Source organism: Hylobates moloch, unplaced genomic scaffold (genome assembly GCF_009828535.3).
Source record: "Hylobates moloch isolate HMO894 unplaced genomic scaffold, HMol_V3 SCAFFOLD_18, whole genome shotgun sequence".
NCBI lineage: Eukaryota > Metazoa > Chordata > Mammalia > Primates > Hylobatidae > Hylobates > Hylobates moloch.
The window spans coordinates 22,084,066-22,228,244 of NW_026652293.1; positions in this window are offsets into that span (position 1 = coordinate 22,084,066).

Here is a 144,179-nt window from a genome sequence, read left to right on the forward strand (position 1 = left end):
TGATTTTGGTCAATGTAATTGTAATGTGCCTTGATGTAGATATCGGTATGTTTTACTGATTTGGGGTCTTTCAGTTTCATGAATCTGAATGTTCATTTCTCTCTCAAGATGTGGGAAGTTTTCTGCATTATGTATTTAAATAATATTTCTTCTGCTTTCTCTCTCTTCTCTTTTTAGACTCCTATAATGTATGCTTTGTTGCAATTGGTTGTGTCCCATAAGTGCCATAAGCTTTCTTCACAATTTTTCAACTTTTTTTCTTTTTCCTCTCTGACAGTCTAGATTCAATTGATCTGTCTTTGAATTCACTGATTCTTTGTTCTTTTGATCAAGTTTGCTGTTGAATCTTTCTATTGAATTTTTTTATTCAGTCCTTATATTCTTCACCTCCAGGATTCTGTTTGTTTTTTTGGCTCTTTGTTTATTGAACTAATTTTGTCCTTATATTTTTTCTGAGTTTTGTTTATTTGCAAATATATGTTGTTTTATATTCCAATAAGCTTCTTCTTTAAGATGAATTCTTTGTCAGAAAATACATAGATATCTATTTCCTTAAGGCTGGTTACAGGAGTTTCATTAAGATCTGTTTGTGGTGTCATATTTCCCTGGTTCTTCCTGATCTTTGTATCCTTCTGCCACTGTCTGCCTATTTAAAGATGCAGTCACTTTTTCCCTAGACTTTACCAAATTACTTTGGCAGGGAAATACCTCTATGATAGTCAACCTGGTCATAGATTCTTGGTGGTCTGCTGCTGCAGTCTGTGTGTAGGTGGGACCTGCTGTTAGAACCTGTGTGCAGGTGAAGCCTACTGTTGGGGTTTATGGGAAGGTGGATTCTACCACCACAGTCTGTACACTTGTTGTTGAGAGACCACACCACTTTTCTTTGTACTTAAGTTCTTCCAAGGAATTGAGTCATGCCAATTTCACCAACGTTCTGGGTGAGGCAATACAAAATGGTTCTCTTGGGAAGTGCCCTGAAATGCTGGGAAGCTCCAAGTCCACTTATACTATATTTTCACCACAGGAGAAATTATAGATCAAATAAATTCTTCTCAGTGATGAGCCATACTGACTTAAAAAGCAACGATACAAGAAAACTTCTCTTTCTCTTTTTAATGTGGCTTTCTTTTAGTTTCTGTGCTATGCTTCACTGTGTGTGGTACTGCATCCCTTGGATTTCAGAGCTCTTACAATGGCATTTTTAAAAAATCTGTTGATGGTTGTCAAGTTGGTATTTATGTAGGGGGATGAACTTGGGCCCTCTGTCCTGCCACTTTTTTAAATACACTCTCAATAAATTAATCATAAAGCAACATAGTCCCAAGTTAATTTTAAATAAATATGCATATCATACACATATGTATGTAATTAACAATTTATCAAATGTCAAAATTAATGTTTCATTTTTTGCATCATTCTATACCTCAATTTAATCAGGCCGTTTCTTTTTTTATATTGTGATTCAGCTCAGATATAAACTTTTCAGTAAACTCTCTAATCCCTCAGGATTTATTAGCTCATTCTAAGTGCTCTCTTAGAATTCCCTAAATATATTCATAATTATTCTACATGAATAACACTATATCATAATTTCCTCTGTATTCTAATTTGTCTCCATTTGACAGCAAGTTTTTTAAGAGCAATCACCCTTTATTGTTCATAATTACATTATTGTATTCTGTCACATTCAAAAACAAGTATAAACCTGTTTTTGTGATTGACCGAATGACTGAATGGAAATAAAACAGAACATTTTCCATGTTTTTAGCATTATTTCTTATGTAAGGGAATTTTTTATATATAACTTTAACATTTATAACTGCTGTCTAAATAATCATATATATTATTATAAATCAAAGGATTCATTTGATGAAATTTATAAATTTGCTTCCAAATACTATTTTTTATTCATCTATATATACATATATGTAAATATATGCATGCAGAAGCACATATAAATTTTCATATAATTAAGGTATAAGTAGAGATTATCTAATAGTAAGTGTGATTGCAAATTTGATAATACTATTCAATTTGTGAAATTTTTCTATTCACAATATTGGAAAATTTTTAAAATTTCCTTTCCTAAATTTTGACTTGTATTCATTTGTTAGGTCTGCGGTCATATATGATTACATTCATTGTTGAAATATTCTTATGGCACTATTACCAGTACTCTAAGGGTTAAAAGTATAGGAATAAGGCTGTCTATATTTGCTTGGAATAAAGAGGTTGACTATGGAAACCAGAACCAGGAATATGAGTATCTTAGCTTTAGTTGAGCTCTTACTTGAAGGCAAGAGTTTGAAAAATATTCTCTATCCAGCTTCTATGTCTCATAAAACATTAGAAATATTGATTACCCCTACAAATTTTGGAACATTTTTCTCTATATGTGGGTATATTGTTGAGTAGCCTACTGCCTGTTTTGAATTGAAACAAACATAAATTATAAAGTCAGACAAATATGTGTCTAGCCACCATCATGTATTAATAGGTGTTAGTTACAATGCCTAACTCATAAGTTTATTCTAAGAATGAAACAAAATGACATATGAGAGGATGCAACACACTACACTAACATGTATCAATTTCTCAGCTACTTATCGCTTGACAGTTAATATTAAATAATTATGCATAAAGTGACTTAATATTGGTTTTGATGTGTAAAATATACAAGTAATATTTTTTTCTCAAAAATCACTTGAATTAGAACACTCTAAAAAGTCCTTATAAAAATTCCTGAGAGCACCACTGAAAAATCACTGGGGACCTAGGAGTGTACATTAGGAAAATCCCTTTGGTAATTTCTATGAATTATAGGCAATGATATTTAATGTTTACCTTTAAGTTTAATTGTGTATATTCTATAAGGAAAATATATTCATGGCTTATAATAAACATTCAAATAATAACAATCATTATATGAAACTGCTTTAACATTACTAAAACGCTCTATGACTATAGATATTTTGATGTTATTAACAAAAATAATGAAAACACATAGCTATATGCCCTTTCAAAAACTATTCCTACAGGTGATATAGATGCTAATTTTAGCTAGTTTACAGGTTTATTTCTTAATTTAGATAATGTTACCTGATATAGTCTCTTTTTTGGGGGAAACAATTATGTTCTCTAAAACAAAATTCATACTTGTTACTACACATTGCAGAATGTAGCATCTCAAAGAGAAAGTTTGTCTACTATTGCAAAGAATAAGCTAGAAACAAGTATGGGCATTCCCTGTTCAGTCACTTTCCAACATCTTGTAGCATTATGTAAAGTTGTTTCTTAATCTCCATAATGAAAAACACCCAAATTAAAAGTTTATTCAAGCAAAATATATTTATATGGACTGCTTTACACCCAGGGCTAGTAACCTGTCTCAGCAATTCTCCAGTTTAGTTGTCTATCCTTTTACCTAGTCTCTGCACTTCACATTACTACTTCAGAGTGCTCTTCACAAAGAAGGCCAAATGATATCTAAGTGTGTGTGTTTGTATGTGTGTGCACACATATGCAGGTGTGTCTGTGTGTGTGTGTCATATTCAGAGTATTGCACTACTCTGGTTACCAGAATTCAAATTTCACAAGAATGAAATCCAATTTTTTAGAATAAACAGAAGGCTCTGTGTGGTTTGATCTTTGGCTACTATTTTAATCTTTCATGCATAAATCACACTGTTTTTTAATTCTTCATATAACTCTCTGCTTTGAATATCTCTCTCCAAATGGCTAGATCCTCTGTACCCTTCAAATTTTAATGGTAAAATAATGTCCTTATGATTTTTTCTCTTCATCCAAACTAAAGAGATGTTTCTCAGTTGTTCCATATCAATTATTTATCATGGCAAATGTCATAATTAAAACATTTTTAATTGTTTGTACTTTTTTCCCTAAAAGCATAAATAGTATATGGTTTGGTTTTTGGTAAATACATAGAGTGAAATATTTCACATGTAATAGTTTTTTAATAAACATTTATCTTACAAATTAATGAATGAGTAAAAAACAGTATGTTAAGTAGCAAAATGCAATGCAATTTTGTGAAAATATTTACTGTATTTTTAATTCATGAGGAATTATATATTTTACTTTTCTCTAATCTTTCTAAACAATGTGATATATTTATTCTTCTATTTCAAAGACAAAAGGTAAAATTAGATCATTTGGAGTGTTAAATTGACTGAAGAGTTTTATTTATGAGAAAAGTTGCCTGCAGTGTTTGATTGCAGGAATACTACAAATAATATATAGCTAATGATCATCCTCTTCCATACTTCCCCCCAAATATTCTACTTAAATCAAAAATTTTTTAAGTGAATTCAGTTAAATTGCATTTTTTTAATGGAAAGCTACAGGGTGTCTATTAGTTGGAATTCCAATAGTGTGTTAACTTTTTTACTGGCTATTTAGAGCATTAGCTATGCACAATATTACTTTCCTTTTGATCTCTGAAACATATCAGATTGCAAAATATGCATTATCTGAGTAACCCAAAAAACGTAACTTTCTCTTAGCCTTTGTGGTGTCACAGTGTGATGGAATAAAAAAGGAAAATTATTCCTTTAGGATTATCGTGTATTTCATTGGCATATTTTAAAAATCATTTTCAGCATACTTTACTGTAAGACACCATTTATGGTTTTTTTGGTACTATTCTTCCTATTTATAGTCAAATTTTAGGAAAACTAGGGCAGTGCAAGGAAATGCAAAGCATTTAATCAAGGTAATTCTTTAAAGAAAATGTTTCAGTATTACAACCGTTACTGGAAACAGGTCCCAATACAGACTCCAAGAGAGGGTTCTTAGATCTCACACAACAAAGAATTTTGGGCAAGTCCATAGAGTAAAGTGAAAGCAAGTTTATTAAGAAAGTAGAGGAATAAAAGAATGGCTACTCCATAGACACAGAAGCCCTGAGGTGGCTGGTTGTCCATTTTTATGGCCATTTCTTGATGATATGCTAAACAAGGGGTGGATTATTCATGTATCCCCTTTTTAGACCATATAGGGTAACTTCCTAATGTTACCATGGCATTTGTAAACTGTCATGGCGCTGGTGGAAGCATAGCAGTGAGGATGACCAGAGGTCACTCTTGTTGCCGTCTTGGTTTTGGTGGGGTTTGGCCAGCTTCTTCACTGAAAACTGTTTTATTAGCAAGGTCTTTATGAATTGTATCTTGTGCCAGCCTCCTATCTCATCCTGTGACTTAGAATACCTAACCACCTGGGAGTGCAGCCAAGTAGGTCTCAGCCTCATTTTACCCAGCTCCTATTGAAGATGGAGTTGCTCTGGTTCAAACGACTCTGACATGATTGAATTAAGTTAATCAGCACTGCTGGCAGCTCCTTTTGGAATCATTTCCAAAGTTAGCTGGAAATTCTTGTTACCCCCATGCTGTTTGCTAGATAGCTCTATTTTCCTTTGTTTTCCAGAAATCATTTTTGGACCTTTCATTTGTAGCTGCAGGTTCCATGAGTTTAAATAGCACTATAGATACCACTCGTGACTAGTTTGACTCTATGGAATTGTGAACCCCAAATATCTGAGACAGGTCTCAGTTAATTTAGAAAGTTTATTTTGCCAAGGTTGAGGACATGTGCCCATGACACAACCTCAGGAGGTCCTGATGACGTGTGCCCAAGATAGTCATGGCACAGCTTTGTTTTATATATTTTAGGGGATATGAGACATCAATCATTATATGTAGGATGTACATTGGTTCTGTCCGGAAAGGCAGGACAACTCAAAGCAGGGAGGCAGCTTCCAGTTCACAAGCAGGTGAGAAACAAATGGTTGCACTCTTTTGAGTTTCTGATTAGCCTTTCCAAAGGAGGCAATAAGATATGCATTTATCTGAGTGATTAGAAGGATGATTTCGAATAGAATGGGAGGCAAGTTTGCAGCTGGCCAGTTCTCACCAACACAGGCCTCCATAGCAACTCTTACAGTACTGACTGAGTGGTTAAGTTAAATATTAAAAAGTAAAAAAAAAAAAAAAAAAAAAAAAAAAAAAAAGCCAGTGCCCTTATAGAAAGGCTGGAATGTAACAAAAACCCACCAAGAGTTTTGCCTAAGCCTTTCCTGGGCCTTAAAGCATGAGAAAATAATGAAGAAATTATTGACAGGACCCATTTAGGATTAAACAAGTTGTATTGGGGGTCTGAAGAAACTCCCCAGGCCTCCACAGACAAGTTTATTGGGGGTTTGAAAGAAATCCCCAAACCTCTATGATTTAGCAGCAGACAGGATAAAGGTAATCACCCAGCACCTGGACCAATTTAGATTAAGTAAATTTACTGAGGCTCCAGAGGAAGGTCTTCAAGACTCAGACCTCAGTTACAGATAAGAGAAGTTAATCACTTTTGTCTTTAGATGAATGCACAATTACATATAGACATATAGCTTAGAAGATATATAATCTTGAAAACTTTGTAATTTTGAGTTGGTCTGGCAATAATATCCAGGCCTTCTCCTTGTAACAAGTTGCAGAAATAAAAACTCTCTTCCTCCCCAGTTCATCTGCATCTCGTTATTGGGCCACGAGAAGTAGCACCTCAGCCCTCAGCTTGGTCTGGGAACTGGTTTGCCCTAAGCAGTTCCAAGCCTGACTTTTCAGTTTAGCTTAGTGATTTTGGGGCTCCAAGAATTATTTTCCTTTCACAGAATCTACTATAACTCCTGGATGCTTTTAATAAAAATTATATATGTTTAAACTTTTTGGTTTAACAGAATTAAAATAGTGTTCTAAGAAAGAAAAAAAAAGAAGATATTTTAACTAGTAATTTTGTAATAAAGAAAGACAAATTTGAGGTATTTTGGCCACAAGCATTCTCCTGAAGAATTTCTTCTAATTCTCCCTTTATTTTATATATATCTAAAAATTGGCACCCACAAAACATGGAAGCAACACTCTAGAATTAATCATAGAAACATTTTATTTCAAGAAAGTAAGAACTCCAAAGTGAACATAACACTTCAACTCCAACTATCTGTCAACAAAAAGAGTCAAACTCTGCGAAAATATTTTAAGAGTTTTATTCTGAGCCAAATATGAGTGACCATGGCCCATGACACAACCCTCAGGAGGTTCTGAAAACACACGCCCAAGTTGGTCGGGGTACAGCTTGGTTTTATATATTTTAGAGAGCCATGTGACATCAATCAAATACATTTAATAATACATGGATTTGATTCAGAAAGGTGGGACAACTCAAAACGCAGGGGGTGGGGGGACTTCCAAGCTATGGGTAAATTTAAACATTTTCTGGTTTATAATTGGCTGAGTTTATCTAAAGACCTGGGATAGCTAGAAAGGAAATTTTCAGGTTAAGATAAAAGATTGTAGAGACCAGTGTTCTTTTGAAGTCTTATAGTGGCTGCCCTTAGAGACAATAGATGACAAATGTTTCCTATTCAGATCTTTAAAAGGTGCTAGACTTTTAGTTAATCTCTTCAGGATTGGGAGGGCCTGGAAGAAAAAGATCTAGCTGTGTTAATAGAGATTCTTTACAGATGCCAATTTCCCCCCACAAAGGACAGCTTTGCAGGGCCATTTCAAGATATGGCAAAAAAAAAAAAAGCATGTCTTGGGATAAAATATTTGTATTTTCTTTCTCATCTTGTAATGCTATGCCAGAGTCAGATTAGAAAGTAAGTCATAATATATATGGTTAAATGAAACCCATCCAATGAGGATTTATGGTTTATAGGGCATGATTCCACACACCCATTAGATAGGAATTTGGGCACGATAAAAGTTTCAGAGCTTAGCCCTCATATCTGTTAATCTGACCCATGGAACTTAATCAAATGTATCTTCCTCTCTTTCTTCTTGATGAATATATAAATTGAATTAGTGTATCTCCTATGCATCTAAGATGGTGGAATGCACCAATCTTAGGAGAATTGAGAGGAGAGCTACATATTTTCTTTTTTTAAAGACTTAATTCTCTTGTATAAGTCTCGGTGAAGAATTTGTTATCCAGCTCCAAAAACGTGGTTATTAAGTCAGCAGAATTTTTGTCACCAAAGGATAGGAAATCAGAATCTCAGGCCCTAACCCAGATCCACTGAATCAGAATCTGCATTTTAACCAGATTCCCAGGGGATTTATATGGCCATAAAATTTTGAATAGCACTGACATTTTCATTAAAATATTAAATTGTTTTCATTAAAATGTTTAATTAAATTTTAAAATTTAAACATACCTCAACAAACTAGGTTCTTTGTGACAGAAATTACAAAATCAGTACAGCAAGATTATCTTTTTGTTTCACAATACCTGGAACAAAATCTTCTAATAGTGACTTTAATTGCATGTGTGGAAGTAAATGCTGGCATCAGCTGAGAAAGAGTTTTATTTTAAACCCAACATAACCTGGTTTCCTTATATTTAAAAATTCATTCTTTTGCTGATCTTTCCTCCTTTCAGATTATCAACAGATTTTCTCTCTTCTTGGATACTTCTCATTGAGAAGAGTCTAGGCAGTCCTTTACACATTTTCAATATGGTAATATTTTTAGCTAGTTCATTATGTTTCTTAGAAACATTTCCTGTTTTTTATATTCCCATGGGTGACAGCATTACCAAACTCTCTGCTGTTACTTACATAACAAAGGTGCTCTTCCCTTTACTGGGGTCTTTTTGGTTTTCATTAAGTCTCCTAAAAGCCTTTCCAGACAGCTTATTGCTCAGTACCTACTTACTGAACATTTAAAAAAAATAATTCTGGTAGAATTCAGTTGCTAGGTACCAAATTTCTGTTTCACATGTTATGGGTGTAATAAAAATTTACTATCAATTATTGGTCTTAAAACAACCACGTTGTTACACTCATACATTCTCTGTATCAATAATTTAGAAAGGGACAGAAAAGACAGATTTGGTTTGCTTCAGGTATTTTAAGGTCCACGACTTGGGTCTTCCCAGCTGAAGCCCCAGTTGGGAAGACCCAAGTCCTGGACCTTAAAATATTCTGAAGTCATAATCATTTACAAGTCTTACACCTGACTGCCAGCTGGAACTTCACCTGGGACTGTGGACAAGAATCCCTTACCTGGCCTTTTCATGTGATCTGGGCTTTCCCACAACATGAGATCAGTGTTCTGAAGATAAGTCTCTCAGTTCATAAATCAGACGTTTTATCATCTTTTAAGACTTGGCCTTGGATTTAATGCAGTTTAATTTCTGTCATATTCTTTTCATTATAATTTAGTCACATGTTCTGCCTTAATTTAAGGAGTGAGGAATTTGACTTCACGTCCTGATGGGGGAGTGACAAGGTCCTAGAATAGCAAAATTAGATGCAATCTACCAAAACTGGCTAATTTCATGTGTTTAAATGATTACTTATGTGAAGACTTCTACCAATATGTAGACTTATCCAAGCATTTATTTTTGTTCCAGAATTTAGATGTCTTAAGAAGAAGGAACAAAAACTGTAATTTGGTTATACTTAGAATCCTTAGCATATGATTAAAAGTATACTACATGCTTCATAAATACTCATCAACTTATAATGATTCAGTGGCTATTTCCAAGTATCACCATTTGAATGACATCAATACCTCATAAAATATTTAGAAAAAATAAACTTCTAATCAAAGACCATTGAACCTGTAGGCTAAGTTAACTATTTATGTGTTTATTTACTTAAGGCTTGAATAAGAAAAATATGCCAACACACATATTGATCCCAGAAGTATGTGAAGATTTATAACTCACACAATGGTAATCAGCTGCCCCTCACCTACACTAAGAATTTAACAAGAGAAGAAAAATGGATTTAAGTTGTAGTATGAACAGCCTAGATTGGGAAAATTTAAACTTTGGTTTGAAAAGACCAAAATCTCTAAAGATTTTAAGACAGTGTCTAAAATGACCAAATTGGAACAGCTCCAGTCTGTAGCTCCCAACATGATTGATGCAGAAAATGGTGATTTCTTCATTTCCAACTGAGGTACATGGTTCATCTCATTGGGACTGGTTGGACAGTGGTTGCAGCCCACGGAGGGTGAGCTGAAGCAGGATGGGGCATTTCCTCACCTGGAAAGTGCAAGGGGTCGGGGGATTTCCCTTTCCTAGCCAAGGGAAGCCATGGCAGACTATACCTGGGAAATCAGGACACTCCCACCCAAATACTGAGCTTTTCCAATGGTCTTAGTAAACGGCACTCTAGGAGATTATATCCCGCGCCTGGCTCCGTGGGTCTCACACCCACAGAGCCTTGCTCACTGTATTGCAGCAGTCTGAGATCGACCTGCAAGGCAGCAGCCTGGCAGGGAGAGGGGGGTTCGCCATTGCTGAAGCTTGAGTAGGTAAACAAAGTGTCAGGGAAAGCTTGAACTGGGTGGAGCCCACCGCAGCTCTGCACAGCCTGCTGCCTCTGTAGACGCCACCTCTGGGGGCAGGGCATAGCTGAACAAAAGGCAGCAAAAACCTCTGCAGACTTAAACATCCCTGTCTGACAGCTCTGAAGAGAGCAGTGGTTCTCCCAGCACAATATTTGAGCTCTGAGAATGGACAGACAGCCTCCTCATGTAGGTCCCTGAACCCCATGTATCCTAACTGGGAGACACCTCCCAGTAGGGGCCGACTGACACCTTATACAGGCAGGTGCCCCTCTGGGATGAAGCTTCCAGAAGAAGGATGCGGCAGCAATATTTGCTCTTCTGCAGCCTCTGCTGGTGATACCCAGGCAAACAGGATCTGGAGTGGACCTCCAGCAAACTCCAACTGACCTGCAGCTGAGGGACCTCACTCTCAGAAGGAAAACTAATAAAAAGAAAGGAATAGCATCAACATCAACAAAAAGGACATCCACACCAAAATCCCACCTGTAGGTCACCAGCATCAAAGACCAAAGGTAGATAAAACCACAAAGATGGGGAGAAACCAGAGCAGAAAAGCTGAAAATTCTAAAAACCAGAGCACCTCTTCTCCTCCAAAGGATCACAACTCCTCACCAGCAATGGAACAAAGCTGGACAGAGAACAACTTTGATGAGCTGACAGAAATAGGCTTCAGAAGGTCAGTAATAACAAACTTCTCCGAGCTAAAGGAGGATGTTCGAACCCATTGCAAGGAAGCTAAAAACCTTGAAAAAAGATTAGATGAATGGCTAACTAGAATAAACAGTACAGAGAAGACCTTAAATGACCTGATGGAGCTGAAAACCATTGCACAAGAACCACATGATGCATGCACAAGCTTCAATAGCCGATTCGATCAAGTGGAGGAAAGGGTATCAGTGATTGCAGATCAAATTAATGAAATAAAGCCAGGGAAGAAGGTTAGATAAAAAAGAGTAAAAAGAAACAAAGTCTCCAAGAAATATGGGACTATGTGAAAAGACCAAATCTCCGTTTGATTGGTGTAACTGAAAGTGATGGGAAGAATGGAACCAAGTTGGAAAACACTCAGCAGGATATTATCCAGGAGAACTTCCCCAACCTAGCAAGGCAGGTCATCACTCAAATTCAGGAAATACAGAGAACACCACAAAGATACTCCTTGAGAAGAGAAACCCCAAGACACATAATTGTCAGATTCACCAAGGCTGAAATGAAGGAAAAAATATGAAGGGTAGCCAGAGAGAAAGGTTGGGTTACCCACAAAGGGAAGCCCATCAGACTCACAGCGGATCTCTCGGCAGAAATCCTACAAGCCAGAAGACAGTAGGGGCCAATATTCAACATTCTTAAAGAAAAGTATTTTCAACCCAGAATTTCATATCCAGCCAAACTAAGCTTCAGAAGTGAAGGAGAAATAAAATCCGTTACAGACAAGCAAATGCTGAGAGATTTTCTCACCACCAGGCCTGCCCTAAAAGAGCTCCTGAAGGAAGCACTAAATATGGAAAGGAACAAACATTACCAGCCACTGCAAAAACATGCCAAATTGTAAAGACCATCAATGTTAGGAAGAAACTGCATCAACTAACGAGCAAAATAACCAGCTAACAACATAATGAGAGGATTAATTTCACACATAACAATATTAACCTTAAATGTAAATGGGCTAAATGCCCCAGTTGAAAGACACTCAGACCAGCAAATTGGATAGAGTCAAGACCCATCAGTGTGCTGTATTCAGGAGACCCATCTCACGCGTAGAGACACACAGAGGCTCAAAATAAAGGGATGGAGGAAGATCAACCAAGCAAATGGAAAGCATAAAAACAAAAACAAAAACAAAACCAGGGTTTGCAATCCTAGTCTCTGATAAAACAGACTTTAAACCAACAAAGATCAAAAGAGACAAAGACGGCCATTACATAATTGTAAAGGGATCAATTCAACGAGAAGAGCTACCTATCCTAAATATATATGCACCTGATACTGGAGCACCCAGATTCATAAAGCAAGTCCTTAGAGACCTACAAAGAGACTTAGACTCCCACACAATAATAATGGGAGACTTTAACACCCCACTGTCAATATTAGAAAGATCAACGAGACAGAAGTTTAACAAGGATATCCAGGACATGAACTCGGCTCTGCAGAAAGCAGACTTAATAGACATCTACAGAACCCTCCGCCCCAAATCAACAGAATATACATTCTTCTCAGCACCTCATTGCACTTTTTCCAAAATTGACCACATAGTTGGAAGTAAAGCACTCCTCAGCAAATGTAAAAGAACAGAAATCACAACAAACTGTCTCAGGCCACAGTGCACACAAATTAGAACTCAGGATTAAGAAACCCACTCAAAACCACACAACTACATGGAAACTGAACAACCTGCTCCTGAATGACTACTGGGTAAATAACGAAATGAAGGCAGAAATAAAGATGTTATTTGAAACCAATGAGAACAAAGACATAACGCACCAGAATCTCTGGCACACATTTAATGCAGTGTGTAGAGGGAAATATATAGCACTAAATGCCCACAAGAGAAAGCAGGAAAGATCTAAAATCTACACCCTAACATCACAATTAAAAGAACTACAGAAGCAAGAGCAAACAAATTCAAAAGCTAGCAGAAGGCAGGGAATAACTAAGATCAGAGCAGAACTGAAAGAGATAGAGACACAAAAAACCCTTCAAAAAATCAATGAATCCAGGAGCTGGTTTTTTGAAAAGATCAACAAAATTGATAGACTGCTAGCAAGACTAATAAAGAAGAAAAGAGAGAAGAATCAAATAGATGCAATAAAAAATGATAAAGGAGATATCACCACCAATCCCACATAAATACAAACTACCATTGGAGAATACTATAAACACCTCTACGCAAATAAACTAGAAAATCTAGAAGAAATGAATGAATTCCTGGACACATTCACCCTCCCAAGACTAGACCAGGAAGAAGTTGAATCTCTGAATATACCAATAATAGGCTCTGAAATTGAGGCAATAATTAAAAGCCTATGAACCAAAAAAAGTCCAGGACCAGATGGATTCACAGATAAATTCTACCAGAGGTACAAAGAGGAGCTGGTACCATTCCTTCTGAAACTATTCCAATCAATAGAAAAAGAGGGAATCCTCCCTAACTCATTTTATGAGTTTAGCATCATCCTGATACCAAGATAATTTTAGACGAATATCCCTGAAGAACATCGATGTGAAAATACTCAATAAAATAGTGGCAAACCGAATCCAGCAACACATCAAAAAGCTTATCCACCATGATCAAGTGGGCATCATCCCTGGGATGCAAGGCTGGTTCAACATACAAAAATCAATAAATGTAATCCATCACATAAACAGAACCAATGACAAAAAAACACATGATTATCTCAATAGATGCAGAAAATGCCTTGACAAAGTTCAACAGCCCTTCATTCTAAAAATTCCCAATAAACTAGATATTGATGGACTGTATCTCAAAATAAGAGCTACTTATGACAAACCCACAGCCAATATCATACTGAATAGGAAAAAACTGGAAGCATTTCCTTTGAAAACTGGCACAAACAGGGATGTCCTCTCTCACCACTGCTATTCAAAATAGTGTTCATAGTTCTGGCCAGGACAATCAGGCAAGAGAAAGAAATAAAGGGTATTCAATTAGGAAAAGAGGAAGTCAAATTGTCCCTGTTTGCAGATGACATGATTGTATATTTAGAAAACCCCATTGTCTCAGCCCAAAATCTCCTTAAGCTGATAAGCAACTTCAGCAAAGTCTCAGGATACAAAATCAATGTGCAAAAATTACAAGCATTTCTATACACAAATAACAGACAAGAAAGAGCCAAATGATGAGTAAACTCCCATTCACCATTGCTACAAAGAGAATAAAATACCTAGGAATCCAACTTACAAGGGATATGAAGGACCTCTTCAAAGAGAACTACAAACCACTGCTCAATGAAATAAAAGAGGACACAAACAAATGGAAGAACATTCTATGCTCATGGATAGGAAGAATCAATACCATGAAAATGGTCATACTGCCCAAGGTAACTTATAGATTCAATGCCATCCCCATCAAGCTAACAATGACTTTCTTCACAGAATTGGAAAAAACTACTTTAAAGTTCATATGGAACCAAAAAAGAGTCTGCATTGCCAAGACAATCCTAAGCAAAAAGAACAAAGCTGGAGGCATCATGCTACCTGACTTCAAACTATACTATATGGCTACAGTATCCAAAACAGCATGGTACTGGTACCAAAACAGTGAGATAGACCAATGGAACAGAACAGAGGCCTCAGAAACAACACCACACATCTACAACCATCTGATCTTTGACAAACCTGACAAAAACAAGAAATGGGGAAAGATTTCCCTATTTAATAAATGGTGCTTGGAAAACTGGTGAGCCATATGTAGAAAGCTGAAACTGGATCCCTTCCTTACACTTTATACAAAAATTAATTGAAGATGGATTAAAGACTTAAATGTTAGACCTAATACCATAAAAACCATAGAAGAAAACCTAGGCAATATGATTCAGGGCATAGACATGGGCAAGGACTTCATGTCTAAAACACCAAAAGCAATGGCAACAAAAGCCAAAATAGACAAATGGGATCTAATTAAACTAAAGAACTTCTGCACAGCAAAAGAAACTACCATCAGAGTGAACAAGCAACCTACAGAATGGGAGAAAATTTTTGCAATCTACCCATCTGACAAAGGGCTAATATCCAGAATCTACAAAGAACTTAAACAAATTTACAAGGAAAAAAAAAAACAAAAGGTGGGCAAAGGATATGAACAGACACTTTTCAAAAGAAGACATTTATGCAGCCAACAGACACCTGAAGAAATGCTCATCATCACTGTTCATCAGAGAAATGCAAATCAAAACCACAATGAGATACCATCTCACACCAGTTAGAATGGCAATTGTTAAAAAGTCAGGAAAGGCTGGGCGCAGTGGCTCACGCCTGTAATTCCAGCACTTTGGCGGACCAAGGCGGGTGGATCACAGGGTCAGGAGATTGACACCATCCTGGCTAACACGGTGAAACCCCATTTCTACTAAAAATACAAAAAATTAGCCGGGCGTGGTGGCGGGTGCCTGTACTCCCAGCTGCATGGGAGGCTGAGGCAGGAGAATGGCGTGAACTCGGGAGGTGGAGCTTGCAGTGAGCCAAGATCACGCCACTGCACTCCAGCCTGGGCGACAGAGCGAGAGTCCATCTTAAAAAAAAAAAAAAGGAAACAACAGATGCTGGAGAGGATATGGAGAAATAGGAACAGTTTTCCACTGTTGTTGGGAATGTAAACTGGTTCAACCATTGTGGAAGACAGTGTAGTGAGTCCTCAAGGATTTAGAACTAGAAACACCATTTGACCCAGCGATCCTATTACTGGGTATATACCCAAAGGATTATAAATCATGCTACTATAAAGACATGCACAAGTATGTTTATTGCAGCACTATTCACAATAGCAAAGACTTGGAACCAACCCAAATGTCCACCAGTGATGGACTGGATTAGGAAAATATGGCATATATACCATAGAATACTATGCAGCCATAAAAAAGGATGAGTTCATGCCCTTTGCAGGGACATAGATGAAGCTGGAAACCATCATTCTGAGCAAAATATCACAAGGACAGAAAACCAGTCATCACATGTTCTCACTCAGAGGTGGGAATTGAACAATGAGAACACTTGGACACAGGGTGGGGAACATCACACAGAGGGCCTGTCGTGGGGTGGGGGAATGGGGGAGAGATTGCATTAGGAGAAATATGTAATGTAAATGATGAGTTAATGGGTGCAGCAAACCAATATGGCACATGTATACCTATGTAACAAACCTGCACATTGTGCACATGTACCCTAGCACTTAAAGTGTAATAATAATAATAATAATAAAAAGATTTTAAGATAGCAAAATCTTAGATCCTATATGACTGGAATAGTTTAAATGGCCCTTCTTGGAGCAAAATAAAACAAAAATTGTTTGCCTCCTTATATCTAAAAATAGTTATAAAATGTGCCTTTAAATAAATTTTTATCAGGAAAACAAAGCATTTTTTCAGTGTTTATGTCAAATGTCCTCATCATGCTGCAATACTTAAGTAGCATTAGTGCCAAAAAATTTAAATACTTTGTTTTGACAAACAATTGAGGTAATATTGTTACAATGGGTAGCTAGTCAGGCATGAGCAGGACAGGAGAGGTCCACCCAAACCTTTACCACCAGGAATGTCAGACAATCATCAGGTGAGGTTTGGGTGATTATTAAACTGTCTTTCTAAAATAATAATTCGTTACAGCTGGCACCGGGGAATGGCAGTCTCCCGGTAGATAGAAACACCTAAAACTGGTGATCAGCAGCCTCTCCATAAGATCTCAGGAGTTAGGCAAGTGGCCTCCAGCATGTGCACTAAGAGGCAAAATGCCAGAGTTTAATTAATAACCCTCAACTGGTAAGGGAAAAACACCTCAAGTAAGCATGTGTACAATGTCAGTGTACACATTGCTCATGTGGCCCCTCCCAAGTGCTGGCAGGCCACTGTGCATACAGACAGCTTATTCCAAGGGAAGAATCAGAGGAGAAGTAATGCAGGACTCAGAAGCATGCCAACATTTAAAACCCCAAGTCCAAGGTCAAACCATGCTCTTGAATCTCTCAAGTTGCCTGCTTGACCCTCTTACAAGTGTACTTTACTTTCTTTGGTTCCTGCTCTAAAACCTTTTAATACACTTTCACTCCTGCTCTAAACCTTGTCTTAATCTCTCACTCTGCCTTACGCCCCTTGGCTGGCTACTTTTTTCTGAGAAGGCAAGAATTCAGGTTGCTGCAGACCCCTATGGATTCACCACTAACAATATGACATTTATGAAATCTGAAGATTAGAAGGATATCAGGCATTCATTTAATTATTCTTTCTACTTTGAACTAAAGCTGAACCTTAGTTTAAAATTATAAAAAAATTTCTAAAATGTTTTATAACTTTTCTTACATTCAAAATCTACTATCTAACTTTTATATCTGACTGTAATTGAAATTGTAATTCAATTCAAATTTGAATCCAGTTGAAAGTAAACCAAACACTTTTGGTTTACTTTCAGTGGAAACTGAGTTGCTATACTTTCAGTGGAAACTGAGTAGCTGCTCTATTTGTACTGTGATTTTGTGACCAACTGTTAGATTAAAAGTACCCATTTTTAAGACAGATTGCGTTCAGAGTGGTACTTTCATGTTTTTCTTCTAATTCTGTGTAAAGAATTTAGTCTGCAATAACTAATGTCTATGTATAACTAATATAGATAACTAACATCTATTTATAAATAACCTCTGACAGATTAGCTACGTAAGTTTGTAATATAAAATGATAATTGGAATATTTCTTAATCCTCCCTTAATAATAATAGATTTCTACATGTTGGACAACCTTTTAGACAAAAATAAGTACAACACACCTCAACATTTAGTGTGAGGGGATACTTCTGATATATAATTTTATTTAAGTTAAGGCAGAAGAAAATGCCAAGAAAACGTGGACTACTTAATTCTTGAAATGTGAAAATTATATGCATTTATGAAAATATTGATTTTAAAGATAAATAACAAAAAAAGATAAAGAAGTTCTTTTCAGAGAGAGGGTGGAAAATCCACTTTCCAGGTGAAACTAAATGTAAGTCTTGTTAAAAATATAAGAAATTGACTAGTACTGATAGAACCTTCAAAGTGAACAAATTTGCATAAATCTATCAGTGTATCCTTTGTATTTCTCTCCCAGCTTTCTGTTTTCACTCGCTAAACTCATGGGCATCTACTGAATTCCATGATTTTATGTCAGTCAAATTTCTAGACTTCCTCAGAATAATGCATGTGCCATAATAATCTTATCCTTCTGTCATAACTTTATCATAAATCATAATTTCATCAGTACCTCTGATTTCATGAGTGAACTGCCTCAAATAGATTATGTCTGTGGTAAAGTGAGAAACATATGGCTCTATTCTTACGCAAATAATTTAAAATGATTCATCTCCTCTCTAAATGCTCCTTATTAGCACATGAATTTTCTAGAAAGTGTTTCATATGTGCTTCTAATCTCTTGTCTACCAGCAAAATTGTTTCTTTCTGCCCTTTTCAGAGCTTTTTAGTAGTATCTCCACTAGTCTTCATGCTCAATCTTGGAATGCTCTGAGACAGTACTTTCCCTCAGCTCTGCATTCTGTCCTCCAGAATGCTGATAAACCCTCTAACATTTCACATCTATTTGTGCCATTTTTTGTTGTGTAAGTTAACAAAAGAGTGCTGTTCGGTGCTCCTAATATCTTGCAGCAAGTTTAGCTGTTGTTTCAATACTTGTCTCCTAGGAAAAAAGGTGAGAGGGACAGAAATTTAGCTGCCTTTCCTGTACTTAAAATAATCCTTTTACTCTGAGGCTGACCAATTACTTCTGGCTCTCAATTGTGCATTTCTACTCTCTCTTCCCTTAGTGTACTCTTTTTTTTTTTTTTTTTTTTTTATTGAGCCTGGTAGATTCATGTCCAAAATGCTCCAAACACTGATGGGATTATATAAAGTTTACGTCAGCCCGCCGGAGACCAACTATAAATCTATTATGGGCGAATAAAACATTTCTTCTTGACTTTTTAACAAGAAATTTTGTTCTAATATAAAATATGGTTTCCTATAAGAAATTTCTCCTCCTGAGAAATTTTTATTAAAGCATCTCAATGTGGATTGTTTCCAAACTTGGCTAAACATCAGAATATTCTGCGAAGATTTTGTTGTCCACTTATTAATTTGTACCTCCAAGTAATTCTATTACTATTCTTGTTGGGAATAATGAGAAATTACGTGGAGTAAAGGAGCAGAAAATACAGCCTGGCCTCAGCAGTTTGAAAATGGTAAGTGGGTTGAGTGTGGGGTGGCTGACTCCTGTAATCCCAGTGTCGGTATAAAAATGCTCTAGAAATAAATTCTCAGTGCTGCAAAGTGAAACCAGCACTCAGGCAAAAGTTTTCTCTGAAACGCAATTTACTTCTGCAGAAGGGTGCTGCCTACATTAATCACGATCACAAGAGCACAGGGAACAAAGGAAAGCAGGGAGTTTTTATTCTTAACGCAATCCCTACCTCTGTGTCACTCCCCCATGGGCTGGGGTTGGACTGCACTGTCTAAGCTGACCTGATTGGCTACTTGTGAATATTTCTCCTAAATAAGGAAGGGGGAAAGGGACATGAGTTACAATGCTGGGACGTGCAGTTTTGAAGCGTGGACGTGTGGTTTCAAAGGGTGGAATGGGTGCAGAGTGAGTTACCAAGTGAACAGATGTGAGTTATTGATGAGCACTTACGAGAAGGTTGTTTACAATAACTGGGAGCAAGAAGGCATGGAGAACAGAACAAGAAAGTTAGGTTTGAGAGCAAAGAACAAGGAAGTTAGCAGGCTAAACCTTTGAAGAGAAACTCAGAGAAATTTATTGTATCTTACACCAGCATTTTGGGAGGCTGAGGCAGGCAGATTGTTTGAACTCAAGATTTTGAGACCAGCCTGGGCAACATGGCAAAACTGTGTATTTACTAAAAATACATGTCTGTAATCCCAGCTACCTGGGAGGCTGACGTTGGAGGATAGCTTGAACCCAGGAGATCCAGGCTGTAAGTGAGCTGTGATTGTGTCACTGCATTCCAGCCTGGGCAATGCAGTGAAATCTTGTCTCAAAAAAAAAAGAAAAATATTAAGTGGAAACCTATCAGAAGACATTATCATTTCTCTGACGCTACAAGATTTGCCTTGCCTTTCTTCTTAATGCTGCATCGTATTTTGTTCTGGTTGGTGTTCCTACTTTGCTATTTATTTCCACATCTGCCATCATAAATCCTTCAAAAGAGAAGTCTCCCCCAAGTTTTCATGTCCTTCTAGTTCTGTCACCACCACTACCAACTCAGTAACTGCTTGTAACCCTATATCCTGATTCTAAATACTTGAAAGTTAAATTTTTATTGATCCAGCCTATGTCAGATGGTCATGAATATGAACATCAGGAGTGGATAAAAACAGTTTCATAGGTAATGTGTTATTTTCAGGGCTATTATGAATATGTGTTACTATCAGAGCTATAAAAACTGTTTCAGTGGATTTTTCAGCAAACCTTGCAAGCCAGAAGAGAATAGGATGACATAGTCAAAATACTGAAAGAAAAAAAAAGGCCTGTCAACTAAGAATGATTTATCCACAAAGCTGTCATTCAGAAAAGGAGAAATAAAGACTTTTCCAGAAAAACAAAAGCTGAGAGATTTCATCACAACTAGATCTGCCTCAGAAGAAATACTAAAATGGAAACTAAAGTTGAAGTACTTCAAGTGGAAATTAAAAGATGCTAATTAGCAACATGAAAATATGACACTATAAAACTCCTTGACAAAGGGAAGTATACAGTTAAATTCAGAATGCTGTAACACTGTAATGTAATGGTAGTACATAAAATCATTTTTAACTCTAAGAGTTGAGTATTAAAATATATAGCTACAGTAATTTGTTAATTGATGCATGATATAAAAAGATATAAATTTTGACATCAATAACAAAATGTGTAAGAGGATAGAGGAGTTAAAGTGGAGAGCTTCTGTATAAGATCAAAGTTAGCTTGTTATCAGAATAAAAAATTAGAATGTATCTCCAAACTAATTGCATTGTATACAGTATGTACAGCTTTACACGACAATCATACCTTAATAACATAGTTATTTTTAAAATAAAAAGTTATACTATTTAAGGTCATATAATAAATAAGCATATTTATTTATGTATATACCATGATGTTATGAGATACATACAGATTGTTAAAAAGTTACTAAAGTGAAGAAAATTAACATATTCATCATCTCACATATTTGCTCATTTTTTTTATTTTTATGGAAAGTGCAGCTAAAATATACTAATTTAGCATGAATCCCAAATAAAGTAGAATTTTATTACCTATAATCCTTATACTGTACATTAGATTTCTAAACTTTTCTCTCCTATGTATCTGCTACTTTGTATTCTCATACCTGCATCTCCCCATTTGTTCCCCAGCCCTACCCCATGGCCCTGATAATCACTGTTTTATTTTCTATCTCTGTATATGTGATTTTTTTTTTAGTTTCCACATATAAGTGGAATCATGCAATATTTTTCTTTCTGTGTGTGCCTTACTTCACTTAGCATAATGTCCTTCAGGTTTATTCATGTGGTGGCATATGGCAATATTTCATTCTTTTTTACAACCAAATAATATGCCATCATATATGTGTGTGTTATATATGTGTATATGTATGTATACAACACTTCATCCCTTTGTCTATTGATGTACACTTAGGTTGTTTTCGTATTTTGGCTGCTGCAAGTAATGCTGCAATGAATATGAGAATGCAGAAATCTTTATGAGGTGGTGATTTCTTTTCCCTTGAATATATGCCCAGAAGAAGGATTGCTGGGCCATATGGTAGGTCTATGTTTAATTTCTTTAGAAATTTCCATAGTGTTTTTCATAATGGCTATACTAATCTACATTCCCACCAACAGAATACAAGAGATTTATTTTCTCCACACTCTCAGCAATATTTGTTATCTTTCGACTTTTTGGTAATGGCTTTCCTAACAGGTGTGAGGTGGTACCTCATAGCGATTTTGAAATTGGTAGCACTTTATATAATAATAACAACTGAACTAAAAAATAAATCAAGAAAACTATCTCGTTTAGGATAGCATAAAAATAGTTGGGAATATATTGAACCAGGGAAATGAAAGTTGTGTACACTAAAAATTATAAAACATTTGTGAAATAAGTTGAAGAGGACACAAACAAATAGGAAGATATCCTGTCTTCATGGATTGGAAGAATTAATATTGTTAACATGTCCATTCTACCCAGATAAATATACAGATTCAACACAACTGCTTCCTATTGCTATGAGGAATCCCAATGTCACTCTTCATAAAAGTAGCAAAATGGTCCTAAAATTCATATGGAAACATGAAAGACCCCCTAGAAACAATTCTTTGGAAAAAAATATTGGAGTCACTATACCTCCTGATTTAAAATTATATTAAAAGCCTATAGTAATTAAAACAGTATGGTGCTGGCATAAAACAGCCAAATAATCCAGTAGAACAGAGTAGAGAGCCCAGTGATAAATCCAAACACACAGTCAACTAATTTTTGACAAGGCTGCCAAGAGGGCACAATGAGGAAACAGTAGTCTCTTCCATAAATGATGTTGAGAAAATCATATTTTCACATGGAAAAGAATAAAATTGGGCCCATATCTTATTCCATACACACACACAAAAAAAAAACCTCGAAATGGATAAAAGACTGAAATGTAAGCCTAGAAACTATAAAACTTCTAGAAGAAAACATAGAATAAAAGCTCTACAAAAACAAAATTCTAAAAAGGGACTACATTGAACTAAAAAACTTATGCACAGCAAAGAAATCAACAAAATGAAATGGCAGACTATAAACTGAGAAAAACATTTGCATATACCTGAAACAAACCGTACAACTCAATAATAGAGAAACACGTAACACAATTTTTAAAAATAAGCAAAAAACCTAAATAGACATTTCTCTAGTGAAGATATAAACATCACCAACAGGTAAAGGAAAAGATGTTCAACTCAATGTAGTCTATTTTAATGCAATGTTTTACTTATTTGCAACATTTAAAAATAATTTCTGGTAATGATTTATATGAGATGAGAATATGCATTGTTGAGCAAATCCAGTGGAGGAGTCCCAGTGCATGGAAGACAGTAAAGAGTGAAGTAATGCCCACAGCCAGGAGCAGCTGTTTCAGGATGTCAGCCCACTGCATGGTTTGCAGGTACCAGTATCACCAAGAAAGACACAATTTACACAGGCACCAAATAAAACAATGCTTTACTTACATAGAGAAATACAGAGCAAGATCACCAACAGTGAATATAGGTCTCCCATGGCCAGTTGGTCTTGCCCAATCATCTATACAGGGAGATGGTCTGTGCATATCTGCCCTGTGCTATAGCTGAAGAACCCTGTTTTCTCCCCACCAGAAGTACATATAGGAGTTGGGTTGGCCAGGTTCTGTATGATGCATGTGCTTTAAGCAAAACAAAGAAGTACTTATCAAGTCCACAGCAAGGAAAGATAATCCCAAACAACACAATATGCCCAGCACAGGCTGTGAGAGCTCTTTATTTCCGTGTAGAAAAAGTTCCAGGCCAAAGGAACTCTTATTCGACCACAAGGGATAAACAAGCTCACATGACTCTCTTTCCCAGCATGCATCCAATATAGAAGTTATTAATGGGTATTCTACTGAATTTCATTATGTGTTTAAACATTGTATGTTTCAAATGTAAGTATTTTCCCTAATTTACTAGTTAATTCTGAATATAAAATGAATATAAAATGCCTGTATTGACAGTTTGTGTTACCATCTCTGTATACAAAGAAGTCTAGTTTATGTAGTCTTGGGACAAACAGGTTTAAATTAAATTAATAATCTCAGCTTCACCATGTCCAAACATATCATCATATAATATTTGCTGTGCTAATTGATTTTTATAATCTTCTTGATCAACTCTGCTTATGTGACTCTATCTCTTTCTCATATGAGTTCACAGGGAAATGCTCTCTGGGGCTCAGTGCAAATCAGTTCTCTCGTGTTCAAACAAATATAATCAGATTATTATTTACCATACCAAAATAGGAAAGAAACAGGAACAAAAAGTACGACTAGCCAAAATCTAATTAAAATATAATTATTTAACATGTAATATAAAAACTATTATATTAATCTTAATATGAAATTTTGTATACAAAAACAAATGTATTACTTTACAGACTTCCTGCAAGAATGTAAAGGTAATAAAAGTGGAACAGATTAAATTTATTTAAAATATAATATACAACACCTACTGAAAAGTTAGTTTGTACTTAGTACTTCACAACTATTAAAAGGAAGAAGCGAGTTGTTTTTTCCCCTTCCGATAAAACATCCAGGCCATTATATCTAAGGTCCAGATTTCCTTCGTATCCATAAAAGGTAAATAGCCTTTATTTAATCAGAGGGCTGGCTTTCTGAGTTACTGTGTGCTTCTCAAAAGTCCTATTTTAAGTGAGCCCGTTTGAAAGTGAGTAAGAACACTAAGCTTGAATGGGTATGTAGAACTCGAAAGAATACAGGAAAACTTAGGTTAAATGCATGAGGCCTTCTAGAATGAAGACTTCAGGTACTGGAATTAGAAGGAATACTGGTGGTAGCTGGCCACACAGCTTAAATACTGTGTAGACTGTCACTATATCCAAGCTTGATCAAAGCGCTGCAATGATTACAGGACGCAGGGTAGAACAACGAAATGTCATAATTGCACTGAAAAGCACAGACAAATATGGTACCAGCCTCTGACAGTGGGGACCAGTGGTAAGTGTGAATGTGAGATTTGTCTACAATAGCAGAACTAGAGTTTATAAAAAAGATCTCTGAAAATTTAGCACTGCTGAGGACAGTGATAGAAGACTATCTAGAAGTCCTCAAAGGCAGGTTCAGTACATAAGAGGATACTAATGTCACTCTTATAGTGAATGTTCAGGTTTTGGGGTGTGTGTGTGTGTGTGTGGTGTTTGGCTTGATTTTATTTCCCTTCTCGGAGGAACTATTGGCCCTGTAGCATGGTTGCCAGGTGATTGTAGGGTTAATTTTGTGTCTGTGACACACTAACTTGTTCTGCCAGTTGCTGCCTCTCAAGAACTGTCACTAACTGTAGCAGTTAACCTAGGGATTCAGGTCTCTGGCACCTTAAGTCAAATCTCCCTGTGGCTCTGTAATTCTGCCTACCTACTCCTAGATACATACATACATACACACACACACACTTCACCTTTATCCCTCAATATAAATTAATCAACAGATATAGGTATGAATGTGTTTGTGTTTGTGTGTGTAGCTAGAGAGAGAACCATTTTTTGGTGACATTTTCTAATTCGTTAAACCCAAATAAATGTGTGTGTGTGTGTCTGTGTGTGTGTGTGTGTGTGTGTGTAAATAATCATTAAGGTATTTTATTTACCTTTGCTTGGAAACCTCTTCAGCTAAATATCCAATTTCAATACTTGCAATTTCTACCTTCCACAAAACTACAGAATGGGAATACAAATTAGGCAAGTTCTTTGCCACTTTATGACGAGAATCTTCTTTTCTCTATTTTTCAATATCATATTCCTCATTTACATCTGACCTCTCATCAGAATGGCCTTTACCATCCATATCTGTACTGACATTGTGCATATGATTACTTGCATATTCTCTAGGAAGATGGAGGATTTATCTCCAGCTCTTCTCTTTTCTTTCTGAGCCCTCACCAGAATCACCTTTAGCAGTCTCTTCACAAAAATATCAGTTTTTTCTAATATACACCTCGAAACCCTTCCAGTCTTTACTCATTACCTAGCTCCAAAGCCTCTTCCATATTTTTAGGTATTTCTTACAGCAACACCCCATTTCCAGGTGTGGATATTTGTCTTAGTCAGTTTGTGCTGCTATATCCGAATACTGTAGACTGTGTCTTAAACAACATAGGTTTATTTACCACAGTTCTTGAGGCTGAGATCAGGTGCCAACATGGTTGGGGTTTTGTTGGGTCTCCTCCTCTTGGTTCACAGACAGCTGCCTCTGGCTGTGTTCTCAAATAGAGAGAGCTCTAGTCTCTTTCTCTTCTTATAAAAACACTAACTTTTCATGGGAGATCTACTCTCATGACCTCATCTGATAACCTTTCAATGCCCTTCCTCATAAGGCCATCCCACTGGGGGGTTGAATTTCATCACATGAATATTTTGGGGAGGGGCAACAAACACACAGTTTATAACAATTACATAAACAACATTTTATGTACCTGTATTATCAATGGTTTTTGTAAGCAACAAACAGAAATCTACTCTAGCTCATTGAAGCAAAATATACCTTAATTGGAAGGATTCCGAGAAGGCCAAACAAAGAAGCAACTACCAAACCAGAGTCCAAGTGAGGGCTCGCAACAATTATGAAGAAGTTTTACAAAATGAAATGGAAGAACTCTTTCCCAAAGAAAGGAAAGACAAAAAAAGCTAGCTGTCCCGAAATGAAAATGTTCACTATCATTCTCTTCATGTATTTAGAACAGCATTATATCATAAAAATCATGTACTATATATAATTTTATATATTCATTTTTTCATATAGACAACTTTTCAGTAAAAATAAAAAATGGTCTTTTGCGCTCATTTCAGAAACACATGACAGTCCCCAAGGATCCCCTCAAGGGGAATAAATGAATGCAAGTAAAAAACACTGGTAAAAGGAATAGCAGGGAATATAAGCACTGCAATTGGAATAATATAGAACTATAATTTAACTATGAATCTGCCAATTTGTAGGTTTGTGACCCTGAACAATTTAATTAATCCCTTTCTGCCTCATTTTTCTCATCTAGAAAAGTAGGATTAAGATTGGCAATGCTACAATGATATAATGAAGTAAATTAAAGTGTAATCTGCAATGCATGCCCAAATAAGTTTATTTTAATTACAAAACACGGTAATATTTAAATATTTAACATAAAATCTTTTTATTGAAGAAGGATAAATTAATAATATAGTTGCTCTTGTAAAATGAGAGCTAGGCTGCTTATAGCCCTCTCCATCTGACATTCCTCTCATCTTTCTCAATAGAGCTGTGGTACCTTCATGGAACATTTAGTTTCAAAGAAACACAGTATAAAAATCACAGACCATCCCTCGTTAGTTTACAAATGAGGTAACTGAGATATAGAAAATCTATATGCCCTAGTCCTACACACATAGCTAGTTAGAGGTAAAACTGAAACTAACACCTGCTTCTTATTATTACAAAAATTCTGTCCTTTTTCTCATGTAGTTCATATTTTATCATGGTCTATGAGAGATAAAAATCCAAAAGTAGCATTACATAGCCTTACATTGCAAAGGCCACGTTTAGGCTTTCATAAATCCTTTTCGACAGAGAATGACTTGAACTGTACAAAACCTAGTTTCTTTTATAATTGCTTTCGTTATTTAAATTGCTATGCAATGATTGGAACAAAGAGCATTTGTGCATTTCCTAAGCACTGAATGAAATTTCTTACATAGATTATGTTTCACTGATCATCCCATTCTTTGAATTTTGATCAAAAGCACAACTTACTTTTGCACTTTTGAAAAGGATTTTGTTGAAATTTAAAGCCTTTTTTAAAGGCAGACAGAAATGTGTAAGGTCCAAAAGAATTTCCATAAGCTCACAATATTCTAAGTATTTAAAACAATAATTATGAAAATAAATTTGTTATAAATATCCGTAAACAATCTGCTAAACTATTAGTAAAAAACATGCAATTCTTTAAAAATATTTACATTTACACCTTAAATTTGGTAAACTAAAACCATTCTTTAAATGTGCAAAATCCTCCTCCTCTTTCTCTCATCTGTTTCTCTGTCTCTCTCTATATAAATACTATATTTTTTTCATCTTTTAAGCTATACCTTAGTATCTCCTGAAACCACCAATTCCGCTGTGATGAGAGAGTTCAACTTGCATCACATGTAAAAGGCATATATAAGATAACATATATGGGTTAATTCTTTTTATTGAATTTACCTGTTTTTAAAGGAGTCAGTCAAGTTGGTGGGGGAGTGGCTACACCTGTTGTAATTGGAAAAAAAAATACTATAAACCTTCCATTTTAACTATACAAGAGAAAAAAATAACTTATTTTTATTTTAAAGAATTGTAAAGGTTAAAACAATTAAACAAGGAATTAAAAGAACCCAGAAGTTATTTTCCTTATATATTTGAGGTATTGACTATCAAATTATATTTAGTTCCCTATTTTTTATTTGTATCCATTTTACATTTTTCTTACAGAGTGCTTATATTTCACCAATGCTTATATTAACTTGACTCCTTAAACAATTGTCGATTTTTGTAATTAAATTGTATATATTCAATGCTATATTATATCTTCTATTATATTTCCTATTTGTACTGTATTTTCCCAGGATCTTAGATTGTCAGTCATGAATCAGGATATTTACTTATAGCTTTTCATTTAGCAGATTATCTTCAAGTCATTTAAAATCACATCTTATTCTACCCACTGATCTAGGCAGAAATATAAAAATATAAAATATAAAATAAATTATCAGTAATATAAAATAATTTATCAGTAATGTAAAGTAAATCAAGATTATATGTAAAGCATATACTGTCAGAAAAAGAATCCAGCACCCTGAATGCACTATGCATTCAGGCAACCTATGTTTATTAAAATTGGCTAGTTTCTAACAAACATAATTTCTTTAATTTTCAATTTTTGTTAATAAAAAATATAAAATTACTTGACGTATGTGTTTTTATGGCCATTTAAAATCATCTTGGCATAAAAAATGCACATATGCCTACATACATAATTTAGTAATACATTTATTTTTCTGGTTTCTAACATCAGATTATTAGCCACATAAAAACTGTGTCAAAATAAGAACAGAATTTTTCAATTAGAGAAAAAAATAATTAAATACAACAATGTAAGCTACTGATACAGCAATAAATATCAGAGGTATGTCAACAAAACTTCAATTTAGATGTCTCTATGTTATTAAAATATTTCCTGTGATATATATTCTTACATTCATAACTTGAAATTGGATCACACTACTACTTTTCATATTATGGCTATTCGTGTTCTTGATACTTTTTGAGGTATATTAATCAGGTGTTTTTTTTTGGTGATTTATGATATCACAATCATGCGATATTTGGATGAGGCAGGATTTAGTGTTTCTTTCATTAAATAGTTTTTCCAAAAACTTTATGGTAGTTGGTTTATAAACATGATGTAGTACTCTACATGAATAAATTAAGTCTCTTCTAAATTTATTCAAAAATTATATGTAACAAACATTACTGGATTATATTCCCAAAGAATAGTACATACTTTCTGTAGTGTTATGTAAAAATACATTGTGAAATATAAAAGTTTCTACTTAAGTATGTTTTGTCTTCTAGAGGAGAAATTCATTTCATAATTTTGTAACTTAAGGAAATATTTATATTAAAACTAGTAAGACATGAAATTTGTTTTATGAAATGCTACACATGTAACATCTAGTACTTGACAATGGTTAAGATACATAACAATATGTTTTAAAAAATCTCCAGCAGAAAATTAAATACTAATTGAATTGGATTCACATTTTGATGGTCTGCTTTCCCCTGCATTGGATTTTAAATGTAAACTCCTAGGCACATTAGGAAAATGTATGTAATAGTGACTGACGATCTTAAAATGCCTTTTAATTGTAGGGCTGCAAAATATTTCTGATTGCTTATATTTTTCTACACAATTTATTTCATTTCTACTTAGAAAATAGAACCCAGAATACTATTGTGTGAACCTGACACTGAAGAGATCTTGTAGCAGCTGAAAGTATATAGTTTTTTCCTGTGATATCACTGACTAGTTACATTTGAACAAATAGTTTAAAGCATTTAAAGTTCAATTAAAATCGTGTGACAGGTGATTATGCCTCAGTGCTCTAGTTGGTTATATAAATATGTCAGTGTGGTTCTTCACAAATAGGAACAAAACAAAACTTCTGCTTGTGCCTAATTATACTAGTAAACTGTATGTAGAAAGCAAATATTATTTCATTTAATTTACCTGAACAACTATTTGTAACTACGTTTAGAAGCTGAAAAAAATTTATTATTATATAAATCTATCTTGAAGTCCTAACCATGAGTTTTATTTTTTAATATTCAAAACTTCTGGGCTACAGATCCTTTGTAAAAGAAAGGAATTACGCTAACCAACAAAATATATTTCTGCAAATTTTGAGAAATTTCTGCAAATTTTGGTTCCTTAGTTGTTTGCCAGAAATTGTCCAACTGGATTATTTTGGTTAGCTCATCCAAGAAAGGACACTTCTTTACAACTAATTGCATTTTAAATAACTTGGTTTAATGATTTATGTGTTTGAAAAATATAGATTAAAATGTTTCATGTAATCAACATTAAGAAAAAATATATCTTCTTCAGCATTGTTAACTAAATAAAAAAATTAATAGGCTTATTTTATTTTTATTTCTTTGATCATTCTATGAGTTTTTGTTCTTTTTCTTGTACTTTCACAAAAGAATTTTGAATTACCTGCTATGATAGAAAATGCCAAAAAACAAAGTAACAGCACGTCTTCTGCCGCCGGCCATAATTGTGTCTTTATGCTGTTTTCTTCCTTGAAAGACAACCTCTTCATCATATGTGATAATGTAAGTCTCATTGAGAGGAGGTGCCAGCTGGGCTTCCTGGGTCTAGTAGCGGCTCAAAAAGCTGTGAAACTCATTTCCTGCGTGAGGCCTTACTTCAGTCCTGGATGAATAGTACTGAAGATATATGGAAGATATATAGGAATATAAAATATTCCTAACACCAGGATTTGTGCATGTGTTTTCTTCCCCAAGAAAGCTATCAACAGTGAAAATTTTGCAGTAAGTTCCCCTGTATCCTTCTCTCCCTCTCTCCCTTCACCCTCCCCCAAAACTAAAGTTAAAAAGAATAACTGCCTGTTTTTCTGTGACCAGTGGACCTTATCTAGACTCCCAGTTCCAATTTCTTGTGAGCATACTTTGTAAAGTCCCATAAGATTCTGTCTCTTTTGCCATGTCGCTGCAAGGTCATAAAATAGATAAAACCTAAGTTGCAATTCCGGTTTTCCTCAAAATCTAAGACATGTCACAAATAGTTAACTGCCTATGTTTCTTGCTCTGGTAATGTGTCCGGAATTGGTGGGTTCTTGGGTCTCACTGACTTCAAGAATGAAGCCGCGGACCCTCTCGGTTAGTGTTACAGTTCTTAAAGGCGGTGTGTCCGGAGTTTGTTCCTTCTGATGTTTGGATGCGTTCGGAGTTTCTTCCTTCTGGTGGGTTCGTGGTCTCGCTGCCTCAGGAGTGAAGCTGCACACCTTCGCGCTGAGTGTTATAGCTCTTAAGGCGGTGCGTCTGGAGTTGTTCATTCCTCCCGGTGGGCTCATGTCTCGCTGGCTTCAGGAGTGAAGCTGCAGACCTTCGCGGTGAGTGTTACAGCTCATAAAGGCAGTGTGGACCCAAAGAGTGAGCAATAGCAAGATTTATTGTGAAGAGCGAAAGAACACAGCTTCCACAGTGTGGAAGGGAACCGGAGCGGGTTGCCACTGCTGGCTGGGGCAGCCTGCTTTTATTCTTTTATCTGTCCCCACCCACATCCTGCTGATTGGTAGAGCCCAGTGGTCTGTTTTGACAGGGCACTGATTGGTGCGTTTACAATCCCTGAGCTAGACACCAAGGTTCTCCACCTCCCCACCGGATTAGCTAGATACAGAGTGTCCACACAAAGGTTCTCCAAGGCCCCACCAGATTAGCTAGATACAGAGTGTCGATTGGTGCATTCACAAACCCTGAGCTAGACACAGGGTGCTGATTGGTGTGTTTACAATTCCTGAGCTAGACATAAAGGTTCTGCCGGTCCCCACCAGACTGACGAGCCCAGCTGGCTTCACCCAGTGGATCCTGCACTGGGGCTGCAGATGGAGCTGCCTGCCAGTCCCGCGCTGTGTGCCCTCATTCCTCAGCCCTTCGGTGGTCAATGGGATTGGGCTCCGTGGAGCAGGGGGTGGCGCTCGTTGAGGAGGCTGGGGCCGCACAGGAGCCCATGGAGGGGGTGGGAGGCTCAGGCATGGTGGGCTGCAGGTCCCGAGCCCTGCCCCACAGGAAGGTAGCTAAGGCCCGGTGAGAAATCGAGTGCAGCGCCAGTGGGCTGGCACTGCTGGGGGACCCAGTACACCCTTCACAGCCGCTGGCCCGGGTGCTAAGCCCCTCATTGCCCGGGCCAGCAGGGCCGGCTGGCTGCTCAGAGTGCAGGGCCTGCCAAGCCCACGCCCACCCGGAACTCCAGCTGGCCCGCAAGCGCGGCAGGCAGCCCCGGTTCCTGCTCGCGCCTCTCCCTCCACACCTCCCTGCAAGCTGAGGGAACCGGCTGCCACCTTGGCCAGCCCAGAAAGGGGCCCCCACAGTGCAGCGGTGGGCTGAAGGGCTCCTCGAGTGCCGCCCAAGTGGGAGCCCAGGCAGAGGAGGCGCCGAGATTGAGCAAGGGTTGTGAGGACTGCCAGCATGCTGTCACCTCTCAGTAACATATTCCTGCCGCACGTTATTTCCCGCCTTAAAGAGTTTAAAAGGCAATCACATAATCTAAATCTGACTACCCGTCCAGGACCCCTTCCACACTGTGTAAACTGTGTACTTTCACTCTGCTCAATAAAGGCTACATACAGCTTTTTCTCTCTCTCGGTCTGTGTCTCTACCACTCGCTGCAATCAGCCGCCACATTAATTCTTAGGCGTGGCTAGGCAAGAACCTTAGGCGTTACACCATTATTGTCATTTTTTTTTTTTTTTTTTTTTTTTGAGATGGAGTCTCACTCTATCACCCAGGCTGGAGTGCAGTGGCGCGATCTTGGCTCACTGCAAGCTCCACCTCTGGGTTCACACCATTCTCCTGCCTCAGCCTCTGGAGTAGCTGGGACTACAGGCGTCTGCCACCATGCCTGGCTAATTTTTTGTATTTTTTAGTAGACACGGGGTTTCACCATGCTAGCCAGGATGGTTTTGATCTCCTGACCTCGTGATCTGCCCGCCTTGGCCTCCAAAAATGTTGGGATTACAGGCGTGAGTCACCGCGCCCGGCCTATTGTCATTTTTTTAAGGAAGTAGTGTGTCCTTTTCTTATCATATATGCATGCACTTGTATTATCAATGCATAATGACAGGAAATAGATTTAAATTACTGATCTTCAACCTATTGAGAAACAAAGAATTCATTGACTTCTTCCATTAGAGGAAATTTCAAATGTGAATTTACCGGTAGATTCTGAAGGCATATGAGACCTGGTTTCTTGGTTTTCTTCTCAGTATTTTGTAAAAACACGTTTTCAGCCTTCCATACATTTAATGATTATTCCTCTGCTTATGTTGCATTTTTTAAAAAAAAATCATAATCAGCCGGGCATGGTGGCTGATGCCTGTAATCCCAGCACTTTGGGAGGCCGAGGCAGGCAAATCACGAGGTCAGGAGATCGAGACCATCCTGGCTAAACACGGTGAAACCCCGTCTCTACTAAAAATACAAAAAAAAAAAAAATTAGTCAGGTGTGGTCGTGGGCACCTGTAGTCCCAGCTATTAGGGAGGCTGATGCAGGAGAATGGCGTGAACCCGGGAGGTGGAGTTTGCAGTGAGCCAAGATCGCGCCACTGCACTCCAGCCTGGGCGATAGAGAGACTCCGTCTCAAAAAAAAAAAAAAAAAATCATAATCATAGCTCATATGGGGAGAGTGAAGGGTACGTGGAGGCAAAATTTACATAAGCAGAAGTGCAAGTAAATAAAACTAAGAGCTTTCTTCCTATTCCCATATATTCCTATACTTTTTCAGCAAGTAGCTCTGTGACTAGGGTATAGATTTTCTCAACTTCAGATGCAAGATAGGTACGGCAATTTATACATTCGACTCTATCATTATAGGTGATGAGGAAAAATAATCCCTTACTCAGGAAAGGCATTGCTGTCATTATTTACTTTTTTGTGATGTAATACAGCTGACTATAGGCTTTTTAGTACAGAAAATGTTTTCTAGAAACTACCTTAGAGACAAGGTCATAATAAGCAATCAATGTTTATTTGAATTTGGTTATATAGGATATATTTGAGAAAGACAAATGGAAATATGGCTATAAAAGTTCTATATTTTCCCTTTAATTGGTTTGTATAAATAATTTCTATTTTATTTCCCATGACTATGCAGTAATACTTTATAGAAAGATAAAAATAGCATTTTTAGTTTTATTAAATTATTGAAAATTATTATTTGCTTCACCATATGAGGAATTTTCACTCATAATACATAGACCTTAGATTTTTCCTCAACTGCTTTTATTAAATTCAAATTAATCTTTTCAATGGGAGACTACACAGTTCTTTACAGATGCTAATATATAAATGTCTATCTAATATGTCAGGATGACTGAGTGATTTCTAGGTTAGAGACCTTTGGCAATGCCATTTGTCACCTCTTTTCTGTCTTTTGGTTTTCCTGATTCCTTCCTAAATTTCTCCAGCAAGCCTTTTATTATCATCTGAGTTAGAAATAATCAATTATTTCCTGGAAAATGGATAGCAATTACTGACTATCCCACCCATATTACAAATGCTATATTGTGCTTATTTTACTCATATAATAATAAGTATGCATAGCTGAAATATCTATTAGATTTTGAAGTTTAGCATATTATTAAAAATGGCATTTTTATATTTAAGCAAAATTATGCAAATGTGAAATTATTGCTAAAAATAATTTCAGGATAATCATGGAGAAATTTATCATTTTGTAGATGAAATTGAAGACTCAGGAAGTTGAGGTCACTTGCCCAACTTCACATAGCTCACAAAAGTAATGTCTTAAGTAGGTTTCAAGGTACTATGTACTAGGGACCAAGTAGTGAGATTCTCATTACACCACCAATTATATGAACATTGGCAAAACTTCCAAATTATTAAGTGGCAACAGTCTTTCCTAGATAATCTCCAGATAAATATTTTGTTGTGCTTGGGATTTGAACAGTGATATCATTAGTGTGTTTAGTATATTGATTAATAGCCACCCAATAATATGTCTACATCCTAATCCTTAGAATCTGTGAATATTATATCATAAGGCAAAAGATTTGATTAAGCTAAGGGTTTTGAGAGGAGGAGCTTACCCTGAATTTTTCAATATAATTGGCTCTAAGTTCACTGACAAGAACCCTTATTAGAATGAGCCAGAAGCAGATTTGACAGAAGAGGTGAAAGCAATGTGCCCATAAAGGTAGAGAGAGAAGTGATGAAGCTACAAGTCAAGGAAGGCCTATGACCATCAGAAGCTAGAAGAGACAAAGGAGGTATTTGCACCAGGACCTCTTGAAGGATAGCCTTGCACAAACTTTGATTTAGAACTTCTGGCCTCTATAACCATGAGAGAATACATTACCATTATTTAAACCTACCTAGTTTATGATACTTTGTTACAGGAGCCACAGGAAACTAATGGAGCCAAGAAACCCAAATTGTAGCTGCCACAATGCTGACAAGGATAACTAGAACACTTCATGGCAGCATTTAGCCTATTAGAAAAATAAAATAGATTAAAAATGTTTTTATGGAATAGCAAATGTATATGGAACAATTAGCACGTGTCTGGCAGTATTGTAAGTACTCATGTTACTTCATCCCTTCATGGCAAAATGACTGGAAGTATACAATCTTCAGTGCAAATGAAGGAATTGAGGCAGAAGCTATTTCCTATGTTAAATAGCTAGTGAGAAAATAAAGGCTCACAGCTTAACCAAGGCCAATCAACAAGTAAAGACTAAGGCTTGAATCTATTAAGATTAGGTTTAACAGAAATGAATGTGAAGTCACAGCTTGCATTAAAATACAAACAATGAAGAAGGATAGATACAAAATCAGCAATTCTTAATTATTTCTTGTGGACTTGTAGGCTGTAGTTCAATGTGATATCACGTAAGCATTTGGGAAGGGAATTTAAAAAGTTAAAGAAATGTAATCATGATGTTCAGAACATTACTGGTAAAAGGTTTTTTAAATGCATAATTAGATATCATGTCCATTTTTGGGAATGGAAAAACTACAATGAGAGTTTTGACAAAATGTATAATACCCAAAATGACAAGTAATGTCCAACGAGATCCTCTGAAGAAATTTAGGGAATGTAACTTTTAAATGTGAAAGCTATGTCTTTAAGTTTATGTTCAAATATGTTATAGCATCTCAAAGAAAAGAGGAAATAAACTTTGTTGATATTGCCTACAGCACAGAATCTGGACTAAGGGTAGAAACTGTGAGAGGGTAGATATTAATAATTAGAAAATTTCTAAGCCACAAACAAGAATTCTGAGAAACTGCATAAGACAGAATAAGAATACATTGGCGAAAAGATCAAATCAACTGAGGGCAAAATGAAACCACATGCTGATGAACTTGAACAGACAATATTGAATGAGGAGAACAATAATTAGAAAGGAAAGTGAAATACTGTATGATTAATCAACTGTAAGTTCCAGATGTGAATAATCAAAAAGTATGTGTAAAGGAGAATACTTTAGAAAATCTTTTATGACTGAGCTCTGCAGTGCACATGGATAGAGCTTCATGATTTTCCTGCTTCTCATTACGTTGCATGTAAATTCCATTTCATAATCATAAGGAGACAGTATTCTACATAAGGGAGACATATTGGGGCACATTTGCTTGCATGGATGCAACTCTAGTATCTTGGCAGGGAGTGAGAAAGCAAAATAATTTCAAGAGAGAAGTTTGCTTTCCACTTAAGGACAAGGTGAAACTGAGATGGGGAAATGAGATCCTGTTAAGTCATCAAAAAAGAGGTTTTCATATGCTCCTCATAGAATAAACATCTCTTTGTACTGAGCATGGCTGTCATGTTTAAACACATAACTTTTTCATATGATGTATGCTATAAATATAAACTTCATTTGAAGCTGAATGAAAGCAACAGTGGAAGACAGTATCTGGAATTAGGTTTATTGAGAGAAGTTATGTAAACTTTCAATAATAATACTAATGAGCATTTTAAGGGTAACTTGATTATTTGTCAGCTTTGCACTACGAGAAACCTTTTTAGTAGTCATTAATAAATCACAAGCCAGGCTGTAGAAGGAAAATGTTATGTCATCTGAAATCTATATTTAACTATGGAGCACTGTGTGTTATGTTTTATTTGAATATGCCTAGGTTACTACAAGGTATGTTTACTTAATTGGAGGACTAGAAATCAGTCTTGGAAAGGAAAGACCTCCAGAGCTCTTCTTAGTTGGCACTGAAGTCTAGGATCTACTTCAGCAGAGATGGTCCAATCTAGACCTTCCCACTTCTAGCCTGGATGTCACTATCATCCTCACTGATGTGATGTCCAGAGTGCCAAGTACCTCTGCTTTTTATATAAAAAAAAATTCCTCCTGGAGCATCAGATTGGAAAATGATAGGACATTGACCTGCACCTCTGGCTGCTAGGGTTTAGATAAAGAGAATTTTTCTTTTTATTAGCAAGGGAGAGTTAAAACCCATCAGCAATATATGTAAAGGGACAATCTACTCAATAGGAAATGTTAATCTTACAGAATCATGTATAAAAACAACCAATTAAATATTAAATGATGTATTAATAATAATTTACTGTGAAATATTAATGATAAGAAAAGGGACATAATATCCTGAGTCCAGATGGAAAGAACATCTTGATAAATACTATCTGCTGGCAATGTAATGGGGCACTGTGGATGAGTAAGTGAAACATATATGTGAAAATTTTAAATTATTCAATTACCAGGTTTTCCAGAATATTCTAAATTTGAAGATATTTTCCCTCGTAATTCCAAAGCCATATTGGCATTTCACTATGTTTTAGTCTTTATAAAATAATTATTATAAAATTATTAATAATTTCTCTTTACTCCATTCTCAATTTAGATCTTGGCATTACTAAGGAATAGCCTAAGGAATAAAAGAGTTGATTGAATAGATAGCTAAAATCCATGCAATATAAACTGATTAAACAAACATGAAGAGGATGAATTATATGATCTCTAGTCTTTGGATGATTTCTCACAGTTGAATTATCAGAAAAGGACAGATAACATAATGTTCCTAAATAGATTTATTTAGACAGCAGCAGCAGTTGAGTGGAATAAAATTTAAGTATGGGTAAATCATCCAATAGAGGTTTAGAATTATACTTTTATGAACAAGGTAAACCCCTACCTCCTTTGCTTCCTTTATTCCTTCTGGACTTCTTCCTGGGACCAAAAACACACCGATTAGTGATACCTATTAAATGAATATCTCTAGTTTATTTTCTTACCAAAAAGAGGAAACGATAATAGAAATTATTTGAGGTTTACTTTAGAGAACTTTAAAACTTTCCATCCTAAAACAATTATTCAAATAATATTGCAATCCATATGCCTTTATCATATTTTTGATTTGGCATGACAACTTTTAAAGTAACTTAAAATATTTGCAATTGATGTAACTTCCAATACATAGTAAATATTTGACATTTTAAAATAAAGCTTTTATGACATGCATTTCAAGGGGCCCAAAGGAGACTATTTACCACTCAATTTTGGTGTCTGTAGTAATCAGTTAAACATAAACAGCCTCGGCAGAAACTTTACAAGCCACGAGAGATTGGAAAACCTATTTTATTTTCAACATTCTTAAAGAAAGACATTCCAACCAAAAATTTCATAACCCACCAAACTAAGCTTCATAAGTGAAGGAGAAATACAATCTTTTCCAGACAAACAAGGGCTGAGAGAATTCATTACCACTAGACTAGCCTTATGAGAGACCCTTAAAGGAGTTGTAAACATGAAAACAAAATAAAAACACCTACTACCGCAAAAACACACTTAAGTACATAGCCTACAGACACTATAAAGCAACTACACAATAGAAAACACAAAACAATCAGGTAATAATTTTATAATAGTATTAGAAACTTCGGTATCTACATTAGCTTTGAATGTAAATAGTCTAAATGTCTCATTTAAAGGGGACATAATGGCAAGTTGCATTAAAAAAACACCCATCAATCTACTGTCTTCGAGAGACTCATCTCACACTTAAATACATCTATACACTCAAAGTAAGTGGTTGGAGAAAGATCTATGATCTACATGGAAAACAAAAATGAGTAGAGGTTCTTGTATCACAAAAACACAGATTTTAGACCCACAACAGTAAGAAAGGACAAAGAAGGGTATTAAACAGTGATATAGGATTCAGTTCCACAAGAAGACTTAACTATCCTAAGTATGTATGCACCCAAAATTGGAGCACACAGATTCAAAAATCAAGTACTTCTAACCTATAAAAAGATGTAGAAGGCCAAACAATAATAGAGGGGGACTTCAACATCTCACTGTTAGCAGTAGACAGATCATAGAGGCAGAAAACTGACTAAGAAATTCAGTTATTAAACTTGACACGTGACCAATTAGACCTAGTAGACATCTACAGAATTCTCCAGCCAACAGCCACAGTATATACATTCGTCTCATCTGCACATGGAACATATTCCAAGATTGAGCACATTCTTGGCCATAAAGCAAGTCTCCATTAATTAAAAAAAATCAAAATAATACCAGCCATATTCTTGGACTAAAGTGGAATAAAAATAGAAATCAATAGTAGGAAGATCTCTCAAAATCACACAATTACACGGAAATTAAACAACTTGCTCCAGAATGACTTTTGGGTAAACAAGAAGATTAAGGCAAAAACGAAAAATTATTTGAAATACAGGAAATCATCGACACAACATACCAAAATTCTTTGGGACGTAATAAAAACAGTGCTAAGCAGAAAGTTTACAACATAAATCACCTACCTCAAAAAGTTAGAAAAATCTCAAATTTACAATTTAACGTCACACCTGGAAAAATGAGAGAAAGAAGAACAAATCAACCTCAAAGCCTGTAGAATAAAATAAATAACTAAAATCGGAACAGAACTGAATGAAATTGAGACCCCAAATTTCATACAATCAATGAAACCCCAAAAGCTGGTTTTTTGAAAGGATAAACAAGATTTATAGACCACAATTTGGACGAATGAAAGAAAAAAAAGAGAGATGATACAAATAAGCACAATCAGAAACAACACAGATAACATTACAACTGATCTCACAGAAACACAAAAGATTAACAAAAACTATTATGAACACCTCTATGCCCACAAAGTAGAAAATCTAGAACAAAATGAATGAATTCCTGGAAACACAATTTCTAAGATTAAATCAAGACGAAATTGAAATCCTGAACCGCTCAATATGAACTTCTAAAAGTGAGCCAGTGACAAAAAAAAAAATTAAAAAAGCACCAGAGGACATGAATTCACAACCAAATTTTAGCAGATGTACAAAGAAGAGCCAGGATGAATTTGACTGAAACATTTCCAAAAACCCAAGGAGGAGAGACTCCTCCCTAACTCAGTCTATGAAGCCAGCATCACCCTGATACCAAAACCCGGCAAAGACATGATGAAAAAAGAAATCTATAGGACAATATCCCTGATTAAAATAGATGCAGGCCAGGCACGGGTGGCTCACACCTGTAATCCCAGGACTTTGGGAGGCCGAGACAGGCAGATCACAAGGTCAAGAGTTTGAGACCAGCATACTGAAACCCCATCTCTACTAAAAACACAGAAATCAGCCAGGCATGGTGACGTGTACCTGTAATCCCAGCTACTCAGGAGATTGAGGCAGAGGAATTGCTTGAACCAGGGAGGTGGAAGCTGCAGTAGCCAAGATCATGCCACTGCACTCCAGCCTGGGCAACAGAGTGAGACTCTGTCTCAAAAAAAAAAAAAAAAAAGAATAGATGCAAAAACTCTTAAAACAAAACAAAAAAACACACTAGCAAACCAAATCCAACAGCACATCAAAAGGTTAATTCACCACAATCAAGTAGGCTTTATTCCTGGGATGCAAGGTTGGTTCAACATACGTAATTCAATAAATGTGATTCACCATATAAACAGAATTAAAAACACAAACCCTATGATTATCTGAACAGTTGCAAAAAAAGATTTTGGTAAAATCCAACATACCTTCATGATAAAAACTCTCAATAAACTCAGTATCATAGGAAGAGAACCATCAATGACAAATCTATAGCCAACATTATACTGAATGTGCACAAACTGAAACCATTTCCCTTGAAAACTGGAACAAGAAAAGGATGTCCACTCTCATCACCCGTATTCAACATAGTACTGGAAGTGCTAGCCACAGCAGCCAGGCAAAAGAAAGAAAAAAAAAGGCATCCGAATCGGAAAAGAGGAAGTCAAACTATCTCCCTTTGTGGATGATATGGTTGTATACCTAGGAAAACCTATAGACTCTGACAAAAGGCTCCTGGAAATAATAAACAATTTTAGTAAAGTTTCAGGATACAAAATCAATGTACAAACATCAGTAGCATTTCTCAACACTGACAACTTTTATGCTGAGAGTCAAATCAAGAGTGCAATCACATTTACAATAGCCACAGAAAAAATAATACCTAGGAGTACACCTAACCAAGGAGTTGAAAGATCTCTATAAGGAGAACTGCAAAACACTGCTGAATGAAGACATTAAATGACACAAACAAATGGAAAAATATGTCATGCTCATGGATTGGAAGAATCAATATAGTTAAAATGGCCATAATGACCAATGAAATGTATAGATTCAATGTTGTTCCTACCAAACTACCAACATCATTTTTGAAGAACTTAAAAAAGAAAAAGAAAAAAAAAAAAAAAAAAACTCTCCTGAAACTTACATGGAGAAAAAAAAGAGCCCAGATAGTCAAAGCAATCCTAAGCAAAAAGAACAAAGCTGGAGGCATCACACTACCTGACTTCAAACTATAAGGCTACAGAAACCAAAATAGCATGATAATGGTACAAAAACTGACAGACAAATGGAACAGAATAGAGAATTCAGAAATAAAGCCACACATCTTTGATGAGGTTGCTAAAAATGAGCAATGGCAAAGAACTCCCTATTCAATAAATAGTGCTGGGATAGTTGGCTAGCCATATTCAGAAGAATGAAACTGGGCCCAATCTTTCACAATACACAAAAATTAACTCAATGGATTAAATATTCAAATGTAATATGTCAAACTGTAGAGATCCTAGAAGAAAACATAGGAAACACCATTCTATATATCAACCTTAGGAAAGAATTTATGACTAAGTTCTCAAAAGTCTTTGCAACAAAAACAAAACTTAACAAATGGGGCCTAATTAAACTTAAAGCTTCTGCACAGCAAAATAAACTATCAACAGAGTAAAGAGACAACCTACAGCATGGATGAAAAAATTTGCAAACTCTGCATCTGATAAAGGCCTAATATCCAGAATCTACAAGGACCTTAAGAAGGAACTATAAGAAGGCATACAAGGTGTCAATAAAGATGTTAAAAAATACTGCACATTATTAATCATCAGAGAAACACAAATCAAAACCACAAGATACTACTTCACACCAGTCAGAATGTCTATTATTAAAAAGTCAGAAAACAACAAATGTTGGCACTTAGAAACCTAAAAAAGATTTTCTTCTTGGTTCCTTATATTTTGATATCTTATATTTAAATCTTTAATCCATCTTAGGTTAATTTTTGTACAAGGTGAAACATAGGGGTCTAGTTTTATTCTTCTGAATACGGCTAGCCAGCTATCCCAGCACCATTCGTTGAATGGGGAGTTCTTTGCCCATTGCTTATTTTTGCCAGCTTTATCAAAGATCAGATATTAGTGTGAATGTAAATTAGTTTAGCCACTATAGAAAGCAGCCTGATGATTTCTCAAAGAACTCAAAACAGACCTACCATTTGAGCTAGCAATCCCATTACTGAGTATGTAGATTAAAAAAATAATAAATTGTTCTACTAAAAAGACATATACACTTTCATGTCCATTACAGCACTATTCACAGTAGCAAAGACATGGGTTCAATCTACGTGCCTATCAGTGGTGGACTAGTTAAAGAAAATGTGGTACATACACACCACGTAATATTATGCAACCATAAAAAAATGAAGTCATATCCTTTGCAGCAACATGAATGCAGCTGGAGGCCATTCTTCTAAGTGAAGTAACACAGGAAAAGAAAACCAAATACTGCATGTTCTCACTTAACAGTGGGAGCTAAACATTGGGTACTCATAGACATAAAGATGGCAACAATAGGCACTGGGCACTACTGGAGAGTGGTGGTAGGAAGTGGAGCAAGGGTAAAAAACCTAACTCTTGGGTACGATGGTTAGTACCTGGGTAATGGGATCATTTGTTTTCCTAAGCTCAACATCACACAATATTCTCAAGTAACAAACCTACACTCTGACTCCAAAATAAAAATTGAAAAAAAAATTCTTTCTTAAAATAAAATGAGAAAACATAAACACTTTTTAGCTACTATTAGGAAACCTGAATTGTTTCTTCTTGACTTTGTATTTCTATGTCTTTCCTCAAGTCCCAGTATTTTATCCTCACAAATGTAATATGTTGGTATTTTGAAATTCTATCTTCCAAATGATCATATCATACTTCTTTGATAAAAGAACAATTATACACATTTATTATTTGTTAAAATATTCTGTGGGTTTAAGCCTGTAATGGGTATTTTTTTCTGGGTTATCAGTACATGTTTTAGTAGTACACAATTGACAAAATCAAATAATACAGATGTGGTTTGTATTCCCATTATTTTAATATTTCATAGACAAATATTATATAGTGCTAGAAAGTCTTCAGCCCCTATAATATTCTTTTAGATAAGAAACATTTTAATATAAATAAGTAGGTAAGAATAAATAATGTTTTATTTTAGCAGTGCTACTCAGTGTTTTGATTTTTTCTTAAAGTTGTATGTCAAAATAAAACATTGTTATACAATAAAATTAAATTTAGTAATCCATCTGTTTTTAGTTTGTAAATTTCCTTTTAATTTTGTTGAAAACAACACATTGGACCCCACCTATTTATCAAGACATCAAATTATTTAGTTATGTCTGCAAAACTTTTATTTTACTTAGTCGGTTAAGCTAAAATTAAACAAAACTAGGACAAAAGTCTTATCATATAACTGTAAATAGTGCCATTTAAGATACTGCTTACCGTACCCATCAAGTGTGAAAACATTTATATATTTATATATAATTGTATATTCAGGCTTAGTTTTATTTTGTAGATTCTTTTAACATGTCTTACATTGGCACAACAAAAGCTTCTAGCTTCCACCTGGGATTTTAAAAACTGAAAATAATAGCTCTTCCACTCTGACAACAATAACAAAGAGACAGATAATTGCATAATTGCAACTTTTCTTAGCTTAGTTGGAAAGCTGAAGTTGCAGGGCAACAAAATAACCTTAAATTTGAGGGATGACAATTGTCAAGTAGAGATGCAATCCAAGCACTTGCTTACCAGTGTAGGATACAGCTGCTAGTAAGAAGAATTTAGCTACAATTGTTGACTAATTGCTCAAGGCCAAGTGTGAGAGCACAGAACACATTGCACTTCAGACATCACATGGCCACTCACAGCCTCTTCTCCACTGACCTCATCAAGTTTTTAGAGGAAAGATTGAGGTCTGGGAAAGAATCTGGAGAAAGCCTCCTACAAGTTGTAGGTTGGATGTGGGGAAAACTGAGCAGAGTTCCTCGTGCAAAACCCAATTCATATTCTTCTACCCTAATTTTAACTTTCAGCTCTCATAATTATATCTACAATCTGTTTTAAACTAAATGTTATTTTGGATAATGAAAGAATAGGTTCAATTTTTTTCCATTCAGATATCTACTTGGAATCAATTGTTGAAAGATGACCCTTTTCATCTTGAATTGTTGTGGTGGCTCTTTTGAAAATCAATTGACCATATGTGTACAGTCCAATTTTTGGCCTCTATTCTGTTTTATTGGTTTATTTGCCTATCTTTATGCCTAAATCATAATATATTATTTACTGTGGTTTTATATTAAGTCATAAAATCAGGTAGTGTATATTTTTGAACTTTACTTTTATTTTGAAATAAATTGTTTTGGCTATTCCAGGTTATTTGCTTTTCCATGTAAATTATGGAATCAGTTTCTTAATGTTTATAAAAACAAAACAAAACAGAAATGCCTACTCAGATTTTATTAGAATTATATTACATACATAGATTAGTTTAGGGACAATGTACATCTCTGTAATATTGTTTCATCCAACTAATGAACAGATATACGTCTGTTTTTATGCAGTCTTTCCTCATTTCTCTCAGGAGTTTTTGGAGACTTTAGGGTAGAGGTCTGGCAAGTATTTTATTCACTTAGTTCCTAAGTTGTTGTTTTATTATTTAATACTTTTTAAAAAATTTGGTAAAATATACTCAATGTAAAAATGTATCACTTTAAACTTTTTCAAGTGTGCAATTTAGTAACAGTAAGTACTTTCAAATTGTTGTATAACCATCATCGCTATCCTTCTTCATAATCTTTTCATTATGCCATGCTGAAACTCTGTACCTATTAACTCTCCATTTTCTCTTCCCCTCAGTCCCTGGTAAGCATTATTTTCCTTTCCATCTCCATGATTTTAACTATTCTAATTACTTCATATAAGCAAAATCACACAATAATTCAGTTATTGTCATTTTGTGTCTGGTTCATTTCACTTAGCATAAAGTCGTCAAGGTTCATCTATGTAGTAGCATGTATTAGAATTTTCTTCCTTATTAATACTGAATAATACTTCATTGCATGTATTTGCCCTACTTTGTTTCTTCTTCTCTCAATGGGTATTTGGGTTGTTTCTACCTTTTGAAAATTGCGAATGATGCTACTCTGAACATTTCTGTAAATATATCTCTTTAGGCCGGGCGCAGTGGCTCACGCCTGTAATCCCAGCACTTTGGGAGGCCGAGGCGGGCGGATCACGAGGTCAGGATATCGAGACCATCCTGGCTAACACGGCGAAACTCCGTCTCTACTAAAAATACAAAAAATTAGCCGGACGCAGTGGTGGCGCCTGTAGTCCCAGCTACTCGGGAGGCTGAGGCAGGAGAATGACGTGAACCCGGAAGGCGGAGCTTGCAGTGAGCCGAGATTGCGCCACTGCACTCCAGCCTGGGCGACAGAGGGAGACTCTGTCTCAAAAAAAAAAAAAAAAATCTCTAATCCCTGCTTTCAATTACTTTGAGTATCTACCTAGAAGTGGAATTGCTGTATCATACCATAATTCTATGTTTTATATTTTGTGGAAGTACCATACTGTTTTCCACAGCGTCTTTTTTAAAGTTTTTATTTTCTTTTACCAGCAATGCATAATCAGTCTGATTTCTCCATATCTTTGCCAAGGCTTATTATTCTCTGGTATCTCTCTTTTTTTTTTTTTTTTTTAAATAATAGACATTCTAGTTGATGTGAAGTGGTATCTCATTATAGTTTTAATTTGCATTTCTCTAACTATTAGTGCTTTTGAACATCTTTTCTTTTACTTATGGGCCATTTGTATATCTTCTTTGTAGAAGTGTTTGTATCTGTCCTTTGCTCATTTTCTAATCAGGTTGTTTGTTTTTTGTTGTTGAGTTGCATGAGTTATTATTCTGTATAATACTCTTTTATCAGGAATATGGTTTGCAAAAACTATCTCTCATTCTGTGAGTTGCCATTTCATTCCTTTAATACTGTCCTCAATTAAAAAAATATATTGTAAATGGCAGTTTAACATCTCATTTTCACATGTTTATAATTGCATTATTGTGCTACCTTTTGCACACTGCCTGAAAACTGTTGCCTTATATGTGTTGTTCAGATTTATAATTCTTTAGAGTGGGAGGACTCATTCTACATCTTTATTCTTTGTGGCCAGAGGTAGAGATATGACATAGTTTTAAATTTGCAATTGTTGTTATCATAGTCTTGTTCTGCTCCACACTATACCAGAATTCAGACCAGGGGCCACAATACCTATTTTTGTGTATGCACTTCATCCACAACACAAGTGTGTCCAAAGCAAAGAACTAACCAGACCCTACCAGAGGTTTATGGGTGACTTCACTAGTTAAGGAAAGCTTCATTCACTACTACTCATTTCCAAGTCTACCTTTAGTTGGCGGCCTGGAGGCAGAAGCAAATAACCTTGAAGGTAATGGATTTCAAGTTCCAGAGCCACTCCCTTGAACAGACTTCTATGATTGCTTGGAGTTACTGTTGGCTGTAGATTGTTCTGGGAGAAGAAATGAAGACAGATTGCAAGTAAGAAGCATTTCTATGTAAGTAGCTCCAGTAAATAACTTAAAGCAATTTAGTAAGAAATGGACCTGAACTCCAATGCACTAGCAATTACTTATGATTTCTTTTCTTATTTTAAATAAATATTTACTTTCATACCTTATTTTCTACTTGCCATTTTGTATTCTCTTTCTTAAAGCAGATTTTTTACCTTTTATAAACTTCAATTTTCTCAACATTGTGGTCTGTCAATGGGAAGAGCATTTTAAAAGCTGGAGCAATACACAGACGGAAATTACGGATGAGTGAGAAAGATGACTTTCTCTTTTGAATGTGGGGATGGATAATTCAGATAGAAAAGTTAAGACGGATGATTTGACATGTTACCTCAACAAAAACATTCTCTCAGTTCAGGCAGAATACATTTAGTGTTTGTGAAGTTTGAGTATATGAAAGATGGCTCCCTTCAGCCAGCTGTACTTGTTCGTACAAATTTGTATAAGTGTGCATCCCAGTTTGAGGAGCGTTATCCTGGACAACATTGTTTTGTGCCTACAATCCTCTTAATGTGAGTATTTGAATGGCCTGACTACTCAATAATACTGTGATACATTTGTATACAAGACATATACTGTTTTTCATTTTGTCATATACAGTCTAATTTGTGTTCATCAATTCTAAATAATTTTTTTACTGACATGAACATTTTGTTCTGCTTTTGGGGAGAATAGAAACATGTTGTTTTAATTTCTTCATACTTATTGATGTCTTCTTTGTTTCTTAATAAAAAATACCTAGAATGATATAGATAGCAAATAACTCTGTAGAGTGAAACAAGCCAGGATTTGTTATTTACATCTATCCATGACTATGTGATGTTAGAATGGATGCCTTTCTGTAGTCTCTGTTTCTTCACTGGAATGTTATAAGGATTGCTTTGAGATAGCATCCATTTACTCATTTGTATACTTATTACTGTATATTTGCTGTATGTTTGATACTCTACAAAGGGGTAGAAACACTACTTAACACTGAGTAAAAAATCCATCTGTACTCAGGTTTTTGTCTGAATTTTTAAACATTTTTGTCTATACAGTATATGAATATACTTTCAATATATAATAGTGTTTCAAGGTTTATGTGGTTGCCTATCCTACCCCTTGCCAACCCCAAAAGACTAGAAACACAATCCCTTTCAACTCTCTTGTGTTTGTGTAGATGACTAGGTTCTTAAATATGAACTTCAGATATTTTCTAACCAATTACTATGCCATAATTTAACTTGCTTCTTATACTTTCCCCACACTGCAGACACATTGATTTCAGTCTCTTCCACTTTGCTAAATCAGTTACAACTAATCTATTTGTATTTCTTATTCCGAAAGCTGTTTTTTAAATTTTCATATTTTTACTGACACTCTCTTCTAGTTATCTTTTCTCCCTGAATTTTGATTCTGTGGTTTTGCACATCTCCCCATTCTTTTTTACTGCCATTTTACTTGAGGTTCAGTAGGAAATGATTATAGTACTTATGTTTAACAAATGATTTTTAATGGAGGACTTCTCAATTACACAGGGTCGCATAGTTAATTCTATCACAACCCTATGTAAAATTATTAAGTGCAAAAGCTGACATAAAAGATATTTGATAAAAGCAAATATTTCTTTTTCTCCTTCTTCCTGGTTCCAACTAGAGATATAAGTAGTCTGTTAGGTTTGATGAAGCATCTAGTAATGGGTACTGCATTTCTGTATGGGCTGTTTTCCTGACATGAACAATTTAATGAGGTAACATAAAACACAAACCATGTTTTCTGGATTTAGGTGATTACAGGAAAAAAAAACATACACAGCTGATTTTTACTTTGAAATCACCCGTAATAAAGCCCTTGTGTCAGTTCAGATCAACGCTTTCAAATACTGTATCCCATTGTTGGACTGAATTCACAAAATCCCATAAATTTTCTAATCAAATTATTTCTGGGTATGACATAAAAGTATAATATTTCTATAATAGGGTGATAACATATCAAGGCAAGCCAAACATACTGAAGTTTAAAATTTTCTGGAAAACTTTATATATTTTATGGCTCAAAAGTACACTTAAAAGTGCACAAAGCTTTCACAATTCTAATTTTCAGTACTGTATGTTTATTTATTCATGAATAAAAAGTAATGTATTTTTATAAATGTCTAACACATAAAGAAATATTAAGATTCCATACCAAACTTTCCACAGAGGCATGAATTGCTACACATTTTTTTCTCCATTCATTCAAAAGAACCCAACTAAAAGTATTTATTATAATATTTCAGATATAATAAAACCAGTGTGATCCATCAAGTAGCAGTCTTTGAGGAGTTATTTAAATTCTGCAAGATGCTCATAGCTGAAACTGTGTGCTTGAAACTTGCTTTATAATCGAATTTCTATGAGTGGAATATAGAGGTTATAAAAAATGAGCTAAGATGTGAAAATCTTACGAGGTAAGAGGTATGATCTCTACAAAATGATAATCTCTAATGAAGGATAGGGTGTAGGACTATTCCTAATTTTTAGTGGTTTGAAGTTGTATATTATGTTATGCATTTTCATTTTGATTCAGGCATAATTTCTAGGCCATAGGTTTTAAATGGAGACCATGATTCAAAGGATTTTAAGAGGTGACTAAATCCATTGACCTTGAATATAAAAAATATTATGTACAGTAGAGTTAAGATTCTCAACAAACTCTATAAAATGAAATATTTAAGAATTACTGCAAGCAATACATTTAAAATGATCAGCTGATGCTTCTATATTATTGATTAATATTATTATTAATAGTAGTCAATGCTGGAAATTACTCTATTTCCTATAAAAAAGAACTGCTCTTGAAAATCAAAAGTTAAGTTTTTTTTTTTTTTTTCTATTTTGGAAAATGCCTCCTCGTTGAACTTTGTATGCAGGGTTATGTCTAACACTTAGACTTTAGAAGTTAAAATAAATATATAAACAAAAATAACAAGCACTGTGACCAGTTGAAAGGGACTTTACATGATGTCACAAAGTATAAATTCCTGAGAAGATGAAAATAAATGATAAAGAGATCTCAATGAGTCAATATAATTTTCTCAGACTTTACTAGGTAGCAGCAGAAATATCCAATTGCTATCAACCCTTCACCACCACCATATATCTCTAGTTTATAAATGAAAAAGACTTAGTATTAAACAGGAAAGGTATTTATTTGCTTCCATACTCTACAGTATTAATTGTGACAAGTTACTCCTTGTCATAATGTGAGAGGAAAAGGGGGAGGGTGTTCAAATAAGAGTGGAAGGCTCTAAAATAAGTTGTTAGTGGAGATGGAGAACATCTTCAGGAAAGAAAGACTGACATCTCTTTCTCTGAATAGTTGCTGAGCTGCAGAACTTGCAAGCTCACCATATGACGTCATCAGAATGAAGCAGAACATAATGGGGGATTTCTTGGAAGAACATGCCATAGGTCCCTTACAGCTTAGGGGAAAATTGGCTCTTTGGGGAGGAGTAGAGACTTCTAAGTATTCACTATATTATTCTGAGACAGAAGGGCCTCAGGGATCCATGGTACAGGGTTCCTGGGAAGGCTATAGAAAGCATTTCAATCATTTTAGTTCTTTAAAACTCTTAGACTGGCCGGGCACACTTGTTCATGCCTGTAATCCTAGCACTTTGGGAAGCCGAGGCGGGTGGATCATGAGGTCAGGCGTTCAAGACCAGCCTGACCAACATGATGAAACCCCATCTCTAAAACAAACAAACCAACAAAACAAAAGAAAACAAAAAACTAAAATTAGCCGAGTGTGGTGGTGTGAGCCTGTAATCCCAGCTACTCAGGAGGCTGAGACAGGAGGATCGCTTGAACCCCTGAGGCAGAGTTTGCAGTGAGCCAAGATCGCACCACTGCACTCCAGCTTGGGAGACAGAGTGAGATTCCATCTGAAAAAAAAAAAAGGAAAAAGAAAAAGAAAAAAAAAAAACTCTGAGACCACGAAGAAGAAAGACCCATTAGATGCCATGTCTCAACAAGAAGCAGTATGGAATTTAGAGAATGGGTAGGAGCTCCAATGCTGTTTTGAAAGCTACATGATCAAGTGATGGGACACTGACTACAGGGATGGTGTTGGTGCATCAGCCTTGGCTGGGGGAGAAAGGAATAATAGTTGTGCCTCTCTAAGAGGATCCTCTGTGACAAAGAGACTGAAGAGAAGCTGAGCACCACCCCAAAGAAAAATAAACATCATTCACACAAAGTGATCACAGAAGCAGAAGTTACCATCAACAGGCAAGATTAGGTCCAAACTGAGTGAGGCCAATAACATTTCTGTTTTCCTGAGTGGTAGCTAATTACACATTTCTGTTCTCTCACCTAATTCAAAGGAATGTAAGTTTTGAAATAGGAATATAGTGGGAAGTAAGTATTTGGATCCAGATCTACTCAGACATGCCTTATAGGTATCCAAGAATCTACATTGGAGAAGTGAAGCCAGCTGGGCTTCTGGGTAGGGTGGGGACTTGGAGAACTTTTCTGTCTAGATAGAGGATTGTAAACACACCAATCAGCGCTCTGTGTCTAGCTAAATATTTGTAAATGCACCAAACAGCACTCTGTAAAAATGCACCAATCAGCACTCTATGTCTAGCTAACGGTTTGTAAACGTACCAATCAGCACTCTGTAAAAACGCACCAATCAGTGCTCTGTGCCTAGCTAAAGGTTTGTAAATGGACCAATCAGCACTCTGTAAAATGGGCCTATCAGAGCTCTGTAAGATGGACCAGTCAGCAGGACGTGGGCAGGACCAAATAACGGAATAAAAGCTGGCCACCCTAGCCAGCAGTGACAACTCACTCGGGTGCCCTTCCATGCTATGGAAGCTTTGTTCTTTTGCTCTTCACAGTAAATTTTGCTGCTGCTCACTCTTTGGGTCTGCAATACCTTTATGAGCTATAGCACTCACCACGAGAGTCTGTGGCTTCATTCCTGAAGTCAGCGAGACCAGGAACCCGCCAGAAGGAACAAACAACTCCAGATGTGCCACCTTTAAGAGCTGTAACACTCACTGCGAAGGTCTGTGACTTCACTCCTGAAGTCAGCGAGACCGTGAACCCACCAGAAGGAAGAAACTCCAGACACATCTGAACATCTGAAGCAACAAACTCCAGACACACCATCTTTAAGAGCTGTAACACTCACCGCAAGGGTCCGTGGCTTCATTCTTGAAGTCAGCAAGACCAAGAACCCACAAGAAGGAACAAATTCCAGACACACTTTGAACCACTGCTTGTGGTGTGGAAGATAAGATATATGTGATTAAAGTATTAAACTTTACAGAATTAAATCGTTTTGAAATAAACTTTTTGAGGTATAATTTGCATATATTAAAATGTACATATTTTAAGTATACATATAGGTCAGTTGTGATTAATGTATATATCCCTATCACTATGACTGCAATCAAGACATAAGACATGTCAAAAATGCAAAAAGTTTCTACATGGTGTGTTGCAGTTAACAACTCCCTTACACACATCTTCACACCCAGTTTCAGGTAACTAATATGCATTCTGTGACCATAGATAAATTTTACTTTTCTGTAATTATATAGAAATGGCATCATATTGGAGACACATTTTTGTATCAAGTTATTTTTACTTAGCATAATTTGTGATTCCTCCTCCATGTTGTTTCATTTACCAGTGGTTGTCCCCCTTCCATTGCTGTGTAATATTTCATTGAATTGATACACCATAAATTGTTTTGCCGTTCACTTATTAATGGACATTGGGGTTGTCTTTAGAATTGCGATGTTGTTAAGAACACTGTTATAAACCCTTTGTATAAGTTCTTTTGTGAATATAAATTTTTATTTCTTTTCAGTAAGTACCTGAGAGTGAATTAGTGAGTCAAATAATAAACGTATAGGAATTATTTCTTTCAAAAATATTTCATCATTTTGCAATCTGACAAGCAATGCACATGTGTTCCAGTGGCTCAGTATCCTCAGTAAACGGGTTATGGTCAGTCTTTCAGTCTTTTTTTCTTTCTTTGAGACATGGTCTCAGGGTCTCACTTTGTCACCAAGGCTACAGGGCAGTGGTGCAAGCTTGGCTCACTGCAGCTTCCTCGGCCTCCCAAGTTCAAGTAATTCTCCTGCCTCAGCACCCCAAGTACCTGAGACTGCAGACACATGTCACCAAGCCTGGCTAATTTTTCTATTTTTTGTAGGGATGGGTTTTGCTGTGTTGCGTAGGCTGTTCTCGATCTCCTGAACTCAAGCAATCCACCTGCCTCAACCTCCCAAAGTGCTGGGATTATAGGTGTGAGCCACCATTCCTGGCCATTGTCAGTCTTTTTATTTCAACCATTTTAGTGTGTGTGTCTTAATATCTAAGCATTAATTTCCAGTTCCTTGGTGACTAAAGAGGAACTTTTTGCATTCTTATTGGGCATTTGTGTATCTTCTCTTATATAATATATGCTCAAGTTTTTTGTCTCTCTCTTCAGAAAGTCTTACTATTGACTTTCTGAAGAAAGGGTTGCTGTCTTATTATTGTTTTGTAAGAGTTCATTATACATTCTGTTTGACTCCCAGTCTTTAGAATGCCTTTTCGAAAGTTGTACATTTGAGGAACTAACTTTTTTTTCCTACTCCAAGGTCACAGATATTTCTTGTATTTTTTAAAAGTAAATTTTATACTTTTAAAATGATGACACAATCGCAGTTAAATTTTGTAAGTGCTCAGTGGTAATTGTTGAGGATTATTTATTTTTCTATTTTGAATTAGAGTGGTTGCACTGCTATTTGTTGAAAAAATAATTCTTTCACTATTAAATCAATAATAGTTAAAAATAGTTGAATATATGTGCATGGTTCTACTTCTCAACTTCTTATTTTTTGTTTTGTATTGATCTGAATGTCTATCCTTATGCTGATTTAAAAAAGGCCTTATTTACTGTAGCCTTATCATAAGTAAATCAGATAATGTAAGTTCTCCAAGTTTCCTTTTCTCCCACCAAATTGTTCTGGACATATTAGATCCTTTGAGTTTCATATATATTCAGAATAACCTTGTCTATCTTTAAGAAAAGAAATAAAGCTACATTAATTATGAATGATATTACATTAAACCTACAGAACAACTTGCATAAAACTGATTTTTTAACAATACTGAAAGTTCCAATTCATGAATTAGATCAAATGGCTTTCATGTCTTTCATTTTTCTCAGTATTTTATATTTTTGACACATTTGTTAAATATATTCCTAAGCATTTTATATATAATGATGCAAAATAAATTGAACTTTAATTTAACCTTCCTATTGCGTATGCCTACTATACAAAAATACACATGGCAGTGTATATTTATTTTCTCATTTATGGCTGATAAATTCATTTATTGATTCTCATGATTTGTAGATGTCTCAAAATTTTCTAAGTAATTATCTAATCTACAGCAAAGTAAACTTGTCTTATATTCAAAATTTTCTTTTATTTCACATTGTTGCTTTATTGCAATGTCAGAGACTTCCATGAGATTAGTATCTTGAATAGTAATGGGGAGGATAGCCATCATTAGCTTGTTTGCCAATTTAGACAATTCCTTCCTAGCTAAATTTTAAAACCACTATTAGGAAGAATCAGTTCCAATAGAAAGTCACATCTTTTTAAAAATTTTCTTTGATACATTCAGACAAAGTAATTTTTATCTCACTGTACTTCTTCTTTAGATTCAGGTTCAAAGGCAACTGTGTAGTTAGTAATTATACTTGCTTTGTGTCTGCTATTGTTCCATGTAAAGCCAAAAGTACATGTTTGAACCCTTGTTATTATAAAATCTATTTTAGTGAGAGTTCCTTTCATCCCTTTTGATAGAATGTTTACTGGGTAAATGGATTTTTTTAATTCACCATTAACTGATTTATCCTTAAGCATGCAGTGTAAAAATTAATTTATATCATTCCAATGGTTTGTGAGTGAATAAGGCAACACATAGCTTTACACATCATATATATGATTTATAAATAATTGGGAGATACAAGATCAAAGTGATTTTTTTCTATGTTTTCTTTTGGAAGTTCTATAGTTTCAGATTTTACATTTAGGGCTATAATCAATTCTGAATAATTTTGGTTTCATGGTGCTAGGTGTAGATAATAATCTTTTTAATTTTTTTTTTTTTTGCAAATGGGTTTCCAATATTTCCTGTTCTATGTGTTGGAAAGGCATATATGTTGAAATTTTAATTTAAAAATAAATGTTATTTTTTTGAATGATAAAAACAAAATACAGAAAACTTCTAAATCCATATTCCTAATATGGAATTTAATTTGATGGTGTCAGTTCAGGTAAGATACAAGGCAGCTGTAACAACACAGTGTTATAAGTGTTACACTAGTAGCATTTCCTAAGCACTGTGGAGCCAGGGACAACAGAAGAAGAAAAATTTATCTTACCTATGTGATTGAGGAGGGCCCATAAAGGTAGGAGCATATGCGTTAAGCTTTGAAAAATGAGTAGAAATTTCTCAATTGAAATAAATGTGACAGAGCTGGCATTTTTAAGGAGCAAAAAGAGCAACACTGGACGGTGTAACCATATATAAAACTGCGCAAAAATTAGCATTTTTTTCTCTAGAAGAATTTGTTTCTAGAAATAAACTCTTTTTAAATGAAATGTGTAAGTGCTCTGTTATGAAATAAATGAAAAACCAAGTAGGAAGTTTGGATACTGGATGTTTAAGTTTGAATTTTATTTAATGGCTCCAATGAGGGTAATTAAAAATGACAAAAAATGCGATCATTTCAGAAAGCTTTTGAAACACTAAACATTCCACATTCTTTCAGATGTTAAGATGATTTAAGTTATCTATAAAACTCAATTCCTAGGTGGTATACATGTTTTAAAATAAAACAATGGAATTTTTCCTAAAATAAATCATGCTCTAAATTTCATAAATTTCTTACATTTAGACAGTTTTGTAGAATCTGTGAATAATCAAGATTTTGCTATTTTCTAATGTGCTGTGTAACCGTAATATTGTTTCCATTCATCATTATATCACTAAGAAATGGACAGCTTAATATAGACTCCTGCAAATCAAGCAAACTAATTCCTCCATCAAGACTGATTTTTAACTTGACCTCAGATCAATTTATTCTATTAGATATGATTCTCATTTTCCACTATATTTTGGCACTTCCTAATGAACAATTTGGGAAAATATTGTTGCACTATAGAAAAGGCATTTGATGAGACCTGCAGACAGAAAATCAGTCCCCAATACTATCCATCATCATCTTGTTTTTATTACTTCAAATATATTACTTAACCTCTTCTAGTTTCTATTCTCTCATATCTAAAATTATTCACCTAAATAATTTCTGGGATCATTCCAGGATGAAAATTCTATGATCTATGAAAATGGGGAGATTTTTCTCAGCAATAAGAATTTTCTTTTAAATCCATAGACACTCCAAAATTCTACAGTAATGTCAAAGTCAAAATTATATGAAAATATTTACTGTATTTTTATTAGAGACCCAGATGACTGTTAGCAAACTTATCCACTTTTTCATTAGAAAGGTGCAGGCATTTTGCTAAGTCAGAAAATAAAATCATGGTCAATGGTATGAATAGTTTTGTATTTTATTAAGAAAGGTGACACTTTTATTATGATTTTTTCTTTTTTAAACTTACTCTTTATTCATTGCCCTAAAGGCAGTTATCCAAGATATTACATATACTCTGCAAAAGTTTATTAATATTACCATTCATTCTGTTACACTATTCATTAAGCTTGAACTACTACTTATTTATGCCTTTGATGGCACAAATATGACAGAACATTACATCAATCTAGAGTAGTTAGTTACTGCTTTACAATTGTCAGTCTTCAAGTGGATTGTGATAATTGCTTTATTATGAACTGAGCATCTACTGGGCAAATACAATGTCATTTTACTGATAACCACAGTTGAAAAACAAATCAAAGGGAAGTATAAATAAGTACTATAGAATATGTTGTGAATATCTTCAATTTAATTTCTGATAATGTTCAGATATTTTAAATTATCTCTTCTCAATTAATACGTCCACGAAAGTTAATTTTTAAAAGATGTCTTCTGTAGTAGAAATTTTATGAACTGTATTAGAGTAGAAATTGAAAATCTTAAGGCAGATAGAACTTTGTGGCACCCCTGAGAATACACACTATTTGTAGATGTCTCTTTCAGAAAGTTATCTCTGCATAACTTTGAACATAAGCCTGGGATGAAACTTAAGTCACAAGGGATTTTAAGATATTAAAAGCAGAGTTTCAAGGAGAGATAGCAAATTAATGTTTCATTGTTTACCAGGAAAGAGAAATTCGTCTCATCTCTGTCATAAAGTTACCCGAAAATTATTAGTTTGCCACAGAAGAATTATATTACCTGGCAATTTAAAAAGGTATAAAATTATAAGTTTCCATCGTCAAATTTTGTTTCATAATATTTTTATAACTATATAAAATTGAAAAAATTAAATATGCAAAAGGTGTAAACATAAACTTATAGACTCCAATCAATTATGGAATAACAATAAATTCTCCCCCTAAAACGGATAGCTTTCTTTCTAAGAAATGTTTTATTAGAAAAGAGTGAACACTTGCATGAAATTATAAAAAATAAAAATAAAAATCTATAACTTTAAACCAGATATTTATTTCATCATCTAAATAACAAAAAACAGAAACCTTTTCACTAAGCACCCCAAATGAGACTTTAGAGAAAGATATCACAGTGTGTAAAAGTAATGAGTTTTCACATACATTTCTCAATATCATTTACTTAGGTAATAGTTATAAAAATATGTCCACTTTAAACTGCAAACTGAAATATCTGAATTACATAATGAATGAAGTATAAGAAATATATTTAGTCACAATGTGTTATAGTATTTAACAAGTATAAATAAATATCTAGAACTATTCAAAATATTTAAGAATGTGAAATTATATACACCTAAAGAATTATCAAATGTAAACCAAAAAAATTTATTGGAGCAATCTAAATATAATTTTTATGAAGTAATATTTCTAAATCTCAAAAAGAAAAGAGCTTTCTATTTACTCTACCACACTGTGGAAGTAACATGGTAAGATACTAGGTTCCTGGAGTTCTTTTCTATTTTTTCGGAAATTAAACTTTTCTTTTTCTTTCTTTTCTTTTTTTTTTTTTTGAGACGGAGTCTCACTCTTTTGCCCAGACCGGAGTGCAGTAGCATGATCTCAGCTCACTGCAGCCAACCGCCTCCCGGGTTCAAAGATTCTCCTGCTTCGGCCTCCCGAGTAGCTGGGCTTACAGGCGCCCACCACCATGCCCAGCTAATTTTTGTATTTTTAGTAGGGACGAGGTTTCACCATGTTGGCCAGGCTGGTCTCAAACCTCTGACCTAGTGATCCGCTCATCTCTGCCACCCAAAGTGTTAGGATTACAGGCATGAGCCACCAGGCCTGGCCTACTTATTTTATTAAGCAAAAATAGTGCTTAAAGGTAACTTGAAACAAAGTTACTGCTTATATGGAAGACATGTACTTAAAATCTCTGGTAATCTTCAAAGATTTTGACATTCTTTCTACTTCCTCACAGTGAAAGATAAGAATTTTTAAGTTACTGACTAATAAATTGTTAATATGAAATATAAACTTTCTGCTAATATAGAATCAGTTTGTCTATAAATACTCTTAAAAATTAAAATTAGCAATTTGAAAGTAAGAACAGTTTGTATATTTGAAAGTAATTTTTTTCTTTGAAATTTATGTTGATATCATTATGTAAACGGTAAATACTACAAGATTGTTTGCTTGTTAGTGCAAAAGCAAAATTCAAACTTCAACATAATACTACTAAAGCAAACAATTTCCAGAAAATAAACTTTATATATTTCTTCTCACTTGAGACTTTAGAGTCATTGTTCTTAAAGGTGATAAGAATTTATATCATTTTATTATTGACAATCCTTTAACAAAGTTTAAAGAACATATCATGTTACATATGAATTATGTCTTGTATATAACTAGGGGATTGTTTTTGGAATGAGTCTGAAAAATCAATTACTAGATTTTCAAATAATTAGTTGATTAATAGAGATAGTACATATAGCATTTTTTGCTTTTTCTTTTATTATATTCTTTTGAAAACCACATTTAAAAAAATTACAGGAAGAATACCTTGCAGTTGTTTACTGAAGATATCCTTAATAGGGTTAATTGTTCATAAAACACACATAAGGATGATCCAGAAGTTAGAAAGTCCAGGAATGCTAGCTGAGTTTCTGTTTGATTCTTCGTTTTGACACTTACTTATCTTGTAATGTCTGGCAAATCTCTGTGCTTTAATGATAAAGGTATTTCAGTAGTAGAAGGTATGTGCTCAAGTGGCAAAATTATTCCAAGTTGTAGCCTAAAGACAATAGCTAAAATTTTGCTTATCGTAAATTAGTTAATACTCTGAACTTGAAGACATAAAATCATTACCTCTAGGGGCAAGTTAGGTGCTTAGTTAATAGGTGTTTGATCTGCCTTGGGAGTTTTAACAAAGTGAAAGGAAAAATAAAAATTATAAAGTGAATCATGCCAGCAAAATTTCACTCAAGACTCAAGAAATACAGTGACAACATGAATTGTCCAAATTAACCTTAAGCTCTACATTACTTTTTCAATTACAAAAATCTACTAATCCAGAGTGTACAGAATGTGATTATTCAAAATTTCTGTTTCAGGACATTGTTATTACTGGTCCACACATGGCTCTTAATTAATTAATAATATAATATAGTGTGCACAAGAGAAGCTGCCACCCAACATAAATGTTGAAATTGGACACTCATAGGGTCTTACAGTTTTATTTTAGTTTTTAACTTTTAAAATGTGGTTTGCTAATACATGTAATATTGGGGACTTATTTTTCTTCTTAATATTATACTCCTAAAATTGTCTATTAATTTGCTGCAATTAATTATGAATTTGGTAAAATATTTCATGTTTAACATTCTTTCTCTCACTTCCCTTTTTATAGACATTTCAGTTGTTTCAGGTTTTTGCTGATATTAAAAAGTAATGTCAGTTATATATTTATAAAAAGTTATTGGTGGGCATGTGTAACAGTTTCTCTATAGTGTATACCTAAAAGTTAAATCTTTACATGTATAGTATATACAATATTATAAGAAAATGTCAAAGTGTTTTCAAAGTTATTTTGAACAGTTTTTATTCCTATTGGTAATGTTTAATAGACACTATGGATCTACTTTCTCCATGTAAGTTGGTGTTGTAAGATTTTAAAATTTGTCCACTGAATTGATATAAAATAATATTTAGTTTTAATCTTCATTTGCATTTACCTGTTCACTAATAAGATTGAAATTGACTTCATATGATTGTTTGTCATATTAATTTAATACAACTAAATATTTCTGATAAAAATCATACTATTTTTTAGGAAAATGCAAAGCAAAGATAAGTAGTTTACAAGGCACTTTCAGGTTGATTATGAACATTAAGATTGATTGAAATATTTTCAAAATGCAAGACACCAGAACCTTGCACAATAATAGAGACTGAGTAACTCATAGATGAGTCGAATTTGTTTGAATGACCTGGATACTTTGGCTTTTCAACAATTTCTTCATTACAGAATTTTTTATATTTTTCATGTACACAAGGCACTTACCTGTATTAATTTTTTATACCGGAGAAAAACATATGTTTCTTCAACCAACATTTTAATACAAATAGTAAATAGTCTCTTGTTTTTAAAAATTATTTCTACTTCACTTGTTTTGTTATTGCAACTGACTCCTGTCTTGTTCACTGTGCCTACAGTTTTGCACTCCTTAGTATTAGTCACATTGCTAATAAAAATGGATAGCTCGGCTGGGCATGGTGGCTCATGCCTGTAATCCCAGCACTTTGGGAGGCTGAGGTGGGCGGTTCACAAGGTCAAGAGATCAAGATCATCCTGGCCAACATGGTGAAACTCTGTGTTTCCCAAAAAAAAAAAAAAAAAAGTAGCCATGGCTGGTGTTGCACACATGTAGTCCCAGCTACTCAGGAGGCTAAAGCAGGAGAATCATTTGAACCCAGGAGGCGGAACTTGCAGTGAGCCAAGATCCTGCCACTGCACTCCAGCCTGGGCGACAGAGTGAGACTCCATCTAAAAAAAAAAAAAAAAAAAAGGTTACCTCATTCTTCATTTTATCATTCATTCTTTTTCACAGACTTAATTGTGATATTTTATTCTGTATCCCATCAATTTAAACATCGATTTTAATATTCTACTTTTAAAAATATAATGTAGTCAGAGAAACAGTAACTTAGGTTTTCTCCTTTTTTTAGCCCCTAAGATTTATTTTTAATTTTTTTATTATTATTATTTTGCCCGTGAAATTTTTAGCACTAGTGTGTTATTAAGAGTGTATGCTTTTGGTAAGGGAGATTTTGTCAAATTGCTGATTAAAATTGTGGTTCCTTTTATGGCACTTGTATTAATGGCATAGGTAAAATGCTCAAAGATCAAGTTTAGAATTCCAGCAGAAGAGCAGTAACTACTAAAAGAAGAGGATCTCTGCCTTGCTGCATTGATGCCCACATGTAAACTTGGTTAATAAAAGTAATTACAGACTGAAATGATGAGGGATTGGGATTACCTTTTGCTAGTAGAGATGTAACATTTACAGATGTCAGTGTGTTTGGGCCTGGGAACTAGGATCAAAGTTCGGCACATCTACCAACTAACATGTTAGTTGCAGTTATAGCCCCTTGGCAAAAACCAGTAGCCTTGGTAAAAAGCCTTGTAAGTGTAAATCATTGAAACTTTTTTCTCATTAAAAAATTATCATCTCTAACCTAAATTACATCACATAATTCAGTGTTTCCAACAAAATTTGTAGATCCCTTTCTCATTTATAATATCCACACCCTCAACTTTCATTACTCCTAGTATTCCTCAAAACACAGCAAAATATGTACAGACATCTTGTAACGGAAGGGATTGCTTTTGCAGACATTATGTTAAAGGATCATTACAAAACAGATAAAAATATTCTTGACTAAAATAATTGTCTCTCCTCTAATCTGACTGCAAACCACCTTGTCTACCCTGAGACAAGCAGCTGCCAGATTTGGGCTTCATGTAGATTCATTCCCAATTTCCAAAAGAAACCAGACAGAGAGACCTGGTGCTCAATGTTGTCATCTCCTAGTAAGTAGAAAACACCAGAGGTAGATTGTGCAATCTGGAATGAGATTGGATCCAAAAGACTCAATGATCACTCAAGTTAAAAGTATACATTGGCTATTGAGAAAATGTATTTCTCTGACATCCAAGGAGAGGATGAGTAGATGAAGAGGTGTCTGCAGCTTTTCTGCTTCTGAGGCTGTGAAAAGCTCAGGAAACATGAAACCAGGGAAATGTATTCCTTGTACTTCAAGAGAGAACTAGTAATGTGATAAATAATAAACCTTTAATCAACAGAAATAGGGAACAGCACACGTGAAGGGGCCCAATAGTCATAGACGTGAATATCAGATGGAACTCTGAGAACAATACTCTAAGGAAACACATATATGTATATATGAATACGTATATATGTGTGTGTTTACATATAAACATGTCTATGTGCTATGGAATTTCAAAAACAAGGTAAAAACAATGTTCAAAAATTAATGTAAGTTTTACAAAGCATTCAGGAAATGAAGAAGGCCACTGCTGTGTTAATTGATGTTTTGAAAAACACTCTGTGCAAGGCATCTCTCAAAGCACAAAAGGAAAACATCGAAGCTGATACTTTATTAAGAAAAACAAATGAGGCCTGTGTAATTATCCAGGGAATCAACTGGAGAAAAATTGGAGAAATGCTCAAAAGGAAAAAATAGAATAGATGGAGATAAGACCATTGTATTGGACAATTGCAGGGGAGAAAATCTGTGGGGCTGAGTTTGGTGACTCTGAATGGAAAAAAGACAACATTAAAGATATAATGCAACTTATTTAAGCTAAAGAGAATCTGATATTTAAAGGTAAATCTACTGTTCATTAAATTCTTATGAGGATTGACTATAAAATACACATACATAGCCATATCCTAGTAAGATGACTGAATTCCTTGGGAAAAGTAAAAAAAAAAATGCAAAAACACTATTTTAACACAAAAAGAAAATGTAAACTACAAAGGAAAAGAGTCAGGCTTATATTGGACACCTCATCTGCTGAAAATTGGTGATATAAGAGCAAGGCCATTAAGAGAAAAGAGCAGTAATCCCATAATCCTGTACCTGGATGAAGTAAAATAAAGAGATTTATAAAGAGAAAAAGATTCACAGAATATGTCATCCATACACTCATCTGAGAAATGCACTTGAGAAATAAATGAGTTTAGGGGCTATGTGATGTATGAGGAAAAGGACATTAGTGATTTTGTCTAAAAAATATTATAAAACCAGAATTTAAAATACAATGCAAATAGTTTCCATGAATTATAAGAGTCTTTTAAAAATAATATCCAGAAATTAAAATATTCTTCTTGGGTATCTTTCTCTTCAGGTACCCTATAACAATTGCAGCTCTTTTTAAACCCAGCAATCCCTCTGGATCTTCAATTGAAAAATTCCTATCATTTAGATTCTCAACATATTTACATTCTCAATATCTATAAACTGCTTCACTTCATCTTTTCTACTTCCTAGGGAGGTTCATCTTAGCATCAAGAACACACCTTCTACATCTTCTAATCCTTGCTGTAACTGATAGAAATGCTAGGTACCTGTTATGTGATGTAGTCTACAAACTGGCTTGGAAAATATTTCATACCCTGTATAAATTTGTAGGAAACCTGTGTCTATCTCCAGAAAATTAGCTGCTCCTTTTTTTTTTTTTTTGCCAGATGTTTAAAAACAAAAGTAACTTGGACTATTCTGAATGCACTACAATGGGTATTTTTCATGATCAGCCAACTATATTTCATCTTTTTGGTGAGGAACTTTCCCTCTTACTTTTTATGATAATTGTTTTTATTTTTTTAATTCTTTTTACCATACTTATGCTAAAATATATTTTAGGCAGAAAAGATGAAAAAATCTATCAAAACTTCTGGTAAACGTCAGAAAATAAATTCGAAATAAAAGTTGCACTAAATTGCTTTTAGCAAAAACATTCCAAAATTATATAAATATCTACTAAAATGTAGCATGCCCTAAAGGAAAAAAAAAAAATTGTTTACATAGACAATCCCCTTTATATGGCTTGGCTGTGTCCCCACACAAATCTCACCTTGAATTGTAATAATTACCACATGTCAGGGATGGGGCCAGGTGGAGATAATTGAATCATGGGGGTGGGTTTTTCCCCATATTGTTCTGGTAGTGAATAAACCTCTGGAGATCTGATGATTTTACAAGGTGTTTCCCCTTTCACTCTGCTGTTATTCTCTCTTGTCTGCCATGTAAAATGTGTCTTTTGCCTTCTGCCATGATTGGGAGGCCTCCCCAGCCATGTGGAACTGTGAGTCCATTAAAACACTTTTTCTTTGTAAATACCCAGTCTAGTGTATGTCTTAGCAGCGTGAGAACAAGCTAATACACCCCTCATAATGGGGACTTCGAGGATGAAAATGAACTTCTCCAATAAATGTTTTAAATGCAGGAAATATGTATTTCCTAAAATAAAAATAAAGATACATAATCTTATGCCATGAAAAAAATTAAGTTCATACATTGATAATTAAAGAAGTTCATAAGTATGTAATTTCAAAATCTTATTTTCTAGTGTTATTCAGCATTTTAAAATATTAACAATCAAAAATATCCTTTAAATTAGCATTTTAAAAATATTTGGTAAATAATTTAGATTCTACAACATTACTAGCCTGTCTCCTAAAATATCAAGTATAAAACTCTCATTTCTCTAGTTCATTCTGGTAACTTCTGATTGGATTATTATTATAAGTTTGACAGCTATAAGCATATTTAGGAGCAGTGGGGAAAGAAGCCATAAGACATATGTTCAGGTTGGAAATAAAGACTCAACTAAATGACACAAATAATTTTCATAATTTTATACATTTTTTTGAAAAATTTTAAATGGGAGATTTAACAACAAAATCTGTTTTGTAGCTTCTTTAGAAAAACCAATTCCTTAACGTCAACTTTTTACTTAACAGGAAATCAATTAGTTGAAAAGTAGCATTAATTTTATTTTGCTTTATTTTTTATTGACATATGAAAATTGCACATATTTGTGTGGTACTTAGTGATATTTAGATACATATATAGTGATTAGATCAGGGTAATTGGCATATCCATCATCTCTCATATTTATTATTCTTTGAGTTGGGAACATTCAATATCCTCCTTCTTGCTATTTTTTCCCCATATATTCATCTAAACACTTCTCATTTATTGCACTATCTTTGATAAAAACCATTGTCGCATCTCAAGTGAATAATTTCATCTTCTAACCTTTCAATTATTTATTACATTTATTTATTTTGTTGTCTTTTTCCCACCTGTGGAATGTAAAAAGCTTGGGGTAAAAACCTTTAATTGTTGTTGGTAATCATATATCCTAAGAATTTAAAGAGGGCCGGGCACATAGGAAACACTTAATAAATGTTTGATAATCAAACTTAATTAACAAATGAATGAATAAGGAAACTTTGATCTGCTTCATTCACTTGTCGTTACTGCCCTTACATTCAAGTTTGAGTCCTCTATTTTAGACCTTATTGACTCTTTTGTGTAGTAGAAGTTAGGGCACATAGCGAAAGTGATAAAATACAATTAAAATATATAATACTGATACAAAGAAAAATTAGAATGGTAATAAGTATATGGAGGTATTTAATAGTTAAAATACACAAATCTATAATCAGGTTTTTAAAAACTTTTTTAAAAGCATCTTTTTTTTTTAAGTTGGCACTGTTAAAAAATATCATTTGCATTTTGTATTGAACATTTATTAATTGACAGAGTGACAACTGCAAATACAGAGTAGCCCACTGTATCAAACATTGGAATTATAAATGAAGGTTCATAATTTTTACTTGTTTATATTTAATCAAAATTGTTTCAAAATTATGCGTCTGCATTTAAGGTTTTAAAAACTGTAAATTTCATACTCCTGTTCCTTAAAAGATAACCAATGAGTGAGGGCACATATGTATGCTAAAACTGCTTGCACAATCATGGGTGTTTTCTTAACTTTAGGCACGAATAGTTAAATCTACTACATGTGATTAGTTTGAAGCCAAAATGACACACTAGTTGTGAAACCTGGAAGAAACTGTTTAACTTTTCTTCCAATATTTGAACTGTCTATTTTGTATGGTAATAAAACCTTTGTTTTTTTTTTTTTAACTGTTTAGCCAGTGTTTAATCTCTACATTCGAAGCAATTCACTATAACAGAAGTTGAACAAGTAGATCTCATAGAAAAGCCACAATAGACCTTGTTTTGACTGACTGATTAATATTAAAAACTAGAAAATCAGAAAATCTAGAAAGCAAAAAAGAGTAAATTTTTTTTCAGAAAATATAACAGTAAGAGTATTCAAAATAAATTATTTAAAATATATTTATATACCTTTTAGAAACTGAAGGCTCATTTTTTCAAGTATTTCATAATTTTATAAACTTTAAATAGTGATTATTTGAAAACTAAGACCTTAACATTTACAATATGTTATGTTCATTAATTTTCCCATCAGTTTGTTTAACTCTATACTATTTATTTTTAATGAGCTATGCAATGGTTCACTTCATATATGAATTCATCATTAGCCTCTGCTAATGGCATTTTCATCAAAAGATTAGTTTTTAGAAAATCAAATTATAGCTTAATTAATACACATTAACAACAACAACAACCAAAAAATCCAAAGCAAGGATGATTAGATATAACTTTTGAGCCATTATTTACAAAGAAATACTGATGGTACTTTATGTTAAACGTGTTTTTCTTAGAATATGTTACCTTTTGCAAAATTAAGGGCAAATTAGTAACTAGTGTTCTATTTGGGATTTATAGTAATGTACTTCTTGAAAGATGCTATGATTTTTAAAATTGAGATATTCAATCAGGTTGGTTTCTAATGAATATTTGACTCTGTCAATGATATATTCAGCTAGTCTTTATGGAAAAGACAATACTCTTCATAAATACTAATATTTTTTATGTACACCATTGTATTTATCAGGGTTCAAAAACTTTCCCTTTCTAATGTTATGTTTCTGTATTCCTATAATACACCTTTAACAATAGCTATGCCATGTTAACGGTAATTCCTGGAATGCTTCATGCTACTTGGTGCTTTATGCTTTTGTCTGTAGTCTTTTGGCCTGAATGGCTGCCTCTCATCTTCTCTATGTGGACAAGTCACACTTGTCTTTCAGTATGCCCAAATATCTTTTTCCTCGAAGTATACTACGTTTTCACTCAGATTTTCTTTTAACCCAGGTCTATATTTCTTTACAGTCTCCGTATTTAGTGGTTGCTATGCTGTTTCATGGTTGTTGAATTACTTTCCTGTATCTCTCACCTCATTTTGACATGGATTCATTTGCTCACGACCAGGCTCTATTTGGCTTTATGCATATAAGAAGAAATAGGCATCTGAAATGAGTCAATTGATAAAATTGCACTGAGCCAACAAAATATTAGGTTTATTAATTTCATTTGGAATTTTAAAATCTCTACATAGCAATGCATCAGTTCTTCATTGCATTTGATTTTTAAAATTACAAAGAAATACATGCTTTTCATTACAAGTAAAGATATATCAAGATGTATAAAGAAAACTTGATCACCAGCCTCCTTTTTTCACAAATTAAAGAGGGTTTGTCAATTTTCTGCTTTATAAAACTAAAATTTGTCAATTGTTAGTATGATGAATTTTTCCTAGAAAAAAAGTTATAAATTAGTCATAGACAAGTAGCTGTATGACTTATTTTTTATCCTTTTTGTATTATCTTCAAATAATACTACCATGTTGAAATTGTTTATCTGACATTCTAAATATGCTTTTAAGGCATTTTACCTTAATTTGGTAGCTTAGATGCATATGGATTTTATATTTGTACATACTGTGAAAGAGGTATATTTTTATTCTCTTCCCTATAAATGTCCCTTAATAAATCACATTATGCATTGAAAAACTGCTTATATTGTATAGTAATTTCATGTATGTTTTAAGTGATTTTTATAGATTTTTAAATATTCTGCTGACTTATTGTAGAAAAGAATCAGCAGAGCCAGTTTTGATCTATCAACAGTTCACCTCAGTGAGCACAGACAGTGTTAGGCTAATATATCCTCCTTCCAGTCTTTCCCACATATAAAAAATCAGCCAATCAAGGATAGAATCACTCTAATAACATTTTTGAGTGACAAAGCTTCAGTAAAACTGACCTTCAAGTAACCTTACTCCTGTAGATAATATCAATCCACTTACATGTCTGATAGTCTTCGAAAAATCCTATATTAACAATGCTATTCAAGAGAACTTTTCACAATAGTGGAAAATAAGTGTATTTTAACGTGTGAGCTGCCAGCCATGTGTAGGTATTTATCATTTGAAATGTGACTAGTGTGGTCACAAAACTAAATTTTAAATGTATTTGATTTTCATTTTTATTTAAATTATTTTAAGTACCTTGGTTAATGGCTATGGCGCTCAGATCGGACATCACAGTTTATAAGATCAACAATCTATTCTGCCTGAAGAAACTTTGTCCGACAAGCTTAGATTTTCCATATTATTACAAGAGATAAATTCAAATGTCTTGTTAGATTTTATATCATTTAATGAGAATTATGGAGGTTACACTAAAGATTCATTTAGGCCTGGCGCGGTGGCTCACGCCTGTAATCCCAGCACTTTGGGAGGCTGAGACGGGCGGATCACGAGGTCAGGAGATCGAGACCATCCTGGCTAACACGGTGAAACCCCATCTTTACTAAAAATACAAAAACTTAGCCGGGCGTGGTGGCAGGCGCCTGTAGTCCCAGCTACTCTGGAGGCTGAGGCAGGAGAATGGCGTGAACCCGGGAGGCGGAGCTTGCAGTGAGCCGAGATCACTCCACTACACTCCAGCCTGGGCTACAGAGCGAGACTCCCTCTTAAAAAAAAAAAAAAAAAAAGATTCATTTATAACACTCATTTGGCAGAATTGCAGGAAATCCTTGGACCAACAAGTGTTCACAATAAATCCCTTGTGCCCAGATTTATTTTGTCCTTTAGATAGGTTGCCAGGTGAATCAGTCTAAACTGCAATCTAAGCTCAGATTTGTTTGATTGACTCTGATTGCTGGGTTTGTTCTGTTTGAGAATTTGTAACCAAACAGGTCTTTTTTGTAAGAATCATTATTCATAGGGTTTTGTGTAAGGCAATAAGACCTATAGATTTTTTAAATTGAGTATTAGTGTTAGTTAAGTAAGGTCATTAGATACTTTTTCTTATTAAGCTGCTTATTTTCTTTAGTTTTTCTTTTGTTGTCTACTTGTACAAAGTTGCATTTTGTTTGGTTCTGGATTGTCTAGAAAATTCTAATGACACATTTTGACTTAGTATCGTTTGCTAGTAAAAGTTTATATTAGAAATCATCATAATTTTAAAATAAAATACCAGGCTTTAAATTCAGTAAGTAGTTCAGTCTCTTCTAAAAATCCAATTCTTTATCAGAATCCTTATTGTTCAAATGACTGGACTATGGCCCTTTGTAGGAAAATCAAATTACTAAAAGAAACATGTGAAAAACATGTACAAAATAAATGTATATAGTTATATGTATTGGGAATATGTATAAAATTTGTGTTCAAAAATTACTAAAAGAAATGTGAAAAATATATACAAAATAAATGTATATAGTTATATGTATTGGGAATATATATAAAATTTGTGTTCATCAATGTCAGCTTTTAAAACATTGCACTCATTCTAAATGCTATAAAAGCACAGTTTGTTTAATTTTAAGAATAAAAGCAATTCTGAATCACCTAATATTTTCATGCTATCTTAAATACCCTGATTTATATAATAAGTCTTCCCCAAGGTAAAAGTTCAGAAGCTACTCTACAATATTATAAAAACTACTGTAGAAATGTCATAAATAAATTTGGCTCATGCCAAATATGCTGCTCTGTACAAAGTCTTTATAAAGGATCTCTTATAAAATAAGACTAAGAAATGATAGGAAATTCAAACAGATACTTCAAGATTCCATTATAGATACATAAAATCTGGCCTGTTGAATTCTTTTAAAATTACATTAGGAATTTTCAAGTGGTAAAATCCATGAGGACAAGACTGGGCAAAATCAGAATGTCCATCTAATAGCACCAAATCTCAACTGAACATGAAATAACTATGACATTAGGTGCAATCTAACACCAATATTAAATACTGATGGAGAAATTTTTTTCTAGGATAACAGGAAAATAATGTTAGATTATGTTCTTCCTACCTAAAACATTTTTACTTTTCAATCCAATGTTATGTTATATATTTAACTAGCATTGCTTTTGATAATTTTGACTTATGTCAGACCTTGTCCTTTACTCAAAATCCTTTTTGTCTTATCACTTAAAATCCTCTGAAAATCTAAGGGATCCTAATAGAACCCACACATCACTCCTGTTCAAGAACCTAAATGGGTGTTTTCTGAAGAACCTACAGAAGTAAAGGATTCATGAGGTTGATTGCTAGCCTAAGGTCCCCAGAATAGGCAAAGGGCCACATAAAACGGACATCTTGCCAATACCATTAGAACAAGTTATCCTATATATTTAACTTTCCTTTATATATTTTTGTTTGTACATTTTCTTTGCTAATTTAAAGTTAGATACTCTGAGTCATTGTATCATGCTCCTCTTGGTATTAACATCACTTGCTTACATTTAGGCTTTAATTGCTCTAGGTAATCACCAACCTAACTCAATAATCTAGTAGTACCAAACTCGTTAGTTATCTGTTGCTCAGAGTCAGGAATGCTTTAATGCAGTCATGGTCCCCATAAGTGATTCAAATGGTAATCTAAATAGTAAAATACAATAAATTCATATTTATCAATATGCAAGGTGAAAATGAAATCTCCACAGATGAAACTTCATTTCAATATAAATGAATTATGGGAATGAAGATTGGGACAAATTTTGTTGTTCTTTCTGATTTGGTTGACAAATGAATACAAAAAGGGTTCACAAACATTGAAAAAGACTCACTGGTCTGGAGCAATAGAAACAAGTAGTCATCAGAACCAGATTTAAATCTGTTCAATTGACCAATTCACCTTAGTGAACTCAGTTTTGCAAGCAGCCAGTGATAGGCTGTCACTGCTGGAAGCTTGCCAATCAGGAACAGACTTACTCCAGAAAACACACCTCTAAGTGTCACTTATTCATTGAAATTCTCACGAGAGTAACCACTCTTCTACAGATGGTATCAATCTGTTTGCACCTATGAAACTCTGCCAATTCGTTCTTCAGCGTAATTCTACTCTCTTAAATTTATTATTTTCTTAATTCAGAACAGTAGTTTCTGACAATTTAAATTTTTTCCTTAAATTATATCCTTTCATCATAAGGACCCCTTATTTAGCGCTTAAGTGATATATGACTAAGTATACTAACATTATCCATTCTGAATGTTTTTCCCCACTTTATTTTATTTTAGCCTATCTTCTGATTTATGTATTGTTTAGTTAGATTTATTTGTATTTTAATTCAAATATTTTTGTTTGTAATATATTCTCTCAAAATATTTATTTTATTCTGACCTATTGTTATTTTATGAATGTATTTATCTCACAGTATAGTATTAAATATTAAAGTAATTTTTATTTCTAAAGAACTCAGAACTTGGGGCATGAAAAAAATGTTTATTTTGTTGTTGCTGTTGTTTTATGAATTTTAAAAATTATTTTTATTTCCTTTATTAATATTTTAGGTGCCACTCCTTTATATATACATATTAGTATAAAAACTTTTATTATACATTAGTACATAACTAATTTTAAGTGAGTTTATTTATGTCTGCATACTTATACACACATATACACACGTATATTCTCTATATATACACACAAACACACAAGCATTTATATATGTTAAACATTTATATAATATGTATAATACTGGGTGATAGAATTACAAGCAACTTTAATAATTTTTGCTATTCTATTAATTTTTAATTGATTAGAAATGATCATTTATGGCCGGGCGTGGTGGCTCTTGCCTGTAATCCCAGCACTTTGGGAGGCTGAGACAGGTGGATCATGAGGTCAGGAGATCGAGACCATCAAGAGGCTAACACGGTGAAACCCCATCTCTACTAAAAATACGAAAAATTTGATGTGTGTGGTGGCATGTACCTGTAGTCCCAGCTACTCGGGATGCTGAGGCAGGAGAATCACTTGAACCCGGGAGGCAGAGGTTGCAGTGAGCCGAGATTGCGCCATTGCACTCCAGCCTGGGTGACAGCACGAGACTCTGTCTCGAAGAAAAAAAACAAAAAAACGGCATTTATTAATTCTTATTTGTAACCAAGAGAGTATTTATTTCCCCGGCATTTGGTGTATACAATATAGAAAAATAAAATAATAAACCCAAATTTATTTTTAAATTATATAGTTTGGGATATAGGTTTCAAGAGAAATAATAAACTCCAATAAAGCAAGAAGCACAGAAGTGCAATAAACCTTTACCTTTATAAATAAGGATATAAATACCAACTTAACTTTTTTTTTTTTTATTATACTTTAGGTTTTAGGGTACATGTGCACACTGTGCAGGTTTGTTACATATGTATCCATGTGCCATGTTGATTTCCTGCACCCATTAACTCATCATTTAGCATTAGGTATATCTCCTAATGCTGTCCCTCCCCCATCCCCCCACCCCACAACAGTCCCCGGAATGTGATGTTCCCCTTCCTGTGTCCATGAGTTCTCATTGTTCAATTCCCACCTATGAGTGAGAACATGCGGTGTTTGGTTTTTTGTCCTTGCGATAGTTTACTGAGAATGATGTTTTCCAGTTTCGTCCATGTCCCTACAAAGGGCACGAACTCATCATTTTTTATGGCTGCATAGTATTCCATGGTGTATATGTGCCACATTTTCTTAATCCAGTCTATTGTTGTTGGACATTTGGGTTGGTTCCAAGTCTTTGCTATTGTGAATAGTGCCACAATAAACATATGTGTGCATGTGTCTTTATAGCAGCATGATTTATAGTCCTTTGGGTATATACCCAGTAATGGGATGGCTGGGTCAAATGGTATTTCTAGTTCGAGATCCCTGAGGAATCGCCACACTGACTTCCACAATGGTTGAACTAGTTTACAGTCCCACCAACAGTGTAAAAGTGTTCCTACTTCTCCACATCCTCTCCAGCACCTGTTGTTTCCTGATTTTTTAATGATGGCCATTCTAACTGGTGTGAGATGGTATCTCACTGTGGTTTTGATTTGCATTTCTCTGATGGCCAGTGATGATGAGCATTTCTTCATGTGTTTTTTGGCTGCATAAATGTCTTCTTTTGAGAAGTGTCTGTTCATGTCCTTTGCCCACTTTTTGATGGGGTTGTTTGTTTTTTTCTTGTAAATTTGTTTGAGTTCATTGTAGATTCTGGATATTAGCCCTTTGTCAGATGAGTAGGTTGCAAAAATTTTCTCCCATTCTGTAGGTTGCCTGTTCACTCTGATGGTAGTTTCTTTTGCTGGGCAGAAGCTCTTTAGTTTAATGAGATCCCATTTGTCAATTTTGGCTTTTGTTGCCATTGCTTTTGGTGTTTTAGACATGAAGTCCTTGCCCACGCCTATGGCCTGAATGGTATTGCCTAGGTTTTCTTGTAGGATTTTAATGGTTTTAGGTCTAACATTTAAGTCTTTAATCCATCTTGAATTAATTTTTGTATAAGGTGTAAGGAAGGGATCCAGTTTCAGCTTTCTACATATGGCTAGCCAGTTTTCCCAGCACCATTTATTAAATAGGGAATCCTTTCCCCATTTCTTGTTTTTGTCAGGTTTATCAAAGATCAGATAGTTGTAGATATGCGGCATCATTTCTGAGGGCTCTGTTCTGTTCCATTGATCTATATCTCTGTTGTGGTACCAGTACCATGCTGTTTTGGTTACTGTAGCCTTGTAGTATAGTTTGAAGTCAGGTAGCGTGATGCCTCCAGCTTTGTTCTTTTCAAGGAGAACTACAAACCACTGCTCAATGAAATAAAAGAGGATACAAACAAATGGAAGAACATTCCATGCTCATGGGTTGGAAGAATCAATATCGTGAAAATGGCCATACTGCCCAAAGTAATTTATAGATTCAATGCCATCCCCATCAAGCTACCAATGACTTTCTTCACAGAATTGGAAAAAACTACTTTAAAGTTCATATGGAACCAAAAAAGAGCCCGCATTGCCAAGTCAATCCTAAGCCAACTTAACTTTAATATACTTAAACACAGTTGCTTACTTGAAGGTGAAGAAAAATATAAGTAGTACCCCTTGAGTGCAGATTACCCAATTGAAAATATTTAAAAGAAAGTCTAAGTAATATAATATTCTCCTGCTCTCAATAATAATGGGAAATTATCATAACAAATGTAATGCTGACAGTTTTTCTCTTGAAGGATAAATAACGTGTTTTTGTACCCTTGCTGATAGCAAGTATCTCGTATATTCAAATTGCTGATAGCAAGTATCTCGTATATTCAAATTGCTGATAGCAAGTATCTCATATGTTCAAGAGGAATTTCTATAATTAACTTTTAGAATATCTTACATAGAAGATAATAGAAATGATAATAGTAACACTTAAGAACTCAAGTTCTACACTTCCTATATGGACTGCATTCAAATTCTGGTGGTTTGAAACATTTTTACTATCTCCTCCAAAATGAGAAGCAAATTTGTTCTTTCACTCTTACTGCTTAGAGAAACATAACATATTAAGTGGAAGGAAGACTATGAGAAGGCCCCTAGCTGATATATAGCGTGCTTCAAGCAGGTCGCCTAGATGGCTCTTATGTCTTGCATATGACAGTGCAGAAATTCTCTCTAGTAGATTAAAGGTAATATATAGAATTTGTGGAAAGCCTACATGGGAGAATCAGATATGAGGATCCTAGGTGTTGGAGCACTTCTTTTTTTTTTTCCTCAGAAATTGTTTTTCATCTGATGAGTAGATCTTGGTTTCCTAAGCCCTTGAAGAAATGTAAAAGCACCTGAATGTGGATAACTCATCAACTTCATGAGCTAAGGTGCTGATCATGAACTGTGTATTATTAATGCATCAAGTCAGCAATTTAGAGTAGCCATCAGTACTCAAAACACGTTGGCAGCCCATTCTCCCAGTGTGTCAACTCCTGTCATGCAGCCATCCCACCCTTGATGCATATACTCACACACACCTGTAGGTGCAGAACATGCAAACACACTACATGTTTCAGATATTTCTTCTAGGACCAGATTACAAATCCTCCCAGCAATGCAATTCTAAGTATCACATAAACCACCTTTTCTCTGGAAGAAGATATATCTTTAACTATTACTCCAACATATTCCTGTTCAGTACTAAAAATTTGAACTAGGAGGGAAAAACAAAACAAGCCTTAGAAACTGCAGTGAAGTTATGGGGAATAGTAGATAGCAGAAACCTTAGAAATAGTACAGGGAGGCAGACTATGTGTGACCAGTTTAATGCACCGCAGAGTTTCTGTGTGGGTTATTAATTTACTTGCTATCCCAGGACACCAAGGACTGAGGAGACCTCAAAAATATCGACTTAACTTTACTAAGCTGATCAAATTGTGTTCAGTGGCCTGTTAACGGATCTGAAATCTTCATACCCCCTAAAATTCAGCAAGTCTTTTGCTTGCCTCTTTATCTTACGGGATCATTCTCATGTCGTAGGGGACAATGGTTGTTGTTAATTAACAAGAATCACATATCCTTAATTTGCTTTCAACTTCTGCCATGCTTCTGTCAGTAATACTCTCTAAGTAAGTAATTAACATGTTTTTATCATTATGGTATCCCACACATTTTGCTTCTAATTATTGCACTCAATTTAGATGAACAGAAATAAAACAATTTTAAGGGTCTCATACAATTCCCTGATCTTGCTACAGCCCCTTTATCAGGAGGCAGCTGCTTTTAGTGAATAAGAAATGGTTTAATAAAATTCTAGCACCCTAATAGTTGAGAGAGAAACCTTACAAATTTGGGGTGTAATATCACCCACAACTAAAAATGGCTTTTTTCTCCTACAATCAGAATATATGTGTCGTGGATCAAGAGGGTACTATAGTTTCGATTAACATTAACACAGGAAATGAAATTGAAAATGGTACCTTGCACCATTTTACAGGATGATACTTGCAAACATTTTCTCCCTAAAGCTATGATCCTGACATATATCTATAATCTATATGGAGTAAAACAATAAGAGCTAGAACATACTGAGTACTTGGTGTGTGCAAAATGTTCGAATGATATCCATATAGAAAAATTCATTTAACTCTCATGTGAACCACGTGATGTATTTGCTGTTATCTTTCCATTAAGTAAGTAAAGCAACTGAATGCAGTAGACTTACATATGTTATTCAGGCACATATCTGTTAAATTTTAAAGGCAATCTAAATATAAATATCGTGTTTATAGCCACTATACCAAACTACTTCTCAAATAATTGCATTTCTTAGGATGTGAGCAGTTCACTGTTGTTGGTTTTATAGTTTTTGCTATTTGTGGGATGTTTAAGTATGAAAAAGAAGGGCACATTTATACTGAACAAGGAGCAGACATTAGCCGTTAATCATATGTCTTTTTTCTGTATGTGTTTTGAATACCCTTTTTATTTGGGAAGTGTTCCCACATTGGTACTTGCTTCCTTAGGCAGAATGGAAATTTACATTTTTTTTTCCTTCCTTTAAAATAGAATACAGTATGTGACCCAGGTTCCAGAAATCAGATATATTATTAGGAATATGTTTTAATTTGTTTTATAAAGAAATCTTATTTTTAATTATGTTATTATATAATTTTATTTATAGCATATAATTTTATTTATAACATATAGTCATAAATGAAAAATAATTTTTGACTATGTAGTTGTAAGTTTTATTTTTTATTATTGCCAACCCATAAACACTTTTATAGAAAGCAAGAAATATGGGTTCAGTTTTTTAAAATTTTAGAAATCAGCGAATTGTTTTATTCTTTTATGCAACTGATTGCCTTCCTTCCTATTTGTTACTGTCAATTGCTCTGCTTTAAACTTTTTTGAAGGATATTCACAGTGACATAGAAAAGCAATAAATAGGCATATAGTTTGAGTAAACCCAAAAATCTAACATGAGTATACTGTATGTATTCTCGATTTAAAAATTTATTACATCATGATTTTCATTGGTTATACTAAAAAAGAGGCTAGCTAAACTAAAGAAGCTAAACTAAAAAGAGAGACCTCTTTTAAACTAAAAAAGAATATATTTGTTTAAAAATACCGAGATCGTGCCACTGAACTACAGCCTGGGCGACAGAGCGACACTCCATCTAAAAAAAAAAAAAATATATATATATATATATATATATATGTGTGTGTGTATATATATATGTTTTATATATATGTTTTGTCTAATAAGTAAGATTTCATCCTATCTTACATATTTTAATTTCTTGCTAATTCTACACATTCAGTTTTTCAAAAAATGACACATTTCAGGTCTCGTGTTGCCTGGGCTGCCTGCCATATTACACTTAATTTTCATGTAGCCCTTGAAGACTGCGTGGGTATAGTAGAAACTGGACCGAGTTTAGCTTGTCTGTGTGGGACCAAGTTTGTGCTAGAAAAGGAGAGAGGAATGGTTTCCACAAAAGAAATTATAAATTTTAAAAGTCTAGAAAAAAATCAGAAAATAAAACACACCTTAAGGAAATCTCTCTATCTTAGGCAATGATGGTATTATGATGATATTTTTTCTTTAGAGGTTGAGAAAGGAATTTACGACTTTTTAATTCTTTCATGTAGCATCTATCTACATGTCTCTATCTCCATATCATGACTTATATCTCTATCTATCCATCTATAAGTTTGATCTACCAAAGTGCTCTTTGGTACAGTTGCTAAGCAACATTTTGTCTGCTTTATTTTACAAAGGAAAAATTAATAGGACCTTTGTTTATTTCAGGGTCTTAATTAAAAGCCTATGAGATTTAAACAGTTAATATGGATATATAAAAATTGCATGTAGCTATTTATATATACTACAAATCTTTGTTTGATTTTTCCAGCAGAGCTCACAATGAGTTCTTCCAATAGTTCTATAAATTATCCCTAGTAGATTATTTTATTAGGGGGGAACAGACAGAAGTTAACCATTAGTTTTTATTTTCCTAATGTATTTATACATTTATACTATCAATTAGATTTTAGTGACAAACAATGCATTTATAAAGTATACTGAGACCTGAAATGAATAAGTGAAATAAATACATTTTAGCTAACTCAGAAAAATCAGCTGTATATTATTAAATATTTATTGAGATATAAACACTTATTGCATTAACTATGAATTTGTATATTTCAAGCATTCATATTAGGATCTAAAACTCATACACTGTTGAGTCATATGGTGACTGCCACTGACAAGGAAGGTTATTGTCATTTCCATAATCTTAATATTTAGTTAATATTTTCCATTTCCTTAACATTTGAGGCTCCAGAGTGACACCTTCTTACAGAGGCAATTACAAACTTGGATATCTGTGACTTACTTCCATTCTTTGCTTTCTTAGACTTACTATATTCATGTGACCCTAAATGATATTTGCTTCTTTTGGCCTGTGTTTGATTATAGAGGTGAAAATCCTTCACATATTATTGTGTGACTCTCTTCTTCAACTCAATTTTGTACTATTGAGATTCAGCCATGTTAACTAATTCAGCTTTAATTCATTTGTTTTCACTGTGCTAAATGGTTCCATTTTTGTTAAAATAATGCAATTTATCTTTCCATTCTACTGCTTATGATCATTGGAGTTGTCCTTTATTTTTTTCTATTGTGGTTAATGCTATGGTAAACATTCATGTACATAGGTATGAGCATATGTGCTTGTGTTTTCTTGGAGTAATGCAACTATGAAACCACTGGATATGCACATTTTACTAAACATTTCCAACTAGCTGTGCAAAGTGCTTATAATCTCTTATGGTTTAAATGCTCCAACATTTAGCAATTTTGGTATTTCCATATTTAATTTTTGTTAATCTGATAACTGTGAAATAACATCTCACTTTTGTTGTGATTAGCATTTCTATAATTCTTACTAAATTTGAGCATCATGTCATATATGTGAGGTCATTCATAATTGTATTTATGTGGCATGCTTGGTCATGTTTGTCTTTTTGTTCTTTTTTTATTTTTTAAGGACTCAATTTTTAATATACATTCTGAATACTAAACAATTTTTTGGTTTTATAAATACTAAATATCATTTTGCTTATTAAAAATGCACATATAGGTTATAAAAATATACTGCCTGTATTTTTTCACTCACTTTATGGTATTTTCTTAATAAACAAAAGTTCTTAGTATAATGTAGCTCAGTTCACTCTTCTTCATTATGTGATTTGTGCTTGCTGTGCCTTATTTAAGATATCTTTTCTTACACTGGTGTTATAAAGACATCCTTGTATGTTATTTTCCAAAGATTTTATACTGTTCGGTATTTATATCATCAATCTCTGCGACTGTTTAGTCTGTAAAGTAGAAATCCAGTTTCATTATAAACCACGATGGATACCCATTTTCCCAGTAACTTTTATGGATCATTACATTTTTATCAGACTGATTAACAATGCTCTCCCATTATATATTAAATGACTGTATATGAGTACTTACTGCCTCAGCTATTGTTTCTCTGTTATGTTTTTCAGGCTACTTTTCTATTCCAGCACTAATGCCACATAAACCTTGGTTTGGCAAGGGATACTGCTTTTGTCCCTCATAGTAGATGTATAGAGTTTCTAGTATCCAGTTTCATAACTGTGTGTTGTACAGGTTTGTTCCCTAGCCCTACAGAGCCCTGCATAGTCCTCAAGATCCTGGATCCCAGCCACATGAGTAAATTCTAATTTAACTCTTAGGTTCTATAGGCCACTGAGTTTAAGAGTTCCTCAAAGTTTGGGGTTCATCATTGTGTTTTGTTTGTTTGTTTCTGTTTGTTTGGTTTCCATTACAGGTTTCTACAACATGGACTCTGACATTTTTCATTCTTATTTTATGTGTGGGCTATCATTTTGGTGTATCTGAAGTGAACAGAAGAAGAGGATTTCAGCATATACTTGATCTGATGTATTAAAATTAAACCCATTGTAAACCTTTCATTTGAGTGTATAAGAATATGATTAAAATTTAGTTATATTTATAAAATACATACAAATTTAATTTAAGCATGTTTTTGGTGGGACACTGTAATCATATCAAATAGCTACATACTTATATTACCTCTACAATAATAAATTAATATTTTCTTTCAATGTATTTTCTCCAAATATGGTTTGAATTCTGGAAATATTTTTCTTTCTTAACAGACACATTTTTATTAAAAACAGTATTATCCACCTTTCTAATTCACTTTATTAGTCCTCCTTTTTCAATTTGTTCTATCAATTTTTATTAAACATGAGCTTTTAGTGCCTTTAGATTGTGTCAAAATATTAAAATTTCCCACAAGAGGCAGATTTCAATGTAATCAAATACTATAAGGAGAGTAAGGGTATGTTCATAATTTATTTCGTGCAAGGTGGCATCATAGAAATATAAAAATACCACAGCATCTTACATGAACTATTTTAAAGATAGTAATATCTTTATATGTATCAGGCCATTCTTGGATTGCTATAAAGAAATACCTGCGACTGAGTGATTTCTAAAGAAAAGAGGTTTAACTGGCTCACCATTCTGTAGGTTGTACAGGAAGCATGGTGCTGGCATCTGCTTGGCTTCTAGGGAGACATCAGGAAGCTTAAAATCATAGCAGAAGGCGAAGGGGGAGCAGACACTTCATACGGTGAAAGCAGGAGTAACAGAGAGAGAGAGAGTTGAGGGGGAGTTGCCCCTACTTTATATGATCAGATTTCTTGAGAGCTCACTCGCTATTGCAAAGAAAACACCAAGCCATGAGGGATCCGCCCCCATGATCTAAACACCTCCCACCAGGCCCCACCTCCAGGATTGGAGATTACAGTTTAACTTGAGATTTGGGTGGGGCAAATATCTAAACTATATCCATTTCTACATGTGCTTTCAAATGTGGTTTTATCCTAGAGTCTTCTAATTTTACAATCAGAATTCTCAAAATAATTGGAAAGAACATTAATATATTTTTTCAGCCTTCTGCCAGTTTTCAGAAGAGATAATATTTGCTTAAGATTGTTATTTTCTCAGAAGGAACAAAATGGTTTCAATTATTTAAATCCAATTATGTATATTTTACATCTAAATTCATCCTCAAAGGAAAATCAGTAAATTAGGGGTATTATTATAACTAGATAGAGATTTCTCAGTTAGCAATGGAAGCTCATTCCATCACCCAGGATAAGAAATATCAAGCACCACTTTCAGGTAACAGATCTGGCCTGCTTCAGATCATCTTGGCACCTGCTTGACCTTACATTTATACCCATGAGATTTAAAATGAAAATTTCATTGCTTCTGGAAAGAGACGTGAATTCAGTGTGTGCATAATGTTAAAATTGAACTTCATAACGAGTAAAAAATACTGTTTTTGAGAAATAGTATGACAATGTATAATACGTATCTTTGTTAATGTCTCACTGAAATGATGGGACACTTTCACTGATAGCTCATTTATATGTATTATTGAAATTTAAAATGGTTAACTTATTAAAATTTAATAATAGAGATCATTGTCACTATGGTCACAGAAGGTTACAAATTTTGTTTCCAGGAATAACTCATAATGCCATTCTTTTTTTTTGGTAACTTATATTTGAAGCTTTTTGATATTCCATTGCCATTGAATAAAATTTGAACATTGTCTTTATGTTCATTCATGTAGTAACACATCATTACTCTGAATGTTAGTTATGCAGTTTTCATTATGCAGGACAGAGCCAAAAAGCTTCAAAGAGAATTAAAAAAAAAAAAAAATCCTTTAGTTTTCTATTTGGTAGTCATGAAACAGTGAGTTATTCCTTGCTATGATAGGTGCTGCTAAACAAGGGAACATTTTTTCATTATTAGGCAATTTTTATCCCAGGAAGAAATAGAGATATATTAGGGACTCAACAACAACCACAAAAGAAAGAGGAAAATGTCCAGGCAGTTATCCATGTGAAAGATTTTGTTTTGTGTACTAAACCAATAATTCAAGAAAAATGAAAGAGGAGAAAGGTTGCTTATGAAAGTTAGATCACCTGAAGTTCTTATGTTAAATCTATTGTATTGCAATAGGAACATTATTAATCCTATTACTATGTTCATTAAAAGTTGCAAACCTCTGAATGCTTGGTTATGATGCCACAACTGTGCTAAATGCATCATCCCACACAATTCTGTCATATTAACATCACAATAGTGTGTAATAAATAACATTATTACCTTTCATTTTATGGGTCAGGAAAATGAGTCTCTGAAAGAGTCAGTCATTTGTCTGAGTTATATGGTTAATAAGTATTACACCTGGACATCACAACCAGCCTAACTCTGGAGTCTGGCCTTTTTACAATGGAGAAAACAGAATTACAAGAGCAATAGACATAGAATGGATGAATTTTGTAGGTATGCAAAGTATTAGCTCCGTTATTTATGTTAGTTATGGAAAGGTAGTTATGAAAGAAGCCAATACCAGTCTGCGTGGACCTACATACAACACAGAAATGAATGGAATAGCCTGCAGTGAAACCTTAAAAGCACACAATCATAAGGACTTGATAAAGAAATTCTGATATTGCCCTTTCTTAGCAAACCACAAGAACTGTTTTGTTCTTACAAGTGCTAATGTCATCTTCTACCATAGGACATTTTCACGCGTGATTCTTCTGCCTAGAAGGCTCTTTCCTTTCTTCGCCTGGTAATCCCAATTACTCTTTTATATCCTGGCTCAATACTAACCATATTAAAGAACCCTCCAGGGAAACCAAAATTAGATCACACCCCCAATTGGCAGCTGCACCTTTCTCATTTTACCCTCTCTCATGCTTCATTTCTTCGCATCACTTAACACTGCATATTTTATGTATTTGGTGTATTTTCAGACAGCACAACTCACGTGTCCAACAGATACATTTGTCAATGTTTGCTCACTACTGCATCTGCAGCATCTTGAATGTGCCTATTAACTCATGAATGTTCAATATTTGTTGAAGGTTTCACTAGGTGGAAGTAGTTGTGTGAAATTTCACACATATGTCTATCTCTTCTCTTAGATTATAAGTTCGTGAAGCAAAAGACTACATGGATTTTTGTTCACTTACTACAGTTTCAGGTACACACTAGGCCCTCATTAAGAACTTAATGAAAGAATGAGTATTTTTTTCAGATTCCAGAATGCAGGACTAATTCTCAAATGACCTTGGTGGTCCAGTTCGTCCCTCTTTTCTCACTGTAGTTTTCAGAATGTGCTGAGAATGCAACATCCTAAAATAAAGAGGAACTGGCCCAAATAGCCCAGGCTGTGTTCCTATCCCTGCTAGAACAGAGTGACCTGCAGTGCTTTAGCCCGGAGATCAAGTTGCCCCTGCGTATAAAATTCAATGCAGAGCACACTTTCAGGGTCCTTCAGCTACAGTGCAGTGTGAGAACTTGCAGACACAACTCCATCTGCCTTGAGCAGCTTTGCTGAGCCTTGAGGGATAGGCTTATCATGAAACATATGCTTCCAGTGCCCATTATTTCCTGTGAGTAAAAAGTTGCTTGATTTAAATTTTTATATGAATATTCAGTCTCTTGTGACTTATGCAAGTGGATTTAGATTGGTGCATGGTATGGGTGCGTAGAGTCCTCTTCTGGGATTGATGCCTGCGCACAGTGAACCTGAGACTACTGTAGAAAACTTCTTGGAGTTCACACGACAACATTGTTTCAGAAAAGATGTTCACATTGGGTACCACACACATCCTGAGGCCCAAGTTGCTACAGCATGGCACTATTTTGATAGCCCAGAAACACCAGACTATATCCTGACCTGGAGCTAAGCAACCCTTGCATCTTCGTATTCCTGGAGCCTTGCTCACATCTCCCAACATCCACCCAGGAAGCTGTGGTGTCACAATGCTGGGTCTCAGTGGTGTGGCTGAGTTTTCAGCACTCTAACACACACAGTTTTCTACACCCCAGGAAGTGGCCACTGTAGTCCACGAGGGAAGCTACTCTCAGGACAAAGAGATCTGAAACATGTATCCACCAGAGCCTCGGAATTGCCTTCTTGACCTGCAGCCACTCTTGACCTGCTGAGAACAACTCAGCATTGACTTACCATAAGGAGTGTAGCATACCTGCAAGAGCCTCCAAGAGATGAAGGAAACAGCCTACCTGAATGCTTTCTTGGGACCTAAGGATGAACCTACCTCTCTCACCACCACTGCTGCTGGTGCCCAAGCACCCCATCAGGAGTTCTGAAGGTTAACCTTCCATGCATGCCACAGCAGGTGCTACCAAAAATCATTGAGGAGCCTAAGGATATGTATGTGCTGCCTGTAACCCTACCAAGCAAACCCACTCATGCTATTCAGGGGCCTTGGAATTGGCTTATCATGCCAGCTATATGAATGCCCATGCACATCATCTAGGGGCCTGAGCTCAGTGTGACCCCAGCCACTGCAGCCCCTCCCAGTAACTGAGGGAATCAAGAACCTGAAGATCAGGAGCCTGAAGATGAGCCCCAGGCCTGCCACCATGACCACTGACTGCACACAAACTCATATGTCATCTGGAGGCCTAAGGACTGGCCCATCCAGCGGGCTGCTGCTACTACTACTGGCAATTGTGTGTGCCATACAGTACTTCAAGAATTGGCCTACCACTGCTACTACCATCACTGATGCTATGCACGCCAACCAGGGCCCCAAGGTTTTGCCCATCCACCCAGAAAAATGCTACCACTGCTGGAACCCAAGCAAGTCACATGGAGGCCCAAAGATTGGCACACCTGGTCTTCCACTGCCACCATTGTTGCCTGAGGACCAGGATACGTGACTTCTCTATCCCCAGCAAAGCCTCAACATAGCCTCCGCTAACAACCACATCCTAAGCCACTGAGAAACCCACAGACACCACTGACATTCATGATAAATGAAGAAATCATACAGAGACTACAATACTGTCCCCACCCCAACTCAAAGCCAAAGCACCCCACCCAACCAATAGTATAGATACACCTATAGGAAAAAATTCTTTTCCTGTGAAAGCCAATACATAAAATTAGAAAAAAGTGACTGCTACAACAGATGTGCAGATATCAACCTAAAGACATGAAATACGTGAAAAGGCAAGTAAGCATGACATCCCCAAAGGAACACAATAATTCTCTAGCAACAGATTATGCAAAAAAGAAATCTATGAAATGCCCAAAGAAGAATACAAAGTAATATTAAAGAAGCTCAATATAATAGAAAAGAGCAAAGATAAATAATATAAAAATTAGAAAAACAACTAATGAATGGAAAGAGAAATTTAAGATTTGTAAAAACAAACAGAAATTATAGAATTAAAGAATTCGGTAAAAAAGTATAATGAAGAATTTCAACAATAAACTAGATCAAGCTGAAGAAAATTTTTGAACTTAAAGATAGGTTTTTTTTGAAATAACCTAGTCAGACAGAAAAAAATAATGAAAAAGATGGAAAAGAATGAATAAAACCTATTTAATAAAATAAGAGTTGAAAACCTCCCAAGTCTTGCAAGAGATATAGGTGACCAGATACAAGAAACTTAAATGACCCAAATAGATTCAACTCAAAAAGGTCTTTTTTGAGGAACATTATAGTAAAACTGTCAAAAATCAAAGACAAAGAGAAAATTTTAGAAACATCAGGAGGAAAGTATATACCATTTTTTTTTTACTTAAAAGGTACAAAGATTTCAAATAAACAACAAAATGATGAACCTCAAGGAACTAGAAAAGGAAGAACAAACCAAACCCCAAATTAGTAGAATAAAAGAAATAATAAAGATCAAAGCAGAAATAAATGGTAAATGAAATAGATTCTAAAATACTATAAAAAACCAATGAAATGAAAAGTTGGTTTTTTGAAAAGATATACCCTTCATTCAGCTTACGTAACTAGGGTGCATTAATGAAAACTGAGAAATTCACACTGGTACATTACTATTAACTAAATAACAGATACTGTAAGAATTTCACCAAATTTTACAATAATGTCCTTTTTCTTCCAGGCTCCATTAGGGATTTCATATTGAATTTAGTCCGTGTGTCTTCATGTCTTTTTAGTTTCCTCTGGTCTGTGACGGGTGTTTATTTTTGTTTTTGTTTCTGTTTTTGTTTTTGTATTTATTTTTGCTTAGGGAATGGTGTCAAAAAAACTAATTGCAAATGGGCTTGATGGAAGTTTTTTTTTAGGGTGATGAAATTTTTCTATGTCTTGGTTGTTACATTGTTTACTAGTACATAGACTTTATCAAAGCTAATTCTACAGTAGGCTTAAAATAAGACTTTATTTTATATAAATTATACCAAAAATTGATTTTCAAAACAATTCCAAAGAATATTGGCTTATAACATTATTAGTGAAACATCCTTACCTTTTCATTATTTTTATTATAATTAATGAGTCCACAAGGACAATTTTCAGAACTCAAATTCCATCTAGAATACTGATCACTGTAATTCACAAAGCAAAGGAGAAGTCACCAAGAGACCTCTGTTACACTTGAAAGGGAGTGCTATTTATGTTTTTAACTAGTGATAATATTGCATTATTACACTCTGTAGAAGCCCAGAAATTAATATTCTACTTCCACACGAAAATTAGACAAAGAATTTACCATGGAAATTCTAGTCAGCATGTCAGCACCCAGTCAGCATGTGTCAATCAAACTAATATTGCAAAGATATTTTTAAGACAAACTCCACTGAATGCAATTAAAAAACTTAAAAATGAGGAAATTCTTATGCATGTCAGTATACATTTATAATAGCTATATATACATATTTAGACACACATATGTTATATATGATTTAATGAGCTATTCACTATGATTTTCATTAGTCACTTAGATGTAAAAAGGTTTGAGTTAATCTTGTTCATCGGTTACTGGTAAATTATCTTCATTCTGTCTAAGGTCCTGCTTTTGTTTTAAATTTATCAGTCACTTTCTTTGCTGTAGCACTTTCTTCTCACATTTCATCAACTGAGACAACCACTTCCATATATTTAATGTGTATACTAGTTTTTAAATATTTCACACATGTGATATGGAATCTTCAAAAATGGGTGATTTTTTGTAGGTGTGCATTATTTTATTCACATAAATATTTTTTATAATTCTATACCTTTTGTCTAAGCAATGTATTTTTGAGATCTAGTCAACTTTGTTATATGTTCATTAAATCTGTTTATTCTAGATTTATTGTAATGCCTTATATTGTATAGTCACAATATTTTGCCTATTCACTTTCCAAGTCACTTCTGGTTGTTTCCTACCACCTCAAACAATATATATTTTTGCAAAATTATACACACAGACACAATCTGTTATGGAAATGTAAAAGGACATTTATTTGATGTATCACAGGAGCAGAATTATTGAGTCTTTTAGTATTGACTACTTGTTTTCACTAAGTTGTGCCAGATTGCTTTCCACAACATTCTCAGCAAGAGTGCATGAGGATTCTTGCATACACCTACCCCGACTCACCATCACTCAACATGAGCATCACCCACTATTCTATTCATGTAACACTAAAAAATTACACATCATGGCTATTTTAATTTGTAATTAGGTTATAAAGATAGATTCCTACATTTTCTTCTATTAACTTTGTAGTAATTCAAAGCCATGCATCGGGACCCTGCCTGTATATGCAGTGTTACATAGGAATCTAGCTTTATTTCTCTTTATTAATTTTTGATGCTGAATTTATTGTATATTAATGTCCACAGTAGATCCATTCCACTCCATTTTTTTTCCTTTCATTACCTAATGCTTTTATGCTTACTAGTCATGTATACTAACCCGTCTTTTCAATTTGCTTTTTCTTCAGGTCAAAAATAATTATTTTTTATTCAATATAAATTTAGATTAACTTGATTTAGTACCTTAAAAAATCAATTTGGAAGACAGGTTGTTTTCTTTGAACTAATACAATAATTTGGGAAAAATTTAAATCCTCATAATATTATGTTATTTCATCTAGTAGCTAAAATATCTTTCCACTTATTTAGAACATCATGTACATCATTTATATGAATTCGAAAATTTTGTCAAGAAATGTTTTCTGTATTTTTGGGGGGCATATTCTTATATATTTTGTAGTTTTTGTTGCGATTGTAAAGGTATCCTATTTCTGAATTGCATCTTCAAGTTGGTTATTGTTACCGTCTTGGTTATTGCAATTGTAGAGTAATGCTATTGAATGTTATGAGCTGCTTTTATTATCCAGAATTTTTCAAAAGTTCTTATACTGTATTTGTGGATTTATTTTATCAGTGGATGGTCATATTTTCTGCAATTAATATAAATATTCTAATTTTTCATTTAGATCTTTACAGATTATGACCTCTGTAAAGTTTACCAAGACATGCAATAATAGAGGGTTTCTTTTCTTTATCCAATTACTAAAGGAAATGAGTATCAAGCTTCAGATATTGACTTATATTTACTATAAATCAAGTAAAGGAAGTTCTAGTCTATTAATAAGAATTTTTTAAAAAAAGAATAGAACTTTAACATTATTAACAAATTGTCTTTTAATGTGGTAAATTACACAGATAGAATTTTATGATGAATTTTTATTTCATTCCCAAAGGAAACATTAATTAGTTGTTGAAAAAAGAGAAAATAAATAAAATTAAAATATGAGAATAAAAGAAATTGAGGAAATAATGAAACACAGAGTATTTCTATCAACAGCAAAAAGCCAAGAAAGCAGAAAATAAATTAAAAGCGAAAAACAAAACACAAAACAAATTGAATAAATAATTGCAGATTCAAAACCAATTTAAAATCTTAAAAGTAAATTATTTTATTCTAATTAATTTTAAAATCAAAATGAGATAGAAAGATTTCTAGAAAAAAATATTCCAAGGCCACAATTAAACCAAGAAGAAATAATGAATTGAGTGAACTAAAAATGTTAGTAATGGGAACGAGTGAAAGGCTTCTTCTCTTCCACTGAAAAAACTAGTTCCAAGTAAATTTTACAGACGACTTTCACCATATCTAACAAGAGAAAAAGAAAAAAAAGGATGTCGGCCGGGCGCGGTGGCTCACGCTTGTAATCCCAGCACTTTGGGAGGCCGAGGCGGGCGGATCATGAGGTCAGGAGATCGAGACCACGGTGAAACCCCGTCTCTACTAAAAATACAAAAAAAAAAATTAGCCGGGCGTGGTGGCGGGCGCCTGTAGTCCCAGCTACTCGGAGAGGCTGAGGCAGGAGAATGGCGTGAACCCGGGAGGCGGAGCTTGCAGTGAGCCGAGATTGCGCCACTGCACTCCAGCTGGGCGACAGAGCGAGACTCCGTCTCAAAAAAAAAAAAAAAAAAAAAAAAAGGATGTCTATATTTGAAAGAAAGAAAAATTTAAAAAAATTATTAGGTCACACTTCTTTGAAATATTATAACCTATCACAACACCCACTTCACAAAAGAACATAGTGTATCTCTATATTGGGTTGTTTTATATACTAAGTAAATACAAATACATATCTAGAGTTTATTTTTTTCTCTTTCTCTTCATTTAAGACTGTAGTTCTCAAACTATGGTCCATGGAGCCCTCTGAAAATACTTGATAACTTTCAGGTGGTCTGCAAGAACAACGTATTTCTAACTACATATGTACATGCATACGTGTATAAGAACACATTTTTAAAAATACATTTCAGCCAAAAGAAAAATGCAACAAATTGAAAGTATAAGTGAATGTAAGAATCCAGTTGTCTTCATTAAATCTCATGTTAAAGGAATTTGCAAAATAATGGCACTTCTAACTAATTTTATGTTTTTTTTCTAATTCTGGAAAAGCATTGTGCAATTTTAATAAATATTTACGTTAGATAATAATAGATTCTTCATCTTTTTTTTTTTTTTCTCTAGCAGGAATCTCGTGCTGTTACCCAGGCTGAAGTACAGTGGCGTGATCATAGCTCACTGTAACTTTGAAATCCTGGGCTCAAGCAGTTCTCCCACCTAAGCCTTCCAAGCAGCTATGACTACAGGTGCACACTATCACACCCAGCCAATTTTTTATGTATATCTTTATTTTTAAAATGGGCTAATGGATATTTTTAAAAAATTCTTAGTTTTAATGCCCAACATATAAGTTATTGACAGATATAATTTCCATAAAGAAACAAATTTTTGTGTTCAGAGTCATCAATAATTTTAAAAATATTAAAGGGTCATGATAGCCAAGCTTTTTTTTTTTTTTGAGATGGAGTCTCACTCTGTTGCCCAGGCTGGAGTGCAGTGGTGCAATCTAGGCTTACTGCAAGCTCCACCTCCCAGGCTCACGTCATTCTCCTGCCTCAGCCTCTGGAGTAGCTGGGACTACAGGCGCCGCCACCACGCCAGGCTAATTTTTTTGTATTTCTCGTAGAGACGGGGTTTCACCGTGTTAGCTAGGATGGTCTCAATCTGCGGACCTCGTGATCCATCAGCCTCAGACTTCCAAAGTCCTGGGATTACAAGCATGAGCCACTGCGCCTGGCCGATATCCAAACTTTTCAGAACAACTTCTTTAAGATACAAAACAAGCACTAAAACAGAATTACAATTTATTATATTTTGTGTTTTGGGAATAAAATTTTAACATGTAATGATAAAAGTATGACGTTATTGGATCATAAGCATATACATAAGTGAGACCTTGGGGTATATTGTATTTCTTCACACAATTATAACTGGTTATTAAATCACAATGTGTGTGTAAGGAGAAAAATATATATCAGCTGAAGACACAGCTATATAGATACACAACTGAGTTACTAAAATGACCTTTTATCGAGCAACATGATTTGAACTCACAATGAATTTTCACTTTTCATTCAGTATTATCACATATTTAAAATACATGCATCAGAGTAATTTCTTTTACTGCTAACAATGCTAAACAAGGTCTGCAGCACTGGAATTCAAGAACTCATGAATTTAAGATGAGGTCCACTAGGAAAACTCTTACATTTATTTAAACAATAACTTTAATTGGCTTGCTCAGAATCATAATACACATAAATGTTTAAAAGTACAACATTTAGAAGGTCACTTTTACTTACAGATGTCTATGATTCTGTGAGATTTTGAGAGTCACCTAACACGTTAATTGGAGCAGATCAAATTTCAGTTTCTCTGAGTAAATATAATATTAATAGCTAGCCTTTAGGATGAGTTTCCTCTTGGTCAGTATGGTAGGCAACATTCTATAAATACTTCTCCCAAGGTTTCTGTCACCTGGTTAATCATTCAAACATTAACTAAAGTATTTCCCCGAAGGAATTTTGCAGATGACTTAGGTGACCTTAAAATACAGATTATCTTGGATTTTCCAGGCAGACTAATGTAATCACATGAGCTTTTAAAAGCAGCAGCAGAAGGCAGAATTAATCAGAGAGGAGAAGGGGAAGGGGAAAGCAGAAAGAAGCAAAAGAGAGGTCAAAGAGATTAGATGCATTCACGTGGCCATGACTGGGCTTTTAAGATGGAAGAAGAGGGCTGTGAGCCTAAGCATGCAGGCTCCCTGTAGAAGCTGAGAATGAAATGAGCCTTAGCGGACAGCCAGCAAGGAAACTGTAATCATTACATCTATGTGGAATTGAGTTTTGGCAGCAATCTGAATGAACTTGAAAGTGCATTTATTCCCAGAGCTTCCAGAAAGGGACAGAGACCTGCACACAACTTGATTTTGACCAGGCAAACCCTAGGGTCGAGAGCCACCTGAGCCCACAGTACCTAGACTTTGCCTTACAAAACTCTGAGAAAATAAATTCGTGTTATTAGAAGTCACTAAATTGTGGTAATTTCTTAAGGCGACAATAGAAAACTAAGAGTTCGGTACTGAGCTTTAGCCCTTGCCACAGTTTTCTGAGCTAGACACTATTATCTTGTCCTTTTTTTCTTTTCAATATTTATTTTTTTAGTGGAAGCAGAGATATAAAGTAGCTTTCCAAGATGATGTCACAAGAAAGCGGTAGATACAAAACTTGTACCCCTCATCTTATTCTAGGAAACATTCTCTTTACATGCAAACTATAAAGCCTCTGAGTAATTTGTTAGATGACAACTCCCTAAATTACAATTTATTAAATATATAATCAAACATGTGGTTTGTCCTTTTCCCATTGACAACTTTATTACTGCTCAATACTTTTTCTCTTCTTGGAAATCAATGTTTCATCTGACCTAGCAAGTAAGTCATTGTGTTCAAACTTATCTTTTCTTCCCTTTGTTCTCAATTTCCCACCTCCCTCACCAAATCCTTGTTTCAAGTTATAACTCTATAGAAAGTGATCCCTGATTGTGCCATTTTCGTTCATCTTCTATCCTTCAAATGTGCACAGCCCATTTTAGTTATGAAGAATCATTTGTTTCACCTCTAAGCTGCCTTGTATAATTTACAATTATTAATGCATCATGTTTAAGGATCTAAAAATTCTAAAAAATGTTTCAGTTCAACTCTGGGTACATGAATTATTTCACAGGGAAACTCTTAATAAACTCTGTTCTGAGCCAATGATCAGGAGTTAATTGTTACTCAAATCTCCCCTACTTGCTCATCTACCAAAAAAAAAAAAAAAAAACACCTTGCTCCTCCTCTTGAGTACGGAACATGATGTTTAATGGTTATTTCAATTAATTATTCTCCGCATCTTTAGTCTTTGTACATACCCAGAGAAAATGTAATTGTTCTTTTCCTGAAAGTGCAATAAGACTAGAATTTTCACTCAGATTTTATGCCAAGTAATTAAAAATCTCCTTAAACTTCAACTTTAACCTTTTTATTTCTCTTCAGACTTAGTTAATATCCTCATTTTTTGGTGCTTTGGTAATGTAGATAAAGCCAGAGATATTCTAACAATACACATTAGACATCATTTGTTAAATTGAAAAACGAATGAAATAAATGTAATTTAATAGGAATCAAAATAATTCTGCTTTCTGTCCCCCAAATTGATAAATGTCCTCACGGAAAGAATCATGAAGCCCATATTCTCTTACAAAGTTCTTTTCTCTGGAGTCTTAGTCCCTGTAGTATTTGTTGCTTCATGATCTGTTAAATTCCTTTAACAACCGCCCATTTTGCCATTTTGTCTGGCATTTCTGATTGTTTTTGGTAGGAGTACCGCTCTGCCACCTGATAGTCATCCCACTGTAAAGAAAAAGTTGACGGAAAAAGTTTAAGTTTTACTGCTATTCCAATAGAACTATACCAGAAGTTGGTAAACAGAGAATAAGATTAACAGTTTTTTAAAGGTTGAGCTTCCTGCTGTGTTGATCCTGGAATATTCCAGGCAAGAAGTAAGGGTGATTTGAACAATGATAATGGAAGTGAAAAAGAGGGAGAAATGAACACTTTCAGGCTTTATGTTAGGGGTATATCAAGTTATCATTAGGAATTAAGTATTCCTATGCAAATATTTTTTCATAATTTTTTTTGTGGAAATTAGCCAAAGTAACATAAAATGAAAAATAAATCAATTAATTACATTTTCATAATATGGAATCCTATATAGTCAATAAAAGCTATGTTTTAGAAGATTATTTAATGACATGGAACTAACTATGATGATAAATTTAAGAACAGTTTAAGTAGAAAGACATCAATGTATGTAATATATATGCTAGGATACCCTTCTAAGTGTCGTATATCGTCATGACTAATTTTGAAGCAGATTTTATATTCCTTCCCATTTTACAGATGGAGAGAATTTATGTAATCTCTCTAAGGTTAATTGCCTGTACATGGTGTAACTAACATCTGAAACCAGAACTAGACTCTGAATCGCACATGCACTAACATACAATATTACACATACATATATGCATCTCTATATGCTATATTTTTAGATAGAGTATATTTGAGCGGTTAGATAATTATATCTATTTATTTATATTTTGTGTTTTTATAGCTTTTTGAATATTATTAAAATGCCCATATTTAAAGTGGAAAATCTGATATGTTTTTACATATGCATAGACCTTTGACACTATCAGCACTGTCAAGATAAGGTAGACGTGCCTGACTCCCTCTTTATAAACTTACCTTCTTGAATTTTCCTTCCCTTGCCATCAAAAGGCAATCACTTATCTGCTTCCTCTCAATGTAGATTTATTTGGTGTTTTCTAGAATTTATGTAGATGCAGTCCTACAATAAGTACAAACTTTCATCTAAAATCTTTTATTCTGCTTTGTTATTTTGAGATTAATGTTTTTATGTGTATTAAGAGTATGTTCCTTCTTATTTCTGAGTAGTATTCCATAATATGAATATATCACAAATTATTTATTCATTTACCTCTTGATGAACTTTTAGGTTGTTTTTAATTTTTGGATATTATAAATAAAGCGATTATAAACATTTGTGTATAAGTCTTTTTATGAACATATTGTTAATGCCTCGTGGAGCACTAGAAGTATAGCAGTAGGGTCATGTGATAGGTGTATTTTTTAAATAAATAAAAATACTGCTGAACTAGTATTTCAAAGTCGCTACTGTACAGTGTGATATCCCCACCAGCAGTTTATGAAAGTTACAGATGTACCACATTCTTGCCAACACTTGGCATGGCCAGTCTTTTAAATTTCAGCCAGTCTAGTGGGTATGCAGTGGTATACTGTGTGTAGGGGGAGGGATAGTTATATAATATTTTTATCATAGAGCCTATTAACAATTTGTTGTATTAGTTTAGCTGTTTAGTTGTTTCACTTAAGTGTGAATGTTATTGTATTTGCATTTCTTTAATGGCTAATGGAGTTCGGCAGCACAATTTTTGTAAAATGACTGTTCAAACTTTTTTGCCAAGTTTAATTGCATTTAAAATGAGTTGTAAGAGTTATTTACATATTATAGGTACAAATATTTTATGCAGTATTAGACTTGCAAGTACTTTTTGCAAGTCTGTGGTTTACGTTTTTGTTTTCATAGGAGTGCCTCCACAACATTTTAAAAATATTTTTTAAAATTCTGATTAAATTCAATGTATTAATAATTTCCTTCCAGTTTTCATGTCAGTTTTTAAAATATTTTCTAAATCTAAGTTTACCAGTATTTTCTCCTATGTTTTCTTATAGAACTTTTATAGATTTAGTACTTTCATTAAGGTCTATGATATAGAGTTATTTTTAGAATATATGTGAGGTAAATGCTAATGTTGATCTCTGTGTCTCTCCAGTTGTTCCATTTCTTTTGTTGAAAAGATTGTTATTTCCCAATGAAAGTGGTATATTTATTAAAAATTAGTTGGTCATAATATGCATTAATGTATTTATTCATCCTCTATCCTTTTTTATATTTTGTCTTACTTTTTGTCAACAAATACATTTTTAGAATTGTAGTTGTATAATGCATTATAACATATTCATATATGTTATATAATATATAATTATAATGAACTACATATAAACATATATATTTATTCAGCCTCTATTCTTTTTTCATATATTGTCTTTATGTCAGCACATACATTTTTGTAATTGTAGCTTTATAAAAAAATGTTTGTCAGGCACTTTAAGTTCTCTAATTGTGTTTCTTTTTTTTCAAAATTATTTTAACTGCCTAGATCATTTGCCTTCCAAATAAATTTTAAGTTATCACTATTTATTGATGAAATTTTAAGTTGATTCTAAAAATGGGTTTGGGGAAAATTGAGTCTTCCAATACACGAACCTGGTAGAGTTTTATAATTATGTAGGTTTCTTTAATTTTAGTGATATTTTGTAGTTTTAGTGTACAACTGTTGTCCATATGTTTGTCAATTGTTTTGTGTTTTAAAAATATTTTCTAGTCATTGCTAGTTGTAAAAACGCAATGGATATTTGTATGTTGCTCTTATTTTCTGATAGTTTTTCAAACTCTATTAGCTCTAGGAGCTCTTTTACATAATTTATCATGCCACCTATAAATAATGAGAGTATTTTTATTCTGATTTAGAAGTATTTTATTTACTGTCTTGTCCAAAACTATTGGACAAAATTTCCAGTAAAATGTCAAATATATATGGCTAGAAGATCAATTCTTAATTTCGGCCTGAGTGCAGGAGAAATGCATGCATGTTTTTAAATTTAGGTACCATTTTAACTTTAATTTTTTTCATAGCTGCCTATTATGAAGTTGAAAAAGTTCATTTCAATCCCTTGTTTATTAAATTTTTTTTCTTTTTATAATAATGGATAGATGATGTAGTTTGTTGAAATTTTTTGAATTTATGGAGATGATGATAGACACACTTGTTTATGTTATTGAAATTTATTTTCTAATTTTTGTAAATAAATGTTACAAAAATATTTATGTAGGCTATCTGGCTGCTTAATTTTCTTGTAGTCTATTTGTCTGGTTTCGATATAGGAATAATGTTGAACACACAAAATTAGTTAGAAAATAGTCCCTTCTCTTCAGTGTTCTGAAAGTTTATACTGAATTGGTAGTATTTCTCCATACTGTTTGATAGAATTCACTGACAAATTCATACATGTTTATAGTTTCCTTTGTAGTAATTACTAACTCATCCTTTTCAAAAAGATGTAATGTTTTATATACCTTCTTTATTAAGTTGTAGTGGATTTTCTTACCTAAGAAATATGTCCATTTTAACTAAGTTGTTGGATTTATTGGCATAATATTGTTCATAATATTCTTTTATATCTTTGAATCTGTAGTGCTGCAGAATCTGTAGTGCTATTAGCCCTCACATTGTTCATATTTGTAATTTGTGTTTTTTTCCTGATTAGTATAGTTATGAAAATTAATAACAAAAAGGCAATAAAAATTAATGAAAATAAACTATGGTTTTTCCCATCCAGTCAGTCTATAATTTTTAATGGAAGAACTTAAAAAGTTTTCATTCAGGGTTTGTTACTGATGGATAAGGACTTACTCCTGTTGTTTTGTTAACCATTTCCTCATTGTTTTGGATATTCTTTGTTTTTTTTCTTCCTTTGTTATTCTTTACCTTTATGATATGGTGGGTTTTGTAGTAATAACATTTGACTCATTTCTGTTTCTCATTTGTCTATCTTTTCTACCAGTGAATTTTATACTTTGTGTGTTTTCAGGATGGTATATATTATCCTTTCATTTCCCAGTGTAGGATCCCTTAAGCATATCTTGTAGAACCTGTCTAATGTTGATAAATTCCCTCAGTTTTTGCTTATCAGGGAAATACTTTATTTCTCTTTCTTTTATTCATGAAGGATGGTTTTTCTGGGATAGGATTCTTGACTGCCAGTTTTTGTTGTTGTTTTTATTGTTTGTTTGTTTGTTTTTAAAATTTTTTAGTACTTTGACTATATCATTCCATTCTTCCTGGCCTACAGTGTTTCTATTGGGAAATACACTGTTCATCTCATGGGAATTCCCTTATGCATGACTTGACACTTTTCGTTTCCTCTTTTTAAAATCCTATATTTGTCTTTGACTTTTGAGAGATTGAATATAACCTGACTTGGAGGAGATCTTTTTGAATTTAAATCTACTTGCAGATCTGTGAGTTTCCCGTATTTAAATGTCTATATCTTTCATTAGACATAGGAAGTTTTCAGCTATTATTTTCTTAAATATGTTCTCTATCTTTGCTCATTTCTACTCCTTCTGAAACTCTCAAAATTCAAAATTTGCTTGCTTTATGGTGTCCCATATATCACATAGGCTTTCTTTGTATTTTAAGACTGTTTTTCTTTTTTTTTTTTTTGTCTGACTGATTTATTATAGAAAACCTGTCTTTAAGTTCAGAAATTTCTCCTTCTGCTTGATCTGCTTTATTGTTGAAACTCTTAATAGTATTTTTTTATTTTATTCATTGTATTCTTTTATTCCAGGATTTCTGTTTAAGTTCTTTTTTTATGATAGCTATTTCTGTGTTAAATTGGCATACACATCATTAATTGTTTTCTTGGTTTCTTTGTATTATCTGTGTTCTAATATATTCCACTAAGTTTCTTTAAGATCATTACTTTGAATTCTTTTTCATATGTTTCATGTTTTTGTCTTTGGCATATGTTACTGAGGAGTTGTTACGTTCCTCTGGAAGTGTCATGTTTTATTGCTTTTTCATAATTCTTCTGTTCTTAGATTGGTATCTGTGCATCTGGTGTAACAGTTGCTTCTTCCTATTTTATGGCTTGGCTTTTTTAGGGAAACGCTTTTTCTTATAGATGTATTTAGAGAGTTGGTTGGGTGGGGAACTTTGGCTTTGACTCTGGATGGTCACAGAACTGTAGTCTCTATATGATTTATTTTGCTGCAATCGATGTTATTGGTTTTGATGAGTTCCTCAGAGGCTTAGGCTGTTGTTAGTAGAGGCTGTGGTGAGGCTTTGCTGGGGAGGGGGATGCCAGGTGGGCAAGTCCTCAGGCACTGGTGGTGGCAGTGGCAGGACAGGCATGCTTGACCTCAGGCTTCCCAATGGCAAATGTGGGTGCCAACAGAGAAGATGTATGGTTCAATGAGCCAGACATTGGGCTTCCAATTATCATGCTCAGAGAGTGACAGCATTGGCCAGAAAAGTAGGTCCTTGGCGCCCTGGGAAGCATATTTGGCTTTGGAAGTGGCAGTAGTGACAATATGTTGGCCCTCAGGACCCTAGGCAGAGTGCATTGGCACAAGCAGTGACAATATGGCACATGCTGATGGGTGCTAGGGCGGCAGCATCAGGCTGGGCAGGACAGTCCCCAGGCCCTTGGGAGGCCATGTGGGAGCTGGTAGGAGCTGGTACTAGTAGTCGTGGGCCAAGTAGACTTGTCCTTAGGCACCTGCTTGGCATGTGTGGGCACTGACAGTGGTGGTAACAGGTAAGAATTAGTCTTCAGGCTCCCAGATGGTGTACACATGAGTCAGTGGTGGCTAGCAGAGCATGTCAAGGGTCTAATTTCCATTCCTTTAAAAACATACATAGGCACTTTGCATGCTGGTAGGCAGAATGGACCTGTCCTTAGGTTACTCAACAGCATGTAGAAATGATAGCCATGACAATGGTACAGAAAACAGGCCTGTCTTCAGGTTCCTGGAAGGTGTGCTTGATTGGGCTGAGCCTTAGGCCACTTGAAGGTGCATGGAGGTACACAATAGCCCTGCTACCTGAATGGTGGTCTAGCTTTTGATGGCAGTGGCCCCAGGCAGCTGACTCTCAAGCTCTGGAAAGCATGTGCTTTAGCTTCTTTTGTCCTGGTGGGTCAGCCTGCTTGGTATGCTATCCTGCCTGTTCCCTGTGGTATAGGACACTGCATGGGCTAGAGTTCTGGGAACCTGACCATGCTAGTGGATCAAGCTGGCATTATGATGCTGCAGCCTTCTCAGTAGGTGGGGGAATATCAGTGGGGCTCTAGGGATTTGGAGATGCAGAGACTGTTGTGCTGCAGGGTAGGATGTAGTCTGATGCAAACTTGCTCTTAAATAGTATTGTACTGCATTGCTTGGGTCTCAGGGCATGAGTGGGACCCAGTGTAAATTCCCTCTCTGGAACAATTTAGTCACGTGGATTCCAGACAGCTCTCTGTACTGGGTCAAGGGTCTCTCCTGCGGCTAGAATTGCAGGCATCAATGGTTGAAATGGGGACTGCTGGAAATTTCTCACTTACCTTTTTTCTGCAATAGCGAGTTCTTCCTGGTTCTGAACCAATACCAGCTAGGCCAGTTGCCTCTTCACTCCCCTCTCCTTTCATGCTGCAGTTGTTCCTCACTTCCTTGCTGAATTTTTGATGCTCTGTTAGACATATCATTATCTACTTGCTATTTTTTTTCATTTCTGTTATGTGAGAGTCAAGTCCCAAGTGTCTCCAGTCAGCCATCTTGATGACATGTCTCCTCTTCTTTATTTTCTAATATAGGTATTTAATGCTAATTTTTTCTCTAAATACCACTTTAAGTGTCATCCTGCTATCTTGTTTCTACTTATTTCACCATTCTGTTTTTTTTCTTTTTATTGTTCTTTTGTATTTAGTGTTTTCAAAAATTTTATTTTATACCTGATGTGAGCTTATTAGCTATAATTTTTGTATTGGTTTAGTGGTTTCCTTAGGATTTATAGTATATCTATTTTACTTATCAGCATACTTTCAAGTGTGATCAAACCACCTCATATATAGTGTTAAGAACCTTACATTAATATACTTCTATTTCAATCTTTTAAGGTCATTGTTCTACTATTGTCATACACTTTACTTCTGTGTATATTGCAAACATTACAATATTTTATAATTACTGTTGCCTTTAACTATTTTTTATTTTTTAAATAGATTAAAAAGTCAGATGTATTTACCATTTCCAGTGCATTCTTTGAGAAGATTTGGTGCACATTTCCTTTATCATTTTTCTTCTCCTTTTAAAATTTCCTCAAATATTTCTGTAGTGTGGGTCTGCTGGTCATGAGTTTTTTCAGGTTTTATATTTCCGTAGTCTTTATTTCATCTTTGTTTTACTAAATTTTTTTTTTGATATTGTGGAGAAACTTAATTGAATCTCACTAAAATATGTTGAAATATAATTAAGTACATTAATCACACTGTCAGGAAAGAAATGTAGGAGGAACTAATAAAGATTTATGAAGAAAAAAACCTCAGAGCAAGCCTCATAAAAAATGATAAAAACAGGAGGACATAAGTGCTCAATATAAATACTATTGTAAAGTGTAGGCTGAGAAGGAAGAGGAAAAGGAGAGGTTGGTCCTACTGTCTCTGGGGCAGCAGAAGTGAAGAAAATCCACATGAGAGTGTACCTGCACAGTTTAAACCCATTAATAAATGTGCATGTATATATATATATAAATAAACATAAAAATAAATAAACATATATATAAAAATATATGTTATAATTAATGTACATTATATATAATTCATGTATATAGTGATATAACGGGAATAATAATTCAAGAAGAAATGATGTTACAAATAAATCATTAAATTATTTAAAAATGAATATATTTTAGTTTGCATATGTTGGCTCTGTATACTCTTGCTGTGATTTGGTTTGACTCTGTGTCCCCACCCAAGTCACACCTTGAATTGTAGTAATCCTCATGTGTCAAGGGCAGGGCCAGGTGGAGATAATTGAATCATGGGGTCGGTTTCATGCTGTTTTTGTAACAGTGAAAAGGTCTCACGAGATCTCATGGTTTTATAAAAGGGAGATCTTCTGCACAAGCTCTCTTGCATGCCGCCATATAAGACTTGATTTTGCTTCTCCTTTGCCTTCTGCCATGATTGTGAGGTGAGGCTTCCCCAGCCATGTGGAACTTTTGAGACTATTAATCCTCTTTCCTTTACAAATTAGCCAGTCTCTGGTATGTCTTTATTAGCAGCCTGAGAACAGACTAATGAATCCTGTTTCCTCATGTGTACATAAAAATGTTGCAGAATAATATATTTAAAAATTTATGTGATGAAATTAATCTTCAACTTTAATGAACAAAATATTATTGGTGTCACAGTTTTTTTTTAATGTTTGGGTGTTTAGGTTACTATCGACTATTTTGGAATCATAAAGCATAAATTTCCTTTTTTTCTTAATTTTAGGTTTGTCACTTGCAAAATCTAGCAAAATTTAGTCTAAAGAAATGTATCATAATTTTGTCTTGATTTTTAACTACATAAAAATGTAACAACAATATATTTAAAATTTTATATGATGAAATTAATCTTCAACCTTAATAAATATAACACTATTGGTGTCACAATTTTTTAACATTTGGGTGTTTAGGTTAATATTGACTATTTTGGAATCATAAAGCCTAAATTTCTCTTTTATTCTTTTCTTAATTTTAGGTTTGCCACTTGCAAAATACAGCAAAATGTAGTTTAAGGAAATGTATCATATTTTAATTTTGTCTTGATTTTTAAGTAGCATTAGTTCTAAAGAATTAAATAATTTTAACTGTGCCTTGCTCATATTATATACCCCAAAAGTATGCTTCATATTAATAAAATATCCTATTATTGCTTTCAAATTTTGAAATTTCAGTATTTGGCACATATTCAGATAAATTATTCCTTTGGCTATATTCTAAAACAATTACTTTTGGTAATAAGAATCTTGCATGCCCTTTCATTCCTTTTTTTTTTTTTTTCTGACAGAGTCTCGCCAGAGTCTCACTCTGTCACCCAGGCTGGAGTGCAGCGGTGTAATCTCAGCTCACTGCAACCTCCACCTCCTGGGTTCAAGTGATTCTCCTGCCTCAACCTCCAGAGTAGCTGGGTTTACAGGTGTGTGCCACCACGCCTGGTTATTTTATTTTATTTTTGTATTTTTAGTAGAGACGGGGTTTCACTGTTTTGGCCAGGGTGTTCTCGATCTTCCGACTTCATGATCCACCCGCCTCGGCCTCCCAAAGTGCTGGGATTATAGGTGACAGCCACCATCCCCAGCTGCATACCCTTTATTTTCTCAGAATCTTGTGTCCAGAAGGAAAAGAAAATAATATATATTAAAATTATATGTATATGAAAATCATAACCAACTTTAAATTTTATGTTCTCTGTCTTCTTGTCTAAAAGCCTGAGGTATCCACTCATTCTCACTAGTAATTATCAGTTTTTTCCATTTAACTTGTCACTTATCCTCGAAGTTAAATATGCAGACCATGTAGTCAGAGTGTGTTCAAAACATCATTTTGACAATTATAGCCTATAACCTTGGACAAGTAATGGAGCCCTTCCACACCTCTCTTTTCTACTTTAAGTTACATAACACGTACTAGATATCATTATTTTTTCCTGTTATGAAGATTACATATTGAAACTTTGATAGAGGGTAATTATTATTAAGTTACTACATAGTGAGTGTGTATTTCTAGAGGCTGCCCACACTCCTCAGCTTGTGATTACTTCTTTTGCCAGCAACTTAACACATCTCTAACCCTGCCTCCATTGTCACAGCCAGGAAAGGCCATCTGCTCTTAATTGCCCACAAGATTATATTAGCCCACCAGAGTTATCTAGGATAGTCTCAAATTTCAAAATAATTAGCTATGTAAGGTCTCTTTTGCCATGTCAGGTAACATATTCAAAGGTTTGGGGAATTAGGATATAGATATTTTAGGGGGAGCCATTATTCTGCTTGCCACATGTAGTTATTTGTTCTTTCATTCTTTTATATAAATTTAAGGAGCAGGTTTTGAAGGTCTACAGATTCATATAGGAGATTTTTATTAGAATTACATTTAAAATGTTTTGGAAGGGTTCTAAAATGGGGAAAATCTTAAGGTAGAGGATAGTTGGTATTTCTGAGCTTGTTTCTGAACACTGAGTGATGGTTCAGGGAGTACTGTGGATGGATGCTTCTATTATCACTCAGTATTTCATCAGATAGATTTGAAAAAAGTTAGTAAAGATGTTGTTACGGGTTGAAAATTCATATGTTGAAGGCTTAATCTCTAATACCTCAGAATATTACTGTACTTGGTGACAATTTAAAGAGGTTATTAGGTTAAAATGAGGTCTTCAGGGTGGTTAAGAAGAGGAAATGTGGACATAAACATTCATACACATAGAAGAAAGATTGTATGAAAGCACAGGGAGAAGACAGGCATCTGCAAAGCAAGAAAAAGGCCTTGGGAAACCAAATCTGCCCATACTAGGAACATAAACTTCTAGCCTCCAGAACCGTGACTGCTTTCATAGGCTGGAATTGAGTGCCTGCAGCTTTTCCAGGCACACGGTGCAAGCAGCTGGTGGATCTACCGTTCTGGGGTCTGGAGGATGGTGGCCCTCTTCTCACAGCTCCACTGGCAGTGTCCCAGTAGGGAGTCTGTGTGGGGGCTCCAACCCCACATTTCCCTTCCACACTGCCTTAGCAGAGGTTCTCCTTGAGTGACCCACTCCCTCAGCAAATTTCTGCCTGGACATCCAGGTGTTCCTATACATCTTCTGAAATCTAGGAGGAGGTGCTGAAACTTCAGTTCTTGACTTCTGTGTACTCACAAGCTCAATACCACATGGAATCTGCCAAGGCTTGGGGCTGGCTCCCTCTGAAGCCACAGCCTGAGCTCTAATTTGCTCTATTTCGGCCACAGCTGGAACAGCCGGGATGCAGGGCACAAAATCCCTAGGCTGCACAAAGCATGGGGACCCTGGGCCCACCCCACAAAACCACTTTTTCCTTCTAGGCCTCCAGGCCTGTGATGGGAGGGGCTGCCATGAATACCAGCAAAATGCCATGGAGACATTTTCCTTATTGTCTTGGGGATTAACATTTGGCTCATCATTACTTACGCAAATTTCTGCAGCAAGCTTAGATTTCTTCTCAGAAAATGGGATTTTCTTTTCTATCCCACTGTCAGGCTGCAAATTTTCCAAACCTTTATGCTCTGTTTTCATTTTAAAACTAAATGCCTTTAACAGCACCCAAATCACCTCTTGAATGGTTTGCTGCTTAGAAATTTCATCCGCCAGATACCCTAAATCATCTCAAGTTCAAAGTTCCACAAATTGTTAGGGCATTGGCAAAATGCTGCCAGTATCTTTGCTAAAATATGAAAAGAGTCACCTTTGATCCAGTTCCCAACAAGTTCCTCATCTCCATCTGAGACCACCTCAGCCTGGATTTCATTGTCCATATCGTTATCAGCATTTTGGTCAAAGCCATTGAACAAGTCTCTAGGAAGTTCCAAACTTCCTCACATTTTTCTGTCTTCTTCTGAGCCCTCCAAACTGTTCCAGACTCTGCCTGTTACCCAGTTCTAAAGTCACTTCCACATTTTTGGGTATATTTTCAGCAGCACCCCACACTATTCATACCAATTTACTGTATTAGTCTGGTTTCATAATGCTGATAAAGACATACCTGAGACTGGGAAAAAAAAAAAAGATTTAATCTACTTATGGTTCCGTGTGGCTGGGGATGCCTCACAATCATCGTGGAAGATGAAAGCCACATCTCACATGACAGCACACAAGATAAGAGAGCTTGTGCAGGGAAACTCCCCCTTATATAATCATCAGATCTCGTGAGACTTATTCACTATCACAAGAGCAGCACAGAAAAGACCCACCCCCATGATTCAATTACCTCCCGCCAGGTCCTTCCCACAACACTTGGAATTAAAGAGGAGATTTGGGTGGGAACACAGCCAAGCCATATCAACTCATAAGTGAAAAAAAAAAATAAGTTTGTGGAATGGAATGTAAGTACACCATTAGTACAAAAAATAGAAACTTGCAAAACAATAATGTTCATAAATATGTACATACGGAAATGGTAAAAGCAAGAACGTAAAATACAATGAAAACTTAGGGAATAGAGAGGACTGCAAATGTGTCAGTAATGTTTTGCTTCTTTTATTTAAAAACTCTGAAACCATTATGACATGTTGGATATTCTTCATCAAACCTTCCAGGTTACTCCACACTCTTACCCACTCTGTGAGTGATGTCAGTATGGAAAAGTACTCTGACCTTTAGCAGTGAGAGCATCAGTTGAATTTCCGTTCATAGATCTGAGAATAGAAGATGTGGTGACCTCCAAGCCCCGACTATATAAGTAACCATATTTCCTGTGAATTCCTTTTCCTACACTCCTATTTATTTATTTATTTATTTTGATTCAGGGTCTCACTTTGTCACCCAGGCTACAGTGCAATGGCGTGATCTCCTCTCACCACAGCCTCGACTTCCTGGGCTCAAGCGAGCCTCCCGTCTCAGTGCTTAAAGTGGGTGGGACTACAGGTGTGCACTATCCCAGCCGGCTTTTATATATATATACACACACATATATACACACACACACACACACACACATATATATATATATACTTTTTTTAGTAGAGATGAGTTCTTGCTTTGTTGTCCAGGCTGGTCTCCAACTCCTATACTCAAGCAATCCTCCTGCCTTGGCCTCCCAAAGTGCTAGGATTACAGGCATGAGCCACTGTGCCCAGCCCTTCTACTTTTTTTTTCTTTTCCTTGGCATAGGTGTGGTAACTGCTTCTATGGTTATTCATGACTGCTTCATCTCAGCATCTCTTTTTTGCTCTATCAGCCATCCAATAATAGTGTAATCAATGATCTGTGTTATAATTAACTCTTTTTGAAATACCTAACATTGTTCTCTCTTTCCAATTGGACCTTGCTGAATACACCTGTGAACTACTATGGTTTGAATGTGTCTCCTACAAAATTCAGGTGTTGCTATTGTGATTGTTTTAAGAGCTGAGAGCTTTAAGAGATGAGTAGGTCATAACGTCTTCTCCCTCAGGAAGGGGATGAAGGGTCTTCCAAAAGAGGGTTCAGGTGGCATTTGGCTTTCTTGCCCTTCCACCTTCTGCCATGTGAGAACACAGTGTCCTTCCCTCAGAGGATGCAGCCCTCACCAGACAACCAAACCTGCTTGTGCCTTGATCTTGAACTTCCCAGCTTCCAGAGTTGTGAGAATTTTCTGTCCTTTATGAATTATGCAATCTTAGGTGGAGTCTTCTGTTATAGCCGCACAAATAGACTAAGACATGAATCCCTTGTCAAGTTAACTATTGTTTGGATAGCATAAGTCATGAAATTGTTCAAGTGATATTTTTCAAATTTTTTATAGTGGTTACAATTATTTTTGATGGACTAATCTGTACTTTCAGGTATGATGTATGAGTGTGCTTATGATGATGTAATTATCTAAAAGTCTGGAGGAAACATTAAATACAAATGCCTTGAGTCAGCTACTATTTGAAATCCCAGATATTATGATACAATCACCAGTGGAATTAAAAATATGTTAAAAGATTCTTCTAATGTGTTTTTTCTGAACATAAACAATTTTATTAAATTTCTTTGTTAGAATCTAAAAATGTCTTGAACTGTCATGCTTTTCATATGTCAGCACCTTAATTTATATGTCTATAAAATATATATTTTATGGGAAATTTGCATCATTATTCCAGAAGTTACTCATTATATTAATGCACCCATACCATATGTAGCACAATCAGAAATCACTTTGCATGAAATCGTCGACTTGAAAATCACATCTGCTGGTTTAAATGTGAATATAATATAAAATATAAATCTATTTATGCATAGGATGTGACAAGAAATTCCTAATTAAGGGCCTATATTGAATATATAAAGCTCATGTAACAAACTGTTTGAAAAAGATGGAAAAGGCTACATACTGTATGAGTTTGTTTATATGAAATGTCCAGAATAGGTAAATCTATACAGATAGAAAATTCATTAGTGGTTGTCAGGAGATGGAGGAGGGGGAAAAGGAGTGACTATCTAGAATATTATCCCCATCTAGAATATAACACATTACTCAAATTGATGGGAAGTATGCTTATTTTACCACACAATTTAATTCCATTAGCTGTGGACTAAACCTACATACCAAAACATCTGAATAAGTTACCTAACACCTATGTTCCTTGATTTCTTTGCATGTAAAATGAGGATAATAAAAGTACTCAGATAATTGGCTTAATGTTAAAACTGATTTAGTTAATTTGTATAAAGTGTTGAGAATGTTGTCTATGTTTGGTAAGTACTAACTGTTAAAAGTTACTATTAGTAAGGTTAATCATTTTCACCGCCATTGTTGCCATTACTAAACAATATAACATTCATTTAGCTTGGAGAGTGTTTAAAGAAAAATACTTTCTAAACTTACACCACCTCATTTCCCATGAGAAAATGTTCAAGCTTAATAATAATATGCAAATAACAGATGTCTTGAAAGAGAGAATGGGGACAAATTAGCCATTAAAAAAAGTTTCATGTTACTTCATGTATATGTCCAAGTTCAACAAGAATTCTAAATCCTATTGAATCATGAATGTTATTCTATTTTGAGATTAAACAAAATTATTTTTCAACAAACATAAATGAAGACTAGGAAATATGGAGAACACATATTATGAGAAGTAATAATTGGAAATTTTGTGTGTAGATATACAGTCAGCTCTCCATATCTGTGGATTCCTCATCTGTGGGATTCAACCAACCTTGGATGGAATATAATTGGGAAAAAAGTCTACAGAGTTCCAGAAAAGCAAAACTTGAATTGGCTGAGTACAATATTGAATCCACAGGAATGAACTGATGTTTAGGTATTGAATCAGGTATTAGAAATAATCTAGAGATTATTTAAAGTACTGTATATGGACCAGTGCAATATGTAATGCCTATAATCCTAGTATTTGAGGAAGCCAATGCAGGAAGATTGCTTAAGTCTGGGAGTTTGACATCATCCTGGACAACATAGTGAGACCCCATCATTACAAAAAATTAAAAAATTAGCCAGACATAGTGGCATGAACCTGTAGTCCCAGCTACTCAATAGGCTGAGGTGGGAGGATCCCTTGAGCCTGGAAGGTTGAGACTGCAGTGAACCATGATCACGCCACTGTACTTCAGCCTGACAGACAGTGACAGTCCATCTCTCAAAAAAAAAAAAAAAAAAGACTGTATATGGAATGTGCATATGGAGGTGCATAGGTTATATGCAAATATTACATTTATATAAGGGACTTGAGCATGCTTGGATTTTGGTATCCTATGAGGTGTCCTAGAATCAGTCCCCCATGGATACTGAGGGACCATACCCTATCTGCACAGTATCCTCTTCTTTCTTAGTTCTAGAATACCAGCTAGAGCAATAGAAAGGGTGAGTAACAATTTGCTCAATTAAAAAACACTCATTCTTAGAAACGTCTCAGTCTCCATGCTTGACTGTGTGTCAAAAATCTGTAATGAGATGTAAGCAAAGTCATTCATCAAAGTTTGTTAAAAGTGGTCAACGTGGCTACCATTAACATTTTCAGCATTCATTTTCATATTGTTTCAGCTAAGAGGTAGACAAGATGTCTGGACTTACAGGAAATGGTGAACTATTAAAGAATAGCTATCACTACATGGTTACAAGTATGTTAGTGAATATGGTAAGCACGATTTCAAAATGCATACTCCAAAGTTTGTTATAATTCCTAGAATGGTAAATATAATGAGACATTATATACATAAGAATATTATCTTACACGATGAGATAATTTGTAGATGTGATTAAAATTAGTAATACATTGACTTTGTTATTATCAACAGGAATATTTTACAAGTAGGCACGAGCTAATCATATCATCCTATTAAAAGCAGAATTTTCCTTAGCCCATTAAAAGCTGGTAATTCCTTCTGATTCTACTTACTAGAAGGAATTTCTGTTTTCTTCTTAAATATTTGGAATATTTTCTTCTTAAATATTTGGAGTATTTTCTTCTTAAATATTTACCAGTGAGACTATATATGCCTGTTTGAAGTTTTAGATTTTTGATTAAATTTTAATAGATATAGGACTAGTTATATTATTAGAATTATAATCCCTTTGTGGAATATCAAAGTTCGTGTCTTTCAAGTTACGATAATATTTCATTGTGTTTCTCTGTACCCTGCCATACTGAAGTGAATAGACTTTTAGATGGGTGGAATTGCCTATTGAAGACTGTTATGACATTGCTCTAAGCAACACATTGTGGTATTAAAATGCCACATTAAAAATGTGACCAACAAATATATATTAAAAAAACTCAACATCACTGATCATTAGAAAATGGCAAATCAAAACCACAACGAGATACCATCTCACGCCAGTCAGAATGGCAATTATTAAAAAGTCAAGAAACAACAGATGCTAGCGAGGCTGTGGAAAAATAGGAATGCTTTTACACTGTTGGTGGGAATGTAAATTAGCTCAGCCGTTGTGGAAGACAGTGTGGTGATTCCTCAAAGACCTAGAACCAGAAATACTATTTGACCCAGCAATCCTGTTACTGGGCATGTACCCAGAGGAATATAAATCATTCTATTATAAAGATACATGCATGCTTATGTTCATTGCAGCACTATTCACAATAGCAAAGACATATAGTCAAGTCAAATTCCCATCAATGATAGACTGGATAAAGAAAATGTGGTACACCTACACCATGAGATACTATGCAGCCATAAAAAGGAATGAGGTCATGTTCTTTGCAGGGACATGGATGGTGCTGGAAGCCATTATCCTCAGCAAAGTAACACAGGAACAGAAAACCAAACACCACATGTTCTCACTTATGAGTGGGAGCTGAACAATGAGAACACATGGACATATGGCAAGGAAAACACAACAGAGCCTGTGGAGAGGTTGTGGGGAGGTTAGAGCATCAGGAAGAATACCTAGTGGATGCTGGGCTTAATATATACATGAGGTGATCAGTGCAGCAAACTCTCATGGCACACATTTACCTATGTAGCAAACCTGCACTTCCTGCACATGTATTCCAGAAGTTAAAATAAAATAAAATAAACACATCATACTGTATACACAGTCTAGATGTCAGAACATGAGGACACCACCAATGTCTGGACCCATTGGAAGCTACTGACTGCTTTTGTAGGCAAATTGAAGCATTAGTCACAGCAGCAGAAAGTTAGCCAGTGTCACGCTTTGCCTTTCTTAATCTCATCGGAATGTCTGGTACATCTATGTAGTGACAAGCAATATAATGTAGCTTATTGTTCCTCCATTAAGTATTAAAAATGCCACTACAATCCATAATTCAAAAAATATGATACTCCCTTCCTATATTTCCCTAATTTGTACAAGTCAAGCTCAGGTTCCATAAAAATATTTCTACTATGTTTTAATATATAATTCTTATAATACATAATTCTTAAAAAATCTGTAACCATTTTAAACATAATCCCTTTAATCATTTAAATTTGTTAAGCAACCTATCTTGTAGGTCCCCTGAGGTTTCTTGAAGAAATGAGAATAGAACTATCTTGTGATACTTTTGCATTTTTCTACTTTGCTGTTATAATTATCTCATTTCTACATGTGTACTTTTATACTTAAAATAGAGCATTTAAGAGTGAACAGTGTTAAGGAGTTTATTAAAAATGGCAGTAAAATAGCCAAATATGTTTAATAAACTGGTTAAATTCTGTAATATTAAAAATCATTCCCATAGTTTTAATATATTTTCATCTTTCTATGTTCTTTGCCTGTATTTTTCCACAAAAAAACTTTTAAATGACTTCTAATTGATACTTTTTCTTATCATAAAGAAGATATATTTTAATAATTAAAAAAATTAAAATTTGCGACCCAGGTTTTAATCTGATAGTTAAGCTCCTTTAAAAACATTGTATTCCCAAGATTGCTATTGGGCTAAAATAGTGGTTGGCAAATTCTGCAACTTGGCCAAATTGGGGAGTTCAATTGAAATGGAACCAAGTCTGTGACAGCTTTCAAGCTGCAATGGAAGCATTAAGTGGTTCCAATACAGACGCCTGGCTAGCAAAGACTAAAATTTACTGTGTGGATCTTCATACACACCCAAAAAAACTTTGGTAACCTCTAGGCTGTAGTATCTCTTCTTTTATTTGACTCTTTGAGCCTATTTCTGTGAATTGTCTATTTTTATCATACGTTCATTTTTAAATTGGGATCATTATCCTTTTCTCACTGATTGGTGGAAGCCAGTTATTATTGTACATATGACAAATATTTTTCTTCATCTATTCCTTTTCTTTTTAAACTTTTGCTTTTGGTGATTTTTCGGTAGCTAAGTTTAAAATATTGAACGTATAGAAAAATACGTCAACATTTTATTTTTTTTTCATTGCTTCTGGGATATGTATCTTTCTTAGGAAACCTTTTTAGATTCCTAAATAAGTGATATTTGACCACATTAATTTTTTGTATTCTATAATTTTCAAATTATGTTATATTTTGTCTATTCTGTTTTGCATGGAGTATGCAGTAAAAATGTTCTTTGTTCATTTTATAAATAAAGGTCACTTACCCCAATATTACATACTAAATGTTTATCTATTTTTTACTAATTTAATGTGTTATATATTAACTGCTATCAACTGCTCCCATTCATGAGATGATTTCTCGCCTCTCTCTCTCTCTGTTTTTTTTTTTTTTTTTTTCATACAGTGTCTCACTCTGTCACCCAGGCTGGAGTGCAGTGGTGACATCTCAGCTAATTGCAAATTCTGCCTCCCAGGTTTAAGCAATCTTGCCTCAGCCTCCAGAGTAGCTGAGATTACAGCTGCCCACCACCATGACTGGCTAATTTTCATATATTTAGTAGAGACGGGGTTTGCCATGTTGCCCAAGCTAGTCTCGAACTCCTGGTTTCAAGCTATCTGCTCACCTCAGCCTCCCAAAGTGCTGGGATTACGCATGTGAGCCACCATGCCCGGCAGGTTTCTAATGTCAATATTATTTTATGCTAAATAATTTTATTAATAAAGCAACAATGAATTCTTCTTTACATTTTGAGATAAACAGTAGAATAACTTTCCTAAGTCAAATAAAATACTTTGTTCCTATTTGTTGTGATTACATTGAATTTATAAGTCAAAATGTTGCAGTATGAAGTCCTCCTAATTAGAAAAGCAATATTATTTATTGTAATGTTATTTTATGATTTTCATTTTTGAAGTTTCCTAATTTTCTCAATTTTAGATTTGGGAACTTATTCATAAGTTTATCTTTGGAATTTATATTTATCTTGTTTCTTATTATTGTTTGTATTTATGGGAATAATTAGTGTGTTTATCTTGTATTGAGAGAGCTTTGGGCTCCTTTTTAGTTTTACTGTTATTAGTTGATTATATTAAATTCTTTAGATGACATTCACTTAATTATATATTAAATTCCCATGTGTTTTTTTCTTCCTTCATTGCATTCTATTACATCAGCGTAGCATGCTAATGTAATCATCTATCTCACACTTCATCCTTTTTATTTATTTACTTACTTTAATACAGGGTCTTGCTCTGTCAACCATGCTGGATGTAGTGGCATGATTACAGATAGCTCCAATCTTGACCTGGTGGTCTTAAGAAGTCATCCCTCCTCAGACACCGGAGTAGCTGGGACTATAGGTAGGTACCACCACACTCAGCTAATTTTTTAAATTTTTGGTAGAGACAAGGTCTCACTATATTTCCCAGGCTGGTCTTAAACTCCTGAGCTCAAGCAATTCTCCTGTCTTGGCTTCCCAAAGTGCTAGAATTGCAGACTTGAGCCACCATGCCTGGCTGACACTTCACTGTTGATAACAGAAACACAACTTACATCTATAAGGTCCTTTATTCAAGCTCTACAAACATATTCAGATTGCTCTAAGCAAATCATAGTGTTCCCCTTTTCCTTGCAGTAAATGATTTAAATGTGGGCAATTAATGACACCTAATGAGTGCTATACTTGGAGCTTCTGGAAGATTAATTTTTCACTGCTAACGAAACATCAACTACCTTAAATATGGGTGTATTTGTTGATGATTCCTAGAACTGTTGCCTGCATCTTATAGTCATGGGGTGACCATACCTGAGAGCAAAGAACAAAGATGGCATTCTGAAGAAGGCAGAGTAAAAAAATTAATTAGTTAATTAATTAAAAGGATTAGGCCAGGCTCGGTGGCTCATGCCTGTAATCCCAGCACTTTGGGAGGGTGAGGCGGGTGGATCACGAGGTCAGGAGATCGAGACCATCCTGGCTAACACGGTGAGACCCCGTCTCTACTAAAAATCCAAAAAATTAGCCAGGCATGGTGGCGGGTGCCTGTAGTCCCAGCTACTCAGGAGGCTGAGGCAGGAGAATGGTGTGAACTCGGGAGGAGGAGCTTGCAGTGAGCCAAGATGGTGCCACTGCACTCCAGCCTGGTCGACAGATCGAGACTCTGTCTCAAAAAAAAAAAAAAAAAAAAAAAAATTAAAAGTATTAAAGCTTAGTCTTTAAGTAGCTGAGTGAATTATTCAAAGCACCTTATTTCTGAAAGAATGACATTCAATAGAGTTTAAAGCATTTGATTTGCAATTTTCTTTTACTTTCAGCCAAAAATATTTCACTTATAATTGATGGGCTAAATCATTTAGAAGAATATTAATTATTGTCAGTAACAGAAGCCATTCTTGTATCCCTTCAGTCTCTTCAGAGTTATTAATCAGAGGTGGATGTCAAAATTTAGAAGTTATGTTCTTGTTTCTATTAAAATTATCAAATATCTTGAATTTACTCATCCATTGTATTATTTTAAGAGATATCACAATATTGAATCATACTGCTGAGGTAAACCAATTTTTTATACTATCTATACCTAATTATATAAAATCATCAACATGTTGTATATTATTTTTTTAGTACCATAGTCTTTAATGTCTACATGAAAAACAAACCTATGACTTTTTGAATGATGATTTTGGTGTAAAGTTAATATACAAAAACATCTTTACATCTACAAAATTCATATTCTAGTGATACATGGATAAAACCTCAAGGTCATTAAAATTAATAGAATTTCATTATTTAGATATTTTTAAATTAGGCATAGTTTACATAGACTGAAATTCATACTTTTTAAATGTATAGTTTGAACATTTTGACAAACTTACACACTCATCACCAGCAACCAAATTAAGATACAGAATATCTTAATCACCCCAGGATTCTCCTTGATTTCCCTTTGCCATCAGTTCACTCACCACTTGCCTTGGGCAGTCATTAATCTTTCTATCTCTATAGATCTATTTTGCCTCTTCAAGATCTTCATGTAAATCTTAAAAATACAATGAGAACTCTTTTATGTCTGACTTCAATCCTTCACCATAATACTTTAAAAGTCATTCATATTGTTTCAGGTATAAATGGTTTGTTCTGTTTTGTTGCTAAGTAGTATTACATTGTATTCAGATACCTCAATTTTCTTATTCATTCACCCGTTTAAGCTCCTTGGATTGTTATCAGTTTTTTGTTACATAAATCCACTATTAACATTTATGTATAAGTTTTATGGATTTATATTTTTATTTATCTTAAATAAATACCTGGAAGTGGAATTGTTGAATTACATTGACTGGAATGCCAGTCATCAATTTATTGTTTCCTAGTTCCAAATTTACCTTCCTTTGTTTGCTCTGTATACATGAATCTAAATGATATAAAACTCTTCTTCTGCCTGTTGGCATAAGGTTAAGTTTTGTCAGTAGAGGATTCTGGGAAAAAAATCATTGCAGGGAAAGGAATTTTCTTTTCCGGTTCAAATGTGCTCCCTTGACAGATTGCCATAGCACAAATAGCATTAGGCTCTTTCAGCAGGAGTAAATTCTATAGTGCCTGGATTCTTCAGTGCAGGTGTTTCTCCACCACCTGGCTCCTGCTGAACAGAAAGAGATTCTTCCATACCCAGGGCTTGCAATACATCATAATTAGCATTATCTGGGGACTTGTGGCTTTCCTTGACAACCCCCCAGGTAGTTTTATAGTGCCTCCAGTTCCATGCATACTAGAGGACATATTTTTTAACAAGATCTACTAGCAAAGCATCTCTGCCACCTAGAGAGCCACAATTATGTCTTCTTCAGCATGCAGGGTACTTCCTTACAAAACTACTCAAGCTGAAAAACTGTTTTTGGTATTATTCCCATATGCAGTCAATCACAGTGTTATATATGTTACGTGATCTTTGGATTTTTTATATCATCCATGACTTTCCTGCCAACACCTATTTAACTAGGATTCTCATTATAACCCTCATTGTATTGCTGGTCCCTCATCATTCTTCCAATGTTTCCAGAGTAATATTTCCAAATGAAATGTTACCATATAATTTTTCCTTCCCAAGTAGTTATTAGAATAAAAACTCACACTTCTTAAATCAAAATATCAATTCAAAATGATTTATTTTTCTTCCCATCATGTCTTATTCAACTGCACACTGAGATTTTAAAAAGTTTGCAAAATGTTTTATAATTTCTCAATCTTCTGGCTTATTAGCATGCATCTTCTCTGATACAATAACCTTTTGAAACTTCTTGTTGTTGTTAAACTCTACTCTTACGGATTTAATTTAAAGTTGTACCAATCACAAAAAAAGTTTATCCTATCCGCCTCTTTTTTGAGATTCTATGTCCATTTTAAAGAGGTAATATCACCTAGTGATAGATATATTACAGTACTTCTCAAAGAATATTTATTACAATTTTCCATTTAAATGTCTCCTTACCTTCCTATTTGATCATCTTTAAGAAGAAGCAATTTTAATAGACTTTGGAATGCTGGCATTTAACAAAATATATTTCACACAGTATGCCATGATTTAAAAATAATATTTCAATGAATAATCTAAAAAGACTTACAGACATCATAACACAACGTATCAAATGTACAGTAATATTTTCAGCCTATACACCAAAATAACTAGAAGTGTATTTAATGTGTCTTAATACATGCCCTCTACTATATTTAGTCACTATTAAACAGTTAGGTTTTAAAATAATCCTCCATAGAGAAGATAAATAAGACAGTGGAAGACTCCCGTAGGGCCCTAAGGTGCCATAAAATAGATTAAGTGAGAGACAAACTTTCAGAGAACGTAGAAGGTGAAGGAAAGTACTAAGATTTGAAAAGAAAAAAACCGCTGTAGTTTATTTGTCACAATATCTTTCCTGGAGACAATAAGAAATCTCAAGCTTGATCTATATATTAGGGAGAAAGAAATGAAACTACATGCTCATGGGAATTTAGCTATAAACAAATACATCAGGGATGTTTATTTTAAAACACATTTTCTAACTTTTTGGTGGGTCTTTGATTCCTATTATAATACAAATGGTAGTTTGCAACTTTTCAGCAAGTGACCTCAAATGACACAGATCATGCATGTAAGGACAGAAAGATTTTAAAAAGCCTTGCTCTCTATAGCCTCATATTAACTATAAATTAATATATGCAAAAGCACTTTTTTCTGTATTTTGTCTTAATTCACTGATCTTCCTTACATGCCCTATATACTAGGTAATAGAAAAAAACTCATTTTATATCAACAATTTTAAATTTAATGGAGACAGATATAATCATTTAAAACTATTTTTATACTACTTAGGATTATATTTATCTATAAAGACAAAACAAAACGAAGCAAAATTAACAGATATGAACAGGATACCAATTTCTTTTTCATCTATACAAAGTCAGAAGGTAAAGTGGCTAATATTGTATGGTGGTGCCTTGATTCTCAGGGACCTGGACTCCTTCTATCCTGAAGCTCTTCCAATTTTCGAACTTGGGCATGTGGCCTTCTCAGGTAGAAAGGATTGGAAATTGTAGGAGTTTTGTTATTTTTGTGGTTTTTTTAATGTGGATTTTTTTGGCCATATGCAATATTAATAGTCAGAGACTATTTTAAAGGAGGGAAGAGTGGGTAGTGAAAGCCAAATTGTATTTAGGTTCTCTAGGCAAGCATGTTTCTTCCCTTTGAGTTCATATTTATTTTCCCTTCCTTTCTGCAAAATGGGTATATATTTGAGTATGAGAGAAAAATCCAACTTAGATAACTTTACAAAGACGAGACTATTTCTTTAACTACCATGTTAATGAGACGGAAAAGCTTTAAATTGCATGACAAATTTGATCTTAATGTGAAACGTCAACTGCTTTGTTCTAGTCAATGTGAACCCTCTCTGACTCCTATATATATAAAAAGCAAAGAAAAACGTGTTTTAACAAAGAGATTACAATAGTTTAATATTTATAAAATTTACACCTGAAGCATATATAGTAGAATACATTTATAAATTTAAGTATTAACTGGCCGGGCGCTGTGGCTCAGGCCTGTAATCCCAGCACTTTGGGAGGCCGAGACGGGCAGATCACGAGGTCAGGAGATCGAGACCACGGTGAAACCCCGTCTCTACTAAAAATACAAAAAATTAGCCGGGCGCGGCGGCAGGCGCCTGTAGTCCCAGCTACTCGGGAGGCTGAGGCAGGAGAATGGCGTGAACCCGGGAGGCGGAGCTTGCAGTGAGCCGAGATCGCGCCACTGCACTCCAGCCTGGGGGAAAGAGCGAGACTCCGTCTCAAAAAAAAAAATAAAAAATAAAAAAAAATAAATAAATAAATTTAAGTATTAACTAATTCACAGTATCATTTTCCATTTATGTATTCAGTAAATAATTTTTCCTGTTTTTATCAATATTTTTCAAATTGTTTTAATTTCGAGCTACTTTTATTAATATATTACATTTATGAAAATAAATATAAAAATTGCCTAATAAAAAGGAACTTCTTAGGAAAGTTAACTGCATGCTCTTGAAGAAAGTAATTTTTTTGATTCAAAATTCTGCTTTTAAAAAACCTTTAGATTATATATATGTTTATGCATATTACATATATATACAAATTTAAATTGTAATTATTATCCCTTTCTCTAAAATGTATCTTTCCAAAATGTGCTAAATTGTAAAACTTTTTTTCTTAATTATTATGTACTCAGTTACATAAAGTGAGAGAAAGCTGATGAATATGAAAGGAATTGGGTCTACCCAAACTATCAATAAATTAATATTTGAAAATTTTTCTGGAAGACAGTACTGAAATTATTGAACAAAAATTAGAAAACATGTTCTTACTTTAAAAAAACTTACTTGCATGTATATGTTACATATAGTTGTCGATCCATGAATATCTGACTACAATTATGTTTTAGCAAATGATTTTTAAACATTATGCTTTTATTTTACATTTTTAAGATTTATTTTGTCATACATTTTTATCTTCTTACGTTGAAAGCTTAATGTTTTATTTTCAATCTTTCTTGATTATTAAACATGAAAAGTATTCTGGCCACATTCCACTTTTTGATGAATGTAAACTCCCTTGTTTAGCTAATAATATCCTATAATTTCAATTTTAATTTATTCCAATAAATAGCAATTTAGAAGAAGATGTATATAACTTAGGTTTTCTGGTATATGGATTTTTTTTCTATTTTTATTAGCTTTTGGTCACTGATAATGACCAATACAACACTAAACCTTTGAATTTGTGTAGATTGTCAGATCTTTTATTAATGGTAATTATGTGTCAATCACTGTGTCATGTGTGTTTGAAAAGAGCATGCTATTTTTGGTGGGAAGATTGGATACAAACAGTACATGTTAATCGTAATTTTTTTAAATGTTTTCTGTTTGGGGCCAGGCATGTTGGCTCACGCCTGATATCCCAGCACTTTGGGAGGCCGAGGTGGGTGGATCTCCTTAGGTCAGGAGTTGGAGATCAGCCTGGCCAACATGGCAAAACACTGTATCTACTAGAAATACAAAAAATTAGCCAGGTGTGGTGGTGCTTGCCTGTAATCCCTGCTACTCAGGAGGCTGAGGCAAGAGAATCACTTGAACCGAAGAGGCAAAAGCTGAAGTGAGCCGAGATCATGGCACTATACCCCAGCCTGGGTGACAGAGTCAGACTCCATCTCAAAAAATAAAATAAAATAAAGTAAAATAAAATATATTTCCTATTTTGATTTTTGCTTAGCTACTTTATGACTGTTGAGGAAGTTATTTTAAATTTGCACACTTTATAAACTTAAGACTATCTCATTAAATTCTGTCTGTTTTTGTTTAAGCTGTGGTGTGTGAAGACAAACTGTAGCATTGAGAATGAACACACAGACACTGGGTCAATACCATAAGCATCTAAAGACCTGTTGTACTATTCAAATTGGCAGCAAAATCACATTCTCATTTTCTCAGTTTTCCTCTCTTCAAAGTAGGGATGATCATAGCAAGCTCTAAATCATAGTGGTGATATGAAGACTAAATAAGTTATCACTAAGGAACATAAAATAGGGCTTACATATAAAATGTGCCACATAAATATTTATTAAATACAAGTATTAAAAATGCACCTGATTATCAATATTAACGATTGAAATAAACATTACATTGTGAGTTCCATTTCCTGGACGATGGAATAGGTGAATTTATTCTATTCCTGCCACTAATTACATCTAAAACTCCTGGACAAAATATATAAACAAACATAGAAAGACTCTGAACGATGGGATATAGTCAGCAGTTTGGTAGGTATCTTGACATAGGCTTTAAGTGACAAAGAATGTTTTCCATTTCTCAGACACAGAAACTTTGTCCTGCAATATAGATTAAATTAAGTATGTTGTCTTCCCCAAAAGTCTTCTGTTTCAGATGCCTTAGAGAAAGTTCATATTCGGTTTATATAGGGAGGCAGAAGGGCATATAAGAAAAGAAACAAAGCATATAAAAAGTATGGATCCCGAAGAACACTGGATGTTGTTACAAAAATAGAGGACTACCTAGAAGCAAATACAAATACAACAATGTTACTTTAAGAAAAGAGCATTGATTTAAAAACACCATGAGCACACCTTAGAAATATTTTTAACTGTAAAAAAATTATTTAAAAATATTTGTAACAAAATAACTTGCAAATATAAATATTTTCTTTTTAAAACTATATTATATAAAACAAGGCTACTGAGAATGCCATTATATTACATTTAAAAGATCATTTTTGAGATATGATTTGAAATATAAAAACATAAAATTGTTTTAAAGTGGTTTGTCTTATATTGCATTACCCAATCACTATCACATTTTAATTTTAAAGCATTTCATCACTCAAAAGAGAAACCCTGTACCAATTAGAAGTCATTCTTTATTACTTTTCCCTCAGACCCTGGAAACTGCTGATGCACTTTCTTTTTGAATACCTGTGTTTATTCTGAACATTTTATATACTGGAATCCTTCTTTCACTTACGACAGTGTTTTCAAATTTTATTCATATAACGTGCCTCAGTACTTCCTTTTTATTTCTGAACAATATTCCATTTTATGGCTACATCCCATTTTATTTATTCATTCCTGAACTGAGGAACATGTTTTACACTATTATGCATAATGCTTCTAAAGACATTCACGTAGAAGTTTTTATGAGATTTTTTATTTTATTCGAGTGTGGACCTAGGAATAGAATTGCTTAGTCATATGGTAATTATGTTTACCTTTTGAAGAACTACCAAACCGTTTTTGTGAAACAGCTGCATCAGTTTATACTCCTACCAGCAATGTATAAGAGTTCCTATTTCTCCATAACTTCACCGACATCTGTTATTGTATTTTTGCTTATAGTCATCCTAGTGGGTGTGAAATGGTATCTTGTGATTTTGATTTGCATTTCCTTAATATATCATTGGAACAATCTCTATTTAAAGTTGATTGTTAATTGGGTTATCTTTCATTCTCCATTTGTAAGAATTATTTACATATTTACATATGTAAAACATTACATGTTTTATCAGATATAAGACTTGCAAATATTTTCTTTTATTTTTGAGTTTTCTTAACTTTATTGATAATGTCTTTTTAAGTACAAAATTTTCAAATGTTAATCTAGTCAATATTACTTATTGTATTAGTCAGGGTTCTCTTAGAGGGACAGAAATAATTGGATATATATATATATATATATATATATAGGAGTTTATTGAGTGTTTATTAAGTATTAACACAGTCACAGGGTCCCACAATAGGCTGTCTGCAAGCTGAGGAGCAAAGAGAGCAAGTCCGAGTCCCAAAACTGAAGAACTTGGAGTCTGAGTTTGGAGGGCAGGAAGCATCCAACCTGGGAGAAAGATGTAGGCTGGGAGGCTAGGCCCATCTCTCCTTTTCAAGTTTTTCTGCCTGCTTTATATTCATTGGCAGCTGATTAGATTGTCCCCACCAGATTAAGAGTCGATCTGCCTTCCCCAGCCCACTGACTCAAATGTTGATCTCTTTTGGCAACACCATTACAGACACACCCAGGATCAATACTTTGTATCCTTCAATGCAGTCAAGTTGACACTCAGTATTAACCATCGCAAGTCCACCCCTTGTCAACATCAACCCATACACATCTCCTGAGATCATACATAATCTTCAAATAAAGACAATAATAAGGACATAATTATGCCTAACATAATACAACTATCCTTCATATAACCAGAAACACACCAATCCCCAACACATACTACTACATAAAGTTAACATTATTTAAATACTGATATAAAGTCAATAAATCTCATGTTACATGATAAAGGAAAAAGGAAATAAAATGAAGATATCTTCTTAGTGCAAGTGTATACATGCACAAACATGTTTTTAACAAAAGAAGGAGGAAATACTCATGACAATTACAGTCACCATTTCTGCAGCTGGTCATGCGGTCATAGATGGTGTTGATAACTACCTTCTTCTACTACCCATTCTGTATTCCCTTTGCCTTCAGCAAGCAGCTCAGCAGATCATGGTTTTTTTTCCCTGGTGGAGTAGCCAGAAACTTTCATTCCTGAAGGGTCTGGGCCGTTTGTAGTCCTGACCTCGTGATATGCCTGCCTTGTCCTCCCAAAGTGCTGGGATTACAGGCATGAACCACCATGCCCAGCCTCTAGTAATTTTTAAAAATATGTAGTTACTTTACCTGTTGACCTCTGAATGAACTTTCATTTAGTTTGTTTATTGGTATATATTTGGTGAGACATAATTGTCATTCTTCCTTTAATTTGTTTATAGTTTCTTTTAGTTATTTAAATATGTTTGTAAATCTGATTTACAATTTGTTGCCTTTTAAGTCTAATATCTGTTGCTACTTAGGGACATTTTGTGTTGGCTGATTTTTTTTCTCAACTTGTTATATATATTCTATTACTTTGTATTTCTCATAATATTTTTGGTTGAAAAATGAACTTTAGAGAATTTATTTTAACAACTCTGGAATCAGATTCCTCTGGCTTGCAGAGAGGTTCTGTGGTTTTGCTGAATTTTGTTTTGTTGCTGTTGTTTTTCTCCTTTCTATTTATTTGTTTTTGACCTTCCTGGATTCTTTAGATTCTGTATTTCTTGCAGTCCTTAGTCATTGACTTCACAGATAGCTTTTTCTTTTTCCTCTTATTATTTTCATTTTTAATTTTGGCTTATTTAGATTAATCTCTAGGTCCTGACAATTTGGTGGTTAGCCTACGTTCATGCAGAATATTTTCTTACATACCTTACCTGTGTGTCTTCTTTCATGGACAAGTAGATTAATGTGTGAAGGCACACCTTCAACCTTCAGATTGTTTACAAGACACTTATTTTTGTCTTCTTGCTTTTCAGGATCTCAAGGAAAGCAAGGAGTGCACAACTGTTTCCTCATTTTCCCTGTCTCTTTTTTTTGAGACAGAGTCTCACTCTGTCACACGGACTGGAGTGCAGTGGGACCATGTTGGCTCACTGCAACATCTATTTCCTGGGTTCAAGCAATTCTCCTGCCTCAGCCTCCTGAGTAGCTGGTGAGAGGTGACAGCATACTGGCAGTCCTCACAGCCCTCGCTCGCTCTCCACGCTTCCTCTGCCTGGGCTCCCACTTTGGTGGCACTTGAGGAGCCCTTCAGCCCACCCCTGCACTGTGGGAGCCCCTTTCTGGGCTGGCCAAGGTGGGAGCCAGCTCCCTCATCTTGCAGGGAGGTGTGGAGGGAGAGGTACGAGCGGGAACTGGGGCTGCCTGCGGTGCTTGCGGGCCAGCTGGAGTTCCGGGTGGGCGTGGGCTTGGCGGGCCCTGCACTCGGAGCAGCTGGCCGGCCCTGCCGGCCCCGGACAATGAGGAACTTAGCACCCGGGCCAGCGGCTGTGGAGGGTGTACTGGGTCCCCCAGCAGTGCCAGCCCACCGGCGCTGCGCTCGATTTCTCGCCAGGCCTTAGCTGCCTTTCCACGAGGCAGGCCTCGGACCTGCAGCCCGCCATGCCTGAGCCTCCCCCACCTCCTTGGGCTCCTGTGCGGCCCGAGCCTCCCTGAGGAGCTCCAACCCCTGCTCCACGGCGCCCAGTCCCATCCACCACCCAAGGGCTGAGGAGTGTGAGTGCAACTGGCAGGCAGCTCCACCTGCAGCCCGGGTGCAGGATCTGCTGGGTGAAACTAGCTGGGCTCTTGAGTCTGGTGGAGATGTGGAGAACCTTTACCTCTAGCTCAGGGATTGTAAACACACCAATCATAACCCTGTGTCTAGCTCGAGGTTTGTGAGTGCACCAACCGACACTCTGTATCTAGCTGCTCTGGTGGGGCCTTGGAGAACCTTTATGTCTAGCTGAAGGATTGTAATTGCAACAATCAGCGCCCTGTCAAAACAGACCATTGGGCTCTACCAATCAGCAGGACGTGGGTGGGGCCAGATAAGAGAATAAAAGCAGGCTGCCCGAGCCAGCAGTGGCAACCCGCTCAGGTCCCCTTTCACACTGTGGAAGCTTTGTTCTTTCGCTCTTTGCAATGAATCTTGCTACTGCTCACTTTTTGGGTCCACACTTCTTTTATGAGCTGTAACACTCACTGCGAAGGTCTGCAACTTCACTCCTGAAGCCAGCGAGACCACGAGCCCACGGGGAGGAACAAACAACTCCAGACGTGCCGCCTTAAGAGCTGTAATACTCACTGCGAAGGTCTGCAGTTTCACTCCTGAAGCCAGGGAGACCACGAGCCCGCCGGGAGGAACGTGCCGCCTTAAGAGCTGTAACACTCACTGCGAAGGTCGGCAGCTTCACTCCTGAGCCAGCGAGACCAAAAACCCACCAGAAGGAAGAAACTCCGAACACATCCGAACATCAGAAGGAACAAACTCCGGACACGCCGCCTTTAGAACTGTAACACTCACCGCGAGAGTCCGCGGCTTCATTCTTGAAGTCAGTAAGACCAAGAACCCACAAATTCCGGACACACTGGGATTACAGGCGCCCACTACCACGCCTGGCTAATTTTTAAAATATTTTTAGTAGAGACGGGGTTTCACCATGTTGGCCAGGCTCGTCTTGAACTCCTGACCTCAGGTGATCCACCCACCTTGGCCTCCCAAAGTGCTAGGATTACAGGCGTGAGCCACTGCGCCCGGCTTTTCCCTGTCTTATTGGGCATGTACACAGGTAAGTGTATATACACAGCCTTCTAGATCTTCAGTAACATACTGAAGATTTTCAAAATTTCTATCACCATCTAATTTTCTACAAATTTATTTTAATCTTTCTCCAGGATCTTGTGGGCCTCATCTTAAATCATAGACTTAGACAGCTGCAATATTGTCAGCATATATCTATAGACATTGGTAATATCTTAGGGATGGGGATTTTTTTCTTGAGCTGAACCCTGAGTTAAAAAATAGCTGTAATACCCTTGCACAACTGTGAGCTTTTCAGTTACCATGCCAGGAAGCTGAAGAGGGACGGAAGACGAGAATAGGCCCAGTTTAAAACACCACCAACAGCTGTCTTACCGAGGTTTAGTAGTTTCTTGTTAAAAGATAGTTTTCAATTGTTTTGTAGTTTTGTTTAATTTCCAGTTTAATTTTAGCTGTTTTTCCTTTTTTTTTTTTTTTTTGTTGTTTTCATAGAACACCAAGTTTATCAAGGTTCTCATTCTGCCATTCCAGGAGTTAGTCATTAGAAAGGTTTTGACACTCAAAAGTTTTCAAACACCTTTTGCTCTTCATAATTGGATTGGAAAATAACTGTGAAAGCTTCACAGCTTCCCAAAATGGTATCTTTCCTAGAGGCTGGTAATGGATTCCTCTTAGAGGGCAGTTTGAGAGCTAATAGAAAACTTGCTTCTCTGCCAAGTTAGTGTCTTCATTTTTCCTGCCCAGTAGTTTGGCATCTTTGCCATCAACTAATTATTACTGTGTGCCTTTATTCTTCTGTTATTTAGTCTGAGTGCTAATTGTGTTTTTTTTAAGTCACTATTCTGAAAAATAATAGCTTGGATAAAAGTAGGGCAGTTTGCTTGTCTTTTGGTTTACAGACTAGCAAAACATAGGGGAACAAATGTGTACCTGATGGACACAAGTATAGGTATGCACCACATAACAACATTTCATTGAATAACGAATGGCATATACAATGCTGGTCACATAAGATTATTAATGGAGCTAAAAAATTTCTATCACCTAGTGATGTCATAGCCATCATTATGTCATAGCACAATGCATTGCTCGTGTTTGTGGTGATGCTATTGGAAACAAACTTACTGCACTGCCAGTAGTCTAAAATTATAGCACACACACTTATGTACAGTATATAATACTTGACAAAAAAACCATTATTATTATTCTGTTCATGTATATACTATACTATGTATTTACTATACTATTTATATGATTATTTTCGAGTATACCATTTCTCCTTCTACTTTTATTTATAAAAAAGTTAACTGTAAAACAGCCTCAGGCGGGTTCTATGGGAGTATTCCAGAAGAAGGCATTGTTACAGGAGATGACAGCTCCATATGTGTTACTGTCCCTGATGGCCTTTCAGTCAGACAAGATGTAGAAGCGTAAGGCAATAACATTGACGATCCTGATCCTGTGTAGGCCTAGACTAATGTGTGTCTTTGTATTTTAGTTTTAAACAAAAAAGTTTACAAAGTAAAATAAAAAAATAAAAAATTAAACACAGAAACAGCTTATAAAATAAGAATATAAAAAAAGAAAATATTTTGTACAACTGTACAATGTGTGTGTGTTTTAAGCTAATGTTATTGCAAAAGAGTCGAAGAATTTAAACATTTACGAATCAAAAAGTTATAGGAAGCCAAGATCAATTTATTATTGAAGAAAAACATTTTTGACAAATTTAGTGTACCCTAAGTATACAGTGTTTATAGAGTCTACAGTAGTGGACAGTAATGTCTGAGGCCTTCACATTCACTCGTCACTCACTCGCTGGCTCACTCAGCGCAACTTCCAGTCTTTCAAGCTCCATTCATGATATATGCCCTCTACAGGTATATTATTTAAAAAAACTTGTATGTATAATGTATTTTTCCTGTCACTTTTATATGTTTAGATACACAAATATTTAGTATTGTGTCACAATTGCGTACAGTATTCAGTACAGTAACACGTTATACCAGTTCCTAGTCTAGGAGCAATCAGCTATACCATATAGCTTAGATGTGTCGGAGCCTATACAATCTAGGTTTGTGTAAGTATACTCTATGATGTCATGTGGTGATAAAATCACTTAACAGTGCATTTCTTAGAATGTATCTCTGTCATTAAGTGAGGCATGATAATATATATAATTCAGAGATCCTGAATGTTGAGACATAAAAAATATACTACTTTCAGCCATCTCTCCTGAAAAGGTGGTAGGTGTATGTGGTCTCCGTATAAAGTGAAAAATATGGTTTCTGCTGGCCACAGGTTAGACTGTGGCAAAGATTGCTTTTCGTCAAAATCTATTATCCTTTCTCAAGTGTATAGAGCTGTCTGATAAATAACTTCTCAGCTGAATCAGTTTCCCCTATGCTAACCTCTCTATCCTCTTATAATTGGTGTGGCCATGTTACTTGTTATTACCAACAGAAATGGAAGCAGACATTATGTGTATTTCTTCCAGGCCAAGAGGTTATTTTTTTAAAAAATTCCATCTTCTTCATTCTCTTTCCTACATGTTTTAAGAGGTTTCTGGGATCCTAGGTATGGTGATGATACAAAAATGGAAGAAACCTGGGTATTTGAATCACTATGTGGAAAGGACATGTTCATTAACATAAGCACCCATCTTGGACTGTCTTAAGATTGAGACAAACTTCTATGTGTTTGGGCTACTACCTTTTGTGGCATATCTATTATGGAAATAAAGCTCCAATAATTAAACCTTTCTTTATTATACCTGACAAAACATATAAGTAAAGTAAAAAATGACTTTTTAAACAGATGATGAATCGATGTTTTACAATATCCTCCCGCTTCTGCATATTTATAGACCTACCAAACCTATATATGTATATACTGAACACCTGTTTTTATATATTCTATAGCCATATTTCCATACCTCAGTGTTATATAGAGTAATAGCAAGAAATATTGGCATGACCACAATAAAGACACATTTTTCCCCTAATAGCCATATAAAGACATAGATTCACTAAATAATATTGGAATTATCCAAATTATTTGTGATGATCTTGCTACCTAAATTGCATAACATACAAACACATGTATGACCATGCTTGTACACACACATATATAGACTAATAAAATAAGTGAATTGTTTTTCATGTGTATCTGTTGTAAACATAATATCAAGTCAAATTTAAATGATATCATCAGCAACTGAATTCATATCTATATGACAGTAAATTAGATGAATTCTGATTTTGTTTTGATTTGATAGTTATGACATATTTCACTGCAAAATTTATATGTAAAATTCTTCAAAATAAATATTAATTTTATTTTCTCAAGTGTTATATAGGTAGTGAAGAGGACATGTTTATGGTTGTAAAAATGAAAATGCATTGAAAATTGTGTAGCTAAAATGGATAAGCTTATATTTTTAGTTGTCTATTGTTTAACTAAAGAATGTTCTTCATCTTGGCGTAATCAGGAAAATTCTCAGCAGCCTCAGTGTTCAGTAAATAAAACTTATCTGATTCTATAGATGCATGTAGCGCTTTCCATTCACGCACAGTCAATATTTTGAAAAAGTAGAGGAAAAAAAGATAAAATAACATTTTTATATTTATCAAGTATTTAAATAAAAAAACTGAATTGTTGTTATTTAGTGTATCCCCTCAAAATTGCTGATTATGATCACATACTGTTATCAATATTATAACTTCAAGTTTCATCTTTAAGTTATAGTATTTTATTTTTTATATTATATATATATTTCTCCATGTATAGTTCTTCATTTTATTTATTGTATAAAGGATAATTAGAAAAACCATTTGTTATTAAGTGTTTTAATATTAAAAGACTAGCTGCTTCTTGTTACCACAAAAATCAGTTTTTATTTGCTATTTTTGGATTTCTTATATCGTTCTATATACATGATTCAACTTAACACCTTGTAAAATGTCAGGATATCTTAGGGTGTTGAATGTGTTTACCATAAAGTAGGCAAGTGTTTACCAATTCATTTCCAATCTTCACCATATCAGTGAAATTACTGTACTTTGGTCAAGGTAACCTATCATGTCCATTTTTCACATTCACTGGACATATTAGGTCATCTCACTCAAACCATTATCACTTTTAAAAAAAGTTCACATCTTCCTTATTGAAACAGTCTCTTCATTCAACACATAAAATTGTAAACTCTCCTGTAGGTGCCAGAAGCTTCCAAGTTTTCCAGGGCCCTTTGATTTTTTTTTTTTTTCCCTGGACTATGGACTTCTTATGTACCTCTTCCTCAAAGACAGTTTGTGCCTTAAAGCTCTTTCAGATGTAATCTGCTGTTATCATTCTGAGCCCTCTTGGCATGGTGATAAGGTGTCAGAAAAGAGGAATGTTCTGTAATCTTCTGATTAAATCTTGGTTTTTTAGTGGGCTGCTATCTTGGGATTGTGACTTTGATGTGTTTATTCAATTGCATAGCTTTCTTGCTTCTGCCGCCTTTTAGTTCCCTGGCTATAGCCTTTCCAACCAGTCTACTTCCTTAAATCCCTGAGCCCCGTAAACCATTCGCTCAGGTGAGAAGGGAAGGAAAGAGACAGCTGAAGGGGGAAGAAATTTCCTTTCCAGGCAGGAATCAGGTTTCAGAACTGGGCAAAGTCCTTATACCTGGAATAATATAGAAGGTTCTGAGTGAATTTCACAAAGATCTCTCGTCCTCTTCTTCTGCCATAATCACAAGTGATCTTTTGAATCCCCACCATAAAATCCTGATGTGGAGGTGTGAAGGCTCCCTTGGGTCTGGGACCTTCAGCAGATTCTCACTGCCATACTAGTCCATGTTCAGCCTGCAGTAATTTATCAATATTGCCGTTTAAGTGCCCTTCTATGGCTCCAGTGCACACTACTCCATGTAAGCAGATCGTGGTGGTTTTATCTCTCTTGACGTACCTTTCTCTCTACATATTGAGAGGCAGTTACCCTGCAACTTCAGTTCTCAAGTGGATCCAAGAAATGCCATTTGTTTTCACTTTTGTTCGGCTTCCTCTGTTCTGTAAGAATGAGAGTGAATTCTTTTAAGCTCTTCATCTGTTGCATCTAAAACCAATGGTCATTTCTGGCTTTTTTGTAGTTTGTAGAGCACATCAATATCTCCAGCTGAGTTTTTCCCCTTATATTTTACTCTTGTCTCTTTCAACAAGTGACTTAGTCTCATCTTCTAGGTATCAGCCTTGAATGTTACTACAATACCAAGGTCCCCTTGTCATTCTCTTTAAAACAGCTTCTTTACCCTCATCTTCATCAGTGACAGCATCCTTTATAAAACTTGTCAAAATCTCAAATGATTTTTTAAAAATTATTTTCTCTTATAGAATTAAAATTGTTGAGGAAAAGAAATATGCCTACGTTATTCATCCTTGTGTTTTTAATGTCTAGTAAAATTTATTATTCAATATTTTACTAATAAAAATAATTTTATCAATGAAAAAATTTAATAGAATATAAAACATTATTTTTAAAATATGAGATCAGTTCATTCAGATATCTTTTATATTTTTTCCATTGAAATTATATCTATTTTCATCATTATATTCAGAAAACATTGATGAAATACTTCAAATTAACTTACAATCAACTTAATTTTTGTCTGCAAAATAAATATTAATATCTACTGTATGGGTTATGTAGTCTTATTTACTTACATGGCTTATTTCCTGACTCTCACTTTAATTTTCACTAAATTAGAGCAATATGTTACTTTTTTAATTCTACACAATGTAACTTGAATAAGCAATTGTCTGAGATTTGGGATTTGCCTGAATATAAGCTCAAGCTGACACTAAATGACTTCACATCATATCATATAAAATAAACATTTTTATAAAATGATCCCTTGATTATAAAGTATGGAGTAGAGTTCTCAGCCAACTCACAATGTCATGTCAATTGTGCAATAAATGAATTTAGGATTTTTTTAGCTACTGAATTTTATGGTTGCTTGGTTTAGCAGCATAATCTAGATTTGTCAAGTTGATACAATGGGAATTCAAATGAAAACTCATAATTAATCTTACATTTCATATTTATGAAATGCCAGCAAACCAATTATTTAAAAATCTTTATAAATTTTGCTTGGTTGGTTGTTTTATCAGAAACTATGCTATAATCTTTAAATCATTTTATATGTTTGAGTAACAGTGCTATAAATAATACATAATCTTATTCATGAGAAGGTCTCCTGATTTAGGATTGGAATTAACATATGTTCAGGATTTACAGCAATTTCACAGGGGACTCGTGGAATGTTGAAAACATATACTCCTAAATGATGTTAACTATATTACCTCCTATATATATTCTTTCCCAACCATTATACATACTTAATTTTTTTTTAATTGTAATGAAATTCACTAGGGAGGAGTGAGCAGCTAAGTAATCTATCCCTTCTCAGGCATAAAAATTATCAGAATTCTTCTTGAGGATACAATGATGAGGGCTTTCATTTCAAATGGATGGTGATTGTCAGTCTTATTAACAATAATCATGGAAAGTAAAATGTCCCAAATTTATACTGACATTTACATACACATACATGCACACACAGACACATAAAAATATTTTCTAAAAAAAAAAAAAGAGTGTAAAATAATTTTACTTAGAAGCTCTTTGGTTTATTTCCATCACACCTGAATTTTCAGATGGAAATGCAAAAATTAAATGACTTGGGATCTTTGATTTGCTTGATATTAACTCAATGAAAGTTGCCAAATGTTCTTGAGTAGATTATATTTTCCATGTAATGGTCTAATAATTAAATTCTTTTTACCCTAGTATTTAACATGCATTAAATTGTCTTAATATATATGCTTTTTTCTATGCCTTGGTATTCTCACTGAATTACTGCAGCTATTCCTTCTTTTCTTTTTTTTTTTTTTTTTTTTTTTTGAGACGGAGTCTCGTTCTGTCGCCCAGGCTGGAGTGCAGTGGCGCAATCTCGGCTCACTGCAAGCTCCGCCTCCCGGGTTCACGCCATTCTCCTGCCTCAGCCTCTCCGAGTAGCTGGGAGTACAGGCGCCCGCCACCACGCCCGGCTAATTTTTTTGTATTTTTAGTAGAGACGGGGTTTCACCGTGGTCTCGATCTCCTGACCTCGTGATCCGCCCGCCTCAGCCTCCCAAAGTGCTGGGATTACAAGCGTGAGCCACCGCGCCCGGCTTCCTTCTTTTCTTTCTCTCTTTCTGCCTATTTGTTTCCCTCTCTTCTTTCCTTCTGTCCTTATTTCTATATCTCTCTTCTTATAATATTATCATTTTGTGTATTTTTTTCTTTTAAATTGATTCTCTTCTTGTATACTCTGTTGAATTAAAATAATCCTAGTGGTAAAAATGTTCTATTATCATGTTAAGGTTAGTAGCATTAGGTTTATACCAATTCTCTAAAAAATATATTTGTAATAGGCTAGAAATAGAACATAGGTTTTATACAGATTGGAAATTGTGTGCAAAGTTAATAGCTATGGGACATAGGAATGTGACTTCAGACATACTAGAGCACAATTGTTAAATGAGGCTGAAAATGGATGTATATTATATGTGTCTTGAGTAAAACTACAATTATGAATCTATGTATGTGGCTAAGGGATGTCTTCATATTCTGAGTCACTTTTGAATATTTTTTAGTGGTACCACTAACTGCTTTTAGGACAGTACTAAAATAATGTTTTAGTTTTAAATGGATTTACAACAGTGCTTACTTATATGGAGGGATTTTTAATTTTCTGTTTTAGGTCATTAAATTATTGATATTTTCCTGAAATCACTTTATTTTCATAATATACATCTCTCCCTCTCTCTCTCATTCTCTCTCTCTCTCTCTATGTGTGTGTGTGTATCCAGAAGTCTAGTCCACATTATGATGAAAATCAGAATCAAATTATATGTCAATGAATGTAGGTCCTATTGCAGCAGGCCAGGTCTCACTAACGCATGCCTCCCTAACAACTGTTCCAGTATTAACTAACTGGTTAAGTTAAATATTAAAAGTCACTGCCCTTATTCAAGGCTAGAACGTAACAAAAGCCCACCAAGGATTTTGCCTAGGTCTTTCCTGGGCCTTAAAGCATGACAAAATAACGAAGAAATTCTTAACAGGGCCAATTCAGAATTAAACAAGTTTTATTGCAGGTTTGAAGAAACTCCCCAGGCCTCCACAAACAAGTTTATTAGGGATCTGAAGGAACTCCCCAAACCTCCATGATTTAGCAGCAGACAGGATAAAGGTAATCACCCAGCACCTGGACCCATTTAGATTAAGTAAATTTACTGAGGCTCTGGAGGAAGGTCTTCAAGACTCAGACCTTAGTTACAGATTAAAAGAAGTTAATCACTTACGTCTTTAGATGAATGCACACTTACAGGTAGACATATCGCTTAGAAGTTATATTGTCTCTGGAAAACTTTGTAATTTTGAATTGGTATGGCGATAATTTTCAGGCCCTTTCCCTGTAACCAGTTGCAGAAATACAGACCCTCTTCCTCCTTAGTTCATGTGTATCTCATTATTGGCCCATGAGAAATAGCAGCCCAACCCTGAGTTTTGTTTTGGAACACTATAGTACTTAGAAAACAGTCTCTCCGTAATAGCCTTTAGGTGATAGGCAATCAAAGACTATAATCATGATTAATTGCTAGCCAACTAGCAAAGAAAGCCCCAGATGCATTTAAATACAGATTTCAGCTCGGCATGATATACAAATTGAAAGCTGTCTTCTTTTTTATTAGTGTATCTATTAAAATAACTTACTATGCCTGTCTAAAAGCATTAAGTACTTTCAACGGTACAAAAATAAGTTATAATCACATTAATAGAACATTTATGTATTTCAAGATCTTTCTCTTGCTAAATGAACTCTGCCATTTGTCCATTCTGTTAAGGAATACAGTACTATAAAGAGAAGCTTATTTTAAAAAACAGGAAAAAAAATCTTAATTATTCATTTCTTTGAACCCTGAACCAAAATAGAAAAATTTTCCTTCTCAATAAAAGGACCACTGAATAGAACCATTTCCGTCATAAAAGTAACGGGACTTCCCTTCATTATTCATCCACCACCATATCGGACCCTCTAAGAATTGTGTATAAGGCCACTTAATATGAAAATTTTGAATTCTTTGTTTAGACATAGAGAAAGGGAGAGACTATCTCTCACATCACTAGAATGATTATCCACATAAAGAGAATGAAGAAGACTTCTACAATGATGGTGGAGACAAATGAAAATTGGTAAAAAAAAAATTTATATATATTCTAGATACTATGTAGCCATAGAAATAAATATACCAAAGAGACTTTGAAAAACCTCTCTTACAGGTCAAAATGCTTCTTAGCCACTTGCCATGTGATAATCCAAATTTTTCTTAAAAAGTTGGCCTAATAATAAAATACTAATGCTTCCATAGCATGGTACTGCAAGGACTGGCCTTTGCCCTCTTATAATATAGTTTTATAAGTTACACTGAGGGGAGAAAACAAACATAAAACTTTTCATAAAATTTTGTCAGCAACCAGAGGAACACCAACCATGAGCATCAGATGAGAAAGGAAGATTGTAACTCCATAAATAACTCATCATTCTTTGTTATCTTGGTTATAGGAGTTCATGTTGCCTTTCCCTGGAGAAGCAGAGAACAAGTAAATCAAGTATATGGGAGAGGAAAGAGTAAGGACAGAACTGGGACTCATTTCTCTCTAACTAAGGGTGTGTCCCATGGAAAGAACACCTCTTACCAGCCACCTAATAAATGTTCTGATGGTACTTACTGATTGATTTAATGGAGTCCCTATCTAAGAAATGCCATTTATGTGTCAAAGTCTGAGATACTTATTTAGACCGAAGGAAACTTAGGACAATTAAATGTGAAGCATATATCTGAAATGGATTATTTTGCTATTATAGATATTATTATGATATTAGTCAATATTTGAACAACAGATCTAATCTCAGGATTAGATCAAATAATTTTTTTATTTCAGATTTTAAAAGAATATTAAAATTTATTTTTATCAAGTTATAACGGATGGGCTTCAATTAATTATTATAAATAAAATTTGAATGTATGGACTTACAGAGAATAGAATGGCTGGTAGCAAAGGGGAAGCTCATTACATCAGCATTTTTTCCTACATACCCAAGAATATAAAACTATAGAGCAATCAACCTGAAACAGATTCCCTTAAGAAATAGTTTCCCTTAAGAACAGTAATTCTGCACACATTATTCAAAAATTTCCTATTAATTAAAAACATGAGTAGAGCTAAAGAAAGGAGACATTTAGAAGCTGTACCTCACAGATTCAAGTTTTTCCATAAGTAATACTCTATCTGTGCCTAACTTTTGCCTTTATCTTTTAATCATTAATAAACTTGGTATTTGGTGAGATAAATAGATAGACACAGTGGCCTCTAACAGTTAGGAGTTAATCATTTTATTTTGTTCCCATATCAGAGATGTACATGTTTTTATTAATGGTGATGTGAAGAGAAATTTATGAGAAAGAAAACTAATATTAGTTAAGACATACAGAAGACTTTTCATATAATTCAGCTCTTTTACTTTTTGTTATAACTTATCTATGCCCTTGTAATAGGTGGAGAGAGACTCCAAGATATTTACTAACATTATCAAGACTGTTTTAATGTCACAAATCTATGAATTGAGCATTTGTATTTGTTTTAGTTTCCAAAGTTATGTTATTGATATGTCACTACATTTTTTTGGAAGAGTAAGTCCCGAGAGGAGTCTTGGATAGCATTATTTTTTCATTCTCACATTTACACAAGCTCTTGCTCTTTTCTTGGTCTTGCAAATGCTCTTTCATGCTTTCCTTTATTATTATATTGGTTGTTTAATGTTGACTTTAATAAAGTAATCCTTTGAGTGAATAAATAAAAATAACTTTTGATGTAGTATACAAGATTATGTCCAGATTATAACTAGGTGCTCCTATAATGATTTTTTTTTTATTTAGCTAAGCCACATCTTTAAAATTTAAAATGAGGAAATGACATTGTGTTGACAATCTGTATTTAAATTAAGTATGGGAGAATAAAATCTAAATACCGTCAAAATCCTTATACTTTTATATTTATACTAATATTCTTCATAGAAACAAAGCCAAGAGTTATCCAGCAGGGCATTCGGTAATCAGCATTAGTGGTATCTGATCTTTCTTTCACAGTCTTATAAAAGACACTAAGTAATTAACCTACAGCTTTGGGTGTAGAAGGAAGTGTGTGTGTGTGTGTGTGTGGTGTGTATATGTGTATTTGTGATGTATTTTTTTATTATGGGAATTGTCTTACATGATTAGAGAGCCCAAGAAGTCCCAGGATCTTCTGTGTGCAAGATGAAGAACCAGGAAAGTGGTATAATTTACTCTGAGTCTGCATGCCTTACAACAGGAGTGCTAATGTCCAAGGGTAGAAGATAGATGCCCCAATTCAGAGAAAGTGAATTTACCCTTCCTGTTTTTGTCCTATTCATGTTGTTAGCAGATTGAATGATGCCCATGCATGTTAGTGAAGTAAATTTTTTGCCCTCAGTCTACTGACTCAAATGCTAACCTCTTCCACAAACATCCTCACAGAGAGAAATAATATTTTACCAGCTATCTGGACATCTGATATGGTTTGACTCTGTGTCCCCACCCAAATCTCATGTTGAATTATAGTTCCCACCTGCTGAAGAAGGGTCCTGGTGGGAGGTGATTGGATCATAGGGAGAGGATTTCCTCCATGCTTTTCTCATGATAGTGAGTGAGATCCCAAAAGATCTGACAGTTTAAAAGTGTGGCACCTCATCAAGCCTGGGCAACATAGCGAAACCACATCTGTACTAAGAATACAAAAATTAGCTGGGCTTAGTGGTGCATGCCTTTAATCTCAGATACTCAGGAGGCTCAGGTGGGAGAATCACCTGAGACTAGGAAGTCAAAGCTGCAGTGAGTTGAGACCGCACCACTGCACTTCAGCCTGGGTGAAGAGAGTCAGGCCCTGCCTCTAAAAAAAAAAAAAATTTTGGCACTCCCCAACTCCTTTCTCTCTGTCTCTCTCCTGCTCCACTGTGGTGGTATGACAGGCTTCCTTCCTCTTCACCTTTTGCCATGACTGTAAGTTGCTAAGCCCTTCCAGTCATGCTTCCTGTTAAGTCTGTGGAAGAGTAAGTCAAATCTCTTTTCTTCATAAATTACCCAGTCTCAGGTATTTCTTTATAGCAGTGTGAAAGCAAACTAATACAGGAAATTGGTACCAGGAGAGTGGGGCATTGCTATAAATATACCTGAAAATGTGCAAGCAACTTTGGAACTGGGTAACAGGCAGAGGTTGGAATGTGGAGGGCTTAGAGGAAGACAGGAAGATAAAGGAAGATTCAGAATTTCCTAGATACTTGTTAATGATTTTGACCAAAATGCTGATAGTATTATAGACAATGAAGTCCAGGGTGATGGGGTCTCAGATGCAGATGAGGAACTTATTGGGAACTGGAGCAAAGGTCACCATTGTTATGCTTTAGCAAAGAGACTTACATCATTGCACCTGCTCTAGGGATCTGTGGAACTTTAAACTTGAGAGAAATCATTGAGGATATCGACTGAAATTTGCTATGCAGCAAAGCATTCAAGAAGTGATCTGATTGTTCCTAACAGCATACAGTCACATGCATTCACAAAGAGATGGTCTGAAATTGGAGTTTATGTTTAAAAGAGACAAAGAGCATAAAAGTTTGGAAAACTTGCAGCCTGACCATGTGGTACAAAATAAAAATAAACATTTTTGTAGGGAGATGTTTAAGCCAGCTACAGAAATTTGCATAAGTTAAGGGGAGCTAAATGTTAATACCCAAGACAATGGGGAAAATGTCTCCATGGCATGTCAGAGACCTTTGTGACAGCCACTGTCATCACAGGCCTGGAGGCCTAGAAGGAAAAAAATGGTTTTGTGGGCCAAGCCCAGGTCCCCAGTGCTCTATGCAGCCTTGGGACATGGCTCCCTATGTCCCAGCTGCTCCAGGTCCAGACATAGCACCCTATGTCCCAGCTGCTCCAGCTCTAGACATGGCTAAATAGGACCAAGGTACAGCTTGGGCTTCGGTTTAGAGGGTGCATGCCCCAATCCTTAGTGGCTTCTATGTGGTGTTGGGCCTGCAGGTATACAGGAGACAAGAGTTTGGGAAACTCTGCCTAGATTTCCATCTGCCTGCATGTCCAGGCAGAAGTCTGCTGTAGGGGCAGAGTCCTTATGGAAAACCTCTACAAGGGCAGTGTGAATGGGAAATCTGGAATTGGAGCCCCACACAGGGTCCCCACTAGGGTGCTGCCTAGTGGAGCTGTGAGAAGAGGGCCACTGTCCTCCAGACCCCAGAATGGTAGATTCGCCAACAGCTTGCACTGTGTTCCTGGAAAAGCCACAGGCACCCAATCCCAGCCTGTGAAAGCAGTATGGGGGCTGTATCCCGTAGAGCCCCAAGCATAAACCTGTCTGTGGTCTTGGGAATCCACCCCTTGCATCAGCGAGTCCTGGATGTAAAACATGAGTCAAGGGATGTTACTTTGGAACTTTAAGATTTAATTGCTGCTCTACTGGGTTTTGGGCTTGCATGGGGTCAGTAGTTCCTTTGTTTTGACTGATTTCTCCCTTTTGGAATGGGAGTATTTATCCACTGCCTGTACTCCCATTGTATCTTGGAAGTAACTAACTTGCTTTTGATTTTTCAGGCTCATAGTTGTTGGAAGCAACTCACTTTATCTCAGATGAGATTTTGGACTTGGATTTTTGAGTGATGCTGGAATAAATTAAGACTTTAGGGGTTTGTTAGGAAGGAATGATTGTGTTTGAAATATGAGAAAGGTATGAGATTTGGGAGGGGCTGGGGTAGAATGATATGGTTTGCCTCTGTGTCCCTATCCAAATCTTATGTTGAATTATAATCCCAATGTGTTGAAGAAGGGGACTTGTGGGAGGTGATTGGATCATATAGGTGGGTTCCCCCCATCCTGTTCTCATGATAGTGAGTGAGTTCTTATGATACCTGATGGTTTAAAAGTATGGCACTTCCCCACCCTCACTCTCTCTCTCTCTTTCTCCACCATAGTAAAACATGCTTGCTTCCCCTTCGCCTTCTGCCATGATAGTAAATTCCCTGAGGCCTCCCAGTGATGCTTCCTGTTAGCCTGTGGAATGGTGAGTAAAATAAACCTCTTTTAATTTATAAATTGCCCAGTCTCAGGTAGTTCTTTATAGCAGTGTGAAAATGTGTGAAAAGTCTGAAAACAAGGCCAGAGCTGTTTTTTTTTCTTAAATAAATAAGATAGACTGCTAGCTAGACTAATGAAAAAGGAAAGAGAGAGGGTCTAAATGAACACAATTAGAAATGACAAAGGGTATGTTACCACTAACCCCACAGAAATATAAACAACTGTCAGAGACTATTATGAATACCTCTATGCATACAAACTAGAAAACCTAGAAGAGATGGATAAATTCCTGGAAACATACACCCTCCAGACTGGACCAGAGAAAATTGATTCACCACAGCAAACCAATAACAAACTCTGAAATTGAATCAGTAGTAAATAGCCTACCAACCAAAGAAAGCCCAGGACCAGAGGATGCACAGCCAAATTCTACCAGATGTACAAAGAAGAGCTGGTAACATTGCTACTGAAATTATTCCCAAAAATCCTCAACTCATTCTATGAGGCCAACATCATCCTAATACCAAAACTCAGCAGAGACACAACAACAACAAAAACACTTAAGGCCAATATCCATGATGAACATTGATACAAAAATCCTCAGCAAAATGTTTGCAAACGGAATCTAGCAACACATCAAAAAGCTAATCCAACATAATCAAGCAGGCTTTATCTCTGGGATGCCAGGTTGGTTCAACATATACAAATCAATAAATGTGATTCATCGCATAAACAGAACTAAAAACAAAAACCACATAATTATCTCATTAGATGTAGAAAAGTCTTTTGATAAAATTCAACATCCCTTCATGTTTAAATTTCTCAATAACCTAGTTACTGAAGAAACATACTTCAGAATAATAAGAGCCATCCATGAGAAACCCATAGTCAACATCATACTGAATGGGCAAAACTGGAAGTATTCCCCTTTAAAACTGGCACAAGACAAGGATGCACTCTCTCACCACTCCTATTCAACATAGTATTGGGAGTTCTGGCCAGAGCATTCAGGCAAGAGAAAGAAATAAAGGGCATCCAAATAGGCAGAGAGGAAGTCGAACTATCCTCGTTAGCAAGCGACATGATTCTATATCTAGAAAACCCGATAGTGTCAGCCCCAAAAATCCTTCAGCTGATAAACAACTTCAGCAAAGTTTTAGGATACAAAATCAATGTATGAAATATACTAGCATTCCTATAGACCCACAACAATCAAGCCAAGAGACAAATCAGGAACAAAATCCCGTTCACAAATGCCACAAAATGAAATACCTAAGAATACAGCTAACCAGGGAGGTGAAAGATATCTACAACAAGAATTACAAATCGCTGCTCAAAGAAATCAGAGGACACAAACAAATGAAAAAACATTTCATGGTCATGGAGAGTAAAAATCAGTATCATTAAAATGGCCATACTTCCCAATCAATTCACAGAGTCAATGCTACTCCTATCAAACTACCAATGACATTTTTCACAAAACTAGAAAAGGACTATTTTAAAATTCATATGGAACTAAGAAGATTCTAAATAGCCAGGACACTTTTAAGTAAAAAGAACAAAGCTGAAGGCATCATACTACCTGACTTCACAGTATACTACAAGGCTACAGTAACCAAAACAGCATGGTGCTGGTACAAAAACAGACACATAGATCAATAAGACAGAATAGAGAGCCCAGAAGGAAGGCCGCACACCTACAATTACCTGATCTTTGGCAAAGCTGACAATAAAGCAATGGGGAAAGGACTCCCTATTCAATATATGGTACTGGGATAACTAGGTAGCCATATGGAGAGGATTGAAACTGGACTTATTCCTTACACCTTATACAAAGATCAATGCAAGATAAACACTTACATGTAAAACCTAAAGCTATAAAAATCCTGGAAGACAACCTAGGCAATGCCACTCTTGACACAGGAACTGGCAAAGATTTCATGACAAAGATGCCAAAAGCAATTTCAACAAGCAAAAATTGACAAATGGGATCTAATTAAATTTAAGAGCTTCTGCACAGCAAAAGAAATTATCAACAGAGTAAAACGACAAGCTATAGAATGGGAGAAAATATTTTCAAACTATGCATGTGACAAAGGTCTAAAATCCAGCATCTATAAGTAACTTAAAGATATTTACAGGAAAAATTGTAGCAATACCATTAAAAAGCATGCAAAAACGTGAAAAGACACCATTCGAAAGAAGACATGCATGTGGCCATCAAGCATATGAAGAAAAGCTCAATATCACTGACCATTAGAGAAATGCAAATCAAAACCACAATAAGACATCACCTCACACCTATCAGTATAGGTGCTTTTTTAGAATGTTTAAAATTATCAATCATACTAAAAAATGTTTCTAGTTAGAAAAACTCTAGTTTGTTCTGCATAAAGTCTGAGTCTCCAATCATTCTCAGTAAGTGTACTCAGTACAATTTCCAGCCCCTTGAAGATTATGAGTAAATAAAGTGAGCTCACATGCTAATTTCAAAGAGAATTTCTATTCCTTTTTCAGCTTCAGAGAAGCTTTAGAGGTCTGAAAAAATAAAATCTTTAAAAAAGAGTTTCAAAAAGTACATTTTAGAAAAAGTTTGTGACCCCTGAAATGACTTATTTTTTCCTATCTCAATGAAGGTGAAAGTCCACAGAAGTAAACTTTCATTCCTACATTCTGCATACATTTCAATTTCCACCGTGCTTTTGAAAAAGTTGACAAAACAAATTATTAAGTCCTGGTATCATAAGTTACCCTAAACTATAAAACATCTAAAATGTACATTTTCTCATATAAGAAGCATAAGGATAAAAATGTTGACTGCAGAATTTGTAAATATTTGATGCTGTTTCCTACAAATATCATACTTGTGATCAGTGAGACTATTAAGTGTTAGATCAAATAAGACATAATATAGCAGAGTGAACTCAGGGACAGTAAAAGCATTCAAATGCAATTCATGCAAGTTTGTGGCAGATTGCAAAACTTTTAGAAATACAGCTTGTATTCCCTAATCACTTATTTCTATCTTACCCTGCTTCACATTGTTATTGGCTAAAACAATTCTAGAATTGTACTGATTCATTCTCTTTATCAGTTATGCTATTTGTTATAGTTAGTATTGTTAAACACTTTTTTAAAGAATTATCTCCTGTATTAATTCCCATTGTGCCACATCTTGTTTGTATTTTTTTCTGACTATACCACATGAAAAATAAATTCAGAGACAAGGTGGATTTTATAATTATATGTTATTTTCAAGAAATGCAATTACATTGAGCTGATATTGCTCCATATTCCTTCTTATCCCTTATGTTGTCAGAATATGCTTTATTCATCTCTCTCAACTGGGGCATACATTTGAATGCTCAATCCCAGTTCCACCTCTGGTATGTCTCTGCATGAAATTTAATTTAGAAGTCTTCAGGGAGTCATTGCTCCTCAGTTGAGGTCTCTTTTGTAGCCTGGGTGAACAAATCAGCTTTAATCTAGGGATGTAATTCTGTTTAAACAGCTGAGCATCCTCTGACTTTTTTTTTTTTTTTGTCTTAATACTGATAGCCTACATTTTGTTAGTATGTACAATTGTGTTCTTAAAATACTTTCAGGCCGGGCTCTGTGGCTCACACCTGTAATCCCAGCACTTTGGGAGGCAGAGGCAGGTGGATTACTTGAGGTCAGGAGTTCAAGACTAGCCTGACCAACACAGTGAAACCCCGTCTCTACTAAAAATACAAAAATTAGCTGGGCATAGTGGTGCATGCTTGTAATCCCAGCTACTCAGAGGCTGAAGCAGGAGAATCACTTGAACCTGGGAGGCAGAGTTTGCAGTGAGCCAAGATTGTGCCACTGCCCTCCAGCCTGGGTGACAAAGCAAGACTCCATCTCAAAAAAAAAAAAAACAAACAAAAAACAAAAAACAAACCAACATTCAGATTTCCAACCTTCCTCACCTGGAAACACTTTATCAGTGTTTCAATCATTTTTTGTTGTTGTTGCTGTTACTGCTTAAAAATGTTACTCGATGCTGGCTAACTTGGTGAATTTTAGTGAACAAAGCTGCTTCTTGAATCTTGGGGGGAGTCTTTCTATTTTTTAACAGAACAGTCTAGTATCCCTCTTCATCATCCTCTTCTGAGAGCAACAGGTAATTTGGTCAAGATGCGTTTAAAGGCCCACTATTATAACTGCCCCCTTCTCCGTAACTGCTAATTGGATTAACTCCCAGAGATTGATCTGGCAAATTTACGTATTACCTGTTCCTTCCACTAATTTAAATTGTATTAATCAGTTTTAAATGTTTCTGCATTTGAAATATACTGACTTAAATTTTTTAAAAAGTCAATTGGCTTTTGGTTTTAGTTCTGAGGAAAAAACAGCATTTTACTAATAAACCAAACCACTGTTCACTTT